This window comes from Engystomops pustulosus, chromosome 4 (genome assembly GCF_040894005.1).
Source record: "Engystomops pustulosus chromosome 4, aEngPut4.maternal, whole genome shotgun sequence".
NCBI classification, from domain to species: domain Eukaryota; kingdom Metazoa; phylum Chordata; class Amphibia; order Anura; family Leptodactylidae; genus Engystomops; species Engystomops pustulosus.
The window spans coordinates 5,100,657-5,205,616 of NC_092414.1; the positions used below are offsets into that span (position 1 = coordinate 5,100,657).

Here is a 104,960-nt window from a genome sequence, read left to right on the forward strand (position 1 = left end):
TACTTCTCCTGTATATATATACAGTGCACAGTACTACTTCTCCTGTATATATATATACAGTGCACAGTACTACTTCTCCTGTATATATACAGTGCACAGTACTACTTCTCCTGTATATATACAGTGCACAGTACTACTTCTCCTGTATATATATACAGTGCACAGTACTACCTCTCCAGTATATATATGGGCATTGCACAGTACTACTTCTCCTGTATATGTACAGTGCACAGTACTACTTCTCCTGTATATATATATATATGGGCATTGCACAGTACTACTTCCCCTGTATATATATACAGTGCACAGTACTACTTCTCCTGTATATATATACAGTGCACAGTACTACTTCTCCTGTATATATACAGTGCACAGTACTACTTCTCCTGTATATATATATACAGTGCACAGTACTACTTCTCCTGTATATATGGACAGTGCACAGTACTACTTCTCCTGTATATATACAGTGCACAGTACTACTTCTCCTGTATATATACAGTGCACAGTACTACTTCTCCTGTGTATATATATACAGTGCACAGTACTACTTCTCCTGTATATATACAGTGCACAGTACTACTTCTCCTGTATATATACAGTGCACAGTACTACTTCTCCTGTATATATACAGTGCACAGTACTACTTCTCCTGTATATATACAGTGCACAGTACTACTTCTCCTGTATACGTGCACAGTACTACTTCTCCTATATATATATACAGTGCACAGTACTACTTCTCCTGTATATATACAGTGCACAGTACTACTTCTCCTGTGTATATATATATATACAGTGCACAGTACTACTTCTCCTGTGTATATACAGTGCACAGTACTACTTCTCCCGTATATATATACAGTGCACAGTACTACTTCTCCTGTATATATATATACAGTGCACAGTACTACTTCTGTATATATATATATACAGTGCACAGTACTACTTCTCCTGTATATATGGGCAGTGCACAGTACTACTTCTCCTGTATATATACAGTGCACAGTACTACTTCTCCTGTGTATATATGGGCATTGCACAGTACTACTTCTCCTGTATATATACAGTGCACAGTACTACTTCTCCTGTGTATATACAGTGCACAGTACTACTTCTCCTGTGTATATACAGTGCACAGTACTACTTCACCTGTATATATATACAGTGCACAGTACTACTTCTCCTGTATATATATGGGCATTGCACAGTACTACTTCTCCTGTATATATACAGTGCACAGTACTACTTCTCCTGTATATGTGCACAGTACTACTTCTCCTGTATACGTGCACAGTACTACTTCTCCTGTATATATACAGTGCACAGTACTACTTCTCCTGTGTATATATACAGTGCACAGTACTACTTCTGTATATATACAGTGCACAGTACTACTTCTCCTGTATATACACAGTGCACAGTACTACTTCTCCTGTATACGTGCACAGTACTACTTCTCCTGTATATATACAGTGCACAGTACTACTTCTCCTGTATATATATATATACACAGTGCACAGTACTACTTCTCCTGTATATATATACAGTGCACAGTACTACTTCTCCTGTATATATGGGCAGTGCACAGTACTACTTCTCCTGTATATGTATACAGTGCACAGTACTACTTCTCCTGTATATATACAGTGCACAGTACTACTTCTCCTGTATATATACAGTGCACAGTACTACTTCTCCTGTATATACAGTGCACAGTACTACTTCTCCTGTGTATATACAGTGCACAGTACTACTTCTCCTGTATACGTGCACAGTACTACTTCTCCTGTATATATATACAGTGCACAGTACTACTTCTCCTGTATATATACAGTGCACAGTACTACTTCTCCTGTGTATATATGGGCATTGCACAGTACTACTTCTCCTGTATATATACAGTGCACAGTACTACTTCTCCTGTGTATATATGGGCATTGCACAGTACTACTTCTCCTGTATATATATGGGCATTGCACAGTACTACTTCTCCTGTATATATATGGGCATTGCACAGTACTACTTCTCCTGTATATGTGCACAGTACTACTTCTCCTGTATACGTGCACAGTACTACTTCTCCTGTATATATACAGTGCACAGTACTACTTCTCCTGTGTATATATACAGTGCACAGTACTACTTCTCCTGTATATATACAGTGCACAGTACTACTTCTCCTGTATATACACAGTGCACAGTACTACTTCTCCTGTATACGTGCACAGTACTACTTCTCCTGTATATATACAGTGCACAGTACTACTTCTCCTGTATATATACAGTGCACAGTACTACTTCTCCTGTATATATGGGCAGTGCACAGTACTACTTCTCCTGTATATATATACAGGGCACAGTACTACTTCTCCTGTATATATACAGTGCACAGTACTACTTCTCCTGTATATATACAGTGCACAGTACTACTTCTCCTGTATATATACAGTGCACAGTACTACTTCTCCTGTATATACAGTGCACAGTACTACTTCTCCTGTGTATATACAGTGCACAGTACTACTTCTCCTGTATACGTGCACAGTACTACTTCTCCTGTATATATATACAGTGCACAGTACTACTTCTCCTGTATATATATACAATGCACAGTACTACTTCTCCTGTATATATATACAGTGCACAGTACTACTTCTCCTGTATATATACAGTGCACAGTACTACTTCTGTATATATATATATATACAGTGCACAGTACTACTTCTCCTGTATATATGGGCAGTGCACAGTACTACTTCTCCTGTATATATACAGTGCACAGTACTACTTCTCCTGTGTATATATGGGCATTGCACAGTACTACTTCTCCTGTATATATACAGTGCACAGTACTACTTCTCCTGTGTATATACAGTGCACAGTACTACTTCTCCTGTGTATATACAGTGCACAGTACTACTTCACCTGTATATATATACAGTGCACAGTACTACTTCTCCTGTATATATATGGGCATTGCACAGTACTACTTCTCCTGTATATATACAGTGCACAGTACTACTTCTCCTGTATATGTGCACAGTACTACTTCTCCTGTATACGTGCACAGTACTACTTCTCCTGTATATATACAGTGCACAGTACTACTTCTCCTGTGTATATATACAGTGCACAGTACTACTTCTGTATATATACAGTGCACAGTACTACTTCTCCTGTATATACACAGTGCACAGTACTACTTCTCCTGTATACGTGCACAGTACTACTTCTCCTGTATATATACAGTGCACAGTACTACTTCTCCTGTATATATATATATACACAGTGCACAGTACTACTTCTCCTGTATATATATACAGTGCACAGTACTACTTCTCCTGTATATATGGGCAGTGCACAGTACTACTTCTCCTGTATATGTATACAGTGCACAGTACTACTTCTCCTGTATATATACAGTGCACAGTACTACTTCTCCTGTATATATACAGTGCACAGTACTACTTCTCCTGTATATACAGTGCACAGTACTACTTCTCCTGTGTATATACAGTGCACAGTACTACTTCTCCTGTATACGTGCACAGTACTACTTCTCCTGTATATATATACAGTGCACAGTACTACTTCTCCTGTATATATACAGTGCACAGTACTACTTCTCCTGTGTATATATGGGCATTGCACAGTACTACTTCTCCTGTATATATACAGTGCACAGTACTACTTCTCCTGTGTATATATGGGCATTGCACAGTACTACTTCTCCTGTATATATATGGGCATTGCACAGTACTACTTCTCCTGTATATATATGGGCATTGCACAGTACTACTTCTCCTGTATATGTGCACAGTACTACTTCTCCTGTATACGTGCACAGTACTACTTCTCCTGTATATATACAGTGCACAGTACTACTTCTCCTGTGTATATATACAGTGCACAGTACTACTTCTCCTGTATATATACAGTGCACAGTACTACTTCTCCTGTATATACACAGTGCACAGTACTACTTCTCCTGTATACGTGCACAGTACTACTTCTCCTGTATATATACAGTGCACAGTACTACTTCTCCTGTATATATACAGTGCACAGTACTACTTCTCCTGTATATATGGGCAGTGCACAGTACTACTTCTCCTGTATATATATACAGGGCACAGTACTACTTCTCCTGTATATATACAGTGCACAGTACTACTTCTCCTGTATATATACAGTGCACAGTACTACTTCTCCTGTATATACAGTGCACAGTACTACTTCTCCTGTGTATATACAGTGCACAGTACTACTTCTCCTGTTTACGTGCACAGTACTACTTCTCCTGTATATATATACAGTGCACAGTACTACTTCTCCTGTATATATATACAATGCACAGTACTACTTCTCCTGTATATATATACAGTGCACAGTACTACTTCTCCTGTATATATACAGTGCACAGTACTACTTCTCCTGTATATACACAGTGCACAGTACTACTTCTCCTGTATATATACAGTGCACAGTACTACTTCTCCTGTATACATGCACAGTACTACTTCTCCTGTATATATGTACAGTGCACAGTACTACTTCTCCTGTATATATATACAGTGCACAGTACTACTTCTCCTGTATATATACAGTGCACAGTACTACTTCTCCTGTATATATATATATACAGTGCACAGTACTACTTCTCCTGTATATATACAGTGCACAGTGCTACTTCTCCTGTATATATATACAGTGCACAGTACTACTTCTCCTGTATATATATATATATATATATATACAGTGCACAGTGCTACTTCTCCTGTGTATATATATACAGTGCACAGTACTACTTCTCCTGTATATATACAGTGCACAGTACTACTTCTACTGTATATATACAGTGCACAGTACTACTTCTCCTGTATATATATATATATATACAGTGCACAGTACTACTTCTCCTGTATATATACAGTGCACAGTACTACTTCTCCTGTATATATACAGTGCACAGTACTACTTCTCCTGTATATATACAGTGCACAGTACTACTTCTCCTGTATATATACAGTGCACAGTACTACTTCTCCTGTATATATATACAGTGCACAGTACTACTTCTCCTGTATATATGGGCAGTGCACAGTACTACTTCTCCTGTATATATACAGTGCACAGTACTACTTCTCCTGTATATATAGTGCACAGTACTACTTCTCCTGTATATATATACAGTGCACAGTACTACTTCTCCTGTATATATATACAGTGCACAGTACTACTTCTCCTGTATATATACAGTGCACAGTACTACTTCTCCTGTATATATACAGTGCACAGTACTACTTCTCCTGTATATATACAGTGCACAGTACTACTTCTCCTGTATATATACAGTGCACAGTACTACTTCTCCTGTATATATACAGTGCACAGTACTACTTCTCCTGTATATATACAGTGCACAGTACTACTTCTCCTGTATATATACAGTGCACAGTACTACTTCTCCTGTATATATACAGTGCACAGTACTACTTCTCCTGTATATATACAGTGCACAGTACTACTTCTCCTGTATATATACAGTGCACAGTACTACTTCTCCTGTATATATACAGTGCACAGTACTACTTCTCCTGTATATATATACAGTGCACAGTACTACTTCTCCTGTGTATATATACAGTGCACAGTACTACTTCTCCTGTATATACAGTGCACAGTACTACTTCTCCTGTATATATACAGTGCACAGTACTACTTCTCCTGTATATATACAGTGCACAGTACTACTTCTCCTGTATATATACAGTGCACAGTACTACTTCTCCTGTATATATACAGTGCACAGTACTACTTCTCCTGTATATATACAGTGCACAGTACTACTTCTCCTGTATATATACAGAGCACAGTACTACTTCTCCTGTATATATATACAGTGCACAGTACTACTTCTCCTGTATATATATATATATATATATACAGTGCACAGTGCTACTTCTCCTGTGTATATATATACAGTGCACAGTACTACTTCTCCTGTATATATACAGTGCACAGTACTACTTCTCCTGTATATATACAGTGCACAGTACTACTTCTCCTGTATATATATATATATATATACAGTGCACAGTACTACTTCTCCTGTATATATACAGTGCACAGTACTACTTCTCCTGTATATATACAGTGCACAGTACTACTTCTCCTGTATATATACAGTGCACAGTACTACTTCTCCTGTATATATACAGTGCACAGTACTACTTCTCCTGTATATATATACAGTGCACAGTACTACTTCTCCTGTATATATGGGCAGTGCACAGTACTACTTCTCCTGTATATATAGTTCACAGTACTACTTCTCCTGTATATATATACAGTGCACAGTACTACTTCTCCTGTATATATATACAGTGCACAGTACTACTTCTCCTGTATATATACAGTGCACAGTACTACTTCTCCTGTATATATACAGTGCACAGTACTACTTCTCCTGTATATATATACAGTGCACAGTACTACTTCTCCTGTATATATACAGTGCACAGTACTACTTCTCCTGTATATATACAGTGCACAGTACTACTTCTCCTGTATATATACAGTGCACAGTACTACTTCTCCTGTATATATACAGTGCACAGTACTACTTCTCCTGTATATATATATATATACAGTGCACAGTACTACTTCTCCTGTATATATACAGTGCACAGTACTACTTCTCCTGTATATATACAGTGCACAGTACTACTTCTCCTGTATATATACAGTGCACAGTACTACTTCTCCTGTATATATACAGTGCACAGTACTACTTCTCCTGTATATATATACAGTGCACAGTACTACTTCTCCTGTATATATGGGCAGTGCACAGTACTACTTCTCCTGTATATATACAGTGCACAGTACTACTTCTCCTGTATATATAGTGCACAGTACTACTTCTCCTGTATATATATACAGTGCACAGTACTACTTCTCCTGTATATATATACAGTGCACAGTACTACTTCTCCTGTATATATACAGTGCACAGTACTACTTCTCCTGTATATATACAGTGCACAGTACTACTTCTCCTGTATATATACAGTGCACAGTACTACTTCTCCTGTATATATACAGTGCACAGTACTACTTCTCCTGTATATATACAGTGCACAGTACTACTTCTCCTGTATATATACAGTGCACAGTACTACTTCTCCTGTATATATACAGTGCACAGTACTACTTCTCCTGTATATATACAGTGCACAGTACTACTTCTCCTGTATATATACAGTGCACAGTACTACTTCTCCTGTATATATACAGTGCACAGTACTACTTCTCCTGTATATATACAGTGCACAGTACTACTTCTCCTGTATATATATACAGTGCACAGTACTACTTCTCCTGTGTATATATACAGTGCACAGTACTACTTCTCCTGTATATACAGTGCACAGTACTACTTCTCCTGTATATATACAGTGCACAGTACTACTTCTCCTGTATATATACAGTGCACAGTACTACTTCTCCTGTATATATACAGTGCACAGTACTACTTCTCCTGTATATATACAGTGCACAGTACTACTTCTCCTGTATATATACAGTGCACAGTACTACTTCTCCTGTATATATACAGAGCACAGTACTACTTCTCCTGTATATATATACAGTGCACAGTACTACTTCTCCTGTATATATATATATATATATATACAGTGCACAGTGCTACTTCTCCTGTGTATATATATACAGTGCACAGTACTACTTCTCCTGTATATATACAGTGCACAGTACTACTTCTCCTGTATATATACAGTGCACAGTACTACTTCTCCTGTATATATATATATATACAGTGCACAGTACTACTTCTCCTGTATATATACAGTGCACAGTACTACTTCTCCTGTATATATACAGTGCACAGTACTACTTCTCCTGTATATATACAGTGCACAGTACTACTTCTCCTGTATATATACAGTGCACAGTACTACTTCTCCTGTATATATATACAGTGCACAGTACTACTTCTCCTGTATATATGGGCAGTGCACAGTACTACTTCTCCTGTATATATAGTTCACAGTACTACTTCTCCTGTATATATATACAGTGCACAGTACTACTTCTCCTGTATATATATACAGTGCACAGTACTACTTCTCCTGTATATATACAGTGCACAGTACTACTTCTCCTGTATATATACAGTGCACAGTACTACTTCTCCTGTATATATATACAGTGCACAGTACTACTTCTCCTGTATATATACAGTGCACAGTACTACTTCTCCTGTATATATACAGTGCACAGTACTACTTCTCCTGTATATATACAGTGCACAGTACTACTTCTCCTGTATATATACAGTGCACAGTACTACTTCTCCTGTATATATACAGTGCACAGTACTACTTCTCCTGTATATATACAGTGCACAGTACTACTTCTCCTGTATATATACAGTGCACAGTACTACTTCTCCTGTATATATACAGTGCACAGTACTACTTCTCCTGTATATATACAGTGCACAGTACTACTTCTCCTGTATATATACAGAGCACAGTACTACTTCTCCTGTATATATATACAGTGCACAGTACTACTTCTCCTGTATATATACAGTGCACAGTACTACTTCTCCTGTATATATACAGTGCACAGTACTACTTCTCCTGTATATATATACAGTGCACAGTACTACTTCTCCTGTATATATATATATATAGTGCACAGTACTACTTCTCCTGTATATATATACAGTGCACAGTACTACTTCTCCTCTATGTATGGGCAGTGCACAGTACTACTTCTCCTGTATATATGGGCAGTGCACAGTACTACTTCTCCTGTATATATATACAGTGCACAGTACTACTTTTCCTGTATACGTGCACAGTACTACTTCTCCTGTATATATACAGTGCACAGTACTACTTCTCCTGTATATATACACAGTGCACAGTACTACTTCTCCTGTATATATACAGTGCACAGTACTACTTCTCCTGTATATATACGGTGCACAGTACTACTTCTCCTGTATATATATACAGTGCACAGTACTACTTCTCCTGTATATATATACAGTGCACAGTACTACTTCTCCTGTATACGTGCACAGTACTACTTCTCCTGTATACGTGCACAGTACTACTTCTCCTGTGTATATATACAGTGCACAGTACTACTTCTCCTGTATATATATACAGTGCACAGTACTACTTCTCCTGTATATATACAGTGCACAGTACTACTTCCCCTGTATACGTGCACAGTACTACTTCTCCTGTATACGTGCACAGTACTACTTCTCCTGTATATATACAGTGCACAGTACTACTTCTCCTCTATACGTGCACAGTACTACTTCTCCTGTATACGTGCACAGTACCACTCCCCTGGCTCTGGATGTGAGCAGTCGCTGGTCTGTGTTAGTTTCGTTTCTCGGCTCAGCTGCTGCGGCTCCTCCTCTCTGCTCGGATCTGTGTCTGGTCTCTGATTCGTTGCAGTGTTCTCTTTCCTTTACAGGAGACTCCGGGGCCCCGGGAACATGTCGGACCCCACAGTCACCGCTTTTCTGACCAAGATCTTGTGCTCACATGGAGGACGACTGTCCAAGGATCTTCTGTCCGGATATCTGGATCTTTCCCGGGAGCAGATTGAGCAGATCCTGGAGGATGAGCCCCAGAAGTTCCCTGTGGTTGGGGATCTGGTTCTGGCCCGGAGTCCAGTAAGGATCTGCCCCAAATATCTGAAGAACGAACCCGAAGAGGAGTGCGACAAACTGCACCTATGTAGATTCTACCTACAGGGCAAGTGCAGGAGGTAAGTGACCCCTGAGTAATGTACAGAGCAGGAGGAGGAGGAGGAGGGTGACCCGGGAGTAATGTACAGAGCAGGAGGAGGAGGGTGACCCGGGAGTAATGTACAGCGCAGGAGGAGGAGGAGGAGGAGGGTGACCCAGGAGTAATGTACAGAGCAGGAGGAGGAGGAGGGTGACCTGGGAGTAATGTACAGAGCAGGAGGAGGAGGAGGAGGGTGACCCGGGAGTAATGTACAGAGCAGGAGGAGGAGGGTGACCCGGGAGTAATGTACAGAGCAGGAGGAGGAGGGTGACCCGGGAGTAATGTACAGAGCAGGAGGAGGAGGAGGAGGGTGACCCGGGAGTAATGTACAGAGCAGGAGGAGGAGGAGGAGGAGGGTGACCCGGGAGTAATGTACAGAGCAGGAGGAGGAGGAGGAGGGTGACCCGGGAGTAATGTACAGAGCAGCAGGAGGAGGTGACCCTGGAGTAATGTACAGAGCAGGAGGAGGAGGAGGAGGGTGACCCGGGAGTAATGTACAGAGCAGGAGGAGGAGGAGGTGACCCGGGAGTAATGTACAGAGCAGGAGGAGGAGGAGGGTGACCCGGGAGTAATGTACAGAGCAGGAGGAGGAGGAGGGTGACCCAGGAGTAATGTACAGAGCAGGAGGAGGAGGAGGAGATGGAGGGTGACCCGGGAGTAATGTACACAGCAGGAGGAGGAGGAGGGTGACCCGGGAGTAATGTACAGAGCAGGAGGAGGAGGGTGACCCGGGAGTAATGTACAGAGCAGGAGGAGGAGGAGGGTGACCTGGGAGTAATGTACAGAGCAGGAGGAGGAGGAGGGTGACCCGGGAGTAATGTACAGAGCAGGAGGAGGAGGAGGAGGGTGACCCGGGAGTAATGTACAGAGCAGGAGGAGGAGGGTGACCCGGGAGTAATGTACAGAGCAGGAGGAGGAGGAGGAGGGTGACCCGGGAGTAATGTACAGAGCAGGAGGAGGAGGAGGGTGACCCGGGAGTAATGTACAGAGCAGGAGGAGGAGGAGGGTGACCCGGGAGTAATGTACAGAGCAGGAGGAGGAGGAGGAGGGTGACCCGGGAGTAATGTACAGAGCAGGAGGAGGAGGGTGACCCGGGAGTAATGTACAGAGCAGGAGGAGGAGGAGGAGGGTGACCCGGGAGTAATGTACAGAGCAGGAGGAGGAGGAGGGTGACCCGGGAGTAATGTACAGAGCAGGAGGAGGAGGGTGACCCGGGAGTAATGTACAGAGCAGGAGGAGGAGGAGGAGGGTGACCCGGGAGTAATGTACAGAGCAGGAGGAGGAGGAGGAGGGTGACCCGGGAGTAATGTACAGAGCAGGAGGAGGAGGAGGAGGGTGACCCGGGAGTAATGTACAGAGCAGGAGGAGGAGGAGGAGGGTGACCCGGGAGTAATGTACAGAGCAGGAGGAGGAGGAGGAGGGTGACCCGGGAGTAATGTACAGAGCAGGAGGAGGAGGAGGAGGGTGACCCGGGAGTAATGTACAGAGCAGGAGGAGGAGGAGGAGGGTGACCCGGGAGTAATGTACAGAGCAGGAGGAGGAGGGTGACCCAGGAGTAATGTACAGAGGAGGAGGAGGAGGAGGTGACCCGGGAGTAATGTACAGAGCAGGACGAGGAGGAGGAGGGTGACCCGGGAGTAATGTACAGAGCAGGAGGAGGAGGAGGGTGACCCAGGAGTAATGTACAGAGCAGGAGGAGGAGGAGGAGATGGAGGGTGACCCGGGAGTAATGTACAGAGCAGGAGGAGGAGGGTGACCCGGGAGTAATGTACAGAGCAGGAGGAGGAGGAGGAGGGTGACCCGGGAGTAATGTACACAGCAGGAGGAGGAGGAGGGTGACCCGGGAGTAATGTACAGAGCAGGAGGAGGAGGGTGACCCGGGAGTAATGTACAGAGCAGGAGGAGGAGGAGGAGGGTGACCCGGGAGTAATGTACAGAGCAGGAGGAGGAGGAGGGTGACCCGGGAGTAATGTACAGAGCAGGAGGAGGAGGAGGGTGACCCGGGAGTAATGTACAGAGCAGGAGGAGGAGGAGGAGGGTGACCCAGGAGTAATGTACAGAGCAGGAGGAGGAGGGTGACCCGGGAGTAATGTACAGAGCAGGAGGAGGAGGAGGAGGGTGACCCGGGAGTAATGTACAGAGCAGGAGGAGGAGGAGGAGGGTGACCCAGGAGTAATGTACAGAGCAGGAGGAGGAGGGTGACCCGGGAGTAATATACAGAGCAGGAGGAGGAGGAGGAGGGTGACCCGGGAGTAATGTACAGAGCAGGAGGAGGAGGGTGACCCGGGAGTAATGTACAGAGCAGGAGGAGGGTGACCCAGGAGTAATGTACAGAGGAGGAGGAGGAGGAGGTGACCCGGGAGTAATGTACAGAGCAGGAGGAGGGTGACCCGGGAGTAATGTACAGAGCAGGACGAGGAGGAGGAGGGTGACCCGGGAGTAATGTACAGAGCAGGAGGAGGAGGAGGAGGGTGACCCGGGAGTAATGTACAGAGCAGGAGGAGGAGGAGGAGGAGGGTGACCCGAGAGTAATGTACAGAGCAGGAGGAGGAGGAGGAGGGTGATCCGGGAGTAATGTACAGAGCAGGAGGAGGAGGAGGGGGGTGACCCGGGAGTAATGTACAGAGCAGGAGGAGGAGGAGGAGGGTGATCCGGGAGTAATGTACAGAGCAGGAGGAGGAGGAGGGTGACCCGGGAGTAATGTACAGAGCAGGAGGAGGAGGAGGAGGGTGACCCGGGAGTAATGTACAGAGCAGGAGGAGGAGGAGGAGGGTGACCCGGGAGTAATGTACAGAGCAGGAGGAGGAGGAGGAGGGTGACCCGGGAGTAATGTACAGAGCAGGTGGAGGAGGAGGGTGACCCGGGAGTAATGTACAGAGCAGGAGGAGGAGGGTGACCCGGGAGTAATGTACAGAGCAGGAGGAGGAGGAGGAGGGTGACCCGGGAGTAATGTACAGAGCAGGAGGAGGAGGAGGAGGGTGACCCAGGAGTAATGTACAGAGCAGGAGGAGGAGGGTGACCCGGGAGTAATGTACAGAGCAGGAGGAGGAGGAGGGTGACCCGGGAGTAATGTACAGAGCAGGAGGAGGAGGAGGGTGACCCGGGAGTAATGTACAGAGCAGGAGGAGGAGGAGGAGGGTGACCCGGGAGTAATGTACAGAGCAGGAGGAGGAGGAGGAGGGTGACCCAGGAGTAATGTACAGAGCAGGAGGAGGAGGGTGACCCGGGAGTAATGTACAGAGCAGGAGGAGGAGGAGGGTGACCCGGGAGTAATGTACAGAGCAGGAGGAGGAGGAGGGTGACCCGGGAGTATTGTACAGAGCAGGAGGAGGAGGAGGGTGACCCGGGAGTAATGTACAGAGCAGGAGGAGGAGGAGGAGGGTGACCCGGGAGTAATGTACACAGCAGGAGGAGGAGGAGGGTGACCCGGGAGTAATGTACAGAGCAGGAGGAGGAGGGTGACCCGGGAGTAATGTACAGAGCAGGAGGAGGAGGAGGAGGGTGACCCGGGAGTAATGTACAGAGCAGGAGGAGGAGGAGGAGGGTGACCCGGGAGTAATGTACAGAGCAGGAGGAGGAGGAGGGTGACCCGGGAGTAATGTACAGAGCAGGAGGAGGAGGGTGACCCGGGAGTAATGTACAGAGCAGGAGGAGGAGGAGGAGGGTGACCCGGGAGTAATGTACAGAGCAGGAGGAGGAGGAGGAGGGTGACCCGGGAGTAATGTACAGAGCAGGAGGAGGGTGACCCAGGAGTAATGTACAGAGGAGGAGGAGGAGGAGGTGACCCGGGAGTAATGTACAGAGCAGGAGGAGGAGGAGGAGGGGGGTGACCCGGAAATAAAGTACAGAGCAGGAGGAGGAGGAGGGTGACCCGGGAGTAATGTACAGAGCAGGAGGAGGAGGAGGGTGACCCGGGAGTAATGTACAGAGCAGGAGGAGGAGGAGGGTGACCCGGGAGTAATGTACAGAGCAGGAGGAGGAGGGTGACCCGGGAGTAATGTACAGAGCAGGAGGAGGAGGAGGAGGGTGACCCGGGAGTAATGTACAGAGCAGGAGGAGGAGGAGGAGGGTGACCCGGGAGTAATGTACAGAGCAGGAGGAGGGTGACCCAGGAGTAATGTACAGAGGAGGAGGAGGAGGAGGTGACCCGGGAGTAATGTACAGAGCAGGAGGAGGAGGAGGAGGGGGGTGACCCGGAAATAAAGTACAGAGCAGGAGGAGGAGGAGGGTGACCCGGGAGTAATGTACAGAGCAGGAGGAGGAGGAGGGTGACCCGGGAGTAATGTACAGAGCAGGAGGAGGAGGAGGGTGACCCGGGAGTAATGTACAGAGCAGGAGGAGGAGGGTGACCCGGGAGTAATGTACAGAGCAGGAGGAGGAGGAGGAGGGTGACCCGGGAGTAATGTACAGAGCAGGAGGAGGAGGAGGAGGGTGACCCGGGAGTAATGTACAGAGCAGGAGGAGGGTGACCCAGGAGTAATGTACAGAGGAGGAGGAGGAGGAGGTGACCCGGGAGTAATGTACAGAGCAGGAGGAGGAGGAGGAGGGTGACCCGGGAGTAATGTACAGAGCAGGAGGAGGAGGAGGAGGGTGACCCGGGAGTAATGTACAGAGCAGGAGGAGGAGGAGGGTGACCCGGGAGTAATGTACAGAGCAGGAGGAGGAGGAGGAGGGTGACCCAGGAGTAATGTACAGAGCAGGAGGAGGAGGGTGACCCGGGAGTAATGTACAGAGCAGGAGGAGGAGGAGGGTGACCCGGGAGTAATGTACAGAGCAGGAGGAGGAGGAGGGTGACCCGGGAGTAATGTACAGAGCAGGAGGAGGAGGAGGAGGGTGACCCGGGAGTAATGTACAGAGCAGGAGGAGGAGGAGGGTGACCCGGGAGTAATGTACAGAGCAGGAGGAGGAGGGTGACCCGGGAGTAATGTACAGAGCAGGAGGAGGAGGAGGAGGGTGACCCGGGAGTAATGTACAGAGCAGGAGGAGGAGGAGGAGGGTGACCCGGGAGTAATGTACAGAGCAGGAGGAGGAGGAGGAGGGTGACCCGGGAGTAATGTACAGAGCAGGAGGAGGAGGAGGAGGGTGACCCGGGAGTAATGTACAGAGCAGGAGGAGGAGGAGGGTGACCCGGGAGTAATGTACAGAGCAGGAGGAGGAGGAGGAGGGTGACCCAGGAGTAATGTACAGAGCAGGAGGAGGAGGGTGACCCGGGAGTAATGTACAGAGCAGGAGGAGGAGGAGGGTGACCCGGGAGTAATGTACAGAGCAGGAGGAGGAGGAGGGTGACCCGGGAGTAATGTACAGAGCAGGAGGAGGAGGAGGAGGGTGACCCGGGAGTAATGTACAGAGCAGGAGGAGGAGGAGGTGGGTGACCCGGGAGTAATGTACAGAGCAGGAGGAGGAGGAGGAGGGTGACCCGGGAGTAATGTACAGAGCAGGAGGAGGAGGAGGGTGACCCGGGAGTAATGTACAGAGAAGGAGGAGGAGGAGGAGGAGGAGTAATGTACAGAGCAGGAGGAGGAGGAGGGTGACCCGGGAGTAATGTACAGAGCAGGAGGAGGAGGAGGAGGGTGACCCGGGAGTAATGTACAGAGCAGGAGGAGGAGGAGGGTGACCCGGGAATAATGTACAGAGCAGGAGGAGGAGGAGGGTGACCCGGGAGTAATGTACAGAGCAGGAGGAGGAGGAGACCCGGGAGTAATGTACAGAGCAGGAGGAGGAGGAGGGTGACCCGGGAGTAATGTACAGAGCAGGAGGAGGAGGAGGAGGGTGACCCAGGAGTAATGTACAGAGCAGGAGGAGGAGGGGGGTGACCCGGGAGTAATGTACAGAGCAGGAGGAGGAGGAGGAGGGTGTCCCGGGAGTAATGTACAGAGCAGGAGGAGGAGGAGGGGGGTGACCCGGGAGTAATGTACAGAGCAGGAGGAGGAGGAGGAGGGTGACCCGGGAGTAATGTACAGAACAGGAGGAGGAGGAGGGTGACCCGGGAGTAATGTACAGAGCAGGAGGAGGAGGAGGAGGGTGACCCGGGAGTAATGTACAGAGCAGGAGGAGGAGGAGGGTGATCCGGGAGTAATGTACAGAGGAGGAGGAGGAGGAGGTGACCTGGGAGTAATGTACAGAGGAGGAGGAGGAGGAGGGTGACCCGGGAGTAATGTACAGAGCAGGAGGAGGAGGAGGAGGGTGACCCGGGAGTAATGTACAGAGCAGGAGGAGGAGGAGGGTGACCCGGGAGTAATGTACAGAGCAGGAGGAGGAGGAGGAGGGTGACCCGGGAGTAATGTACAGAGCAGGAGGAGGAGGAGGAGGAGGGTGACCCGGGAGTAATGTACAGAGCAGGAGGAGGAGGGTGACCCGGGAGTAATGTACAGAGCAGGAGGAGGAGGGTGACCCGGGAGTAATGTACAGAGCAGGAGGAGGAGGGTGACCCGGGAGTAATGTACAGAGCAGGAGGAGGAGGAGGGTGACCGGGAGTAATGTACAGAGCAGGAGGAGGAGGAGGGTGACCCGGGAGTAATGTACAGAGCAGGAGGAGGAGGAGGAGGGTGACCCAGGAGTAATGTACAGAGCAGGAGGAGGAGGAGGGTGACCCAGGAGTAATGTACAGAGCAGGAGGAGGAGGAGGGTGACCCGGGAGTAATGTACAGAGCAGGAGGAGGAGGAGGGTGACCCGGGAGTAATGTACAGAGCAGGAGGAGGAGGAGGGTGACCCAGGAGTAATGTACAGAGGAGGAGGAGGAGGAGGAGGAGGGTGACCCGGGAGTAATGTACAGAGCAGGAGGAGGAGGAGGGTGACCCGGGAGTAATGTATAGAGCAGGAGGAGGAGGAGGGTGACCCGGGAGTAATGTACAGAGCAGGAGGAGGAGGAGGGTGACCCGGGAGTAATGTATAGAGCAGGAGGAGGAGGAGGAGGGTGACCCAGGAGTAATGTACAGAGCAGGAGGAGGAGGGTGACCCAGGAGTAATGTACAGAGGAGGAGGAGGAGGAGGTGACCTGGGAGTAATGTACAGAGCAGGAGGAGGAGGGGGGGTGACCCGGGAGTAATGTACAGAGCAGAAGGAGGAGGAGGAGGGTGACCCGGGAGTAATGTACAGAGCAGGAGGAGGAGGAGGAGGAGGGTGACCCGGGAGTAATGTACAGAGCAGGAGGAGGAGGAGGGTGACCCATGAGTAATGTACAGAGCAGGAGGAGGAGGAAGGGTGACCCGGGATTAATGTACAGAGCAGGAGGAGGAGGGTGACCCGGGAGTAATGTACAGAGGAGGAGGAGGAGGAGGAGGAGGAGGAGGGTGACCCGGGAGTAATGTACAGAGCAGAAGGAGGAGGAGGAGGGTGACCCAGGAGTAATGTACAGAGCAGGAGGAGGAGGAGGAGGTGACCCGGGAGTAATGTACAGAGCAGGAGGAGGAGGAGGAGGGTGACCCGGGAGTAATGTACAGAGCAGGAGGAGGAGGAGGTGACCCGGGAGTAATGTACAGAGCAGGAGGAGGAGGAGGAGGGTGACCCGGGAGTAATGTACAGAGCAGGAGGAGGAGGAGGAGGGTGACCCGGGAGTAATGTACAGAGCAGGAGGAGGAGGAGGAGGGTGACCCGGGAGTAATGTACAGAGCAGGAGGAGGAGGGTGACCCGGGAGTAATGTACAGAGCAGGAGGAGGAGGAGGATGACCCAGGAGTAATGTACAGAGCAGGAGGAGGAGGAGGAGGGTGACCCGGAAGTAATGTACAGAGCAGGAGGAGGAGGGTGACCCGGGAGTAATGTACAGAGCAGGAGGAGGAGGAGGGTGACCCAGGAGTAATGTACAGAGGAGGAGGAGGAGGAGGTGACCCGGGAGTAATGTACAGAGCAGGAGGAGGAGGAGGGTGACCCGGGAGTAATGTACAGAGCAGGAGGAGGAGGGTGACCCGGGAGTAATGTACAGAGCAGGAGGAGGAGGAGGAGGGTGACCCGGGAGTAATGTACAGAGCAGGAGGAGGAGGGTGACCCGGGAGTAATGTACAGAGCAGGAGGAGGAGGAGGAGGGTGATCCGGGAGTAATGTACAGAGCAGGAGGAGGAGGAGGAGGAGGGTGACCCGAGAGTAATGTACAGAGCAGGAGGAGGAGGAGGAGGGTGACCCGGGAGTAATGTACAGAGCAGGAGGAGGAGGAGGAGGGTGACCCGGGAGTAATGTACAGAGCAGGAGGAGGAGGGTGACCCGGGAGTAATGTACAGAGCAGGAGGAGGAGGAGGAGGGTGACCCGGGAGTAATGTACAGAGCAGGAGGAGGAGGAGGAGGAGGGTGACCCGAGAGTAATGTACAGAGCAGGAGGAGGAGGAGGAGGGTGATCCGGGAGTAATGTACAGAGCAGGAGGAGGAGGAGGGGGGTGACCCGGGAGTAATGTACAGAGCAGGAGGAGGAGGAGGAGGAGGAGGGTGACCCGGGAGTAATGTACAGAGCAGGAGGAGGAGGGTGACTCGGGAGTAATGTACAGAGCAGGAGGAGGAGGAGGGTGACCCGGGAGTAATGTACAGAGCAGGAGGAGGAGGAGGGTGACCCAGGAGTAATGTACAGAGCAGGAGGAGGAGGGTGACCCGGGAGTAATGTACAGAGCAGGAGGAGGAGGAGGAGGGTGACCCAGGAGTAATGTACAGAGCAGGAGGAGGAGGAGGAGGGTGACCCGGGAGTAATGTACAGAGCAGGAGGAGGAGGAGGAGGGTGACCCGGGAGTAATGTACAGAGCAGGAGGAGGAGGAGGAGGGTGACCCGGGAGTAATGTACAGAGCAGGAGGAGGAGGGTGACCCGGGAGTAATGTACAGAGCGGGAGGAGGAGGAGGAGGGTGACCCGGGAGTAATGTACAGAGCAGGAGGAGGAGGAGGAGGGTGACCCGGGAGTAATGTACAGAGCAGGAGGAGGAGGAGGAGGGTGACCCGGGAGTAATGTACAGAGCAGGAGGAGGAGGAGGGGGGTGACCCGGGAGTAATGTACAGAGCAGGAGGAGGAGGAGGAGGGTGACCCGGGAGTAATGTACAGAACAGGAGGAGGAGGAGGGTGACCCGGGAGTAATGTACAGAGGAGGAGCAGGAGGAGGTGACCTGGGAGTAATGTACAGAGGAGGAGGAGGAGGAGGGTGACACAGGAGTAATGTACAGAGGAGGAGGAGGAGGAGGTGACCTGGGAGTAATGTACAGAGCAGGAGGAGGAGGAGGAGGGTGACCCGGGAGTAATGTACAGAGCAGGAGGAGGAGGAGGAGGGTGACCGGGGAGTAATGTACAGAGCAGGAGGAGGAGGGGGGGGTGACCCGGGAGTAATGTACAGAGCAGGAGGAGGAGGAGGAGGAGGGTGACCCGGGAGTAATGTACAGAGCAGGAGGAGGAGGAGGGTGACCCGGGAGTAATGTATAGAGCAGGAGGAGGAGGAGGAGGGTGACCCAGGAGTAATGTACAGAGCAGGAGGAGGAGGGTGACCCAGGAGTAATGTACAGAGGAGGAGGAGGTGACCTGGGAGTAATGTACAGAGCAGGAGGAGGAGGAGGAGGAGGGTGACCCGGGAGTAATGTACAGAGCAGGAGGAGGAGGGTGACCCGGGAGTAATGTACAGAGCAGGAGGAGGAGGGTGACCCGGGAGTAATGTATAGAGCAGGAGGAGGAGGAGGAGGAGGGTGACCCAGGAGTAATGTACAGAGGAGGAGGAGGAGGAGGGTGACCCGGGAGTAATGTACAGAGCAGGAGGAGGAGGAGGAGGAGGGTGACCCGGGAGTAATGTATAGAGCAGGAGGAGGAGGAGGAGGGTGACCCAGGAGTAATGTACAGAGGAGGAGGAGGAGGAGGTGACCTGGGAGTAATGTACAGAGCAGGAAGAGGAGGGGGGGTGACCCGGGAGTAATGTACAGAGCAGGAGGAGGAGGAGGAGGTGACCCTGGAGTAATGTACAGAGCAGGAGGAGGAGGAGGAGGGTGACCCGGGAGTAATGTACAGAGCAGGAGGAGGAGGAAGGGTGACCCGGGATTAATGTACAGAGCAGGAGGAGGAGGGTGACCCAAGAGTAATGTACAGAGGAGGAGGAGGAGGGTGACCCGGGAGTAATGTACAGAGCAGGAGGAGGAGGAGGAGGGTGACCCGGGAGTAATGTACAGAGCAGGAGGAGGAGGAGGAGGGTGACCCGGGAGTAATGTACAGAGCAGGAGGAGGAGGGTGACCCGGGAGTAATGTACAGAGCAGGAGGAGGAGGGTGACCTAAGAATAATGTACAGAGCAGGAGGAGGAGGAGGAGGAGGGTGACCCGGGAGTAATGTACAGAGCAGGAGGAGGAGGAGGTGACCCCTGAGTAATGTACAGAGCAGGAGGAGGAGGAGGAGGGTGACCCGGGAGTAATGTACAGAGCAGGAGGAGGAGGAGGGTGACCCAGGAGTAATGTACAGAGGAGGAGGAGGAGGGTGACCCGGGAGTAATGTAAAGAGCAGGAGGAGAAGGAGGGTGACCCCTGAGTAATGTACAGAGCAGGAGGAGGAGGAGGAGGGTGACCCGGGAGTAATGTACAGAGCAGGAGGAGGAGGAGGGTGACCCAGGAGTAATGTACAGAGGAGGAGGAGGAGGGTGACCCGGGAGTAATGTACAGAGCAGGAGGAGGAGGGTGACCCAGGAGTAATGTACAGAGCAGGAGGAGGAGGAGGAGGGTGACCCGGGAGTAATGTACAGAGCAGGAGGAGGAGGGTGACCCGGGAGTAATGTACAGAGCAGGAGGAGGAGGGTGACCCGGGAGTAATGTACAGAGCAGGAGGAGGAGGAGGAGGGTGACCCGGGAGTAATGTACAGAGCAGGAGGAGGAGGAGGGTGACCCGGGAGTAATGTACAGAGCAGGAGGAGGAGGGTGACCCGGGAGTAATGTACAGAGCAGGAGGAGGAGGAGGAGGGTGACCCGGGAGTAATGTACAGAGCAGGAGGAGGAGGAGGTGACCCGGGAGTAATGTACAGAGCAGGAGGAGGAGATGGAGGGTGACCCGGGAGTAATGTACAGAGCAGGAGGAGGAGGAGGAGGGTGACCCGGGAGTAATGTACAGAGCAGGAGGAGGATGACCCGGGAGTAATGTACAGAGCAGGAGGAGGAGGAGGGTGACCCGGGAGTAATGTACAGAGCAGGAGGAGGAGGGTGACCCGGGAGTAATGTACAGAGCAGGAGGAGGAGGAGGTGACCCGGGAGTAATGTACAGAGCAGGAGGAGGAGGAGGAGGAGGGTGACCCCTGAGTAATGTACAGAGCAGGAGGAGGAGGAGGAGGGTGACCCGGGAGTAATGTACAGAGCAGGAGGAGGAGGAGGAGGGTGACCCGGGAGTAATGTACAGAGCAGGAGGAGGAGGAGGAGGGTGACCCGGGAGTAATGTACAGAGCAGGAGGAGGAGGGTGACCCGGGAGTAATGTACAGAGCGGGAGGAGGAGGAGGAGGGTGACCCGGGAGTAATGTACAGAGCAGGAGGAGGAGGAGGAGGGTGACCCAGGAGTAATGTACAGAGCAGGAGGAGGAGGAGGAGGAGGGTGACCCGGGAGTAATGTACAGAGCAGGAGGAGGAGGGTGACCCGGGAGTAATGTACAGAGCGGGAGGAGGAGGAGGAGGGTGACCCGGGAGTAATGTACAGAGCAGGAGGAGGAGGAGGGTGACCCGGGAGTAATGTACAGAGCAGGAGGAGGAGGAGGAGGGTGACCCAGGAGTAATGTACAGAGGAGGAGGAGGAGGGTGACCCAGGAGTAATGTACAGAGGAGGAGGAGGAGGAGGAGGAGGGTGACCCGGGAGTAATGTACAGAGCAGGAGGAGGAGGGTGACCCGGGAGTAATGTACAGAGCAGGAGGAGGAGGAGGGTGACCCGGGAGTAATGTACAGAGCAGGAGGAGGAGGGTGACCCAGGAGTAATGTACAGAGCAGGAGGAGGAGGAGGTGACCCGGGAGTAATGTACAGAGCAGGAGGAGGAGATGGAGGGTGACCCGGGAGTAATGTACAGAGCAGGAGGAGGAGGAGGAGGGTGACCCAGGAGTAATGTACAGAGCAGGAGGAGGATGACCCGGGAGTAATGTACAGAGCAGGAGGAGGAGGAGGGTGACCCGGGAGTAATGTACAGAGCAGGAGGAGGAGGGTGACCCGGGAGTAATGTACAGAGCAGGAGGAGGAGGAGGTGACCCGGGAGTAATGTACAGAGCAGGAGGAGGAGGAGGAGGAGGGTGACCCCTGAGTAATGTACAGAGCAGGAGGAGGAGGAGGAGGGTGACCCGGGAGTAATGTACAGAGCAGGAGGAGGAGGAGGAGGGTGACCCGGGAGTAATGTACAGAGCAGGAGGAGGAGGAGGAGGGTGACCCGGGAGTAATGTACAGAGCAGGAGGAGGAGGGTGACCCGGGAGTAATGTACAGAGCGGGAGGAGGAGGAGGAGGGTGACCCGGGAGTAATGTACAGAGCAGGAGGAGGAGGAGGAGGGTGACCCAGGAGTAATGTACAGAGCAGGAGGAGGAGGAGGAGGAGGGTGACCCGGGAGTAATGTACAGAGCAGGAGGAGGAGGAGGAGGGTGACCCGGGAGTAATGTACAGAGCGGGAGGAGGAGGAGGAGGGTGACCCGGGAGTAATGTACAGAGCAGGAGGAGGAGGAGGAGGAGGGTGACCCGGGAGTAATGTACAGAGCAGGAGGAGGAGGAGGAGGGTGACCCAGGAGTAATGTACAGAGGAGGAGGAGGAGGGTGACCCAGGAGTAATGTACAGAGGAGGAGGAGGAGGAGGAGGAGGGTGACCCGGGAGTAATGTACAGAGCAGGAGGAGGAGGGTGACCCGGGAGTAATGTACAGAGCAGGAGGAGGAGGAGGGTGACCCGGGAGTAATGTACAGAGCAGGAGGAGGAGGGTGACCCAGGAGTAATGTACAGAGCAGGAGGAGGAGGAGGAGGGTGACCCGGGAGTAATGTACAGAGCAGGAGGAGGAGGGTGACCCGGGAGTAATGTACAGAGCAGGAGGAGGAGGAGGAGGGTGACCCGGGAGTAATGTACAGAGCAGGAGGAGGAGGAGGAGGGTGACCCGGGAGTAATGTACAGAGCAGGAGGAGGAGGGTGACCCGGGAGTAATGTACAGAGCAGGAGGAGGAGGAGGAGGGTGACCCGGGAGTAATGTACAGAGCAGGAGGAGGAGGAGGTGACCCGGGAGTAATGTACAGAGCAGGAGGAGGAGATGGAGGGTGACCCGGGAGTAATGTACAGAGCAGGAGGAGGAGGAGGAGGGTGACCCGGGAGTAATGTACAGAGCAGGAGGAGGAGGAGGGTGACCCGGGAGTAATGTACAGAGCAGGAGGAGGAGGAGGAGGGTGACCCGGGAGTAATGTACAGAGCAGGAGGCGGAGGAGGGTGACCCGGGAGTAATGTACAGAGCAGGAGGAGGAGGAGGAGGGTGACCCGGGAGTAATGTACAGAGCAGGAGGAGGATGACCCGGGAGTAATGTACAGAGCAGGAGGAGGAGGAGGGTGACCCGGGAGTAATGTACAGAGCAGGAGGAGGAGGGTGACCCGGGAGTAATGTACAGAGCAGGAGGAGGAGGAGGTGACCCGGGAGTAATGTACAGAGCAGGAGGAGGAGGAGGAGGAGGGTGACCCCTGAGTAATGTACAGAGCAGGAGGAGGAGGAGGAGGGTGACCCGGGAGTAATGTACAGAGCAGGAGGAGGAGGGTGACCCGGGAGTAATGTACAGAGCAGGAGGAGGAGGAGGAGGGTGACCCGGGAGTAATGTACAGAGCAGGAGGAGGAGGGTGACCCGGGAGTAATGTACAGAGCAGGAGGAGGAGGAGGAGGGTGACCCAGGAGTAATGTACAGAGCAGGAGGAGGAGGAGGAGGAGGGTGACCCGGGAGTAATGTACAGAGCAGGAGGAGGAGGAGGAGGGTGACCCAGGAGTAATGTACAGAGCAGGAGGAGGAGGGGGGTGACCCGGGAGTAATGTACAGAGCAGGAGGAGGAGGAGGAGGGTGTCCCGGGAGTAATGTACAGAGCAGGAGGAGGAGGAGGGGGGTGACCCGGGAGTAATGTACAGAGCAGGAGGAGGAGGAGGAGGGTGACCCGGGAGTAATGTACAGAACAGGAGGAGGAGGAGGGTGACCCGGGAGTAATGTACAGAGCAGGAGGAGGAGGAGGAGGGTGACCCGGGAGTAATGTACAGAGCAGGAGGAGGAGGAGGGTGATCCGGGAGTAATGTACAGAGGAGGAGGAGGAGGAGGTGACCTGGGAGTAATGTACAGAGGAGGAGGAGGAGGAGGGTGACCCGGGAGTAATGTACAGAGCAGGAGGAGGAGGGTGACCCGGGAGTAATGTACAGAGCAGGAGGAGGAGGAGGGTGACCCGGGAGTAATGTACAGAGCAGGAGGAGGAGGAGGAGGGTGACCCGGGAGTAATGTACAGAGCAGGAGGAGGAGGAGGAGGAGGGTGACCCGGGAGTAATGTACAGAGCAGGAGGAGGAGGGTGACCCGGGAGTAATGTACAGAGCAGGAGGAGGAGGGTGACCCGGGAGTAATGTACAGAGCAGGAGGAGGAGGGTGACCCGGGAGTAATGTACAGAGCAGGAGGAGGAGGAGGGTGACCGGGAGTAATGTACAGAGCAGGAGGAGGAGGAGGGTGACCCAGGAGTAATGTACAGAGGAGGAGGAGGAGGAGGAGGGTGACCCGGGAGTAATGTACAGAGCAGGAGGAGGAGGAGGGTGACCCGGGAGTAATGTATAGAGCAGGAGGAGGAGGAGGAGGGTGACCCAGGAGTAATGTACAGAGCAGGAGGAGGAGGGTGACCCGGGAGTAATGTACAGAGCAGGAGGAGGAGGGTGACCCGGGAGTAATGTACAGAGCAGGAGGAGGAGGAGGGTGACCGGGAGTAATGTACAGAGCAGGAGGAGGAGGAGGGTGACCCAGGAGTAATGTACAGAGGAGGAGGAGGAGGAGGAGGGTGACCCGGGAGTAATGTACAGAGCAGGAGGAGGAGGAGGGTGACCCGGGAGTAATGTATAGAGCAGGAGGAGGAGGAGGAGGGTGACCCAGGAGTAATGTACAGAGCAGGAGGAGGAGGGTGACCCAGGAGTAATGTACAGAGGAGGAGGAGGAGGAGGTGACCTGGGAGTAATGTACAGAGCAGGAGGAGGAGGGGGGGTGACCCGGGAGTAATGTACAGAGCAGAAGGAGGAGGAGGAGGGTGACCCGGGAGTAATGTACAGAGCAGGAGGAGGAGGAGGAGGAGGGTGACCCGGGAGTAATGTACAGAGCAGGAGGAGGAGGAAGGGTGACCCGGGATTAATGTACAGAGCAGGAGGAGGAGGGTGACCCGGGAGTAATGTACAGAGGAGGAGGAGGAGGAGGAGGAGGAGGGTGACCCGGGAGTAATGTACAGAGCAGGAGGAGGAGGAGGGTGACCCGGGAGTAATGTACAGAGCAGGAGGAGGAGGAGGAGGGTGACCCGGGAGTAATGTACAGAGCAGGAGGAGGAGGAGGTGACCCGGGAGTAATGTACAGAGCAGGAGGAGGAGGAGGAGGGTGACCCGGGAGTAATGTACAGAGCAGGAGGAGGAGGAGGAGGGTGACCCGGGAGTAATGTACAGAGCAGGAGGAGGAGGAGGAGGGTGACCCGGGAGTAATGTACAGAGCAGGAGGAGGAGGAGGAGGGTGACCCGGGAGTAATGTACAGAGCAGGAGGAGGAGGAGGGTGACCCGGGAGTAATGTACAGAGCAGGAGGAGGAGGAGGAGGGTGACCCGGGAGTAATGTACAGAGCGGGAGGAGGAGGAGGAGGGTGACCCGGGAGTAATGTACAGAGCAGGAGGAGGAGGAGGAGGAGGGTGACCCGGGAGTAATGTACAGAGCAGGAGGAGGAGGAGGAGGGTGACCCGGGAGTAATATACAGAGCAGGAGGAGGAGGAGGAGGAGGAGGAGGAGGTTCTGTATTATGTTATTACTGCAATGATGAATAGAAGGAAATATTTTACCTCCTGAAGCAAAACTCTAAAGGTGTAAACAACTTTCCGGGCAGCTCCTGTCACTCCAGAGGACAATCTGCCTCATGTCTAGTAAAGAAGTCCGTGTGGAAAATGACTCGTCTCTGAGATGCAGTCAGCGACGTCTCAGAGCTCATTAACCCTTTCTAGACAGATACAGTAATCGTAAACATCAAAAATAATGCAAGTTAACCCTTGATGTAAAGCAATGTAAGAAGTGAGGACGCACAGGGGAAATATTAGTGCATGACACCCCCTGTCCTGAGGATATATGGGGGGGGGGCACATTCTGTAGGGGGGAGGGCGCATGTCTTATATTTCAGGGTCAGATTTGGTCTCAGTGACTGTATGGGGGGTGGGGGCCGTCACCTGTCACCTCCCCTCCATGTGCTGCCACCTCCGTGTAACATGGTGACCCCAAGCACATGACGAGCTTAGATACGCGCTCCTGATGACTGTATCACACATTTCTTATGTTACAGGAAATTTTGTCAGTTCCCCCACGACTTCTCATCGGATCAGAACCGCAAAATATTAAAAGCCAATGAGATCATTGGACTGAATGATGAGGAGGTGAAGGTTCTGCTGCTCCAGAACGACCACCAACTGCTGCCAGAGGTAAGTACTACCTACTATCACTCCCAATAATGAGGCCGGAGGGAAGCGACATCTGTAATGTATTGAGTTACATTTTGCAACTAAGTTCATACATAAAATCTATAAATTCTATGTCTTCATCATCCAAAAGGTTAGCAAATCTACTATAATACTGCCCCCTATGTACAGGAATATAACTGCTATAATACTGCCCCCTATGTACAGGAATATAACTACTATAATACTGCCCCCTATGTACAGGAATATAACTACTATAATACTGCCTCCTATGTACAGGTATATAACTACTATAATACTGCCCCCTATGTACAGGAATATAACTACTATAATACTGCCCCCTATGTACAAGAATATAACTACTATAATACTGCCCCCTATGTACAAGAATATAACTACTATAATACTGCCCCCTATGTACAGGATATAACTACTATAATACTGCCCCCTATGTACAGGAATATAACTACTATAATACTGCCCCCTATGTACATGAATATAACTACTATAATACTGCCCCCTATGTACAAGAATATAACTACTATAATACTGCCCCCTATGTACAGGAATATAACTACTATAATACTGTCCCCTATGTACAGGAATATAACTATTATAATACTGCCCCCTATGTACAGGAATATAACTACTATAATACTGCCCCCTATGTACAGGAATATAACTACTATAATACTGCCCCCTATGTACAAGAATATAACTACTATAATACTGCCCCCTATGTACAAGAATATAACTACTATAATACTTCCCCCTATGTACAGGAATATAACTACTATAATACTGCCTCCTATGTACAAGAATATAACTACTATAATACTGCCCCCTATGTACAGGAATATAACTACTATAATACTGCCCCCTATGTACAAGAATATAACTGCTATAATACTGCCCCCTATGTACAGGAATATAACTACTATAATACTGCCCCCTATGTACAGGGATATAACTACTATAATACTGCCCCTATGTACAGGAATATAACTACTATAATACTGCCCCTATGTACAGGAATATAACTACTATAATACTGCCCCCTATGTACAAGAATATAACTACTATAATACTGCCCCCTATGTACAGGAATATAACTACTATAATACTACCCCTATGTACAGGAATATAACTACTATAATACTGCCCCTATGTACAAGAATATAACTACTATAATACTGCCCCCTATGTACAGGGATATAACTACTATAATACTGCCCCCTATGTACAGGAATATAACTACTATAATACTGCCCCCTATGTACAGGAATATAACTACTATAATACTGCTCCCTATGTACAGGGATATAACTACTATAATACTGCCCCCTATGTACAGGGATATAACTACTATAATACTGCCCCCTATGTACAGGAATATAACTACTATAATATTGCCCCCTATGTACAGGAATATAACTACTATAATACTGCCCCCTATGTACAGGAATATAACTACTATAATACTGCCCCCTATGTACAGGGATATAACTACTATAATACTGTCCCCTATGTACAGGAATATAACTACTATAATACTGCCCCCTATGTACAGGGATATAACTACTATAATACTGCTCCCTATGTACAGGAATATAACTACTATAATACTGCCCCCTATGTACAAGAATATAACTACTATAATACTGCCCTCTATGTACAGGAATATAACTACTATAATACTTCCTTTATGTACAAGAATATAACTACTATAATACTGCCCCCTATGTACAGGAATATAACTACTATAATACTGCCCCCTATGTACAGGAATATAACTACTATAATACTGCCCCCTATGTACAGGAATATAACTACTATAATACTTCCTTTATGTACAAGAATATAACTACTATAATACTGCCCCCTATGTACAGGAATATAACTACTATAATACTGCCCCCTATGTACAGGAATATAACTACTATAATACTGCCCCCTATGTACAGGAATATAACTACTATAATACTGCCCCCTATGTACAGGAATATAACTACTATAATACTGCCCCCTATGTACAGGAATATAACTACTATAATACTACCCCTATGTACAAGAATATAACTACTATAATACTGCCCCCTATGTACAGGAATATAACTACTATAATACTGCCTCCTATGTACAGGGATATAACTACTATAATACTACCCCTATGTACAAGAATATAACTACTATAATACTGCCCCCTATGTACAGGAATATAACTGCAATAATACTGCCCCCTATGTACAGGAATATAACTACTATAATACTGCCCCCTATGTACAGGAATATAACTACTATAATACTGCCCCCTATGTACAAGAATATAACTACTATAATACTGCCCCCTATGTACAGGAATATAACTACTATAATACTGCCCCCTATGTACAGGAATATAACTACTATAATACTGCCCCCTATGTACAGGAATATAACTACTATAATACTGCCCCCTATGTACAGGAATATAACTACTATAATACTGCCCCCTATGTACAGGAATATAACTACTATAATACTGCCCCCTATGTACAGGAATATAACTACTATAATACTGTCCCCTGTGTACAGGAATATAACTACTATAATACTGCCCCCTATGTACAAGAATATAACTACTATAATACTGCCCCCTATGTACAGGGATATAACTACTATAATACTGTCCCCTGTGTACAGGAATATAACTACTATAATACTGTCCCCTGTGTACAGGAATATAACTACTATAATACTGCCCCCTATGTACAGGGATATAACTACTATAATACTGTCCCCTGTGTACAGGAATATAACTACTATAATACTGTCCCCTGTGTACAGGAATATAACTACTATAATACTGCCTCCTATGTACAGGAATATAACTACTATAATACAGTCCCCTGTGTACAGGAATATAACTACTATAATACTGTCCCCTGTGTACAGGAACATAACTACTATAATACTGCCCCCTATGTACAGGAATATAACTACTATAATACTGCCCCCTATGTACAGGAATATAACTACTATAATACTGCCCCCTATGTACAGGAATATAAGTACTATAATACTGCCCCCTATGTACAGGAATATAACTACTATAATACTGCCCCCTATGTACAAGAATATAACTACTATAATACTGCCCCCTATGTACAGGAATATAACTACTATAATACTGGCCCCTATGTACAAGAATATAACTACTATAATACTGCCCCCTATGTACAGGAATATAACTACTATAATACTGCCCCCTATGTACAAGAATATAACTACTATAATACTGCCCCCTATGTACAAGAATATAACTACTATAATACTGCCCCCTATGTACAGGAATATAACTACTATAATACTGCCTCCTATGTAAGAGAATATAACTACTATAATACTGCCCCCTATGTACAAGAATATAACTACTATAATACTGCCCCCTATGTACAGGAATATAACTACTATAATACTGCCCCCTATGTACAAGAATATAACTACTATAATACTGCCCCCTATGTACAAGAATATAACTACTATAATACTGCCCCCTATGTACAGGAATATAACTACTATAATACTGCCTCCTATGTACAGGAATATAACTACTAATAATACTGCCCTGTATGTACAAGAATATAACTACTATAATACTGCCCCCTGTGTACAGGAATATAACTACTATAATACTGCCCCCTATGTACAGGAATATAACTACTATAATACTACCCCCTATGTACAGGAATATAACTACTATAATACTGCCTCCTATGTACAGGAATATAACTACTATAATACTGCCCCCTGTGTACAGGAATATAACTACTATAATACTGCCCCCTATGTACAGGAATATAACTACTATAATACTGCCCCCTATGTACAGGAATATAACTACTATAATACTGCCTCCTATGTACAGGAATATAACTACTATAATACTGTCCCCTGTGTACAGGAATATAACTACTATAATACTGTCCCCTGTGTACAGGAATATAACTACTATAATACTGCCCTCTATGTACAAGAATATAACTACTATAATACTGCCTCCTATGTACAGGGATATAACTACTATAATACTGCCCCCTATGTACAAGAATATAACTACTATAATACTGCCCCCTATGTACAGGAATATAACTACTATAATACTGCCCCCTATGTACAGGAATATAACTACTATAATACTGCCCCCTATGTACAGGAATATAAGTACTATAATACTGCCCCCTATGTACAGGAATATAACTACTATAATACTGCCCCCTATGTACAAGAATATAACTACTATAATACTGCCCCCTATGTACAGGAATATAACTACTATAATACTGCCCCCTATGTACAGGAATATAACTACTATAATACTGCCCCCTATGTACAGGAATATAACTACTATAATACTGCCCCCTATGTACAAGAATATAACTACTATAATACTGCCCCCTATGTACAAGAATATAACTACTATAATACTGCCCCCTATGTACAGGAATATAACTACTATAATACTGCCTCCTATGTAAGAGAATATAACTACTATAATACTGCCCCCTATGTACAAGAATATAACTACTATAATACTGCCCCCTATGTACAGGAATATAACTACTATAATACTGCCCCCTATGTACAAGAATATAACTACTATAATACTGCCCCCTATGTACAAGAATATAACTACTATAATACTGCCCCCTATGTACAGGAATATAACTACTATAATACTGCCTCCTATGTACAGGAATATAACTACTATAATACTGCCCTGTATGTACAAGAATATAACTACTATAATACTGCCCCCTGTGTACAGGAATATAACTACTATAATACTGCCCCCTATGTACAGGAATATAACTACTATAATACTGCCCCCTGTGTACAGGAATATAACTACTATAATACTGCCCCCTATGTACAGGAATATAACTACTATAATACTGCCCCCTATGTACAGGAATATAACTACTATAATACTGCCTCCTATGTACAGGAATATAACTACTATAATACTGCCCCCTGTGTACAGGAATATAACTACTATAATACTGCCCCCTATGTACAGGAATATAACTACTATAATACTGCCCCCTATGTACAGGAATATAACTACTATAATACTGCCCCCTATGTACAGGAATATAACTACTATAATACTGCTCCCTATGTACAAGAATATAATTACTATAATACTGCCCCCTATGTACAGGAATATAAATACTATAACACTGCCCCCTATGTACAGGAATATAACTACTATAATACTGCCCCCTATGTACAAGAATATAACTACTATAATACTGCCCCCTATGTACAGGAATATAACTACTATAATACTGCCCCCTATGTACAGGAATATAACTACTATAATACTGCACCTATGTACAGGAATATAACTACTATAATACTGCCCCCTATGTACAGGAATATAACTACTATAATACTGCCCCCTATGTACAGGAATATAACTACTATAATACTGCCTTCTATGTACAGGAATATAACTACTATAATACTGCCCCCTATGTACAAGAATATAACTACTATAATACTGCCCCCTATGTACAGGAATATAACTACTATTATACTGCCCCCTATGTACAGGGATATAACTACTATAATACTGCACCCTATGTACAGGAGTATAACTACTATAATACTGCTCCCTATGTACAGGAATATAACTACTATAATACTGTCCCCTATGTACAAGAATATAACTACTATAATACTGCCCCCTATGTACAAGAATATAACTACTATAATACTGCCCCCTATGTACAAGAATATAACTACTATAATACTGCCCCCTATGTACAGGAATATAACTACTATAATACTGCCCCTATGTACAGGAATATAACTACTATAATACTGCCCTCTATGTACAAGAATATAACTACTATAATACTGCCCCCTATGTACAGGAATATAACTACTATAATACTGCCCCCTATGTACAGGAATATAACTACTATAATACTGTCCCCTATGTACAGGAATATAACTACTATAATACTGCCCCTATGTACAGGAATATAACTACTATAATACTGCCCCCTATGTACAGGAATATAACTACTATAATACTGCCCCTATGTACAAGAATATAACTACTATAATACTGCCCCCTATGTACAGGAATATAACTACTATAATACTGCCCCCTATGTACAAGAATATAACTACTATAATACTGCCCCTATGTACAGGAATATAACTACTATAATACTGCCCCCTATGTACAAGAATATAACTACTATAATACTGCCCCCTATGTACAGGAATATAACTACTATAATACTGCCCCTATGTACAGGAATATAACTACTATAATACTGCCCTCTATGTACAAGAATATAACTACTATAATACTGCCCCCTATGTACAGGAATATAACTACTATAATACTGCCCCCTATGTACAGGAATATAACTACTATAATACTGTCCCCTATGTGCAGGAATATAACTACTATAATACTGCCCCTATGTACAGGAATATAACTACTATAATACTGCCCCCTATGTACAGGAATATAACTACTATAATACTGCCCCTATGTACAAGAATATAACTACTATAATACTGCCCCCTATGTACAAGAATATAACTACTATAATACTGCCCCCTATGTACAGGAATATAACTACTATAATACTGCCCCCTATGTACAGGAATATAACTACTATAATACTGCCCCCTATGTACAGGAATATAACTACTATAATACTGCCTCCTATATACAGGAATATAACTACTATAATACTGCCCCTTATGTACAGGAATATAACTACTATAATACTGCCCCCTATATACAGGAATATAACTACTATAATACTGCCCCCTATGTACAAGAATATAACTGCTATAATACTGCCCCCTATGTACAGGGATATAACTACTATAATACTGCCCCATATGTACAAGAATATAACTACTATAATACTGCTCCCTATGTACAAGAATATAACTTCTATAATACTGCCCCCTATGTACACGAATATAACTACTATAATACTGTCCCCTATGTACAGGAATATAACTACTATAATACTGCCCCCTATGTACAGGAATATAACTACTATAATACTGCCCCCTATGTACAGGGATATAACTACTATAATACTGCCCCATATGTACAAGAATATAACTACTATAATACTGCTCCCTATGTACAAGAATATAACTTCTATAATACTGCCCCCTATGTACACGAATATAACTACTATAATACTGTCCCCTATGTACAGGAATATAACTACTATAATACTGCCCCCTATGTACAGGAATATAACTACTATAATACTGCTCCCTATGTACAAGAATATAACTACTATAATACTGCTCCCTATGTACAAGAATATAACTACTATAATACCGCCCCCTATGTACAGGAATATAACTACTATAATACTGCCCCCTATGTACAGGAATATAACTACTATAATACTGCCCCCTATGTACAGGAATATAACTACTATAATACTGCCCCCTATGTACAGGAATATAACTACTATAATACTGCCCCCTATGTACAGGAATATAACTACTATAATACTGCCCCCTATGTACAAGAATATAACTACTATAATACTGCCCCCTATGTACAGGAATATAACTACTATAATACTGCCCCCTATGTACAGGAATATAACTACTATAATACTGCCTTCTATGTACAGGAATATAACTACTATAATACTGCCCCCTATGTACAGGAATATAACTACTATAATACTGCCCCCTATGTACAGGAATATAACTACTATAATATTGCCCCCTATGTACAGGAATATAACTACTATAATACTGCCCCCTATGTACAAGAATATAACTACTATAATACTGCCCCCTATGTACAGGAATATAACTACTATAATACTGTCCCCTATGTACAGGAATATAACTACTATAATACTGCCCCCTATGTACAAGAATATAACTACTATAATACTGCCCCCTATGTACAAGAATATAACTACTATAATACTGCCCCCTATGTACAGGAATATAACTACTATAATACTGCCCCCTATGTACAAGAATATAACTACTATAATACTGCCCCCTATGTACAAGAATATAACTACTATAATACTGCCCCCTATGTACAGGAATATAACTACTATAATACTGCCCCCTATGTACAGGGATATAACTACTATAATACTGCCTCCTATGTACAGGAATATAACTACTATAATACTGCCCCCTATGTACAGGAATATATCTGCTATAATACTGCCCCCTATGTACAGGAATATAACTACTATAATACTGCCCCCTATGTACAAGAATATAACTACTATAATACTGCCCCCTATGTACAAGAATATAACTACTATAATACTGGCCCCTATGTATAATACTGCCCCCTATGTATAATACTGCCCCCTATGTATAATACTGCCCCTGTGTATAATACCCCCCTGTGTACCCCTTGTGCTGCTGTTGCAGGTGTGCTGGGGCTATGCTCGTGGTACCTGTGACCTCGGTGCGGCTTGTAGTCGTCTTCATGTCTGTGAACATTTCCTCCGTGGAGAATGTAATTATCGCTCGTGTAAACGCTCTCATCACCTCCTGGAGTTCGGCTCGGAGCTGCTCCTCGTCCGATGTCGTATTCCGGAGATTTCTGTACAGAACTTCCAGATGATTTGTGCAGCGAAACACATTGAACGTCTCCAGACATTGAGGGACGAGGGAAATAGGAAATTTGAGAAGGGGAACCCTGGAGATCAAAGGGGCCGAGCGAGAGGAAGACCCCAGAATAGAACGAAAGGAGACTCTAATCTATCACAAATCAGGAGGAGGAGGCAGTATCCAGGTGCAGTTCACGTATTTTCTCTTCTAGCATTTAGAGGGCAGCCCCACCCAGAGAAACAGGCCCCTTCCTGTATATCCTGTGTGAGAGGTAGTCACAGCCCCGCCCCCTGCCTGTATATCCTGTGTGAGAGGTAGTCACAGCCCCGCCCCCTTCCTGTATATCCTGTGTGATAGGTAGACATAGCCCCGCCCCCTGCCTGTATATCCTGTGTGAGGGGTAGTCACAGCCCCCCCCCCTGCCTGTATATCCTGTGTGAGGGGTAGTCACAGCCCCGCCCCCTGCCTGTATATCCTGTGTGAGAGGTAGTCACAGCCCCGCCCCCTGCCTGTGTATCCTGTGTGAGAGGTAGTCACAGCCCCGCCCCCTGCCTGTATATCCTGTGTGAGAGGTAGTCACAGCCCCGCCCCCTGCCTGTATATCCTGTGTGAGAGGTAGTCACAGCCCCGCCCCCTGCCTGTATATCCTGTGTGAGAGGTAGTCACAGCCCCGCCCCCTGCCTGTATATCCTGTGTGAGAGGTAGTCACAGCCCCGCCCCCTGCCTGTGTATCCTGTGTGAGAGGTAGTCACAGCCCCGCCCCCTGCCTGTATATCCTGTGTGAGAGGTAGTCACAGCCCCGCCCCCTGCCTGTATATCCTGTGTGAGAGGTAGTCACAGCCCCGCCCCCTGCCTGTATATCCTGTGTGAGAGGTAGTCACAGCCCCGCCCCCTGCCTGTATATCCTGTGTGAGAGGTAGTCACAGCCCCGCCCCCTGCCTGTATATCCTGTGTGAGAGGTAGTCACAGCCCCGCCCCCTGCCTGTATATCCTGTGTGAGAGGTAGTCACAGCCCCGCCCCCTGCCTGTATATCCTGTGTGAGAGGTAGTCACAGCCCCGCCCCCTGCCTGTATATCCTGTGTGAGAGGTAGTCACAGCCCCGCCCCCTTCCTGTATATCCTGTGTGATAGGTAGACATAGCCCCGCCCCCTGCCTGTATATCCTGTGTGAGGGGTAGTCACAGCCCCCCCCCCTGCCTGTATATCCTGTGTGAGGGGTAGTCACAGCCCCGCCCCCTGCCTGTATATCCTGTGTGAGAGGTAGTCACAGCCCCGCCCCCTGCCTGTGTATCCTGTGTGAGAGGTAGTCACAGCCCCGCCCCCTGCCTGTATATCCTGTGTGAGAGGTAGTCACAGCCCCGCCCCCTGCCTGTATATCCTGTGTGAGAGGTAGTCACAGCCCCGCCCCCTGCCTGTATATCCTGTGTGAGAGGTAGTCACAGCCCCGCCCCCTGCCTGTATATCCTGTGTGAGAGGTAGTCACAGCCCCGCCCCCTGCCTGTGTATCCTGTGTGAGAGGTAGTCACAGCCCCGCCCCCTGCCTGTATATCCTGTGTGAGAGGTAGTCACAGCCCCGCCCCCTGCCTGTATATCCTGTGTGAGAGGTAGTCACAGCCCCGCCCCCTGCCTGTATATCCTGTGTGAGAGGTAGTCACAGCCCCGCCCCCTGCCTGTATATCCTGTGTGAGAGGTAGTCACAGCCCCGCCCCCTGCCTGTATATCCTGTGTGAGAGGTAGTCACAGCCCGCCCCCTGCCTGTATATCCTGTGTGAGAGGTAGTCACAGCCCCACCCCCTGCCTGTATATCCTGTGTGAGAGGTAGTCACAGCCCCGCCCCCTGCCTGTATATCCTGTGTGAGAGGTAGTCACAGCCCCGCCCCCTGCCTGTATATCCTGTGTGAGAGGTAGTCACAGCCCCGCCCCCTGCCTGTATATCCTGTGTGAGAGGTAGTCACAGCCCCGCCCCCTGCCTGTATATCCTGTGTGAGAGGTAGTCACAGCCCCGCCCCCTGCCTGTATATCCTGTGTGAGAGGTAGTCACAGCCCGCCCCCTGCCTGTATATCCTGTGTGAGAGGTAGTCACAGCCCCGCCCCCTGCCTGTATCTCCTGTGTGAGAGGTAGTCACAGCCCCGCCCCCTGTCTGTATCTCCTGTGTGAGAGGTAGTCACAGCCCCGCCCCCTGCCTGTATATCCTGTGTGAGAGGTAGTCACAGCCCCGCCCCCTGCCTGTATCTCCTGTGTGAGAGGTAGTCACAGCCCCGCCCCCTGCCTGTATCTCCTGTGTGAGAGGTAGTCACAGCTCCGCCCTCTGCTGATGACATCACTCCTGATAGTAGTGAATTCATTTATTCATTTAAGAGTCCATTTGGGATGTTGGTGATGAAGATGGGTCACATATGATCCTGCTGGAGAAGATGATGGATGATTGGTTTGCTTCTCGTCCTGCCCATTCAGATATCAGAGGTGCTTCATTTCCAAACATGGAGGCCGGGACCTTCCACCCAGCCGCATCCTCACCGCCATCAACACCGCACGACCTAGAACCCACCGTGACCACGTCCTCACCGTCACCAACACCGCACGACCTAGAACCCACCGTGACCACGTCCTATCGAGGAGAAGCCACTTACCCAACAGCTTCACCTATGGGGGCTCCTCCAGGTACTGCTCCCTTTATCGTCACCTCAAGTGTCTTCTGCTATGAAAAATGTTCACTGGACCTTTATAAATCCACAGGACCCTCCGGAGAACCCGTCCTACCATCTTCTAACTCATCTGCCCCTGCACCAAATCCAACCACTACACCCCTACCCACCACAGAGCCTTCCAGACCAGCTGAGCTTCTCATGGATGGTCCATCAGTGGAGCCACCTACTGCTCCATCAGGATCACCTACCGGACCAAGCAGATTGCCTGATCCCCTCACTAAAGATCTGGAGGAGAAATCAACGACAAGCCCTGCAGCGGGTCCAAACAGTGGCCAACCAGTCACCACCTCGGCAGACCGTCCTCCCACTACTCCATCGGTGCCACCTACCTCACCGGGCAGTTTTGTCAATTCTACTACAAAAGGTTCATCTGTTCCTCAGGATAAACCAAAAACCACCTCGACTGTAAGTCCAAACAGTGGTCACCCCATGGCTACCATCACTCCGGTCACCAGCTACGCGGGGAATCCGTCCTATCCCAGAGCGGGTCCTTCTCGTTTAGAAGGTCCATCATTATCTCAGAAGAAACCAGTCAAGTCCATTCTCAAATCCCATGCTGTGCCTGATAACAAACCTACATATACCAGTCATCCAGCTGTTGTATCACCAACGAGGGGTAAGTACATGCACTCCGCACCAGAGTGTCCCCAGATCTTTGTTTGATTGGATTTGAAGGATCTTCCTCATAATGTTTTTGTTGTATTTTAGTGGATCCTGACAAAGTCCCAGAGATCTGTTTGTCTCATGTTTGGAAACACTGCAAGTTAGGAAGTAAGTGACCCCCCTGGTTGGAGTTATGAGGATGGAGTGCTTGTTCTCTCTCCTGGTTGGGGTTATGAGGATGGAGTGCTTGTTCTCTCTCCTGGTTGGGGGTATGAGGATGGAGTGCTTGTTCTCTCTCCTGGTTGGGGTTATGAGGATGGAGTGCTTGTTCTCTCTCCTGGTTGGGTTATGAGGAGGTAGTGCTTGTTCTCTCTCCTGGTTGGGGTTATGAGGAGGGAGTGCATGTTCTCTCTCCTGGTTGGGGTTATGAGGATGGAGTGCTTGTTCTCTCCCCTGGTTGGGGTTATGAGGATGGAGTGCATGTTCTCTCTCCTGGTTGGGGTTATGAGGATGGAGTGCTTGTTCTCTCTCCTGGTTGGGGGTATGAGGATGGAGTGCTTGTTCTCTCTCCTGGTTGGGGTTATGAGGATGGAGTGCTTGTTCTATCTCCTGGTTGGGGTTATGAGGATGGAGTGCTTGTTCTCTCCTGGTTGGGGTTATGAGGATGGAGTGCTTGTTCTCTCTCCTGGTTGGGGTTATGAGGATGGAGTGCTTGTTCTCTCTCCTGGTTGGGGTTATGAGGATGGAGTGCTTGTTCTCTCTCCTGGTTGGGGTTATGAGGATGGAGTGCTTGTTCTCTCTCCTGGTTGGGGTTATGAGGATGGAGTGCTTGTTCTCTCTCCTGGTTGGGGTTATGAGGAGGTAGTGCTTGTTCTCTCTCCTGGTTGGGGTAATGAGGATGGAGTGCTTGTTCTCTCTCCTGGTTGGGGTTATGAGGATGGAGTGCTTGTTCTCTCCCCTGGTTGGGGTTATGAGGATGGAGTGCTTGTTCTCTCTCCTGGTTGGGGTTATGAGGATGGAGTGCTTGTTCTCTCTCCTGGTTGGGGTTATGAGGATGGAGTGCTTGTTCTCTCTCCTGGTTGGGGTTATGAGGTAGAGTTCTTGTTCTCTCCCCTGGTTGGGGTTATGAGGATGGAGTGCTTGTTCTCTCTCCTGGTTGGGGTTATGAGGATGGAGTGCATGTTCTCTCTCCTGGTTGGGGTTATGAGGATGGAGTGCTTGTTCTCTCTCCTGGTTGGGGTTATGAGGATGGAGTGCTTGTTCTATCTCCTGGTTGGGGTTATGAGGAGGTAGTGCTTGTTCTCTCTCCTGGTTGGGGTTATGAAGATGGAGTGCTTGTTCTCTCTCCTGGTTGGGGTTATGAGGATGGAGTGCTTGTTCTCTCTCCTGGTTGGGGTTATGAGGATGGAGCGCTTGTTCTCTCTCCTGGTTGGGGTTATGAGGATGGAGTGCTTGTTCTCTCTCCTGGTTGGGGTTATGAGGATGGAGTGCTTGTTCTCTCCCCTGGTTGGGGTTATGAGGATGGAGTGCATGTTCTCTCCCCTGCTTGGGGTTATGAGGATGGAGTGCTTGTTCTATCTCCTGGTTGGGGTTATGAGGATGGAGTGCTTGTTCTCTCTCCTGGTTGGGGTTATGAGGATGGAGTGCTTGTTCTCTCTCCTGGTTGGGGTTATGAGGATGGAGTGCTTGTTCTCTCTCCTGGTTGGGTTATGAGGATGGAGTGCTTGTTCTCTCTCCTGGTTGGGGTTATGAGGATGGAGTGCTTGTTCTCTCTCCTGGTTGGGGTTATGAGGATGGAGTGCTTGTTCTATCTCCTGGTTGGGGTTATGAGGATGGAGTGCTTGTTCTATCTCCTGGTTGGGGGTATGAGGATGGAGTGCTTGTTCTCTCTCCTGGTTGGGGTTATGAGGATGGAGTGCTTGTTCTCTCTCCTGGTTGGAGTTATGAGGATGGAGTGCTTGTTCTCTCTCCTGGTTGGGGTTATGAGGATGGAGTGCTTGTTCTCTCTCCTGGTTGGGGTTATGAGGAGGTAGTGCTTGTTCTCTCTCCTGGTTGGGGTTATGAGGATGGAGTGCTTGTTCTCTCTCCTGGTTGGGGTTATGAGGATGGAGTGCTTGTTCTCTCCCCTGGTTGGGGTTATGAGGATGGAGTGCTTGTTCTCTCCCCTGGTTGGGGTTATGAGGATGGAGTGCTTGTTCTCTCTCCTGGTTGGGGTTATGAGGTAGAGTTCTTGTTCTCTCCCCTGGTTGGGGTTATGAGGATGGAGTGCTTGTTCTCTCTCCTGGTTGGGGTTATGAGGATGGAGTGCATGTTCTCTCTCCTGGTTGGGGTTATGAGGATGGAGTGCTTGTTCTCTCTCCTGGTTGGGGTTATGAGGATGGAGTGCTTGTTCTATCTCCTGGTTGGGGTTATGAGGAGGTAGTGCTTGTTCTCTCTCCTGGTTGGGGTTATGAAGATGGAGTGCTTGTTCTCTCTCCTGGTTGGGGTTATGAGGATGGAGTGCTTGTTCTCTCTCCTGGTTGGGGTTATGAGGATGGAGCGCTTGTTCTCTCTCCTGGTTGGGGTTATGAGGATGGAGTGCTTGTTCTCTCTCCTGGTTGGGGTTATGAGGATGGAGTGCTTGTTCTCTCCCCTGGTTGGGGTTATGAGGATGGAGTGCATGTTCTCTCCCCTGCTTGGGGTTATGAGGATGGAGTGCTTGTTCTATCTCCTGGTTGGGGTTATGAGGATGGAGTGCTTGTTCTCTCTCCTGGTTGGGGTTATGAGGATGGAGTGCTTGTTCTCTCTCCTGGTTGGGGTTATGAGGATGGAGTGCTTGTTCTCTCTCCTGGTTGGGTTATGAGGATGGAGTGCTTGTTCTCTCTCCTGGTTGGGGTTATGAGGATGGAGTGCTTGTTCTCTCTCCTGGTTGGGGTTATGAGGATGGAGTGCTTGTTCTATCTCCTGGTTGGGGTTATGAGGATGGAGTGCTTGTTCTATCTCCTGGTTGGGGGTATGAGGATGGAGTGCTTGTTCTCTCTCCTGGTTGGGGTTATGAGGATGGAGTGCTTGTTCTCTCTCCTGGTTGGAGTTATGAGGATGGAGTGCTTGTTCTCTCTCCTGGTTGGGGTTATGAGGATGGAGTGCTTGTTCTCTCTCCTGGTTGGGGTTATGAGGAGGTAGTGCTTGTTCTCTCTCCTGGTTGGGGTTATGAGGATGGAGTGCTTGTTCTCTCTCCTGGTTGGGGTTATGAGGATGGAGTGCTTGTTCTCTCCCCTGGTTGGGGTTATGAGGATGGAGTGCTTGTTCTCTCCCCTGGTTGGGGTTATGAGGATGGAGTGCTTGTTCTCTCTCCTGGTTGGGGTTATGAGGATGGAGTGCTTGTTCTCTCTCCTGGTTGGGGTTATGAGGATGGAGTGCTTGTTCTCTCTCCTGGTTGGGTTATGAGGATGGAGTGCTTGTTCTCTCTCCTGGTTGGAGTTATGAGGATGGAGTGCTTGTTCTCTCTCCTGGTTGGGGTTATGAGGAGGTAGTGCTTGTTCTCTCTCCTGGTTGGGGTTATGAGGATGGAGTGCTTGTTCTCTCTCCTGGTTGGGGTTATGAGGATGGAGTGCTTGTTCTCTCCCCTGGTTGGGGTTATGAGGATGGAGTGCTTGTTCTCTCCCCTGGTTGGGGTTATGAGGATGGAGTGCTTGTTCTCTCTCCTGGTTGGGGTTATGAGGATGGAGTGCTTGTTCTCTCTCCTGGTTGGGGTTATGAGGATGGAGTGCTTGTTCTCTCTCCTGGTTGGGTTATGAGGATGGAGTGCTTGTTCTCTCTCCTGGTTGGGGTTATGAGGATGGAGTGCTTGTTCTCTCTCCTGGTTGGGGTTATGAGGATGGAGTGCTTGTTCTATCTCCTGGTTGGGGTTATGAGGATGGAGTGCTTGTTCTCTCTCCTGGTTGGGGTTATGAGGATGGAGTGCTTGTTCTCTCCCCTGGTTGGGGTTATGAGGATGGAGTGCTTGTTCTCTCTCCTGGTTGGGGTTATGAGGATGGAGTGCTTGTTCTCTCTCCTGGTTGGGGTTATGAGGATGGAGTGCTTGTTCTCTCTCCTGGTTGGGGTTATGAGGATGGAGTGCTTGTTCTCTCTCTTGGTTGGGGTTATGAGGATGGAGTGCTTGTTCTCTCTCCTGGTTGGGGTTATGAGGATGGAGTGCTTGTTCTCTCTCCTGGTTGGGGTTATGAGGATGGAGTGCATGTTCTCTCTCCTGGTTGGGGTTATGAGGATGGAGTGCTTGTTCTCTCTCCTGGTTGGGGTTATGAGGATGGAGTGCTTGTTCTCTCTCCTGGTTGGGGTTATGAGGATGGAGTGCTTGTTCTCTCTCCTGGTTGGGGTTATGAGGATGGAGTGCTTGTTCTCTCTCCTGGTTGGGGTTATGAGGATGGAGTGCTTGTTCTCTCTCCTGGTTGGGGTTATGAGGATGGAGTGCTTGTTCTCTCTCCTGGTTGGGGTTATGAGGATGGAGTGCTTGTTCTCTCTCCTGGTTGGGGTTATGAGGATGGAGTGCTTGTTCTCTCTCCTGGTTGGGGTTATGAGGATGGAGTGCATGTTCTCTCTCCTGGTTGGGGGTATGAGGATGGAGTGCTTGTTCTCTCTCCTGGTTGGGGTTATGAGGATGGAGTGCTTGTTCTCTCTCCTGGTTGGGTTATGAGGATGGAGTGCTTGTTCTCTCTCCTGGTTGGGGTTATGAGGATGGAGTGCTTGTTCTCTCTCCTGGTTGGGGTTATGAGGATGGAGTGCTTGTTCTCTCTCCTGGTTGGGGTTATGAGGATGGAGTGCTTGTTCTATCTCCTGGTTGGGGTTATGTGGATGGAGTGCTTGTTCTATCTCCTGGTTGGGGTTATGAGGATGGAGTGCTTGTTCTATCTCCTGGTTGGGGTTATGAGGATGGAGTGCTTGTTCTATCTCCTGGTTGGGGTTATGTGGATGGAGTGCTTGTTCTATCTCCTGGTTGGGGTTATGAGGATGGAGTGCTTGTTCTCTCTCCTGGTTGGGGTTATGGGGATGGAGTGCTTGTTCTCTCTCCTGGTTGGGGTTATGAGGATGGAGTGCTTGTTCTATCTCCTGGTTGGGGTTATGAGGATGGAGTGCTTGTTCTCTCTCCTGGTTGGGGTTATGAGGATGGAGTGCTTGTTCTCTTTTCTGGTTGGGGTTATGAGGATGGAGTGCTTGTTCTCTCTCCTGGTTGGGGTTATGAGGATGGAGTGCTTGTTCTCTCTCCTGGTTGGGGTTATGAGGATGGAGTGCTTGTTCTCTCTCCTGGTTGGGGTTATGAGGATGGAGTGCTTGTTCTCTCTCCTGGTTGGGGTTATGAGGATGGAGTGCTTGTTCTCTCTCCTGGTTGGGGTTATGAGGATGGAGTGCTTGTTCTCTCTCCTGGTTGGGGTTATGAGGATGGAGCGCTTGTTCTCTCTCCTGGTTGGGGTTATAAGGATGGAGTGCTTGTTCTCTCTCCTGGTTGGGGTTATGAGGATGGAGTGCTTGTTCTCTCTCCTGGTTGGGGTTATGAGGATGGAGTGCTTGTTCTCTCTCCTGGTTGGGGTTATGAGGATGGAGTGCTTGTTCTCTCTCCTGGTTGGGGTTATGAGGATGGAGTGCTTGTTCTCTCTCCTGGTTGGGGTTATGAGGATGGAGCGCTTGTTCTCTCTCCTGGTTGGGGTTATGAGGATGGAGTGCTTGTTCTCTCTCCTGGTTGGGGTTATGAGGATGGAGTGCTTGTTCTCTCTCCTGGTTGGGGTTATGAGGATGGAGTGCTTGTTCTCTCTCCTGGTTGGGGTTATGAGGATGGAGTGCTTGTTCTCTCTCCTGGTTGGGGTTATGAGGATGGAGTGCTTGTTCTCTCTCCTGGTTGGGGTTATGAGGATGGAGTGCTTGTTCTCTCTCCTGGTTGGGGTTATGAGGATGGAGTGCTTGTTCTCTCTCCTGGTTGGGGTTATGAGGATGGAGTGCTTGTTCTCTCTCCTGGTTGGGGTTATGAGGATGGAGTGCTTGTTCTCTCTCCTGGTTGGGGTTATGAGGATGGAGTGCTTGTTCTCTCTCCTGGTTGGGGTTATGAGGATGGAGTGCTTGTTCTCTCTCCTGGTTGGGGTTATGAGGATGGAGTGCTTGTTCTCTCTCCTGGTTGGGGTTATGAGGATGGAGTGCTTGTTCTCTCTCCTGGTTGGGGTTATGAGGATGGAGTGCTTGTTCTCTCTCCTGGTTGGGGTTATGAGGATGGAGTGCTTGTTCTATCTCCTGGTTGGGGTTATGAGGATGGAGTGCTTGTTCTCTCTCCTGGTTGGGGTTATGAGGATGGAGTGCTTGTTCTCTCTCCTGGTTGGGGTTATGAGGATGGAGTGCTTGTTCTATCTCCTGGTTGGGGTTATGAGGATGGAGTGCTTGTTCTATCTCCTGGTTGGGGTTATGAGGATGGAGTGCTTGTTCTGTCTCCTGGTTGGGGTTATGAGGATGGAGTGCTTGTTCTCTCTCCTGGTTGGGGTTATGAGGATGGAGCGCTTGTTCTGTCTCCTGGTTGGGGTTATGAGGATGGAGCGCTTGTTCTCTCTCCTGGTTGGGGTTATGAGGATGGAGCGCTTGTTCTCTCTCCTGGTTGGGGTTATGAGGATGGAGTGCTTGTTCTCTCTCCTGGTTGGGGTTATGAGGATGGAGCGCTTGTTCTCTCTCCTGGTTGGGGTTATGAGGTAGAGTGCTTGTTCTCTCTCCTGGTTGGGGGTATGAGGATGGAGTGCTTGTTCTCTCTCCTGGTTGGGGTTATGAGGATGGAGTGCTTGTTCTATCTCCTGGTTGGGGTAATGAGGATGGAGTGCTTGTTCTCTCTCCTGGTTGGGGTTATGAGGATGGAGTGCTTGTTCTCTCTCCTGGTTGGGGTTATGAGGATGGAGTGCTTGTTCTATCTCCTGGTTGGGGTTATGAGGATGGAGTGCTTGTTCTCTCTCCTGGTTGGGGTTATGAGGATGGAGTGCTTGTTCTATCTCCTGGTTGGGGTTATGAGGATGGAGTGCATGTTCTCTCTCCTGGTTGGGGTTATGAGGATGGAGTGCTTGTTCTCTCTCCTGGTTGGGTTATGAGGATGGAGTGCTTGTTCTATCTCCTGGTTGGGGTTATGAGGATGGAGTGCATGTTCTCTCTCCTGGTTGGGGTTATGAGGATGGAGTGCTTGTTCTCTCTCCTGGTTGGGGTTATGAAGATGGAGTGCTTGTTCTCTCTCCTGGTTGGGTTATGAGGATGGAGTGCTTGTTCTCTCTCCTGGTTGGGGTTATGAGGATGGAGTGCTTGTTCTCTCTCCTGGTTGGGGTTATGAGGTAGAGTTCTTGTTCTCTCCCCTGGTTGGGGTTATGAGGATGGAGTGCTTGTTCTGTCTCCTGGTTGGAGTTATGAGGATGGAGTGCTTGTTCTCTCTCCTGGTTGGGGTTATGAGGATGGAGTGCTTGTTCTATCTCCTGGTTGGGGGTATGAGGATGGAGTGCTTGTTCTCTCTCCTGGTTGGGGTTATGAGGATGGAGTGCTTGTTCTCTCTCCTGGTTGGGGGTATGAGGATGGAGTGCTTGTTCTCTCTCCTGGTTGGGGTTATGAGGATGGAGTGCTTGTTCTATCTCCTGGTTGGGGGTATGAGGATGGAGTGCTTGTTCTCTCTCCTGGTTGGGGTTATGAGGATGGAGTGCTTGTTCTCTCTCCTGGTTGGGGGTATGAGGATGGAGTGCTTGTTCTCTCTCCTGGTTGGGGTTATGAGGATGGAGTGCTTGTTCTATCTCCTGGTTGGGGGTATGAGGATGGAGTGCTTGTTCTCTCTCCTGGTTGGGGGTATGAGGATGGAGTGCTTGTTCTCTCTCCTGGTTGGGGTTATGAGGATGGAGTGCTTGTTCTATCTCCTGGTTGGGGTTATGAGGATGGAGTGCTTGTTCTCTCCCCTGGTTGGGGTTATGAGGATGGAGTGCTTGTTCTCTCTCCTGGTTGGGGTTATGAGGATGGAGTGCTTGTTCTCTCTCCTGGTTGGGGTTATGAGGATGGAGTGCTTGTTCTCTCTCCTGGTTGGGGTTTTGAGGATGGAGCGCTTGTTCTGTCTCCTGGTTGGGGTTATGAGGATGGAGTGCATGTTCTCTCTCCTGCTTGGGGTTATGAGGATGGAGTGCTTGTTCTCTCTCCTGGTTGGGGTTATGAGGATGGAGTGCTTGTTCTCTCCCCTGGTTGGGGTTATGAGGATGGAGTGCTTGTTCTCTCTCCTGGTTGGGGTTATGAGGATGGAGTGCTTGTTCTCTCTCCTGGTTGGGGTTATGAGGATGGAGTGCTTGTTCTCTCTCCTGGTTGGGGTTATGAGGATGGAGTGCTTGTTCTCTCTCCTGGTTGGGGTTATGAGGATGGAGTGCTTGTTCTCTCTCCTGGTTGGGGTATGAGGCTGGAGTGCTTGTTCTATCTCCTGGTTGGGGTTATGAGGATGGAGTGCTTGTTCTCTCTCCTGGTTGGGGTTATGAGGATGGAGTGCTTGTTCTCTCTCCTGGTTGGGGTATGAGGATGGAGTGCTTGTTCTCTCTCCTGGTTGGGGTTATGAGGATGGAGCGCTTGTTCTCTCTCCTGTTTGGGGTTATGAGGTAGAGTGCTTGTTCTCTCTCCTGGTTGGGGTTATGAGGATGGAGTGCTTGTTCTATCTCCTGGTTGGGGTTATGAGGATGGAGTGCTTGTTCTCTCTCCTGGTTGGGGTTATGAGGATGGAGTGCTTGTTCTCTCTCCTGGTTGGGGTTATGAGGATGGAGTGCTTGTTCTCTCTCCTGGTTGGGGTTATGAGGATGGAGTGCTTGTTATATCTCCTGGTTGGGGTTATGAGGATGGAGCGCTTGTTCTCTCTCCTGGTTGGGGTATGAGGATGGAGTGCATGTTCTCTCTCCTGGTTGGGGTTATGAGGATGGAGTGCTTGTTCTCTCCCCTGGTTGGGGTTATGAGGATGGAGCGCTTGTTCTCTCTCCTGGTTGGGGTTATGTGGATGGAGTGCTTGTTCTCTCTCCTGGTTGGGGTTATGAGGATGGAGTGCTTGTTCTCTCTCCTGGTTGGGGTTATGAGGATGGAGTGCTTGTTCTCTCTCCTGGTTGGGGTTATGAGGACTGAGTGCTTGTTCTCTCTCATGGTTGGGGTTATGAGGATGGAGTGCTTGTTCTCTCCCCTGGTTGGGGTTATGTGGATGGAGTGCTTGTTCTCTCTCCTGGTTGGGGTTATGAGGATGGAGTGCTTGTTCTCTCTCCTGGTTGGGGTTATGAGGATGGAGTGCTTGTTCTCTCTCCTGGTTGGGGTTATGAGGATGGAGTGCTTGTTCTCTCTCCTGGTTGGGGTTATGAGGATGGAGTGCTTGTTCTCTCTCCTGGTTGGGGTTATGAGGATGGAGTGCTTGTTCTCTCTCCTGGTTGGGGTTATGAGGATGGAGTGCTTGTTCTCTCTCCTGGTTGGGGGTATGAGGATGGAGTGCTTGTTCTCTCTCCTGGTTCTGGTTATGAGGATGGAGTGCTTGTTCTCTCTCCTGGTTGGGGTTATGAGGATGGAGTGCTTGTTCTCTCTCCTGGTTGGGGTTATGAGGATGGAGTGCTTGTTCTCTCTCCTGGTTGGGGGTATGAGGATGGAGTGCATGTTCTCTCTCCTGGTTGGGGTTATGGGGATGGAGTGCTTGTTCTCTCTCCTGGTTGGGGTTATGAGGATGGAGTGCATGTTCTCTCTCCTGGTTGGGGTTATGGGGATGGAGTGCTTGTTCTCTCTCCTGGTTGGGGTTATGAGGATGGAGTGCTTGTTCTCTCTCCTGGTTGGGGTTATGAGGATGGAGTGCTTGTTCTCTCTCCTGGTTGGGGTTATGAGGATGGAGTGCTTGTTCTCTCTCCTGGTTGGGGTTATGAGGATGGAGTGCTTGTTCTCTCCCCTGGTTGGGGTTATGAGGATGGAGTGCTTGTTCTATCTCCTGGTTGGGGTTATGAGGATGGAGTGCTTGTTCTATCTCCTGGTTGGGGTTATGAGGATGGAGTGCTTGTTCTCTCCCCTGGTTGGGGTTATGAGGATGGAGTGCTTGTTCTCTCTCCTGGTTGGGGTTATGAGGATGGAGTGCTTGTTCTCTCTCCTGGTTGGGGTTATGAGGATGGAGTGCTTGTTCTCTCTCCTGGTTGGGGTTATGAGGATGGAGTGCTTGTTCTCTCTCCTGGTTGGGGTTATGAGGATGGAGTGCTTGTTCTATCTCCTGGTTGGGGTTATGAGGATGGAGTGCTTGTTCTATCTCCTGGTTGGGGTTATGAAGATGGAGTGCTTGTTCTCTCTCCTGGTTGGGGTTATGAGGATGGAGTGCTTGTTCTATCTCCTGGTTGGGGGTATGAGGATGGAGTGCTTGTTCTATCTCCTGGTTGGGGTTATGAGGATGGAGTGCTTGTTATATCTCCTGGTTGGGGTTATGAGGATGGAGTGCTTGTTCTCTCCCCTGGTTGGGGTTATGAGGATGGAGTGCTTGTTCTCTCTCCTGGTTGGGGTTATGAGGATGGAGTGCTTGTTCTCTCTCCTGGTTGGGGTTATGAGGATGGAGTGCATGTTCTCTCTCCTGGTTGGGGTATGAGGATGGAGTGCATGTTCTCTCTCCTGGTTGGGGTATGAGGATGGAGTGCTTGTTCTCTCCCCTGGTTGGGGTTATGAGGATGGAGTGCTTGTTCTCTCTCCTGGTTGGGGTTATGAGGATGGAGTGCTTGTTCTCTCCCCTGGTTGGGGGTATGAGGATGGAGTGCTTGTTCTCTCTCCTGGTTGGGGTTATGAAGATGGAGTGCTTGTTCTCTCTCCTGGTTGGGGTTATGAGGATGGAGTGCTTGTTCTATCTCCTGGTTGGGGTTATTAGGATGGAGTGCTTGTTCTCTCTCCTGGTTGGGGTTATGAGGATGGAGTGCATGTTCTCTCTCCTGGTTGGGGTTATGAGGATGGAGTGCTTGTTCTATCTCCTGGTTGGGGTTATGAGGATGGAGTGCTTGTTCTATCTCCTGGTTGGGGTTATGAGGATGGAGTGCATGTTCTCTCTCCTGGTTGGGGTTATGAGGATGGAGTGCTTGTTCTCTCTCCTGGTTGGGGTTATGAGGATGGAGTGCTTGTTCTCTCTCCTGGTTGGGTTATGAGGATGGAGTGCTTGTTCTCTCTCCTGGTTGGGTTATGAGGATGGAGTGCTTGTTCTCTCCCCTGGTTGGGGTTATGAAGATGGAGTGCTTGTTCTCTCCCCTGGTTGGGGGTATGAGGATGGAGTGCTTGTTCTCTCTCCTGGTTGGGGTTATGAGGATGGAGTGCTTGTTCTCTCTCCTGGTTGGGTTATGAGGATGGAGTGCTTGTTCTCTCCCCTGGTTGGGGTTATGAGGATGGAGTGCTTGTTCGCTCTCCTGGTTGGGGTTATGAGGATGGAGTGCTTGTTCTCTCTCCTGGTTGGGGTTATGAGGATGGAGTGCTTGTTCTCTCCCCTGGTTGGGGTTATGAGGATGGAGTGCTTGTTCTATCTCCTGGTTGGGGTTATGAGGATGGAGTGCTTGTTCTCTCTCCTGGTTGGGGTTATGAGGATGGAGTGCTTGTTCTATCTCCTGGTTGGGGTTATGAGGATGGAGTGCTTGTTCTCTCCCCTGGTTGGGGTTATGAGGATGGAGTGCTTGTTCTCTCTCCTGGTTGGGGTTATGAGGATGGAGTGCTTGTTCTCTCTCCTGGTTGTGGTTATGAGGATGGAGTGCTTGTTCTCTCTCCTGGTTGGGGTATGAGGATGGAGTGCTTGTTCTCTCTCCTGGTTGGGGGTATGAGGATGGAGTGCTTGTTCTCTCTCCTGGTTGGGGTTATGAGGATGGAGTGCTTGTTCTCTCTACTGGTTGGGGTTATGTGGATGGAGTGCTTGTTCTCTCTCCTGGTTGCGGTTATGAGGATGGAGTGCTTGTTCTATCTCCTGGTTGGGGTATGAGGATGGAGTGCTTGTTCTCTCTCCTGGTTGGGGTTATGAGGATGGAGTGCATGTTCTCTCTCCTGGTTGGGGTTATGAGGATGGAGTGCTTGTTCTATCTCCTGGTTGGGGTTATGAGGAGGTAGTGCTTGTTCTCTCTCCTGGTTGGGGTTATGAGGATGGAGTGCTTGTTCTCTCTCCTGGTTGGGGTTATGAGGATGGAGTGCTTGTTCTCTCCCCTGGTTGGGGTTATGAGGATGGAGTGCTTGTTCTCTCCCCTGGTTGGGGTTATGAGGATGGAGTGCTTGTTCTCTCTCCTGGTTGGGGTTATGAGGATGGAGTGCTTGTTCTCTCTCCTGGTTGGGGTTATGAGGATGGAGTGCTTGTTCTCTCCCCTGGTTGGGGTTATGAGGATGGAGTGCTTGTTCTCTCCCCTGGTTGGGGTTATGAGGATGGAGTGCTTGTTCTCTCTCCTGGTTGGGGTTATGAGGATGGAGTGCTTGTTCTCTCCCCTGGTTAGGGTTATGAGGATGGAGTGCTTGTTCTCTCTCCTGGTTGGGGTATGAGGATGGAGTGCATGTTCTCTCTCCTGGTTGGGGTATGAGGATGGAGTGCATGTTCTCTCTCCTGGTTGGGGTATGAGGATGGAGTGCATGTTCTCTCTCCTGGTTGGGGTATGAGGATGGAGTGCATGTTCTCTCTCCTGGTTGGGGTATGAGGATGGAGTGCATGTTCTCTCTCCTGGTTGGGGTTATGAGGATGGAGTGCTTGTTCTCTCTCCTGGTTGGGGTATGAGGATGGAGTGCATGTTCTCTCTCCTGGTTGGGGTATGAGGATGGAGTGCATGTTCTCTCTCCTGGTTGGGGTTATGAGGATGGAGTGCTTGTTCTCTCCCCTGGTTGGGGTTATGAGGATGGAGTGCTTGTTCTCTCTCCTGGTTGGGGTTATGAGGATGGAGTGCTTGTTCTCTCCCCTGGTTGGGGTTATGAGGATGGAGTGCTTGTTCTCTCCCCTGGTTGGGGTTATGAGGATGGAGTGCTTGTTCTCTCTCCTGGTTGGGGTTATGAGGATGGAGTGCTTGTTCTCTCTCCTGGTTGGGGTTATGAGGATGGAGTGCATGTTCTCTCTCCTGGTTGGGGTTATGAGGATGGAGTGCTTGTTCTCTCTCCTGGTTGGGGTTATGAGGATGGAGTGCTTGTTCTCTCTCCTGGTTGGGGTTATGAGGACTGAGTGCTTGTTCTCTCTCATGGTTGGGGTTATGAGGATGGAGTGCTTGTTCTCTCCCCTGGTTGGGGTTATGTGGATGGAGTGCTTGTTCTCTCTCCTGGTTGGGGTTATGAGGATGGAGTGCATGTTCTCTCTCCTGGTTGGGGGTATGAGGATGGAGTGCTTGTTCTCTCTCCTGGTTCTGGTTATGAGGATGGAGTGCTTGTTCTCTCTCCTGGTTGGGGTTATGAGGATGGAGTGCTTGTTCTCTCTCCTGGTTGGGGTTATGAGGATGGAGTGCTTGTTCTCTCTCCTGGTTGGGGGTATGAGGATGGAGTGCATGTTCTCTCTCCTGGTTGGGGTTATGGGGATGGAGTGCTTGTTCTCTCTCCTGGTTGGGGTTATGAGGATGGAGTGCATGTTCTCTCTCCTGGTTGGGGTTATGGGGATGGAGTGCTTGTTCTCTCTCCTGGTTGGGGTTATGAGGATGGAGTGCTTGTTCTCTCTCCTGGTTGGGGTTATGAGGATGGAGTGCTTGTTCTCTCTCCTGGTTGGGGTTATGAGGATGGAGTGCTTGTTCTCTCTCCTGGTTGGGGTTATGAGGATGGAGTGCTTGTTCTCTCTCCTGGTTGGGGTTATGAGGATGGAGTGCTTGTTCTCTCTCCTGGTTGGGGTTATGAGGATGGAGTGCATGTTCTCTCTCCTGGTTGGGGGTATGAGGATGGAGTGCTTGTTCTCTCCCCTGGTTGGGGTTATGAGGATGGAGTGCTTGTTCTCTCCCCTGGTTGGGGTTATGAGGATGGAGTGCTTGTTCTATCTCCTGGTTGGGGTTATGAGGATGGAGTGCTTGTTCTATCTCCTGGTTGGGGTTATGAGGATGGAGTGCTTGTTCTCTCTCCTGGTTGGGGTTATGAGGATGGAGTGCTTGTTCTCTCTCCTGGTTGGGGTTATGAGGATGGAGTGCTTGTTCTCTCTCCTGGTTGGGGTTATGAGGATGGAGTGCTTGTTCTCTCTCCTGGTTGGGGTTATGAGGATGGAGTGCTTGTTCTATCTCCTGGTTGGGGTTATGAGGATGGAGTGCTTGTTCTATCTCCTGGTTGGGGTTATGAAGATGGAGTGCTTGTTCTCTCTCCTGGTTGGGGTTATGAGGATGGAGTGCTTGTTCTCTCCCCTGGTTGGGGGTATGAGGATGGAGTGCTTGTTCTCTCTCCTGGTTGGGGTTATGAAGATGGAGTGCTTGTTCTCTCTCCTGGTTGGGGTTATGAGGATGGAGTGCTTGTTCTCTCTCCTGGTTGGGGTTATGAGGATGGAGTGCTTGTTCTATCTCCTGGTTGGGGTTATGAGGATGGAGTGCTTGTTCTCTCTCCTGGTTGGGGTTATGAGGATGGAGTGCTTGTTCTCTCTCCTGGTTGGGGTTATGAGGATGGAGTGCTTGTTCTCTCCCCTGGTTGGGGTTATGAGGATGGAGTGCTTGTTCTCTCCCCTGGTTGGGGTTATGAGGATGGAGTGCTTGTTCTCTCTCCTGGTTGGGGTTATGAGGATGGAGTGCTTGTTCTCTCTCCTGGTTGGGGGTATGAGGATGGAGTGCTTGTTCTATCTCCTGGTTGGGGTTATTAGGATGGAGTGCTTGTTCTCTCTCCTGGTTGGGGTTATGAGGATGGAGTGCATGTTCTCTCTCCTGGTTGGGGTTATGAGGATGGAGTGCTTGTTCTATCTCCTGGTTGGGGTTATGAGGATGGAGTGCTTGTTCTATCTCCTGGTTGGGGTTATGAGGATGGAGTGCATGTTCTCTCTCCTGGTTGGGGTTATGAGGATGGAGTGCTTGTTCTCTCTCCTGGTTGGGGTTATGAGGATGGAGTGCTTGTTCTCTCTCCTGGTTGGGTTATGAGGATGGAGTGCTTGTTCTCTCTCCTGGTTGGGTTATGAGGATGGAGTGCTTGTTCTCTCCCCTGGTTGGGGTTATGAAGATGGAGTGCTTGTTCTCTCCCCTGGTTGGGGGTATGAGGATGGAGTGCTTGTTCTCTCTCCTGGTTGGGGTTATGAGGATGGAGTGCTTGTTCTCTCTCCTGGTTGGGGTTATGAGGATGGAGTGCTTGTTCTCTCTCCTGGTTGGGGTTATGAGGATGGAGTGCTTGTTCTATCTCCTGGTTGGGGTTATGAGGATGGAGTGCTTGTTCTCTCCCCTGGTTGGGGTTATGAGGATGGAGTGCTTGTTCTCTCTCCTGGTTGGGGTTATGAGGATGGAGTGCTTGTTCTATCTCCTGGTTGGGGTTATGAGGATGGAGTGCTTGTTCTCTCCCCTGGTTGGGGTTATGAGGATGGAGTGCTTGTTCTCTCTCCAGGTTGGGGTTATGAGGATGGAGTGCTTGTTCTCTCTCCTGGTTGTGGTTATGAGGATGGAGTGCTTGTTCTCTCTCCTGGTTGGGGTATGAGGATGGAGTGCTTGTTCTCTCTCCTGGTTGGGGGTATGAGGATGGAGTGCTTGTTCTCTCTCCTGGTTGGGGTTATGAGGATGGAGTGCTTGTTCTCTCTACTGGTTGGGGTTATGTGGATGGAGTGCTTGTTCTCTCTCCTGGTTGCGGTTATGAGGATGGAGTGCTTGTTCTATCTCCTGGTTGGGGTATGAGGATGGAGTGCTTGTTCTCTCTCCTGGTTGGGGTTATGAGGATGGAGTGCATGTTCTCTCTCCTGGTTGGGGTTATGAGGATGGAGTGCTTGTTCTATCTCCTGGTTGGGGTTATGAGGAGGTAGTGCTTGTTCTCTCTCCTGGTTGGGGTTATGAGGATGGAGTGCTTGTTCTCTCTCCTGGTTGGGGTTATGAGGATGGAGTGCTTGTTCTCTCCCCTGGTTGGGGTTATGAGGATGGAGTGCTTGTTCTCTCCCCTGGTTGGGGTTATGAGGATGGAGTGCTTGTTCTCTCTCCTGGTTGGGGTTATGAGGATGGAGTGCTTGTTCTCTCTCCTGGTTGGGGTTATGAGGATGGAGTGCTTGTTCTCTCCCCTGGTTGGGGTTATGAGGATGGAGTGCTTGTTCTCTCCCCTGGTTGGGGTTATGAGGATGGAGTGCTTGTTCTCTCTCCTGGTTGGGGTTATGAGGATGGAGTGCTTGTTCTGTCTCCCGGTTGGGGTTATGAGGATGAAGTGCTTGTTCTCTCCCCTGGTTAGGGTTATGAGGATGGAGTGCTTGTTCTCTCTCCTGGTTGGGGTATGAGGATGGAGTGCATGTTCTCTCTCCTGGTTGGGGTATGAGGATGGAGTGCATGTTCTCTCTCCTGGTTGGGGTATGAGGATGGAGTGCATGTTCTCTCTCCTGGTTGGGGTATGAGGATGGAGTGCATGTTCTCTCTCCTGGTTGGGGTATGAGGATGGAGTGCATGTTCTCTCTCCTGGTTGGGGTTATGAGGATGGAGTGCTTGTTCTCTCTCCTGGTTGGGGTATGAGGATGGAGTGCATGTTCTCTCTCCTGGTTGGGGTATGAGGATGGAGTGCATGTTCTCTCTCCTGGTTGGGGTTATGAGGATGGAGTGCTTGTTCTCTCCCCTTGTTGGGGTTATGAGGATGGAGTGCTTGTTCTCTCTCCTGGTTGGGGTTATGAGGATGGAGTGCTTGTTCTCTCTCCTGGTTGGGGTTATGAGGATGGAGTGCTTGTTCTCTCTCCTGGTTGGGGTTATGAGGATGGAGCGCTTGTTATATCTCCTGGTTGGGGTTATGAGGATGGAGCGCTTGTTCTCTCTCCTGGTTGGGGTATGAGGATGGAGTGCATGTTCTCTCTCCTGGTTGGGGTTATGAGGATGGAGTGCTTGTTCTCTCCCCTGGTTGGGGTTATGAGGATGGAGCGCTTGTTCTCTCTCCTGGTTGGGGTTATGTGGATGGAGTGCTTGTTCTCTCTCCTGGTTGGGGTTATGAGGATGGAGTGCTTGTTCTCTCTCCTGGTTGGGGTTATGAGGATGGAGTGCTTGTTCTCTCTCCTGGTTGGGGTTATGAGGATGGAGTGCATGTTCTCTCTCCTGGTTGGGGTTATGAGGATGGAGTGCTTGTTCTCTCTCCTGGTTGGGGTTATGAGGATGGAGTGCTTGTTCTCTCTCCTGGTTGGGGTTATGAGGACTGAGTGCTTGTTCTCTCTCATGGTTGGGGTTATGAGGATGGAGTGCTTGTTCTCTCCCCTGGTTGGGGTTATGTGGATGGAGTGCTTGTTCTCTCTCCTGGTTGGGGTTATGAGGATGGAGTGCATGTTCTCTCTCCTGGTTGGGGGTATGAGGATGGAGTGCTTGTTCTCTCTCCTGGTTCTGGTTATGAGGATGGAGTGCTTGTTCTCTCTCCTGGTTGGGGTTATGAGGATGGAGTGCTTGTTCTCTCTCCTGGTTGGGGTTATGAGGATGGAGTGCTTGTTCTCTCTCCTGGTTGGGGGTATGAGGATGGAGTGCATGTTCTCTCTCCTGGTTGGGGTTATGGGGATGGAGTGCTTGTTCTCTCTCCTGGTTGGGGTTATGAGGATGGAGTGCTTGTTCTCTCTCCTGGTTGGGGGTATGAGGATGGAGTGCTTGTTCTCTCTCCTGGTTGGGGTTATGAGGATGGAGTGCTTGTTCTCTCTCCTGGTTGGGGTTATGAGGATGGAGTGCTTGTTCTCTCTCCTGGTTGGGGTTATGAGGATGGAGTGCTTGTTCTCTCTCCTGGTTGGGGTTATGAGGATGGAGTGCTTGTTCTCTCTCCTGGTTGGGGTTATGAGGATGGAGTGCTTGTTCTCTCTCCTGGTTGGGGTTATGAGGATGGAGTGCTTGTTCTCTCTCCTGGTTGGGGTTATGAGGATGGAGTGCTTGTTCTCTCTCCTGGTTGGGGTTATGAGGATGGAGTGCTTGTTCTCTCTCCTGGTTGGGGTTATGAGGATGGAGTGCTTGTTCTCTCTCCTGGTTGGGGGTATGAGGATGGAGTGCTTGTTCTCTCTCCTGGTTGGGGTTATGAGGATGGAGTGCTTGTTCTCTCCCCTGGTTGGGGTTATGAGGATGGAGTGCTTGTTCTATCTCCTGGTTGGGGTTATGAGGATGGAGTGCTTGTTCTATCTCCTGGTTGGGGTTATGAGGATGGAGTGCTTGTTCTCTCTCCTGGTTGGGGTTATGAGGATGGAGTGCTTGTTCTCTCTCCTGGTTGGGGTTATGAGGATGGAGTGCTTGTTCTCTCTCCTGGTTGGGGTATGAGGATGGAGTGCTTGTTCTCTCTCCTGGTTGGGGTTATGAGGATGGAGTGCTTGTTCTCTCTCCTGGTTGGGGTTATGAGGATGGAGTGCTTGTTCTCTCTCCTGGTTGGGGTTATGAGGATGGAGTGCTTGTTCTATCTCCTGGTTGGGGTTATGAGGATGGAGTGCTTGTTCTATCTCCTGGTTGGGGTTATGAGGATGGAGTGCTTGTTCTATCTCCTGGTTGGGGGTATGAGGATGGAGTGCTTGTTCTCTCTCCTGGTTGGGGTTATGAGGATGGAGTGCTTGTTCTCTCCCCTGGTTGGGGGTATGAGGATGGAGTGCTTGTTCTCTCTCCTGGTTGGGGTTATGAAGATGGAGTGCTTGTTCTCTCTCCTGGTTGGGGTTATAAGGATGGAGTGCTTGTTCTATCTCCTGGTTGGGGTTATTAGGATGGAGTGCTTGTTCTCTCTCCTGGTTGGGGTTATGAGGATGGAGTGCATGTTCTCTCTCCTGGTTGGGGTTATGAGGATGGAGTGCTTGTTCTATCTCCTGGTTGGGGTTATGAGGATGGAGTGCTTGTTCTATCTCCTGGTTGGGGTTATGAGGATGGAGTGCATGTTCTCTCTCCTGGTTGGGGTTATGAGGATGGAGTGCTTGTTCTCTCTCCTGGTTGGGGTTATGAGGATGGAGTGCTTGTTCTCTCTCCTGATTGGGTTATGAGGATGGAGTGCTTGTTCTCTCTCCTGGTTGGGTTATGAGGATGGAGTGCTTGTTCTCTCCCCTGGTTGGGGTTATGAAGATGGAGTGCTTGTTCTCTCCCCTGGTTGGGGGTATGAGGATGGAGTGCTTGTTCTCTCTCCTGGTTGGGGGTATGAGGATGGAGTGCTTGTTCTCTCTCCTGGTTGGGGTTATGAGGATGGAGTGCTTGTTCTCTCTCCTAGTTGGGGTTATGAGGATGGAGTGCTTGTTCTCTCTCCTGGTTGGGGGTATGAGGATGGAGTGCTTGTTCTCTCTCCTGGTTGGGGTTATGAGGATGGAGTGCTTGTTCTCTCTCCTGGTTGGGTTATGAGGATGGAGTGCTTGTTCTCTCCCCTGGTTGGGGTTATGAGGATGGAGTGCTTGTTCTCTCTCCTGGTTGGGGTTATGAGGATGGAGTGCTTGTTCTCTCTCCTGGTTGGGGTTATGAGGATGGAGTGCTTGTTCTCTCCCCTGGTTGGGGTTATGAGGATGGAGTGCTTGTTCTATCTCCTGGTTGGGGTTATGAGGATGGAGTGCTTGTTCTCTCTCCTGGTTGGGGTTATGAGGAGGTAGTGCTTGTTCTCTCTCCTGGTTGGGGTTATGAGGATGGAGTGCTTGTTCTCTCTCCTGGTTGGGGTTATGAGGATGGAGTGCTTGTTCTCTCTCCTGGTTGGAGTTATGAGGATGGAGTGCTTGTTCTCTCTCCTGGTTGGGGTTATGAGGATGGAGTGCTTGTTCTCTCTCCTGGTTGGGGTTATGAGGATGGAGTGCTTGTTCTCTCCCCTGGTTGGGGTTATGAGGATGGAGTGCTTGTTCTCTCTCCTGGTTGGGGTTATGAGGATGGAGTGCTTGTTCTCTCTCCTGGTTGGGGTTATGAGGATGGAGTGCTTGTTCTGTCTCCTGGTTGGGGTTATGAGGATGGAGTGCTTGTTCTCTCTCCTGGTTGGGGTTATGAGGATGGAGTACTTGTTCTCTCTCCTGGTTGGGGTTATGAGGATGGAGTGCTTGTTCTCTCTCCTGGTTGGGGTATGAGGATGGAGTGCTTGTTCTCTCTCCTGGTTGGGGGTATGAGGATGGAGTGCTTGTTCTCTCTCCTGGTTGGGGTTATGAGGATGGAGTGCTTGTTCTCTCTCCTGGTTGGGGTTATGAGGATGGAGCGCTTGTTCTCTCTCCTGGTTGGGGTTATGAGGATGGAGCGCTTGTTCTCTCTCCTGGTTGGGGTTATGAGGATGGAGTGCTTGTTCTCTCTCCTGGTTGGGGTTATGAGGATGGAGCGCTTGTTCTCTCTCCTGGTTGGGGTTATGAGGATGGAGTGCTTGTTCTCTCTCCTGGTTGGGGTTATGAGGATGGAGTGCTTGTTCTATCTCCTGGTTGGGGTTATGAGGATGGAGTGCTTGTTCTCTCTCCTGGTTGGGGTTATGAGGATGGAGTGCTTGTTCTCTCTCCTGGTTGGGGTTATGAGGATGGAGTGCTTGTTCTCTCTACTGGTTGGGGTTATGTGGATGGAGTGCTTGTTCTCTCTCCTGGTTGCGGTTATGAGGATGGAGTGCTTGTTATATCTCCTGGTTGGGGTATGAGGATGGAGTGCTTGTTCTCTCTCCTGGTTGGGGTTATGAGGATGGAGTGCATGTTCTCTCTCCTGGTTGGGGTTATGAGGATGGAGTGCTTGTTCTATCTCCTGGTTGGGGTTATGAGGAGGTAGTGCTTGTTCTCTCTCCTGGTTGGGGTTATGAGGATGGAGTGCTTGTTCTCTCTCCTGGTTGGGGTTATGAGGATGGAGTGCTTGTTCTCTCTCCTGGTTGGGGTTATGAGGATGGAGTGCTTGTTCTCTCTCCTGGTTGGGGTTATGAGGATGGAGTGCTTGTTCTCTCTCCTGGTTGGGGTTATGAGGATGGAGTGCTTGTTCTCTCTCCTGGTTGGGGTTATGAGGATGGAGTGCTTGTTCTCTCTCCTGGTTGGGGTTATGAGGATGGAGTGCTTGTTCTCTCTCCTGGTTGGGGTTATGAGGATGGAGTGCTTGTTCTCTCTCCTGGTTGGGGTTATGAGGATGGAGTGCTTGTTCTCTCTCCTGGTTGGGGTTATGAGGATGGAGTGCTTGTTCTCTCTCCTGGTTGGGGTTATGAGGATGGAGTGCTTGTTCTCTCTCCTGGTTGGGGTTATGAGGATGGAGTGCTTGTTCTCTCTCCTGGTTGGGGTTATGAGGATGGAGTGCTTGTTCTCTCTCCTGGTTGGGGTTATGAGGATGGAGTGCTTGTTCTCTCTCCTGGTTGGGGTTATGAGGATGGAGTGCTTGTTCTCTCTCCTGGTTGGGGTTATGAGGATGCAGTGCTTGTTCTCTCTCCTGGTTGGGGGTATGAGGATGGAGTGCTTGTTCTCTCTCCTGGTTGGGGTTATGAGGATGGAGTGCTTGTTCTCTCCCCTGGTTGGGGTTATGAGGATGGAGTGCTTGTTCTATCTCCTGGTTGGGGTTATGAGGATGGAGTGCTTGTTCTATCTCCTGGTTGGGGTTATGAGGATGGAGTGCTTGTTCTCTCTCCTGGTTGGGGTTATGAGGATGGAGTGCTTGTTCTCTCTCCTGGTTGGGGTTATGAGGATGGAGTGCTTGTTCTCTCTCCTGGTTGGGGTATGAGGATGGAGTGCTTGTTCTCTCTCCTGGTTGGGGTTATGAGGATGGAGTGCTTGTTCTCTCTCCTGGTTGGGGTTATGAGGATGGAGTGCTTGTTCTCTCTCCTGGTTGGGGTTATGAGGATGGAGTGCTTGTTCTATCTCCTGGTTGGGGTTATGAGGATGGAGTGCTTGTTCTATCTCCTGGTTGGGGTTATGAGGATGGAGTGCTTGTTCTATCTCCTGGTTGGGGGTATGAGGATGGAGTGCTTGTTCTCTCTCCTGGTTGGGGTTATGAGGATGGAGTGCTTGTTCTCTCCCCTGGTTGGGGGTATGAGGATGGAGTGCTTGTTCTCTCTCCTGGTTGGGGTTATGAAGATGGAGTGCTTGTTCTCTCTCCTGGTTGGGGTTATAAGGATGGAGTGCTTGTTCTATCTCCTGGTTGGGGTTATTAGGATGGAGTGCTTGTTCTCTCTCCTGGTTGGGGTTATGAGGATGGAGTGCATGTTCTCTCTCCTGGTTGGGGTTATGAGGATGGAGTGCTTGTTCTATCTCCTGGTTGGGGTTATGAGGATGGAGTGCTTGTTCTATCTCCTGGTTGGGGTTATGAGGATGGAGTGCATGTTCTCTCTCCTGGTTGGGGTTATGAGGATGGAGTGCTTGTTCTCTCTCCTGGTTGGGGTTATGAGGATGGAGTGCTTGTTCTCTCTCCTGATTGGGTTATGAGGATGGAGTGCTTGTTCTCTCTCCTGGTTGGGTTATGAGGATGGAGTGCTTGTTCTCTCCCCTGGTTGGGGTTATGAAGATGGAGTGCTTGTTCTCTCCCCTGGTTGGGGGTATGAGGATGGAGTGCTTGTTCTCTCTCCTGGTTGGGGGTATGAGGATGGAGTGCTTGTTCTCTCTCCTGGTTGGGGTTATGAGGATGGAGTGCTTGTTCTCTCTCCTAGTTGGGGTTATGAGGATGGAGTGCTTGTTCTCTCTCCTGGTTGGGGGTATGAGGATGGAGTGCTTGTTCTCTCTCCTGGTTGGGGTTATGAGGATGGAGTGCTTGTTCTCTCTCCTGGTTGGGTTATGAGGATGGAGTGCTTGTTCTCTCCCCTGGTTGGGGTTATGAGGATGGAGTGCTTGTTCTCTCTCCTGGTTGGGGTTATGAGGATGGAGTGCTTGTTCTCTCTCCTGGTTGGGGTTATGAGGATGGAGTGCTTGTTCTCTCCCCTGGTTGGGGTTATGAGGATGGAGTGCTTGTTCTATCTCCTGGTTGGGGTTATGAGGATGGAGTGCTTGTTCTCTCTCCTGGTTGGGGTATGAGGATGGAGTGCTTGTTCTCTCTCCTGGTTGGGGGTATGAGGATGGAGTGCTTGTTCTCTCTCCTGGTTGGGGTTATGAGGATGGAGTGCTTGTTCTCTCTCCTGGTTGGGGTTATGAGGAGGTAGTGCTTGTTCTCTCTCCTGGTTGGGGTTATGAGGATGGAGTGCTTGTTCTCTCTCCTGGTTGGGGTTATGAGGATGGAGTGCTTGTTCTCTCTCCTGGTTGGAGTTATGAGGATGGAGTGCTTGTTCTCTCTCCTGGTTGGGGTTATGAGGATGGAGTGCTTGTTCTCTCTCCTGGTTGGGGTTATGAGGATGGAGTGCTTGTTCTCTCCCCTGGTTGGGGTTATGAGGATGGAGTGCTTGTTCTCTCTCCTGGTTGGGGTTATGAGGATGGAGTGCTTGTTCTCTCTCCTGGTTGGGGTTATGAGGATGGAGTGCTTGTTCTGTCTCCTGGTTGGGGTTATGAGGATGGAGTGCTTGTTCTCTCTCCTGGTTGGGGTTATGAGGATGGAGTACTTGTTCTCTCTCCTGGTTGGGGTTATGAGGATGGAGTGCTTGTTCTCTCTCCTGGTTGGGGTATGAGGATGGAGTGCTTGTTCTCTCTCCTGGTTGGGGGTATGAGGATGGAGTGCTTGTTCTCTCTCCTGGTTGGGGTTATGAGGATGGAGTGCTTGTTCTCTCTACTGGTTGGGGTTATGTGGATGGAGTGCTTGTTCTCTCTCCTGGTTGCGGTTATGAGGATGGAGTGCTTGTTATATCTCCTGGTTGGGGTATGAGGATGGAGTGCTTGTTCTCTCTCCTGGTTGGGGTTATGAGGATGGAGTGCATGTTCTCTCTCCTGGTTGGGGTTATGAGGATGGAGTGCTTGTTCTATCTCCTGGTTGGGGTTATGAGGAGGTAGTGCTTGTTCTCTCTCCTGGTTGGGGTTATGAGGATGGAGTGCTTGTTCTCTCTCCTGGTTGGGGTTATGAGGATGGAGTGCTTGTTCTCTCCCCTGGTTGGGGTTATGAGGATGGAGTGCTTGTTCTCTCCCCTGGTTGGGGTTATGAGGATGGAGTGCTTGTTCTCTCTCCTGGTTGGGGTTATGAGGATGGAGTGCTTGTTCTCTCTCCTGGTTGGGGTTATGAGGATGGAGTGCTTGTTCTCTCCCCTGGTTGGGGTTATGAGGATGGAGTGCTTGTTCTCTCCCCTGGTTGGGGTTGTGAGGATGGAGTGCTTGTTCTCTCTCCTGGTTGGGGTTATGAGGATGGAGTGCATGTTCTCTCTCCTGGTTGGGGTATGAGGATGGAGTGCTTGTTCTCTCTCCTGGTTGGGGTTATGAGGATGGAGTGCTTGTTATATCTCCTGGTTGGGGTTATGAGGATGGAGTGCTTGTTCTCTTTCCTGGTTGGGGTTATGAGGATGGAGTGCTTGTTCTCTCTCCTGGTTGGGGTTATGAGGATGGAGTGCTTGTTCTCTCTCCTGGTTGGGGTTATGAGGATGGAGTGCTTGTTCTCTCTCCTGGTTGGGGTTATGTGGATGGAGTGCTTGTTCTCTCTCCTGGTTGCGGTTATGAGGATGGAGTGCTTGTTATATCTCCTGGTTGGGGTATGAGGATGGAGTGCTTGTTCTCTCTCCTGGTTGGGGTTATGAGGATGGAGTGCATGTTCTCTCTCCTGGTTGGGGTTATGAGGATGGAGTGCTTGTTCTATCTCCTGGTTGGGGTTATGAGTAGGTAGTGCTTGTTCTCTCTCCTGGTTGGGGTTATGAGGATGGAGTGCTTGTTCTCTCTCCTGGTTGGGGTTATGAGGATGGAGTGCTTGTTCTCTCCCCTGGTTGGGGTTATGAGGATGGAGTGCTTGTTCTCTCCCCTGGTTGGGGTTATGAGGATGGAGTGCTTGTTCTCTCTCCTGGTTGGGGTTATGAGGATGGAGTGCTTGTTCTCTCTCCTGGTTGGGGTTATGAGGATGGAGTGCTTGTTCTATCTCCTGGTTGGGGTTATGAGGATGGAGTGCTTGTTATATCTCCTGGTTGGGGTATGAGGATGGAGTGCTTGTTCTCTCTCCTGGTTGGGGTTATGAGGAGGTAGTGCTTGTTCTCTCTCCTGGTTGGGGTTATGAGGATGGAGTGCTTGTTCTATCTCCTGGTTGGGGTTATGAGGATGGAGTGCTTGTTCTCTCTCCTGGTTGGGTTATGAGGATGGAGTGCTTGTTCTCTCTCCTGGTTGGGGTTATGAGGATGGAGTGCTTGTTCTCTCTCCTGGTTGGGGTTATGAGGAGGTAGTGCTTGTTCTCTCCCCTGGTTGGGGTTATGAGGATGGAGTGCTTGTTCTCTCTCCTGGTTGGGGTTATGAGGATGGAGTGCTTGTTCTCTCTCCTGGTTGGGGTTATGAGGATGGAGTGCTTGTTCTCTCTCCTGGTTGGGGTTATGAGGATGGAGTGCTTGTTCTATCTCCTGGTTGGGGTTATTAGGATGGAGTGCTTGTTCTCTCTCCTGGTTGGGATTATGAGGATGGAGTGCTTGTTCTCTCTCCTGGTTGGGGTTGGTAAGTGGTTGTTGTGTAGTATAACGCAGGGTTCTCCTTTATTCGTAGACCGTTGCCCGGACGTGCATTACTACCTACCGTACTGCTGGCAGATCTACAAAGGAACCGACTGGGAAGATGTTTCTGATATGGAGGAGATTGAGAGACAATACTGTGACCCAAAAGTTGACAGGTACAGGTCATCCAGAACCCACGATATGAAAGAAAGATGGTGGAACTTCACCCTAATCAGATATGGTGGCCAATGTGACCTCTGTGATATGGGTTCTCAGAGTGATTGTGAGGTCTATGTGGGTTCCTTGGGGGTGGACAATCACTATTCTACATCTACAGGGTTTCAATGATTGACTTTCGGACTATGAAATCCGGCGTCCATCGCGTCCGTCGTCTATCCACCGTATCATCCGTAACAAAACCATCTGAATATGTTCTGACCACGGAGTGGCTGTGGTACTGGCAGGATGAATATGGCACCTGGACACAGTATGGACACTCTGTAAGTTGGCACAGGGCAAGAGATCATGGGTGTAATGGGTGCAGAGATTTGATTATGCTCGGTCCATAGAACCTGTGGTGGTCCAAGGCGTCTCCTTTCTCCAAACATGGGGCTTCACAATAAAAAAATTTTCACGTTTTTTCTAATCCCTTTTAGAATGTGAAAAACGTGAGCTCCACCTCATCCTCCTCAGACCTGGAGAAGATGTATCTTTCTAAACCCACCACTTTGATGTCATTCAAAGCTGGAAACCAACACTACGTCATCAACTTCCGAGGTACAAGGGAGATCATCTAGAAAGAAATGTCCCATAAGGAGCCACAGGACTCTGTTACTGGGCCCTGGACATTAAAATGTGGTAACGCCCCTTTGACAATTGTCTGTTGTTTCAGAGATGAAGCAGATGAACATTGTGTACGAGACGGAGAAGGCCGTGCGCCGGAGACCGAAGTATCTGAGCTTTGAAGATGTGAAATTACTAAGAGGAAGGTAATTTGGATATTTTATAATGGACAGAGGATAAGATACAAGTCGGATCTGACAACACTAAACTCCGCCTCTTGGTGTCACGTGGCACAGAATTTAGGAAGGGTGGAGAGGACAACGTTAGGTGTAATAAAGATTGATGCCTCTTTCATTTTTATTCATTCAGCACAAAATCGGCAGCGGCAAAGTCCCCCCTGAAGTCTCCACTGAAGAGTGACATTTACCCAAAGACGTGGGACACTAAAGCCCTCCCGGAGATTGGCTGTGCGGTAATACATCGCTCCTATGATTTGTGGTTGGAGGACATGGGGCAGCTGTTGGTGACGTCTCTTCTCCTCCGCAGAAAGTTCAGGTCTCTGACACAATCGGCGAATTCTCGGAAATCGTCAGCATCTTCACCAAGACGGTGCGAGGGCAAGTGGTGAAGAAACTGTGGCGTCTCCAGAATTCATTTCTGTGGAATATGTACCAGGGGTAGGTCAGATCCTCATCTTCTTATTCTGGGGAGTTGAATATGATCATATGGTTGCCTTGTAGTATGGAGTCCCACCTCATAGACACCACTCATCATTATGTACAGATAGGAGGCCTCCATTGTGGTTGCTCACCTGGGTGTCAGCGTGGATGGCCCATCTCTCAGTGGCCTCTACTCTGCGAGACTTTTATTGTCCTCAGTTTTGTAATGTTGATCTCTTGAATTTAAGGCAGAAGGAACAGATGAAAAAACTCAATCAGGGACGAGACGTGAAAGAAATCCGTCTGTTCCATGGCACAGATAAGATGCACGTTGACGCCATATGTAATCATAACTTTGACTGGCGCATCTGCGGTACCCATGGCACGGTGTATGGACAAGGTAGGTCGTCACAGCTACGGAGAACTCTGATTGGGGGGCTGGATGTTTGCCCCTGTGTCTTGTAAATAGCCATAAGAGACCCTGACCAGGTCCTCGTGGACAAACAGATGCCATTTGTGTAGATTTCTTCTAATGCCGACTCCTATAGAAAGACACAATGGGGCACATTTACTTACCCGGTCCAGTCGCGATCCAGCGGAGGGTTCTCCGTCGCTGATTCGGGTTCTGCCGGGATTCACTAAGGTCCGCGCGCCGATATTCACCAGGTGTCGCTGCTGCGCCGAGGTCCGCCGAAGTTCACCTGCTTTTTTCTGGTGTATGTGAGCGCTTGATCTAGTGACACAAATGGCTTTTTAAATTCCGCGATTTTTCCGAATCCTTCGGGTTGTCCGGTGGCCACGCCCCCCGATTTCTGTCACATGAAAATCGGCGCGATTGCGACAAAAATCGATCGCGTGCGCCACAATCCCGTGAAATACAGCGCAAAGAGGAAATATTCGTGAAAAACCCGACGGATTCGCGGCTGCGGACCCTTAGTAAATGTGCCCCATTGTCCTGAAGATTCTTGAGAACTTAGTGAGACACATTTCTCCATTCAATGGATTTTATAGGTTTTTTTTTTCGACAGCTCCATTTTTCTTTACCGATACTCTTTGCTTCATGAGGTCGTCACGTGGATTGGTTTTCAATCAACTGCAATGGCTTGTCAAGATTTAATTTATGGAGTGTCCTACCTTCCTGATCTGCGGAGACTGCTAGATGTATTGAAGGTTGGTAGGATTGGTGGATGGATCCATACCCTGCTAATCGACAACATGGCAAGAACCACTCAACTAAGTCAAGAGGAAGTACAGTCCATCGTTACTTTAAGACATAACGGTCAGTAAGTCTGGAAGATTTCAAGAAATGAAGGATAAGAAAACCACCAAATGCTATGATGAAACTCTCTCTCTTGTGGAGACCATCTCAGGAAAAGAAGAATGCGATGTCTAAGGTCATTAGAACCCACAAATTTCCAGAACCTCAGATCAGAGCCACAAAAATGTGTCAAAGACATCAAAAGCATCTCAACATCTATAGCTCCGAGGAGACCTCAAGGATCAGACAAAAAAGCAACTACCTGAGGAACACCTCCACACAGGGAAGGAAGCCACTACCTCAGGAACACCTCCACACTATGTGAGGGCTGTGTCCACCCCCAATCCATCGACCTAAGCCCAGTTAAGCTAATTTGGACCTTAACATGAAGGAAAATCGGCCAACAAGTAATCATCCCCCCTGAAACTCCTTCAAGACTGATAGAGAACCAGGTGACTACCTCATGGAGAACATTGAGTGAGTGTCAAGAGTGGGTAAAGCCGTGATCACACCTCCAGGCTAGCCAAACGGAAAGAGAGATGGAGTCCGGCATCAGATGACATAGTTGTCAAAGCCACCCCACCCCACCCGATGCTGTTCCTCCCTGGTGGTTGTATGACTCCCACTCCCAGCATGTCCTGAAGGTCTTGGCTTCCACTATGAGATCTGCTATGTTAATAGTGATGTCACTTAGTAGAGTCCTCTAACCTGTCCACGTTCTCTCCATAGGAAGTTACTTTGCTCGAGACGCCTCGTACTCCCATGACTACTCCACACCAACCTCTGGTGGGTCCCGGATGATGTTCGTGGCTCGTGTGCTGGTGGGAGACTACGTGAAGGGGAACCCTCAAATGAAACGTCCACCCACAAGACTTTTCAGCAGCAGATTCTACGACTCCTGTGTGGACGACGCCACCGATCCCTCCATCTATGTGGTGTTCGAGAAGCTTCAGATCTACCCCGAGTATCTACTGGAATACGAAGAGCAGAAGCAGAAATCCTGCGTCATCAGCTGAGACCCCAAATGTAGGACAAACCTGAATACAGGAGAAATGAACCCAAAATATCTCCTGAAAACGTATGCGATTGTAAGATAAATCAGAAATGTGGTTCCCACATGGGGCATAATAATAAGTAATTAATGAGGAGTAATGATGAGTAATTTATAACGAGTAATGATGAGTAATTTATAACGAGTAGTAATGAGTAATTAATAATGAGTGCTACCTATACATAGTCTGTCAGGGCACTACTACCCGAAGCATTTTAGGAGGTGTAGTAATGTATTGTTCTATGTCTGGTGAACAACCCCGGCCACCAGGGGGCAGTAATGAACTAGGAGCTGCAGAATATTGAATGCAGCTCTATGTGTGACTAGAGTCACAAATATTGGGGGAGTGTGATAACTCAAGATGCTCCACTTTACTATTGGGGTGCACCAAAGGGAACCTCTGAGCCCCTAGGTGAGGATTAGTGATGTCATCAGCGATGGTGACATCATGTGTTGGGATCTCCTGCTGGATCCCTTTCGTTACTAGGCAGTGGACACCGGGCCGCCCCTGGTTACGCTGCTCTAGCTCCTCCATTGGTTGGAGGTTTTCTGGGTGATGCCCTATCCGGCTCACGTGTGTCTGGACTCGGGTCCATCACCCTCCTGACCCCTGCAGGTCTCTGGACAGGAGACGTCTACCATCGTCTCCTCGTCCTCTGCGGGGGTCCGCCTGGAAATGTTTATTAGATTACGGAGATTTACAGATTTCTGCTGATATCTCGTACTGTACCAGAGACGACCATTATGTGTGGTCACTGGTTGTAGAACAGGGTCAGAAGAGCCACTGAGCCATGACCTGTACGATGGGGGGCACGGACCCCCCTGTCCTTCCACATACTGGGATGCCCCGGATGGATTTGGGGTGGTCTCCGTGTAGATGGGGACTCCGGTAACCTGCATCTTTTAGTGCAAACTTTATGTGCAATATTATGAAGTGAATTTTGTGAATTGAGTTGTCTTTATGTCAGACCGTGTTCTGCTGTACGGGGCGAGAGGCACCATATGGCGGTGGGTGATCTGTGGTGCTGTCCAATGCAATTGTATTCTTATACATATACAATAAAATCAATCTTGAATATGAGAGAGTGGCTGTTTTCATTAACATATATTACAGCATTCTAGGCGGGGGTGGAGTTACAAGATTCTAGGCAGGGGTGTGGTAACAGCATTCTAGGCAGGGATGGATTTACTGCATTCTAAGCAGGGGTTGGGTTACAACAGTCTAGGAGGGGTGGATTTACAGCATTCTAGGCAGGGGTTGGGTTACAACAGTCTAGGAGGGGTGGATTTACAGCATTCTAGGCAGGGGTTGGGTTACAACAGTCTAGGAGTGGTGGATTTACAGAATTCTAGGCAATGGTTAGGTATGCATTCTAGGCAGGGGCTGGGTTACAGCATTATAGGCAGGGGTTGGGTTACAGCGTTTTACGCAGGGGTAGGGTTACAGCATTTTAGGCAGGGGTGGGGTTACAACATTTAAGGCAGGGGCGGGGTTACAACATTTTAGGCAGGAGTGGGGTTACAACATTTTAGGCAGGGGTGGGGTTACAGCATTTTAGGCAGGATTGGTTACAACATTTTAGGCAGGAGTGGTGTTACAATAATCTAGGAGGGGGTGGATTTACAGCATTCTAGGCAGGGGTTGGGTTACAACAATCTAGGAGGGGTGGATTTACCGCATTGTAGGCAATGGTTGGATTATAGCATTCTAGACAGGGATGGAGGTTACAAACTTCTACGCAGGGGTGGGGTTACAGCATTCTAGGCAGAGGTGAGGTTACAGCATTCTAGGCAGGGGTGGGGTTACAGCATTCTAGGCAGGGGTGGGGCTACAACATTTTAGGCAGGGATGGGGTTACAACATTTTAGGCAGAGGTGGGGTTACAACATTTTAGGCAGGGGTGGGGTTACAACATTTTAGGCAGGGGTGGGGTTACAGCATTCTAGGCAGGGGTGGGGTTACAACACTTTAGGCAGGGGTGGGATTACAACATTCTAAGCAAAGGGGGGGGGGGCGAGATGGAGCCTAAAAGCAATATTCATGGTGGTCTCAAATTCTACAAGTTCTTACAATGTGAGACAATTCTTCCATGAACAAACATTGTCTGTAAAATGTGGACAGGATGGAAAATATATTGAAAGAACAATTGGAACCAATAGGGGGAGAGTCCAGAGAACAGATAACATTTACATAAGAAGCTTCCATATTCATTTTCGTCTCCTTCTGATCCAGATCTTTGTGATGACTCTCAGCTATAGTTGTGTAATGTCCCGCTGGATGGGTCCTTACTACAGATAGCTCCAGTCAGTCTCCTGGTTGGCTGGAGGGAGTCTGGTCAGCTTTGGGTATCCTTCCTCTTTAATTCTGGACACCCCCTGGTTTTACACCTTCCAATAGTTATCATTAGTAATGATCCCTGGAGGACAATGTGGCCATTACTGAAGGGGTAAGAGCTGATGTTGATGTGAGATTGACACATTTACAGTATTATAGTTTTCTGCTCAATGGGTGGTGAGCTGCACTTCCCTATTGAACAGTGCCCCAAAAAATCACAGGTATATATATCCCTTATATAAAACGGAGCGGGGAGGAAGGTCCATGATATAGTCCCAAATCGCCACAAAGTCCAAAGAGTGAATAGTATTTTTCTTTTATAGGAGTTCCATACATAGTGTCCTTCCCATACCTCCTCACCATCCCGGATCCAGCAGGACAGTGCTGCATTTCGTGTTGTGTCCCGCTGTCCCACCCCGGACATGAACTCTATCGGCGTCCTCTGGAGCAGAGAAATGGGGACCAATGAAAGGGGAGGGGGATCAGAGAGGGGGCTCATAATAAGAGGGGGAGCGGAGAAGGGACGCGCTCGTTGTCTAGGGCGGAAGGGGGCGCGCTCGTTGTCTAGGGCGGAGGGGGACGCGCTCGTTGTCTAGGGTGGAGGGGGACACGCTCGTTGTCTAGGGCGGAGGGGGACACGCTCGTTGTCTGGGGCGGAGGGGGACACGCTCGTTGTCTGGGGCGGAGGGGGACGCGCTCGTTGTCTAGGGCGGAGGGGGACGCGCCCGTTGTCTAGGGCGGAGGGGGACGCGCCCGTTGTCTAGGGTGGAGGGGGACGCGCTCGTTGTCTGGGGCGGAGGGGGACACGCTCGTTGTCTGGGGCGGAGGGGGACGCGCTCGTTGTCTAGGGCGGAGGGGGACGCGCCCGTTGTCTAGGGCGGAGGGGGACGCGCCCGTTGTCTAGGGTGGAGGGGGACGCGCTCGTTGTCCGGGGCGGAGGGGGACGCGCTCGTTGTCTAGGGTGGAGGGGGACACGCTCATTGTCTAGGGTGGAGGGGGACACGCTCGTTGTCCAGGGCGGAGGGGGACGCGCTCGTTGTCTAGGGCGGAGGGGGACGCGCTCATTGTCTAGGGCGGAGGGGGACACGCTCATTGTCTAGGGTGGAGGGGGACGCGCTCGTTGTCCAGGGCGGAGGGGGACGCGCTCATTGTCTAAGGTGGAGGGGGACGCGCTCGTTGTCCAGGGCGGAGGGGGACGCGCTCGTTGTCTAGGGCGGAGGGGGACGCGCTCGTTGTCTAGGGCGGAGGGGGACACGCTCATTGTCTAGGGTGGAGGGGGACGCGCTCGTTGTCTGGGGCGGAGGGGGACACGCTCATTGTCTAAGGTGGAGGGGGACGCGCTCGTTGTTTGGGGCGGAGGGGGACACGCTCATTGTCTAAGGTGGAGGGGGACGCGCTCGTTGTCTGGGGCGGAGGGGGACACGCTCATTGTCTAAGGTGGAGGGGGACGCGCTCGTTGTTTGGGGCGGAGGGGGACACGCTTGTTGTCTAGGGCGGAGGGGGACACGCTTGTTGTCTAGGGCGGAGGGGGACACGCTCGTTGTCTAGGGGGCGGTGGGGGACACGCTCGTTGTCTGGGGCGGAGGGGGACATGCTCATTGTCTAGGGTGGAGGGGGACACGCTCATTGTCTAGGGTGGAGGGGGACACGCTCATTGTCTAGGGTGGAGGGGGACACGCTCATTGTCTTGGGTGGAGGGGGACACGCTCGTTGTCCAGGGCGGAGGGGGACGCGCTCGTTGTCTAGGGGGCGGAGGGGGACGCGCCCGTTGTCTAGGGCGGAGGGGAATTGTGGGCGGTGACACGCGGCAGTCAACGCCGGCCTATGGAAGAGGCAGCGCCTTGGACCGCCCCCTCATGAATACGCTGGATCGCTTTGAGAGCTGTCCGGCGTTTGTAGGGTACAGCGCAGTGGTGTTAGATAGCGATATCAGAGGTTTCCAGGGTTACACTGCGGCGTTTGTTCTACCACTAGGAGCTGCTCACTTTAGGATAGGAAAGTTATTGGCCCCAAAATATGGCAAAATGAAGAATTTTTTGTTCTACAAAAGATTAAAATTTTTTAAAAAATCTACTAAAACATAATAATCCTTCTATAAATGTGGGGTCCCTGTGATTGCACCGACCAAAGAATAAAGAGGAGTCATTTGGGGCGCAGAGTGAAATCTGTAAAAACTGAAAACACAAAAGAAAATGACGCAAATGCACCACGTGGTGATGGCACACGTGGCGCTTTGAACCCGTTTTTGGACCGTTTTAAGGATGTATGCGTTTTTTGAAAACACATCCGTTTTTGACCAGTTTTAATTAAGATAATTGGTAAAACCGGTCAAAAAACAGATGCGTTTTTTAAAGGGCTGCTTAAAAACGGACCAAAAATGGGTTCAAATCGCCACGTGTGGCAACACCCTTACTGCTTTTGGATTTTTCCCCGCTTTCCTGTACACGGCCTAAAATATTTAATACCGTCACTAGGAAGGACAAGGCAAACAGCCGCGCACAGCCCTGGACACGGAAACATGAAAAGTTATGGAATACTGAAAGTGGAAACGCAAAAATACATAAGGGCCTGGTGGTTAAGGGGTTAAGTCACATCTAGTAAAATAAAAGCAGAATAGCAGGCACTGAGGGGGGGGGGGGGGTCCTATTTGGCAGGGGGTCTCTGTGAAGTGAAGTATTTAACACTTTAGCTGCCTATGCAGACAGCAGTCACAGATACCCGACATCACTGCTGCTGCACACTCCCGGCTCTGCTGCACACTCCCGGCTGCTGCGGCACGCTCCCGGCTCTGCTGCACACTCCCGGCTCTGCTGCACACTCCCGGCTGCTGCGGCACACTCCCGGCTCTGCGGCACACTCTCGGCTCTGCTGCACACTCCCGGCACTGCTGCACACTCTCAGCTCTGCGGCACACACCCGGCTCTGCTGCACACTCCCGGCTCTGCGGCACACTCCCGGCTCTGCTGTACAGGTCTGTGAGATGGAGGAGGGGGAGAGACACGGAGCCGGGACAACCCCAGGTAGAGCGGGATAGGGAGGGAACATTCGGGACTTTCTCTCACGGGGTTAAAAACTGACTGTCCCGCTGCATCCGGGCCGGTTGGGAGGCATGTGCAGTGTTTGCATAGCTGGAGCTGTTCCTCCAGTTTCGTTTCTCCTCTGTCTCCTCCCTGCGCTGAGGTTGGGTCTCTGGGTTACGGCTCGCAGGCTGCAGCCGTATAGAGGGGTCCGGGGGCCACACGCGGGTTTGGGGATCATGTCGGACCCTGTATCAGTAACCCTCCTCACCAAGCTGCTGTGTTCCCAGGGGGGGAGTCTGTCCAAGGATCTTTTGTCCGGATATCTGGATCTTCCCCGGGAGCAGATTGAGCAGATCCTGGAGGATGAGCCCCAGAAGTTCCCTGTGGTTGGGGATCTGGTTCTGGCCCGGAGTCCAGTAAGGATCTGCACTAAGTATCTGAAGAACGAACCTGAGGATGAGTGCGAGAAGCTGCACCTATGTAGGAACTACCTACAGGGCAAGTGCAGGAGGTAAGTGGCCCCTGAGTAATGTACAGAGCAGGAGGAGGAGGAGGAGGATGACCCGGGAGTAATGTACAGAGCAGGAGGAGGAGGGTGACCCGGGAGTAATGTACAGAGCAGGAGGAGGAGGAGGGTGACCCGGGAGTAATGTACAGAGCAGGAGGAGGAGGCGGGTGACCCGGGAGTAATGTACAGAGCAGGAGGAGGAGGGTAACCCGGGAGTAATATACAGAGGAGGAGGAGGAGGGTGACCCGGGAGTAATGTACAGAGCAGGAGGAGGAGGAGGGTGACCCGGGAGTAATGTACAGAGCAGGAGGAGGAGGAGGAGACCTGGGAGTAATGTACAGAGCAGGAGGAGGAGGAGGAGGGTGACCCGGGAGTAATGTACAGAGCAGGAGGAGGAGGAGGGTGACCCGGGAGTAATGTACAGAGCAGGAGGAGGAGGAGGGTGACCCAGGAGTAATGTACAGAGCAGGAGGAGGAGGAGGAGGGTGACCCGGGAGTAATGTACAGAGCAGGAGGAGGAGGAGGGTGACCCGGGAGTAATGTACAGAGCAGGAGGAGGAGGAGGAGGGTGACCCGGGAGTAATGTACAGAGCAGGAGGAGGAGGAGGAGGGTGACCCAGGAGTAATGTACAGAGCAGGAGGAGGAGGAGGGTGACCAGGGAGTAATGTACAGAGCAGGAGGAGGAGGAGGAGGAGGAGGGTGACCCGGGAGTAATGTACAGAGCAGGAGGAGGAGGAGGAGGAGGAGGGTGACCCAGGAGTAATGTACAGAGCAGGAGGAGGAGGAGGGTGACCCGGGAGTAATGTACAGAGCAGGAGGAGGAGGGTGAACCGGGAGTAATGTACAGAGCAGGAGGAGGAGGAGGAGGGTGACCCGGGAGTAATGTACAGAGCAGGAGGAGGAGGAGGGTGACCCGGGAGTAATGTACAGAGCAGGAGGAGGAGGGTGAACCGGGAGTAATGTACAGAGCAGGAGGAGGAGGGTGACCCGGGAGTAATGTACAGAGCAGGAGGAGGAGGGTGACCCGGGAGTAATGTACAGAGCAGGAGGAGGAGGAGGAGGGTGACCCGGGAGTAATGTACAGAGCAGGAGGAGGAGGAGGAGGAGGGTGACCCGGGAGTAATGTACAGAGCAGGAGGAGGAGGGTGACCCGGGAGTAATGTACAGAGCAGGAGGAGGAGGAGGGTGACCCGGGAGTAATGTACAGAGCAGGGGGAGGAGGGTGACCCGGGAGTAATGTACAGAGCAGGAGGAGGAGGACGGTGACCCGGGAGTAATGTACAGAGCAGGAGGAGGAGGAGGAGGGTGACCCGGGAGTAATGTACAGAGCAGGAGGAGGAGGGGGAGGGTGACCCGGGAGTAATGTACAGAGCAGGAGGAGGAGGGGGAGGGTGACCCGGGAGTAATGTACAGAGCAGGAGGAGGAGGGGGAGGGTGACCCGGGAGTAATGTACAGAGCAGGAGGAGGAGGGGGGTGACCCGGGAGTAATATACAGAGCAGGAGGAAGAGGAGGAGGAGGGTGACCCGGGAGTAATGTACAGAGCAGGAGGAGGAGGGTGACCCGGGAGTAATGTACAGAGCAGGAGGAGGAGGAGGAGGGTGACCCGGGAGTAATGTACAGAGCAGGAGGAGGAGGAGGGTGACCCGGGAGTAATGTACAGAGCAGGAGGAGGAGGGTGACCCGGGAGTAATGTACAGAGCAGGAGGAGGAGGAGGAGGGTGACCCGGGAGTAATGTACAGAGCAGGAGGAGGAGGGTGACCCGGGAGTAATGTACAGAGCAGGAGGAGGAGGAGGAGGGTGACCCGGGAGTAATGTACAGAGCAGGAGGAGGAGGGTGACCCGGGAGTAATGTACAGAGCAGGAGGAGGAGGAGGAGGGTGACCCGGGAGTATTGTACAGAGCAGGAGGAGGAGGAGGAGGAGGAGGGTGACCCGGGAGTAATGTACAGAGCAGGAGGAGGAGGAGGAGGGGGGTGACCCGGGAGTAAAGTACAGAGCAGGAGGAGGAGGAGGTGACCCGGGAGTAATGTACAGAGCAGGAGGAGGAGGAGGTGGGTGACCCGGGAGTAATGTACAGCGCAGGAGGAGGAGGAGGAGGAGGGTGACCCAGGAGTAATGTACAGAGCAGGAGGAGGAGGAGGAGGGTGACCCGGGAGTAATGTACAGAGCAGGAGGAGGAGGAGGGTGACCTGGGAGTAATGTACAGTGCAGGAGGAGGAGGAGGGTGACCTGGGAGTAATGTACAGAGCAGGAGGAGGAGGAGGGTGACCTGGGAGTAATGTACAGAGCAGGAGGAGGAGGAGGGTGACCCGGGAGTAATGTACAGAGCAGGAGGAGGAGGAGGGTGACCCGGGAGTAATGTACAGTGCAGGAGGAGGAGGAGGGTGACCTGGGAGTAATGTACAGAGCAGGAGGAGGAGGAGGGTGACCTGGGAGTAATGTACAGAGCAGGAGGAGGAGGAGGGTGACCCGGGAGTAATGTACAGAGCAGGAGGAGGAGGAGGAGACCCGGGAGTAATGTGCAACATCCCCACTGGGGCCTTTTCTTGGGGCCTGGAGGCAGCCGGGGCCCAGAATACCGGAGTGGCTGGCGGTTGCGGCCTAGGCACACTGATGTCCTGGTGCTTGGTATGGGGACCGGAGGACTGTCCTACAGCCTGGCAGCTCCAGCAGGTGGTGTGTGCAAGAAATATGGAGGGAGAGGCTGATGTACTGGTTCTCCCTGGGGCAACCCCTGAGTGTCTGTAAGATAAGTCCCTGGGTAATGGATGGGGGGCCCGTGGTGGTAACAGCCGTATCCAGGGATCAGACGGAGGCAACGCTGTGCATATCAACTTATAATTCTTTATTGAACAACAGCAACGGCCTAAACGGTCAACAGCAGATTGTTAAGCTGGAAGACTCATGGGGAGGGGTCCGCAGGAAGGTCACACGCCGCCCGATATTAGCATCAACTTCCTGGTGATGGATCTCAGTTCTGGGCTTGAGTCTCAGTACTTGCCCTGGCACTAGACGGTGGCCTGAGGCACCTGTGGTCCCGCCCAGCAGGAGTTTATATACTCCCCTAATCAGGTGATAACACTCCTCCAATCACATTCCAGCTTGTATTACAAGAACATCATTGGACAGTCACATATCACAGTGCTAACTCTGGCCTAACCAGGCAGTGGCTACAGATACAATTACTCAATTCTCCAGAACTTAGAGACCACCCAGAAAAGTGATCAGTCTCCATGACAGCCCCTGACAGGGAGAGGGCGCTACTCACAGCTACCACCTTATCCATGCATTGGCAGGGGTGTGGCAGATGTGCAGAGCAGGAGGAGAAGGAGGAGGAGGAGGAGGAGGCCGACGACTTTATAGCACTGTAATGTTTTTCAGGAGTTACTGTTTGTTCTCCCATGATGTTTTATCTGATCATAACTGCGCGGTATTACAATCCAATGAGATAAATGGACTGAGCGATGATGAGGTGAAAGTTATCCTTCTGCAGAACGACCACCAACTGCTGCCAAATGTAGGTATTACACAAGGGTTACTATAATACTGCCCCCTATGTACAAGAATATAACTACTATAATACTGCCCCCTGTGTACAGGAATATAACTACTATAATACTGCCCCCTATGTACAGGAATATAACTACTATAATACTGCCCCCTATGTACAAGAATATAACTACTATAATACTGCCCCCTATGTACAGGAATAACTACTATAATACTGCCCCCTATGTACAAGAATATAACTACTATAATACTGCCCCCTATGTACAGGAATATAACTACTATAATACTGCCCCCTATGTACAAGAATATAACTACTATAATACTGCCTCCTATGTACAGGAATATAACTACTATAATACTGCCCCCTATGTACAAGAATATAACTACTATAATACTGCCCCCTATGTACAGGAATATAACTACTATAATACTGCCCCCTATGTACAGGAATATAACTACTATAATACTGTCCCCTATGTACAGGAATATAACTACTATAATACTGCCCCCTATGTACAAGAATATAACTACTATAATACTGCCCCCTATGCACAGGAATATTACTACTATAATACTGCCCCCTATGTACAGGAATATAACTACTATAATACTGCCCCCTATGTACAAGAATATAACTACTATAATACTGCCCCCTATGTACAGGAATATAACTACTATAATGCTGCCCCCTGTGTAAAGGAATATAACTACTATAATACTGCCCCCTATGTACAGGAATATAACTACTATAATACTGCCCCCTATGTACAGGAATATAACTACTATAATACTGCCCCCCATGTACAGGAATATAACTACTATAATACTGCCCCTATGTACAAGAATATAACTACTATAATACTGCCCTCTATGTACAAGAATATAACTACTATAATACTGCCCCCTATGTACAGGGATATAACTACTATAATACTGCCCTCTATGTACAGGAATATAACTACTATAATACTGCCCCCTATGTACAGGGATATAACTACTATAATACTGCCCCCTATGTACAAGAATATAACTACTATAATACTGCCCCCTGTGTACAGGAATATAACTACTATAATACTGCCCCCTATGTACAGGAATATAACTACTATAATACTGCCCCCTATGTACAAGAATATAACTACTATAATACTGCCCCCTATGTACAGGAATAACTACTATAATACTGCCCCCTATGTACAAGAATATAACTACTGTAATACTGCCCCCTATGTACAGGAATATAACTACTATAATACTGCCCCCTATGTACAAGAATATAACTACTATAATACTGCCTCCTATGTACAGGAATATAACTACTATAATACTGCCCCCTATGTACAAGAATATAACTACTATAATACTGCCCCCTATGTACAGGAATATAACTACTATAATACTGCCCCCTATGTACAGGAATATAACTACTATAATACTGTCCCCTATGTACAGGAATATAACTACTATAATACTGCCCCCTATGTACAAGAATATAACTACTATAATACTGCCCCCTATGCACAGGAATATTACTACTATAATACTGCCCCCTATGTACAGGAATATAACTACTATAATACTGCCCCCTATGTACAAGAATATAACTACTATAATACTGCCCCCTATGTACAGGAATATAACTACTATAATGCTGCCCCCTGTGTAAAGGAATATAACTACTATAATACTGCCCCCTATGTACAGGAATATAACTACTATAATACTGCCCCCTATGTACAGGAATATAACTACTATAATACTGCCCCCCATGTACAGGAATATAACTACTATAATACTGCCCTCTATGTACAAGAATATAACTACTATAATACTGCCCCCTATGTACAGGGATATAACTACTATAATACTGCCCCCTATATACAGGAATATAACTACTATAATACTGCCCCTATGTACACGAATATAACTACTATAATACTGCCCCCTATGTACAAGAATATAACTACTATAATACTACCCCCTATGTACAAGAATATAACTACTATAATACTGCTCCCTATGTACAGGAATATAACTACTATAATACTGCCCCCTATGTACAGGGATATAACTACTATAATACTGCCCCCTATGTACAAGAATATAACTACTATAATACTGCCCTCTATGTACAGGAATATAACTACTATAATACTGCCCCCTATGTACAGGGATATAACTACTATAATACTGCCCTCTATGTACAGGAATATAACTACTATAATACTGCCCCCTATGTACAGGGATATAACTACTATAATACTGCCCCCTATGTACAAGAATATAACTACTATAATACTGCCCTCTATGTACAGGAATATAACTACTATAATACTGCCCCCTATGTACAGGGATATAACTACTATAATACTGCTCCCTATGTACAGGAATATAACTACTATAATACTGCCCCCTATGTACAGGAATATAACTACTATAATACTGCCCTCTATGTACAGGAATATAACTACTATAATACTGCCCCCTATGTACAGGGATATAACTACTATAATACTGCCCCCTATGTACAAGAATATAACTACTATAATACTGCTCCCTATGTACAAGAATATAACTACTATAATACTGCTCCCTATGTACAAGAATATAACTACTATAATACTGCCCCCTATGTACAGGAATATAACTACTATAATACTGCCCCCTATGTACAGGAATATAACTACTATAATACTGCCCCCTATGTACAAGAATATAACTACTATAATACTGCCCCCTATGTACAAGAATATAACTACTATAATACTGCCCCCTATGTACAGGAATATAACTACTATAATACTGCCCCCTATGTACAGGAATATAACTACTATAATACTGCCCCCTATGTACAAGAATATAACTACTATAATACTGCCCCCTATGTACAGGAATATAACTACTATAATACTGCCCCCTATGTAAAGGAATATAACTACTATAATACTGCCCCCTATGTACAGGAATATAACTACTATAATACTGCCCCCTATGTACAGGAATATAACTACTATAATACTGCCCCCTATGTACAAGAATATAACTACTATAATACTGCCCCCTATGTACAGGAATATAACTACTATAATACTGCCCCCTATGTACAGGGATATAACTACTATAATACTGCCCCCTATGTACAGGGATATAACTGCTATAATACTGCCCCCTATGTACAAGAATATAACTACTATAATACTGCCCCCTATGTACAGGAATATAACTACTATAATACTGCCCCCTATGTACAGGAATATAACTACTATAATACTGCCCCCTATGTACAGGAAAATAACTACTATAATACTGCCCCCTATGTACAGGAATATAACTACTATAATACTGCCCCTATGTACAGGAATATAACTACAATAATACTGCCCCCTATGTACAAGAATATAACTACTATAATACTGCCCCCTATGTACAGGAATATAACTACTATAATACTGCCTCCTATGTACAGGAATATAACTACTATAATACTGCCCCCTATGTACAAGAATATAATTACTATAATACTGCCCCCTATGTACAAGAATATAACTACTATAATACTGCCCCCTATGTACAGGAATATAACTACTATAATACTGCCCCCCTATGTACAGGAATATAACTACTATAATACTGCCCCATATGTACAGGAATATAACTACTATAATACTGCCCCCCTATGTACAGGAATATAACTACTATAATACTGCCCCCTATGTACAGGAATATAACTACTATAATACTGCCCCCCTATGTACAGGAATATAACTACTATAATACTGCCCCTATGTACAGGAATATAACTACTATAATACTGCCCCCTATGTACAGGAATATAACTGCTATAATACTGCCCCCTATGTACAGGAATATAACTACTATAATACTGCCCCCTATGTACAAGAATATAACTACTATAATACTGCCTCCTATGTACAGGAATATAACTACTATAATACTGCCCCCTATGTACAGGGATATAACTACTATAATACTGCCCCCTATGTACAGGAATATAACTACTATAATACTGCCCCTATGTACAGGAATATAACTACTATAATACTGCCCCCTATGTACAGGAATATAACTGCTATAATACTGCCCCCTATGTACAGGAATATAACTACTATAATACTGCCCCCTATGTACAAGAATATAACTACTATAATACTGCCCCCTATGTACAGGAATATAACTACTATAATACTGCCCCTATGTACAGGAATATAACTACTATAATACTGCCCCCTATGTACAGGAATATAACTGCTATAATACTGCCCCCTATGTACAAGAATGTAACTACTATAATACTGCCTCCTATGTACAGGAATATAACTACTATAATACTGCCTCCTATGTACAGGAATATAACTACTATAATACTGCCCCCTATGTACAGGAATATAACTACTATAATACTGCCCCCTATGTACAGGAATATAACTACTATAATACTGCCCCCTATGTACAAGAATGTAACTACTATAATACTGCCTCCTATGTACAGGAATATAACTACTATAATACTGCCTCCTATGTACAGGAATATAACTACTATAATACTGCCCCCTATGTACAGGAATATAACTACTATAATACTGCCTCCTATGTACAGGAATATAACTACTATAATACTGCCCCCTATGTACAGGAATATAACTACTATAATACTGCCCCTATGTACAGGAATATAACTACTATAATACTGCCCCCTATGTACAGGAATATAACTGCTATAATACTGCCCCCTATATACAGGAATATAACTACTATAATACTGCCCCCTATGTACAGGAATATAACTACTATAATACTGCCCCTATGTACAAGAATATAACTACTATAATACTGCCCCCTATGTACAGGAATATAACTACTATAATACTGCCCCCTATGTACAGGAATATAACTACTATAATACTGCCCCCTATGTACAGGGATATAACTACTATAATACTGCCCTCTATGTACAGGAATATAACTACTATAATACTGCCCCCTATGTACAGGGATATAACTACTATAATACTGCCCCCTATGTACAGGAATATAACTACTATAATACTGCCTTCTATGTACAGGAATATAACTACTATAATACTGCCCCCTATGTACAGGGATATAACTACTATAATACTGCTCCCTATGTACAAGAATATAACTACTATAATACTGCTCCCTATGTACAAGAATATAACTACTATAATACTGCTCCCTATGTACAAGAATATAACTACTATAATACTGCCCCCTATGTACAGGAATATAACTACTATAATACTGCCCCCTATGTACAGGAATATAACTACTATAATACTGCCCCCTATGTACAAGAATATAACTACTATAATACTGCTCCCTATGTACAAGAATATAACTACTATAATACTGCTCCCTATGTACAGGAATATAACTACTATAATACTGCCCCCTATGTACAGGAATATAACTACTATAATACTGCCCCCTATGTACAAGAATATAACTACTATAATACTGCCCCCTATGTACAGGAATATAACTACTATAATACTGCCCCCTGTGTAAAAGAATATAACTACTATAATACTGCCCCCTATGTACAGGGATATAACTACTATAATACTGCCCCCTATGTACAGGGATATAACTGCTATAATACTGCCCCCTATGTACAGGAATATAACTACTATAATACTGCCCCCTATGTACAGGAATATAACTACTATAATACTGCCCCTATGTACAGGAATATAACTACTATAATACTGCCCCCTATGTACAGGAATATAACTGCTATAATACTGCCCCCTATATACAGGAATATAACTACTATAATACTGCCCCCTATGTACAGGAATATAACTACTATAATACTGCCCCTATGTACAAGAATATAACTACTATAATACTGCCTCCTATGTACAGGAATATAACTACTATAATACTGCCCCCTATGTACAAGAATATAATTACTATAATACTGCCCCCTATGTACAAGAATATAACTACTATAATACTGCCCCCTATGTACAGGAATATAACTACTATAATACTGCCCCCCTATGTACAGGAATATAACTACTATAATACTGCCCCCCTATGTACAGGAATATAACTACTATAATACTGCCCCCTATGTACAGGAATATAACTACTATAATACTGCCCCCCTATGTACAGGAATATAACTACTATAATACTGCCCCCCTATATACAGGAATATAACTACTATAATACTGCCCCCCTATGTACAGGAATATAACTACTATAATACTGCCCCCTATGTACAGGAATATAACTACTATAATACTGCCCCCTATGTACAGGAATATAACTACTATAATACTGCCCCCTATGTACAGGAATATAACTACTATAATACTGCCCCCTATGTACAGGAATATAACTACTATAATACTACCCCCTATGTACAGGAATATAACTACTATAATACTGCCCCCTATGTACAGGGATATAACTACTATAATACTGCCCCCTATGTACAGGAATATAACTACTATAATACTGCCCCCTATGTACAGGAATATAACTACTATAATACTGCCCCCTATGTACAGGGATATAACTACTATAATACTGCCCCCTATGTACAGGAATATAACTACTATAATACTGCCCCCTATGTACAGGAATATAACTACTATAATACTGCCCCTATGTACAGGAATATAACTACTATAATACTGCCCCCTATGTACAGGAATATAACTACTATAATACTGCCCCTATGTACAGGAATATAACTACTATAATACTGCCCCCTATGTACAGGAATATAACTGCTATAATACTGCCCCCTATATACAGGAATATAACTACTATAATACTGCCCCCTATGTACAGGAATATAACTACTATAATACTGCCCCCTATGTATAGGAATATAACTACTATAATACTGCCCCCTATGTACAGGAATATAACTACTATAATACTGCCCCCTATGTACAGGAATATAACTACTATAATACTGCCCCCTATGTATAATACTGCCCCCTATGTACAGGAATATAACTACTATAATACTGCCCCCTATGTACAGGAATATAACTACTATAATACTGCCCCCTATGTACAAGAATATAACTACTATAATACTGCCCCCTATGTACAGGGATATAACTACTATAATACTGCCCCCTATGTACAGGGATATAACTACTATAATACTGCCCCCTATGTACAGGAATATAACTACTATAATACTGCCCCCTATGTACAAGAATATAACTACTATAATACTGCCCCTATGTACAAGAATATAACTACTATAATACTGCCCACTATGTACAAGATTATAACTACTATAATACTGCCCCCTATGTACAGGGATATAACTACTATAATACTGCCCCCTATGTACAGGAATATAACTACTATAATACTGCCCCCTATGTACAGGAATATAACTACTATAATACTGCCCCTATGTACAGGAATATAACTACTATAATACTGCCCCCTATGTACAGGAATATAACTACTATAATACTGCCCCTATGTACAGGAATATAACTACTATAATACTGCCCCCTATGTACAGGAATATAACTGCTATAATACTGCCCCCTATATACAGGAATATAACTACTATAATACTGCCCCCTATGTACAGGAATATAACTACTATAATACTGCCCCCTATGTATAGGAATATAACTACTATAATACTGCCCCCTATGTACAGGAATATAACTACTATAATACTGCCCCCTATGTACAGGAATATAACTACTATAATACTGCCCCCTATGTATAATACTGCCCCCTATGTACAGGAATATAACTACTATAATACTGCCCCCTATGTACAGGAATATAACTACTATAATACTGCCCCCTATGTACAAGAATATAACTACTATAATACTGCCCCCTATGTACAGGGATATAACTACTATAATACTGCCCCCTATGTACAGGGATATAACTACTATAATACTGCCCCCTATGTACAGGAATGTAACTACTATAATACTGCCCCCTATGTACAAGAATATAACTACTATAATACTGCCCCTATGTACAAGAATATAACTACTATAATACTGCCCACTATGTACAAGATTATAACTACTATAATACTGCCCCCTATGTACAGGGATATAACTACTATAATACTGCCCCCTATGTACAAGAATATAACTACTATAATACTGCCCCCTATGTACAGGAATATAACTACTATAATACTGCCCCCCTATGTACAGGAATATAACTACTATAATACTGCCCCCCTATATACAGGAATATAACTACTATAATACTGCCCCCCTATGTACAGGAATATAACTACTATAATACTGCCCCCTATGTACAGGAATATAACTACTATAATACTGCCCCCTATGTACAGGAATATAACTACTATAATACTGCCCCCTATGTACAGGAATATAACTACTATAATACTGCCCCCTATGTACAGGAATATAACTACTATAATACTACCCCCTATGTACAGGAATATAACTACTATAATACTGCCCCCTATGTACAGGGATATAACTACTATAATACTGCCCCCTATGTACAGGAATATAACTACTATAATACTGCCCCCTATGTACAGGAATATAACTACTATAATACTGCCCCCTATGTACAGGGATATAACTACTATAATACTGCCCCCTATGTACAGGAATATAACTACTATAATACTGCCCCCTATGTACAGGAATATAACTACTATAATACTGCCCCTATGTACAGGAATATAACTACTATAATACTGCCCCCTATGTACAGGAATATAACTACTATAATACTGCCCCTATGTACAGGAATATAACTACTATAATACTGCCCCCTATGTACAGGAATATAACTGCTATAATACTGCCCCCTATATACAGGAATATAACTACTATAATACTGCCCCCTATGTACAGGAATATAACTACTATAATACTGCCCCCTATGTATAGGAATATAACTACTATAATACTGCCCCCTATGTACAGGAATATAACTACTATAATACTGCCCCCTATGTACAGGAATATAACTACTATAATACTGCCCCCTATGTATAATACTGCCCCCTATGTACAGGAATATAACTACTATAATACTGCCCCCTATGTACAGGAATATAACTACTATAATACTGCCCCCTATGTACAAGAATATAACTACTATAATACTGCCCCCTATGTACAGGGATATAACTACTATAATACTGCCCCCTATGTACAGGGATATAACTACTATAATACTGCCCCCTATGTACAGGAATATAACTACTATAATACTGCCCCCTATGTACAAGAATATAACTACTATAATACTGCCCCTATGTACAAGAATATAACTACTATAATACTGCCCACTATGTACAAGATTATAACTACTATAATACTGCCCCCTATGTACAGGGATATAACTACTATAATACTGCCCCCTATGTACAAGAATATAACTACTATAATACTGCCCCCTATGTACAGGAATATAACTACTATAATACTGCCCCCTATGTACAGGAATATAACTACTATAATACTGCCCCCTATGTACAGGAATATAACTACTATAATACTGCCCCTATGTACAGGAATATAACTACTATAATACTGCCCCCCTATGTACAGGAATATAACTACTATAATACTGCCCCCTATGTACAGGAATATAACTACTATAATACTGCCCCTATGTACAAGAATATAACTACTATAATACTGCCCCCTATGTACAGGAATATAACTACTATAATACTGCCCCCTATGTACAAGAATATAACTACTATAATACTGCCCCCTATATAATGGGTTCTCCTTGTCTCCTAAAGGTGTGCTATAAGTATCTACGTGACACGTGTGATGGCGGTGATGGTTGCCGGCGGTTACATGTTTGCGGTTTCTTCTTACGTGGAGAGTGCTGTCGTCGCTCCTGTAATCGCTCTCACAATCTTGTGGATTCTGCCTCGGACTTGTTGATCAGTCAGTATCCAATTCCTATTCGTTCTCTTCAGAACTTCCAGATACTTTGTGCAGTGAAAAATCAGGAACTTCAGCAGACACTGAGAGACAAACGCAAGAGGGAAAAGGAGAAGAAGATCCCAGCAAAAAAGATGAACATGGACAGAGGAAAGTCCCATCATCCTACACATAACAGAATGCAAGGACAAGATGCAGAAGGTGAGAGGTAGTCACAGCCCCGCCCCCTGCCTGTATATCCTGTGTGAGAGGTAGTCACAGCCCCTCCCCCTGCCTGTATATCCTGTGTGAGAGGTAGTCACAGCCCCGCCCCCTGCCTGTATATCCTGTGTGAGAGGTAGTCACAGCCCCGCCCCCTGCCTGTATATCCTGTGTGAGAGGAAGTCACAGCCCCGCCCCCTGCCTGTATATCCTGTGTGAGAGGTAGTCACAGCCCGCCCCCTGCTTGTATATCCTGTGTGAGAGGTAGTCACAGCCCCGCCCCATGCCTGTATATCCTGTGTGAGAGGAAGTCACAGCCCCGCCCCCTGCCTGTATATCCTGTGTGAGAGGTAGTCACAGCCCCGCCCCCTGCCTGTATATCCTGTGTGAGAGGTAGTCACAGCCCCGCCCCCTGCCTGTATATCCTGTGTGAGAGGTAGTCACAGCCCGCCCCCTGTCTGTATATCCTGTGTGAGAGGTAGTCACAGCCCCGCCCCCTGCCTGTATATCCTGTGTGAGAGGTAGTCACAGCCGCGCCCCCTGCCTGTAGATCCTGTGTGAGAGGTAGTCACAGCCCCGCCCCCTGCCTGTAGATCCTGTGTGAGAGGTAGTCACAGCCCCGCCCCCTGCCTGTATATCCTGTGTGAGAGGTAGTCACAGCCCCGCCCCCTGCCTGTATATCCTGTGTGAGAGGTAGTCACAGCCCCGCCCCCTGCCTGTATATCCTGTGTGAGAGGTAGTCACAGCCCCGCCCCCTGCCTGTATATCCTGTGTGAGAGGTAGTCACAGCCGCGCCCCCTGCCTGTATATCCTGTGTGAGAGGTAGTCACAGCCCCGCCCCCTGCCTGTATATCCTGTGTGAGAGGTGGTCACAGCCCCGCCCCCCTGCCTGTATATCCTGTGTGAGAGGTAGTCACAGCCCCACCCCCTGCCTGTATATCCTGTGTGAGAGGTAGTCACAGCCCCGCCCCCTGCCTGTATATCCTGTGTGAGAGGTAGTCACAGCCCCGCCCCCTGCCTGTATATCCTGTGTGAGAGGTAGTCACAGCCCCGCCCCCTGCCTGTATATCCTGTGTGAGAGGTAGTCACAGCCCCGCCCCCTGCCTGTATATCCTGTGTGAGAGGTAGTCACAGCCCCGCCCCCTGCCTGTATATCCTGTGTGAGAGGTAGTCACAGCCCCGCCCCCTGCCTGTATATCCTGTGTGAGAGGTAGTCACAGCCCCGCCCCCTGCCTGTATATCCTGTGTGATGGTAGTCACAGCCCCGCCCCCTGCCTGTATATCCTGTGTGAGAGGTAGTCACAGCCCCGCCCCCTGCCTGTATATCCTGTGTGATAGGTAGTCACAGCCCCGCCCCCTGCCTGTATATCCTGTGTGAGAGGTAGTCACAGCCCCGTCCCCTGCCTGTATATCCTGTGTGAGAGGTAGCACAGCCCCGCCCCCTGCCTGTATATCCTGTGTGAGAGGTAGTCACAGCCCCGCCCCCTGCCTGTATATCCTGTGTGAGAGGTAGTCACAGCCTCGCCCCCTGCCTGTATATCCTGTGTGATGGTAGTCACAGCCCCGCCCCCTGCCTGTATATCCTGTGTGAGAGGTAGTCACAGCCCCGCCCCCCGCCTGTATATCCTGTGTGAGATGTAGTCACAGCCCCATCCCCTGCCTGTATATCCTGTGTGATAGGTAGTCACAGCCCCGCCCCCTGCCTGTATATCCTGTGTGAGAGGTAGTCACAGCCCCGTCCCCTGCCTGTATATCCTGTGTGAGAGGTAGTCACAGCCCCGCCCCCTGCCTGTATATCCTGTGTGAGAGGTAGTCACAGCCCCGCCCCCTGCCTGTATATCCTGTGTGAGAGGTGGTCACAGCCCCGTCCCTGCCTGTATATCCTGTGTGAGAGGTAGTCACAGCCCCGCCCCCTGCCTGTATATCCTGTGTGAGAGGTAGTCACAGCCCCGCCCCCTGCCTGTATATCCTGTGTGAGAGGTAGTCACAGCCCCGCCCCCTGCCTGTATATCCTGTGTGAGAGGTAGTCACAGCTCCGCCCCCTTGCCTGTATATCCTGTGTGAGAGGTAGTCACAGCCCCGCCCCCTGCCTTTATATCCTGTGTGAGGGGTAGTCACAGCCCCGCCCCCTGCCTGTATATCCTGAGGTAGTCACAGCCCCGCCTCCTGCCTGTATATCCTGTGTGAGAGGTAGTCACAGCCCCGCCCCCTGCCTGTATATCCTGTGTGAGAGGTAGTCACAGCCCCGCCCCCTGCCTGTATATCCTGTGTGAGAGGTAGTCACAGCCCCGCCCCCTGCCTGTATATCCTGTGTGAGAGGTAGTCACAGCTCCGCCCCCTTGCCTGTATATCCTGTGTGAGAGGTAGTCACAGCCCCGCCCCCTGCCTGTATATCCTGTGTGAGGGGTAGTCACAGCCCCGCCCCCTGCCTGTATATCCTGAGGTAGTCACAGCCCCGCCTCCTGCCTGTATATCCTGTGTGAGAGGTAGTCACAGCCCCGCCCCCTGCCTGTATATCCTGTGTGAGAGGTAGTCACAGCCCCGCCCCCTGCCTGTATATCCTGTGTGAGAGGTAGTCACAGCCCCGCCCCCTGCCTGTATATCCTGTGTGAGAGGTAGTCACAGCCCCGCCCCCTGCCTGTATATCCTGTGTGAGAGGTAGTCACAGCCCCGCCCCCTGCCTGTATTTCCTGTGTGAGAGGTAGTCACAGCCCCGCCCCCTGCCTGTATATCCTGTGTGATGGTAGTCACAGCCCCGCCCCCTGCCTGTATATCCTGTGTGAGAGGTAGTCACAGCTCCGCCCCCTTGCCTGTATATCCTGTGTGAGAGGTAGTCACAGCCCCGCCCCCTGCCTGTATATCCTGTGTGAGGGGTAGTCACAGCCCCGCCCCCTGCCTGTATATCCTGAGGTAGTCACAGCCCCGCCTCCTGCCTGTATATCCTGTGTGAGAGGTAGTCACAGCCCCGCCCCCTGCCTGTATATCCTGTGTGAGAGGTAGTCACAGCCCCGCCCCCTGCCTGTATATCCTGTGTGAGAGGTAGTCACAGCCCCGCCCCCTGCCTGTATATCCTGTGTGAGAGGTAGTCACAGCCCCGCCCCCTGCCTGTATATCCTGTGTGAGAGGTAGTCACAGCCCCGCCCCCTGCCTGTATTTCCTGTGTGAGAGGTAGTCACAGCCCCGCCCCCTGCCTGTATATCCTGTGTGAGAGGTAGTCACAGCCCCGCCCCCTGCCTGTATTTCCTGTGTGAGAGGTAGTCACAGCCCCGCCCCCTGCCTGTATATCCTGTGTGAGAGGTAGTCACAGCCCCGCCCCCTGCCTGTATATCCTGTGTGAGAGGTAGTCACAGCCCCGCCCCCTGCCTGTATATCCTGTGTGAGAGGTAGTCACAGCCCCGCCCCCTGCCTGTATATCCTGTGTGAGAGGTAGTCACAGCCCCGCCCCCTGCCTGTATATCCTGTGTGAGAGGTAGTCACAGCTCCGCCCCCTTGCCTGTATATCCTGTGTGAGAGGTAGTCACAGCCCCGCCCCCTGCCTGTATATCCTGTGTGAGGGGTAGTCACAGCCCCGCCCCCTGCCTGTATATCCTGAGGTAGTCACAGCCCCGCCTCCTGCCTGTATATCCTGTGTGAGAGGTAGTCACAGCCCCGCCCCCTGCCTGTATATCCTGTGTGAGAGGTAGTCACAGCCCCGCCCCCTGCCTGTATATCCTGTGTGAGAGGTAGTCACAGCCCCGCCCCCTGCCTGTATATCCTGTGTGAGAGGTAGTCACAGCCCCGCCCCCTGCCTGTATATCCTGTGTGAGAGGTAGTCACAGCCCCGCCCCCTGCCTGTATTTCCTGTGTGAGAGGTAGTCACAGCCCCGCCCCCTGCCTGTATATCCTGTGTGATGGTAGTCACAGCCCCGCCCCCTGCCTGTATATCCTGTGTGAGAGGTAGTCACAGCTCCGCCCCCTTGCCTGTATATCCTGTGTGAGAGGTAGTCACAGCCCCGCCCCCTGCCTGTATATCCTGTGTGAGGGGTAGTCACAGCCCCGCCCCCTGCCTGTATATCCTGAGGTAGTCACAGCCCCGCCTCCTGCCTGTATATCCTGTGTGAGAGGTAGTCACAGCCCCGCCCCCTGCCTGTATATCCTGTGTGAGAGGTAGTCACAGCCCCGCCCCCTGCCTGTATATCCTGTGTGAGAGGTAGTCACAGCCCCGCCCCCTGCCTGTATATCCTGTGTGAGAGGTAGTCACAGCCCCGCCCCCTGCCTGTATATCCTGTGTGAGAGGTAGTCACAGCCCCGCCCCCTGCCTGTATTTCCTGTGTGAGAGGTAGTCACAGCCCCGCCCCCTGCCTGTATATCCTGTGTGAGAGGTAGTCACAGCCCCGCCCCCTGCCTGTATTTCCTGTGTGAGAGGTAGTCACAGCCCCGCCCCCTGCCTGTATATCCTGTGTGATGGTAGTCACAGCCCCGCCCCCTGCCTGTATATCCTGTGTGAGAGGTAGTCACAGCCCCGCCCCCTGCCTGTATATCCTGTGTGAGAGGTAGTCACAGCCCCACCCCCTGCCTGTATATCCTGTGTGAGAGGTGGTCACAGCCCCGCCCCCTGCCTGTATATCCTGTGTGAGAGGTAGTCACAGCCCCACCCCCTGCCTGTATATCCTGTGTGAGAGGTGGTAATGGGAGACACTCCTCCATGTATTGATGCTTCTGCACTAAGAGTCCAATATTCCAGGGACACCGTGGAAGCGACCAGTGTCGGAGAGTGACCATCATGTTGAAGATGACCCACAGAAAACTCACCCCGAAGAGATGACTGAAGATGGGAGTAATACTCGTCCTTCCCAGTCACATGAGGGAGGAGCTTCATCCTTGTATATGGAGGCCAGAAGAACCCAGATGTTCCAGCCATTGGTACCAGCAGGAATGTACCACCCAATGCCACCCCCAGCATATAGGCCCCACCTCCAGACAATATTCCAGGGGTTCCCTCCTCACCCAGGTACTTCTCCTCCTACTGAGCCCCCAAATATCTACATCAGAGATAAATACATGACAATAAATCCTTTGTCTTACCCCCAGGAACCTCCTATGTTCTCCTTCCTCCACCATCTCACCCTCTATATCCCCGATATCCAGGTAATGTATCGTGCTTGAGGACCTTCCATACCCCTCATGGTCGTCGCTGATTCTATTCTACGTATTCATTTTAGAGCCCGATTTCCAGGAGAGATCCGGCATCTGGACAGGGTCGGAGAGTAACAACGTTGATGATGGAGAGGAACCAAAGAAAACTCGGGTGGAGAAGCTGACAGAGCACAGTGGGGCTTCATGTCCATACAGAACCTCCTACCAGACCCCACCCTTGATATTGTCAGGAGACCACCACTCAACAACAGCCATGACCTCCACCATGACCACCTCCACCGCGAGTCCACAAGGCGCTCAACCAGATGCCACCATCGCAACCTTAGCAGACAGTCCCACCGCGAGTCCACAAGGCGCTCAACCAGATGCCACCATCGCAACCTTAGCAGACAGTCCCACCGCGAATCCACAAGGCGCTCAACCAGATGCCACCATCGCAACCTTAGCAGACAGTCCCACCGCGAATCCACAAGGCGCTCAACCAGATGCCACCATCGCAACCTTAGCAGACAGTCCCACCGCGAGTCCACAAGGCGCTCAACCAGATGCCACCATCACAACCTTAGCAGACAGTCCCACCGCGAGTCCACAAGGCGCTCAACCAGATGCCACCATCACAACCTTAGCAGACAGTCCCACCGCGAATCCACAAGGCGCTCAACCAGATGCCACCATCGCAACCTTAGCAGACAGTCCTTCCGGGACCCAGTCATCACCACCCACCACATCAAGCAGCTTGATGACCACTTCAAGTCCATACATTGCTCAGCCAGTAGGCGCCTTCCAACCAGCAACTTCCTTGAAGCTTTGTCCAAGAAGCTTTGTCAATTTTACTACAAATGGTTCATCTGTTCCTCTGGAGAAACCAATAACCACCTCCACCGCAGGTCCACATGTCGCTCAACCAATTGCCACCATCAACCCAGTGATTTCCTCAGCAGAAAGTCCTTCCAGAACTCAATCAGTGCCCTCATTCAGACCAAGCAGTTTTCTCGATTGTACTACAAATGGTTCATCTGTTCTTGAGGAGAAACCAACGACCTTCTTCACTCCAGGTCCACATGCCGCTCCACCAGTTGCCAACATCAAACCAGTGATTTCCTCAGCAGAAAGTCCTTCCAGAACTCCATCACTACCCACAAACAGGTCAAGCTGTTTTGGAAATTTTACTACACACAGTTCCCCTGTCTCTGAGGAGAAACCAACAACCTCAACTGCAAGTCCATACATCGCCCAACCAGGTGCCACCATCAAACCATTGACCCCTTTAACAGGAAGTCCTTCCAGCCTTCCATCGCTATCTTACTCCAGACGGGTTTCTTCTCATTTAGAAGATTCTCATGTGGAGCCAGTCATGTCCCATCTTGTGCCCGATGACAAACCTACATTTTCCAGTCCTCCAACATTTAAAGGGATCAGTGCATCACCGAAGAGACGTAAGTACATGGACCCTGGAGTAGCTTAGGAATTTGTGATGACATCAGGAATATAAGTTTCTTGTATCGATGTTTCTTTTAAGGGGATCGTGACAAAGTCCCGGAAATTTGTCTGTCTCATGTTTGGAAACACTGCAAGTTGGGAAGTAAGTGACCTCAGGGAAGGGGGACGGGTCCTTTCTCTTTCCCTTGGTGATTGTGGTCAATGTGCTGGTAATTCTGGGTTCTTATTCGTAGACCGTTGCCCGGACGTGCATTACTACCTGCCTTACCGCTGGGAGATCTACAAAGGAACCGACTGGGAAGATGTTTCTGATATGGAGGAGATTGAGAGACAATACTGCGACCCAAAGTTTGACAGGTATGAAGCAACCGCAACAAGTAAGAATTAAAGGGAAACACTACTTGTAGAATTCAATATGGAGCCCAAGAATGGGACTTTTCCATATGTGGGTGTATCTTGGGGACGGGGAATCAGGTGACTCCTCTTATTGTGCATTTGTAGGATTCCTTTGATTGACTCTCTGACTATGAGATCCGGTCTGCACCGTGTCCGTCGCCTCTCCACCATATCATCCGTCATGAAGCCACCAGACTATGTTCTAACCACTGAGTGGTTGTGGTACTGGCAGGATGAATACGGCTCCTGGGTAGAATATGGGCAGCCTGTAAGTGGACTTTGACCTCCACGTTCTAGAATCTTTCCAACGTTTCACGTTTCCTCGTTCTCCTGAACCTTTTTTGCTTCTTTAGAATCAACGGAACAGCCACATATCGTCGTCAGACCTTGAGGAAGAGTACACGTCCAATCCCAACGCTGTCGTTGTGTTCAACATTGGCAACCAAAACTATGAGATCAACTTCCCAGGTACGGGGACAAGATTCAGGGCATCGGAGGGTGGACTATGGAGTCAATGTGGAAAACTTCTCCAATGTGCCCCATTAATACAAGTTCTTTTACTTCAGAGATGAAGCAGAGGAACATTATGTACGATACGGAGAGAGACATTCGCCGGAGACCGAGATATCTTAGTTTTGAAGACGTGAAAGTCCTGAGAGGAAGGTAACAGCCGGAGATTATTATTAAATGTCCCTGTGTTACTTTTCTCTTCTCAGACTCCTATATTTTTTTTAGTACAAAATCCTCAGCGGCTCAGTCCTCCCTGAAATCTGTATCGGCCCCTCTGAAGAATAACATCTACCCAAGAACCTGGGACACCTACGCCACGCCGGAGATCGGCTGTGCGGTAATATACAGCCCTAGGACATGTCTTTAGAGGACATGTGGCAGGAGGTGACAACTTCTCTTCATCTCTCCGTAGAAAGTTCTTGTAAATGACACCTCCAGCGAATTCTCCGAAATATGTAGCATCTTCACCAGGACGCTCGGGGGTCATGTGGTGAAGAAGATGTTCCGTCTGCAGAACCCATCTCTATGGCAGGTCTATCAGTGGTATGTCAGCTCCTCAACCCTCAATCAGCTCTTCAATCTTTGAGGGGTTCGGTTTGAGGGACATAGCTCATAACAATGGGGGTCAGTTAATGTGAGGGTGGAAGCATTAGAGCCAGGATGTTCCAACGCACGGTGGCTTCATCATCTGTCACTATGAGTAGTCCTAGGTCCCAGTAGCCTAAACTCCTGTCACTATAATTGGTGGGGCCCTACAGAGCAATGTTCCCACTCTTGGTGGACCCACCTCCTGGTGAGGATGACAAAGCTCTTAATGGCCTCATTTTTTGATATATTACGAGTGGTGGGACCTTACAGAGCGAGGATGTTCTTGCTGTAAGTTGCCCCATCTCCCGTCACTATTGGCGGTGGTCCCTCAGAAAGAGGATGTACCAGCTCTCAAAGGCCTCTTGTGGTGGGACCAAGGTTTTCATATTGGCTTCCTGATTTTAGGCAAAAGGAACAGATGAAAAAACTCAATCAGGGACGAGACGTGAAGGAAATCCGACTGTTTCATGGCACAGATATAAGACACGTTGACGCTATCTGCAATGAAAACTTTGACTGGCGCATCTGTGGCACCCATGGGACTATGTATGGTCAAGGTAAGGCGCAACATCTGCAACATTCCCCCCCTCCGGGCCTCACCTAATGGCTTGGAGGCCGCTGGATTCCCCGGTACCTCAGTGGCTGGCTTTAGCCCCGGCCCAGCGCTGACTTGGTCATGGTTGCTTGGTTCAGGTGGAACAGGCCTCGTCCATGCTGAGCAGGTCCGGCAGGTGGATTGCAATGAAGATGGATAAGCCGCAGTAACGTGGAAGTAGTTCTCTTTGGAGCACTTCCAGTGTATGCATGTATACAGTAGAGGGGAGGCTCCTGATCTTAGCGGCAGCCAGGGATCACACGTAGACAAGAGATGTACAACATCAACTCACTCAACCTTTATTCCAGAACTCAAACACAGCAACAGGCCAAGGTAGAAGTCCAATCTGCCCAGGTCCAAGGTAGCTGGTTGGATAATGTCTGGTGTCAGATATAGGAAGAAATCTAATTACTCATATCCAGACCTGATCTTCCTCCACTCCCCAAGCCAGAACTTTTCAGCCACAGGGAGTCTTCTATAAAACTTCACCTGGGGTCGGAGAGTCCAGGCATCCAACCAGGGACCTTGTGACAAAATCAAACATTACATAACATTGGTCAGTGTAAACTTTCTCCTTCCAGGCAGATTTAGTGACACGGCATTACCCACTATAGCCAGTAGGTGGCATATGTATGAAGGGCTTTACACACATCCTTAAAATCAATATATATGTTATTAAAGGAAACTTAAAGGGGTTTTCCCACAAAACCACTCCCTAGGCTGCTCAGTGCAAAAATCCAGGGTGTGGGCGGGGCCTCTCTAAGCAGAGACATTATGATCCCTCTAGTTCTGTGGGGTGACAGTGTATTTACATTATCAGGTGTATATGCACTTCCATCTGGCTTCTGACATTGTACTAGCATCTTACACGTAGAAAGAGATGAGACAGATGAGAGATGCATGAGATTCCTATTACACAGAGGCTGACAGACTTTTACACTGTGAGTGCCTGCCTCCCCTTCCCCCGATCACTTATCTACCTGTAGTTTGCAGCCTCTCTCTGCTCACGATGTGCTGGCAGGAAGTGAATCAGTGTCAGTGTGAGCTCCGCCCTGGACTGCAGGGGGGCGTGGCTGCAGGCACAGAGCAGAAAGACACAGAAACTCAGCAAGCATGGCTGTCACACAGGAATCCAAGATGGTGGCCACCCGACCCTAAGTCAGAAGTTACAGGGTCGTGTCTAGGGGACTGATAGAGGCAGGGTGGGCTTAGATCTGTGAGATGCTGCAGTTTTGTTAATAACAGTGAATTAGAGAATGTGTTATTTTGTTATCCTGAGAACATATAAGAAACTTGTCCTCGTGGGACAATCCCTTTAAGGAAGTTCCCCCAGAGAATGCAGGGACATTAGCAATGTGCAGTGCTTGTAAGGGACTCGTCCAGCGGGCCTTTACACTTCTAGAGAGAAGCTGTGATTGGAGGACCGTAAAATGACTGCATGTCCCCTCATGATCTGAGCTTTGGCTCCTCATATAACTACAACTCCCAGCATGTCCTGACAGTTTTGGCTTCATCTATGATATCTGGTATGTTTCCAGTCATGTAATTAAGGAAACGCTTGTAACCTGTCCAAATTCTCCCCATAGGAAGTTACTTTGCTCGTGACGCCTCGTACTCCTATAACTACTCCACACCAACACCTAGCGGGTCACGGATGATGTTTGTAGCTCGTGTGCTGGTGGGAGACTACGTGATGGGAGACCCCAGTATGAAGCGTCCACCAAAGAAACGTGGACGAACCACTCGACATTACGACTCCTGTGTGGACAACCCCAGAGATCCGTCCATCTTTGTGGTGTTCGAGAAGCATCAGATCTTCCCCGAGTATCTACTGGAATACGAGGAACACAAACAGGAAACATCCTGCAATATCTTATAAGTAACCAAATGTAGAACCAAGGCAAATACAAGGACAGCAAAGCCAAAACGGTTCACGAAAACTGACAAAGGGGAGAGCAGAAAGGTGGACACAGCTCGGTCAGGGTAGCCTGATGGTCCATGAGCCCCCAAGATTGGTGAGGACATCATGCAGGTGTAGTGCCACCAAGTAATGGGGTCTACTGCTGGATCCCTTCATCTTCAGGGGCAGTGAATGGGTCTCTCTAGAATCAGGACCAGTGGGCACCGGGCAGCCTCTGGTGACACTGCTTATCTCTAGCGCCTCCAATGGATGGGAGGTTTTCTGAAACCAGGAGCACAAGCCTGAAAGAGCCGGCCAGATATACAGACACAGGGGCTTTTTCATGACCACAGCGGCACATTGACCAACCTGTCCCTTCACGTACACAAACCCCAGGACCAGGATTTTCTCGGCAGACAGGTTTGGGGTGTCCTCGGTAAAGATGGCTGCCTCTTGATCTGACTACTGTGTTATGACCTGGAGCACGTTGTGATGAAGGCGCTTTCTGCAATCTTGTTGTGATCTTTGAGACTATTGGAAACATACAGCAGCGGGTGATATGTTCATCTATAACTGGGTTTAAACTCAATATATATATATGTATAGGCATCAGCACCATGAGTAGACGTAAGGTAACAACATTGTAAGAAGGGTAAGGGTTACAACATTGTAAGAAGGGTAAGGGTTACAACATTGTAAGAAGGGTAAGGGTTACAACATTGTAAGAAGGGGAAGGGTTACAACATTGTAAGAAGGGTAAGGGTTACAACATTGTAAGAAGCGGAAGGGTTACAACATTGTAAGAAGGGTAAGGGTTACAACATTGTAAGCAGGGTAAGGGTTACAACATTGTAAGAAGGGTAAGGGTTACAACATTGTAAGAAGGGTAAGGGTTACAACATTGTAAGAAGGGTAAGGGTTACAACATTGTAAGAAGGGTAAGGGTTACAACATTGTAAGCAGGGTAAGGGTTACAACATTGTAAGAAGGGTAAGGGTTACAACATTGTAAGAAGGGTAAGGGTTACAACATTGTAAGAAGGGTAAGGGTTACAACATTGTAAGCAGGGTAAGGGTTACAACATTGTAAGAAGGGTAAGGGTTACAACATTGTAAGAAGGGTAAGGGTTACAACATTGTAAGCAGGGTAAGGGTTACAACATTGTAAGAAGGGTAAGGGTTACAACATTGTAAGAAGGGGAGGGATTACAGCATTCTAAGAAGGGGAGGGATTACAGCATTCTAAGAAGGGGAGGGATTACAACATTCTAAGAAGGGGAGGGATTACAACATTCTAAGAAGGGGAAGGGTTACAAGATTCTAAGAAGGGGAGGGGTTACAACATTCTAAGAAGGGGAAGGGTTACAAGATTCTAAGAAGGGGAGGGGTTACAACATTCTAAGAAGGGGAGGGATTACAACATTCTAAGAAGGGGAGGGATTACAACATTGTAAGAAGGTGAAGGGTTACAACATTCTAAGAAGCGGAGGGATTACAGCATTCTAAGAAGGTGAAGGGTTGCAACATTCTAAAAAGGGGAGGGATTATTACATTCTCAGCAAGCGTGGGATTACAACATTCTAAGAAGGGGAGGGGTTACAACATTCTAAGGAGGGGAGGGATTACAACATTCTAAGGAGGGGAGGGGTTACAACATTCTAAGGAGGGGAGGGATTACAACATTCTAAGAAGGGGAGGGATTACAACATTCTAAGAAGGGGAGGGATTACAACATTCTAAGAAGGGGAGGGATTACAACATTCTAAGAAGGGGAAGAGTTACAACATTCTAAGAAGGGGAAGGGTTACAACATTCTAAGAAGGGGAGGGATTACAACATTCTAAGAAGGGGATGGATAACAACATTCTAAGAAGGGGAAGGGTTACATTATTCTAAGAAGGGGAGGGATTATAACATTCTAAGAAAGTGACAGGTTACAACATTCTAAGAAGGGGCGGGATTATAACATTCTAAGAAGGAGAAGGATAACAACATTCTAAGAAGGAGAGGGGTTACAACCTTCTAAGAAGGGGAGGGGTTACAACATTCTAAGAAGGGGAGGGATTACAACATTCTAAGAAGGGGAGGGATTACAACATTCTAAGAAGGGGAGGGATTACAACATCCTAAGAAGGGGAGGGGTTACAACATCCTAAGAAGGGAAAGTGGATACAACATTCTCATCAAGGGTGGGATTACAACATTCTAAGAAAGGGAGGGGTTACAACATTCTAAGAAAGGGAGGGGTTACAACATTCTAAGAAGGGGAGGGATTACAACATCCTAAGAAGGGGAGGGATTACAACATACTAAGAAGGGAAAGTGGATACAACATTCTCATCAAGGGTGGGATTACAACATTCTAAGAAGGGGAGGGATTACAACATTCTAAGAAAGGGTGGGATTACAACATTCTAAGAAGGGGAGGGATTACAACATTCTAAGAAAGGGAGGGATTACAACATTCTTAGAAGGGGAGGGGTTATAAGATTCTAAGAAGGTGAAGGGTTCCAACATTCTAGGAAGGGGAAGAGTTACAACATTCTAAGAAGGAGAGGGGTTACATTATTCTAAGAAGGGGAGAGGGTTACAACATTCTCAGCAAGCGTGGGATTACATTCTAAGAAGGGGAGGGGTTACATTATTCTAAGAAGGTGAAGGATAACATTATTCTAAGAAGGGGAGGGGTTACAACATTCAAAGAAGGGGAAGGGTTACAACATTCCAAGAAGGGGAGGGGTTACAACATTCCAAGAAGGGGAGGGGTTACAACATTCCAAGAAGGGGAGGGGTTACAACATTCTAAGAAGGGGAGGGGTTACAAAATTCAAAAAAGTGCACAGAGTTAACATAATAAGCAGAGGTGAAGCTACAGTTATAAATGAGTGGAGTTACTCCATTCTAAGCAGGGTTGGGGTTTCTGTATTGTAATAGGTGAAGGGCTGTAGGCTTCTATGGAGGAGGTATATACTATATACTCTAGGACGCGCTCCGGTTACAGAGATTGGATTTGCACATTCTCACACAGCGTTCTCGCTCTTCCATAAGAACAAAAAATGTCTGTGAAATATGGAGAAGTCTCCTTAGAGTTCTACTGGTACTGAATAAAAACCGAGCTGTAGAGGCCTGAAATGACCCCCACATGTGACCCTAAGTACATTGTATATTCAGGGGTAACTTGTATACAGCCTCATCCCAGAATGGAGCCGCCATTTCCATTGTCTACTTCATTTGGCCCAGATCATCTTCTTACATCACAGCTCAATGTACTGCAGAGACTTACCTCATCCTCTCTACCACGTAACCAATCAGAGTGTCCCAGATAGTAAAAGCCCCTCCCTCAGCCTCACACACTATGGTGACAAACCTGCTACTTACTGTAACTCCTCACATCCAATAATGTTCCCCTATATTCACTGATATTATAAGGGACACTATAGGAGAACCCCCTCCAAAGGAGAGAGGCCCTCCCCGTGCCCAGCCTCTCATACTCCAGAGAGCGCACCTTCACCAGGTCACCCAGAATGTTCTTAACCACCTCATCCACCGGGAGGATTTTACGCTGCGTCGATACTAAGCACCGTGCGTTCCACGTGTGGTACCTGACCACTAGACTAACTAGGAATAAAGTGCAGCGGTCCCGGCCACCCAGGCCTCTGAATGCTCCATAGGCCCACTCCGCATAGGAGAGACCGGCCAACCCGGGCCAATGGATGGAAGCGCCCACCCGGTTGTACACCTCTGTGTTAAAGGGGCACAGAAGCAGGAAGTGGTCCATGCTCTCCAGCAGGCCACCGCACTCCTCCCGGGGACAACCCCTTTCCTCAGAGCTCCTGCACTTCAGATTGTCCCTCACACACAGCTTTCCATGGAAGCAGCGCCAAGTCCCAAAACTTCAAGGGGATCTCAAACCCACCCTCAGATCCCGACTTGGGCAATCCCTGAGGCCAGGGGCTTCTGAAAATGGGTCAACAGAACACTATGGTCGAGGACTTTCCACAACATGGTCCTGATCTCCCACATTCCCAGACCCCACCGGCGAATCACCTTCAGAACCGGGGTAAGCCGGAAGATGCCCATGTGGTGTACGGAGATCCTTCACTCGCCCTCCTGTCTCCCATTCCTGGATGGAAGAAAGGCGGAAACCATCCCCTACAGGAGTATACCCACGGAGGAGCCCTCTCTTTCCAGATGTTTGCTACATTGATCTTAAGAAAGGTATTCACTAGGAACACCACAGGATTGACCATACACAACCCTCCTTGTCTCCTCGTGCGGTAAGTAACCTCCCTCTTGATAAGGTTCAGCCTATTCCCCCATAACAGCTGGAAAAACAGACTGTACACCCGAGTCCAGAGGGGTTCCGGCAACATGCACACACAGCCCAGATAAATCAGCAACGGGAGCAAAGGGTCCAAAGGGTCAAAGACCAACCCTTCCACTGGTTAACCTTCTGGGCGGCGATCTTAAGCCTGCTGTCCCAGTTTTGCATGGGGTAATGCTCCTGGCCAAATTCGATGCCGAGAACTTTGGCGGAGTCCTAGGGCCCTGGAAGAGTGTCCGGGAGATCAAAGCCTGGATCCCCCTCTCCCAGCCAGAGACTCTAACACTTATCCCGGTTGATCTTGGACCCAGAAGCCTCTGAGTGGCGGTCAACCTCCGACATCACCCATTGCGCCTCCCCTCCCGAGGACACGAAAACGGTGACATCATCGGCGTATGCTACCACCATTAGAATGGCTTCCGGTGCCGCCTGGTCCATCCCGACTCCCACCAACGGCCCACGATCAGCCCTCCTAAGGAATGGGTCAATCGAGAACACGTATAGAAGTGGGCTCAGAGGACAACCCTGGCGAACACCAGACCCGACCTCAAAAGAGCAGCCAATCCAACCGTTCACAAGCGGGAAACTCTCTGCCCCTGCATACAAAACCATAAGCCAATTGACAAACTCCCCCGGCAGGCCATACCTCAGAAGGACAGACCAGAGGTACTCGTGGTTAACCCGATCAAACGCTTTTGCCTGATCCAAGGACAGCAAGTACTCCTTCCAGTTACCAGCCCTGCCCTGCTCCACTGCCTCCCGAACACAAAGCACAGCACTAAATGTACTGCGGCCTGGAACAGAGCAGTGCTGGGTCCCCGAAAGGAGCCGGGGCGCAAACTGCACCAGCCGTTTAAACAGCACCTTTGCCAAAACCTTTCTGTCCGCATTGAGAAGCGCAATGGGATGCCAGTTCTCAATACGTGATCGATCCTTACCTTTTGACAGGATGATCAGGGCAGACCTCCTCATTGACTTCGGCAGAGCGCCCGAGGAAAGACACTCATTGAATATCTCAGTCAAGAGGGGAACCAAGGCGTCCTTAAAGGTCTTATAAAACTCGGATGTTAAGCCATCGGGACCTGGCGATTTCTTGAGGGCGATCCCTTCAATCGCCCGGCTGACTTCCTCTTCCCTGATCATCCCGGTCAAAACATCAAGAGAGGGGTCTACTCCTGGCTCAGGGACAGTTTCTGCCAGGAAAGCCGACATCACATCCCGATCTAGATCCTTCCTGCCCAAGAGTTGTAAGTAGAAGGATCTGACGACCTCCAGAATCCCTGATCTGGACCTTTTCAGATACTGCTGAAGAAATGGCTTCCTCCTTTAAATAAAACCTGTCTATTCTATACCTGCAGCTACCCCTATAATAGGTGAACCCCCCGTGGCCTGGGGTGTGCCGGATGTGGACATCCACCAGGCGAGCCTCACTAGCTATGCTATTAAGAGCAACGCTATCAGAAGTCAGCTTGTCTCTGGAACCTCCCCTATCCTGAGACCTCGTGACAGCATTGAAGTCCCCTCCAAAGACCACCTGCCGACTTGTAAAAAGGTAGGGCTTGATCCTCATAAAGAGACACTTCCTGTCCCACTTGGACTGGGGACCATAGATATTAATAAGACGAAGTTCTTGTCCCTTCATGAGGACATCCAGGATCAGGCACCTCCCCATTTCTAACTCAACAACTCATCGGCATTCTACCGGTGCGGTAAAAAGAACCGCCACTCCGCTATACGGCTCGGCCACAAGAGACCAATAGGAAGGCCCGTGTCTCCATTCCCTCTTAGCTTTATACACGGCCCCCGAATCTGGCAGCCTGGTCTCCTGCAAAAATAAAATGTCGGCTTCAACGCGGCCGAGAAAATCAAAGGCCGCAAATCTAGCCGCATCAGACTTAATGCTGGTGACATTAATGAACGCCAGCGTCTACGGAGTGGGTGCCGCCATCTTGAGTGATTGAGTTAGACGGCTTTCTTTTTCCCACCCCCTTCATTGCCACTGTCTGACGAGGAGCAACCCCTATGCTTTAGGGAGGCAGACATATCCATTGCCCCCTTGGTCACCCCACCGTCAGACTCATCTTCCTCATCACCAGACTCCAGGCCAGTATCCCCCCTCGAGGACCTTTCATCCTCCAAGGAGGGAGACTCGGCACCCCCCACAGGACCTACCGCCACTGACTCCGGATCCTTACTTGGCTTGCAAATGGTTCAAGAGAACAATCAAAGGGGAGGTGGTTTGGCCTTCCTTTGAAGCGGCTGAAGCTTTTACAGGTTTGCGTTTTTTCTTTTTGGCACCCTTCTTACGTTTTTCATTTAGCCATCTCCTATTGTCCTCATCCATACTCTCATAAAGAGAGGAACCAGTGGTGATGGCCTCTTCCTCTTTCTCCAGCCTCCTGACCTCTTCATCCAAGTCCTGTTCCCCCAGGACCTCATCTGCGGCAGCACTTGTCTCGGGAACAGGGCTTTGGCTCACCCAGCAGCCTGGGGCTCCCCAAGCTCTCTGTTCCTTCGACGGCCTTCAAGTCCCCAGAACTTAGAAGGTGGCATGGTTTTGCCTTTCTTCCTTGGCCTCTCTGCCCCTTCAGCCCTAGAAGAACCCTCCACAGCAGGAGCAACCCCTCGGCTCTCTCCCACTGGGGCTCCGACTATATTGGCAAAGGAGCGAGGGCAGCGACTGAACGGGTGACCAAGCTCACCACACAGATGACACACGATCTGCTCACAGTTTGCGGCAAGATGACCAATCCCACCACACAATGCGCACTTCTGCAGTTGGCGTTAAAGTGCGTGGGATCACCGCATCTGTGGCAGACCTTTGGCTGCCCCTGGTAAAAGATCAGGATTCTGTTGCTCCCCAAGAAAGCTGAGGAGGGAATGTGGGTGACCGTGCCTCCTGAACGCCTCAACTTAACCTTGAAGGTC

At 48.9% G+C, this 104,960-nt stretch overlaps 2 protein-coding genes across 6 annotated transcripts; both read left to right on the top strand.

The window, feature by feature from the left end:
• Nucleotides 1-9,354: 9,354 nt before the first annotated feature.
• Nucleotides 9,355-68,697, top strand: LOC140125927 (zinc finger CCCH-type antiviral protein 1-like). 2 transcript variants are annotated; one of them, XM_072144857.1, is made up of 14 exons: nt 9,355-9,825; nt 26,305-26,440; nt 34,892-35,258; nt 37,434-37,736; nt 37,812-38,399; nt 38,492-38,554; nt 63,918-64,041; nt 64,203-64,365; nt 64,522-64,642; nt 64,758-64,854; nt 65,018-65,120; nt 65,195-65,325; nt 65,556-65,707; nt 67,295-68,697. In XM_072144857.1, the coding sequence occupies exons 1-14, from the start codon at nt 9,551-9,553 to the stop codon at nt 67,579-67,581; spliced, it is 2,910 nt and encodes a 969-aa protein (XP_072000958.1). In that variant the 5' UTR covers nt 9,355-9,550; the 3' UTR covers nt 67,582-68,697. The 2 variants fall into 2 exon arrangements, with proteins under 2 accessions (XP_072000958.1, XP_072000959.1); XM_072144858.1 differs by having other exon boundaries at nt 37,530-37,736.
• Nucleotides 68,698-73,006: 4,309 nt separating this feature from the next.
• On the top strand, nt 73,007-98,878 carry LOC140125926 (zinc finger CCCH-type antiviral protein 1-like). Of its 4 annotated transcripts, XM_072144854.1 has the most exons (16): nt 73,007-73,482; nt 76,865-77,000; nt 86,796-87,144; nt 91,868-92,134; nt 92,215-92,271; nt 92,346-93,521; nt 93,612-93,716; nt 93,800-93,862; nt 93,954-94,077; nt 94,222-94,384; nt 94,470-94,584; nt 94,683-94,779; nt 94,852-94,963; nt 95,039-95,169; nt 95,620-95,771; nt 97,396-98,878. In XM_072144854.1, the coding sequence occupies exons 1-16, from the start codon at nt 73,061-73,063 to the stop codon at nt 97,686-97,688; spliced, it is 3,762 nt and encodes a 1,253-aa protein (XP_072000955.1). In that variant the 5' UTR covers nt 73,007-73,060; the 3' UTR covers nt 97,689-98,878. The 4 variants fall into 4 exon arrangements, with proteins under 4 accessions (XP_072000955.1, XP_072000954.1, XP_072000957.1 ...); XM_072144853.1 differs by having other exon boundaries at nt 73,033-73,482; nt 92,346-93,716; nt 97,396-98,877; XM_072144856.1 differs by lacking the exon at nt 76,865-77,000 and having other exon boundaries at nt 73,417-73,482; nt 86,979-87,144; nt 92,346-93,716; nt 97,396-98,875.
• The last annotated feature ends 6,082 nt before the right edge of the window (nt 98,879-104,960 follow it).

Bases quoted from the DNA above. Each gene is read 5' to 3' on its own strand.
- LOC140125927 (XM_072144857.1), top strand. From the start codon at position 9,551: ATGTCGGACCCCACAGTCACCGCTTTTCTGACCAAGATCTTGTGCTCA. The intron at 26,441-34,891 runs GTAAGTACTACC...CTGCTGTTGCAG, and splicing joins ACCACCAACTGCTGCCAGAG to GTGTGCTGGGGCTATGCTCG. The intron at 64,855-65,017 runs GTAATTTGGATA...TTATTCATTCAG, and splicing joins GTGAAATTACTAAGAGGAAG to CACAAAATCGGCAGCGGCAA.
- LOC140125926 (XM_072144853.1), top strand. From the start codon at position 73,061: ATGTGCAGTGTTTGCATAGCTGGAGCTGTTCCTCCAGTTTCGTTTCTC. The intron at 94,385-94,469 runs GTAAGTGGACTT...TTGCTTCTTTAG, and splicing joins GGGTAGAATATGGGCAGCCT to AATCAACGGAACAGCCACAT. The intron at 94,780-94,851 runs GTAACAGCCGGA...TATTTTTTTTAG, and splicing joins GTGAAAGTCCTGAGAGGAAG to TACAAAATCCTCAGCGGCTC.